The sequence below is a fragment of the Pseudophryne corroboree genome, unplaced genomic scaffold (genome assembly GCF_028390025.1).
Source record: "Pseudophryne corroboree isolate aPseCor3 unplaced genomic scaffold, aPseCor3.hap2 scaffold_121, whole genome shotgun sequence".
In the NCBI taxonomy this organism is placed as follows: Eukaryota; Metazoa; Chordata; class Amphibia; order Anura; family Myobatrachidae; genus Pseudophryne; species Pseudophryne corroboree.
Genome location: NW_026967835.1, coordinates 653,780 through 775,675, shown reverse-complemented (window position 1 = coordinate 775,675; position 121,896 = coordinate 653,780). Strand labels below are relative to the sequence as shown.

The 121,896-nt window shown below is 41.6% G+C and overlaps 22 non-coding genes and 2 pseudogenes across 22 annotated transcripts; 10 read left to right on the top strand and 14 right to left on the bottom strand.

The window, feature by feature from the left end:
• The first annotated feature begins 14,795 nt into the window (after positions 1-14,795).
• LOC134992235 (U1 spliceosomal RNA) lies at positions 14,796-14,959 on the top strand. Its single transcript, XR_010196420.1, has one exon. It is a non-coding gene; the product is annotated as a U1 spliceosomal RNA (small nuclear RNA).
• A 152-nt stretch (positions 14,960-15,111) lies between these two features.
• Positions 15,112-15,274, top strand: LOC134992418 (U1 spliceosomal RNA). Its single transcript, XR_010196590.1, has one exon. It is a non-coding gene; the product is annotated as a U1 spliceosomal RNA (small nuclear RNA).
• Positions 15,275-15,945: 671 nt separating this feature from the next.
• LOC134992231 (U1 spliceosomal RNA) lies at positions 15,946-16,109 on the top strand. Its single transcript, XR_010196416.1, has one exon. It is a non-coding gene; the product is annotated as a U1 spliceosomal RNA (small nuclear RNA).
• Positions 16,110-16,261: 152 nt separating this feature from the next.
• Positions 16,262-16,424, top strand: LOC134992487 (U1 spliceosomal RNA). The gene has a single exon (XR_010196647.1). It is a non-coding gene; the product is annotated as a U1 spliceosomal RNA (small nuclear RNA).
• Positions 16,425-17,079: 655 nt separating this feature from the next.
• On the top strand, positions 17,080-17,243 carry LOC134992170 (U1 spliceosomal RNA). The gene has a single exon (XR_010196358.1). It is a non-coding gene; the product is annotated as a U1 spliceosomal RNA (small nuclear RNA).
• Positions 17,244-26,640: 9,397 nt separating this feature from the next.
• Positions 26,641-26,803, bottom strand: LOC134992491 (U1 spliceosomal RNA). Its single transcript, XR_010196650.1, has one exon. It is a non-coding gene; the product is annotated as a U1 spliceosomal RNA (small nuclear RNA).
• Positions 26,804-26,955: 152 nt separating this feature from the next.
• LOC134992286 (U1 spliceosomal RNA) lies at positions 26,956-27,119 on the bottom strand. The gene has a single exon (XR_010196468.1). It is a non-coding gene; the product is annotated as a U1 spliceosomal RNA (small nuclear RNA).
• Positions 27,120-27,794: 675 nt separating this feature from the next.
• LOC134992536 (U1 spliceosomal RNA) lies at positions 27,795-27,957 on the bottom strand. Its single transcript, XR_010196689.1, has one exon. It is a non-coding gene; the product is annotated as a U1 spliceosomal RNA (small nuclear RNA).
• A 152-nt stretch (positions 27,958-28,109) lies between these two features.
• Positions 28,110-28,273, bottom strand: LOC134992152 (U1 spliceosomal RNA). Its single transcript, XR_010196340.1, has one exon. It is a non-coding gene; the product is annotated as a U1 spliceosomal RNA (small nuclear RNA).
• Positions 28,274-28,947: 674 nt separating this feature from the next.
• Positions 28,948-29,110, bottom strand: LOC134992417 (U1 spliceosomal RNA). The gene has a single exon (XR_010196589.1). It is a non-coding gene; the product is annotated as a U1 spliceosomal RNA (small nuclear RNA).
• A 152-nt stretch (positions 29,111-29,262) lies between these two features.
• Positions 29,263-29,426, bottom strand: LOC134992191 (U1 spliceosomal RNA). Its single transcript, XR_010196378.1, has one exon. It is a non-coding gene; the product is annotated as a U1 spliceosomal RNA (small nuclear RNA).
• Positions 29,427-30,019: 593 nt separating this feature from the next.
• LOC134991956 (U1 spliceosomal RNA) lies at positions 30,020-30,147 on the bottom strand (annotated as a pseudogene).
• Positions 30,148-30,291: 144 nt separating this feature from the next.
• Positions 30,292-30,407, top strand: LOC134991986 (U5 spliceosomal RNA). Its single transcript, XR_010196185.1, has one exon. It is a non-coding gene; the product is annotated as a U5 spliceosomal RNA (small nuclear RNA).
• Positions 30,408-30,677: 270 nt separating this feature from the next.
• Positions 30,678-30,793, top strand: LOC134992039 (U5 spliceosomal RNA). Its single transcript, XR_010196233.1, has one exon. It is a non-coding gene; the product is annotated as a U5 spliceosomal RNA (small nuclear RNA).
• A 286-nt stretch (positions 30,794-31,079) lies between these two features.
• On the top strand, positions 31,080-31,195 carry LOC134992054 (U5 spliceosomal RNA). The gene has a single exon (XR_010196248.1). It is a non-coding gene; the product is annotated as a U5 spliceosomal RNA (small nuclear RNA).
• Positions 31,196-37,926: 6,731 nt separating this feature from the next.
• LOC134992555 (U1 spliceosomal RNA) lies at positions 37,927-38,090 on the top strand. Its single transcript, XR_010196706.1, has one exon. It is a non-coding gene; the product is annotated as a U1 spliceosomal RNA (small nuclear RNA).
• A 152-nt stretch (positions 38,091-38,242) lies between these two features.
• LOC134992447 (U1 spliceosomal RNA) lies at positions 38,243-38,384 on the top strand (annotated as a pseudogene).
• An 8,315-nt stretch (positions 38,385-46,699) lies between these two features.
• LOC134992169 (U1 spliceosomal RNA) lies at positions 46,700-46,863 on the bottom strand. Its single transcript, XR_010196357.1, has one exon. It is a non-coding gene; the product is annotated as a U1 spliceosomal RNA (small nuclear RNA).
• A 655-nt stretch (positions 46,864-47,518) lies between these two features.
• LOC134992530 (U1 spliceosomal RNA) lies at positions 47,519-47,681 on the bottom strand. The gene has a single exon (XR_010196687.1). It is a non-coding gene; the product is annotated as a U1 spliceosomal RNA (small nuclear RNA).
• A 152-nt stretch (positions 47,682-47,833) lies between these two features.
• LOC134992210 (U1 spliceosomal RNA) lies at positions 47,834-47,997 on the bottom strand. The gene has a single exon (XR_010196396.1). It is a non-coding gene; the product is annotated as a U1 spliceosomal RNA (small nuclear RNA).
• A 671-nt stretch (positions 47,998-48,668) lies between these two features.
• On the bottom strand, positions 48,669-48,831 carry LOC134992592 (U1 spliceosomal RNA). Its single transcript, XR_010196734.1, has one exon. It is a non-coding gene; the product is annotated as a U1 spliceosomal RNA (small nuclear RNA).
• Positions 48,832-48,983: 152 nt separating this feature from the next.
• LOC134992155 (U1 spliceosomal RNA) lies at positions 48,984-49,147 on the bottom strand. Its single transcript, XR_010196343.1, has one exon. It is a non-coding gene; the product is annotated as a U1 spliceosomal RNA (small nuclear RNA).
• Positions 49,148-55,212: 6,065 nt separating this feature from the next.
• Positions 55,213-55,286, bottom strand: TRNAN-AUU (transfer RNA asparagine (anticodon AUU)). Its single transcript has one exon. It is a non-coding gene; the product is annotated as a tRNA-Asn (tRNA).
• A 4,969-nt stretch (positions 55,287-60,255) lies between these two features.
• LOC134991964 (U1 spliceosomal RNA) lies at positions 60,256-60,411 on the bottom strand. The gene has a single exon (XR_010196163.1). It is a non-coding gene; the product is annotated as a U1 spliceosomal RNA (small nuclear RNA).
• Between the last annotated feature and the right edge of the window lie 61,485 nt (positions 60,412-121,896).

Here is a 121,896-nt window from a genome sequence, read left to right as displayed (position 1 = left end):
AATGAAAATTTTAAAGCCTCCTGTTAGTGCTTCATCTACGTGTTATAGCCCAGAATTTTCCAATGCCTATCTCTTTGCAAAAGAGAGATATCGGCACGGAAAAGCTGTATTGTACCTTTGCATTTTTCTCCCAAACGAAAGACACTAGAATGAAAATTTTAAAGCCTCCTGTTAGTGCTTCATCTACACGTTATAGCCCTGAATTTTCCAATGCCTATCTCTTTGCAAAAGAGAGATATCGGCAAGGAAAAGCTGTATTGTACCTTTGCATTTTTCTCCCAAACGAAGGACACTAGAATGAAAATTTAAAAGCCTCCTGTTAGTGCGTCATCTACACGGTATAGCCCTGAATTTTCCAATGCCTAGCTCTTTGCAAAAGAGAGATATTGGCAAGGAAAAGCTGTATTGTACCTTTGCATTTTTCTCCCAAACGAAGGACACTAGAATGAAAATTTTAAAGCCTCCTGTTAGTGCTTCATATACACGTTATAGCCCTGAATTTTCCAATGCCTATCTCTTTGCAAAAGAGAGATATCGGCAAGGAAAAACTGTATTGTACCTTTGCATTTTTCTCCCAAACGAAAGACACTAGAATGAAAATTGTAAAGCCTCCTGTTAGTGCTTCATCTACACGTTATAGCCCTGCATTTTCCAATGCCTAGCTCTTTGCAAAAGAGAGATATTGGCAAGGAAAAGCTGTATTGTACCTTTGCATTTTTCTCCCAAACGAAAGACACTAGAATGAAAATTTTAAAGCCTCCTGTTAGTGCTTCATCTACACGTAATAGCCCTGAATTTTCCAATGCTTATCTCTTTGCAAAAGAGAGATATCGGCAAGGAAAAGCAGCATTGTACTTTTGCATTTTTCTCCCAAACGAAAGACACTAGAATGAAAATTTTAAAGCCTCCTGTTAGTGCTTCATCTACACGTTATAGCCCTGAATTTTCCATTGCCTAGCTCTTTGCAAAAGAGAGATATTGGCAAGGAAAAGCTGTATTGTACCTTTGCATTTTTCTCCCAAACGAAGGACACTAGATTGAAAATTTTAAAGCCTCCTATTAGTGCTTCATCTACACGTTATAGCCCTGAATTTTCCAATGCCTAGCTCTTTGCAAAAGAGAGATATCGGCAAGGAAAAGCGGTATTGTACCTTTGCATTTTTTCCCAAACGAAATACACTAGAATGAAAATTTTAAAGCCTCCTGTTAGTGGTTCATCTACACGTTATAGCCCTGAATTTTCCAATGCCTATCTCTTTGCAAAAGAGAGATATCGGCAAGGAAAACCTGTATTGTACCTTTGCATTTTTCTCCCAAACGAAGGACACTAGAATGAAAATTTTAAAGCCTCCTATTAGTGCTTCATCTACACGTTATAGCCCTGAATTTTCCAATGCCTATCTCTTTGCAAAAGAGAGATATCGGCAAGGAAAAGCTGTATTGTACCTTTGCAGTTTTCTCCCAAACGAAGGACACTAGAATGAAAATTTTAAAGCCTCCTGTTAGTGCTTCATCTACACGTTATAGCCCTGAATTTTCCAATGCCTATCTCTTTGCAAAAAAGAGATATCGGCAAGGAAAAGCTGTATTGTACCTTTGCATTTTTCTCCCAAACGAAGGACACTAGAATGAAAATTGTAAAGCCTCCTGTTAGTGCTTCATCTACACGTTATAGCCCTGAATTTTCCAATGCCTATCTCTTTGCAAAAGAGAGATATCGGCAAGGAAAAGCTGTATTGTACCTTTGCAGTTTTCTCCCAAACGAAGGACACTAGAATGAAAATTTTAAAGCCTCCTGTTAGTGCTTCATCTACACGTTATAGCCCTGAATTTTCCAATGCCTATCTCTTTGCAAAAGAGAGATATCGGCAAGGAAAAGCTGTATTGTACCTTTGCAGTTTTCTCCCAAACGAAGGACACTAGAATGAAAATTTTAAAGCCTCCTGTTAGTGCTTCATCTACACGTTATAGCCCTGAATTTTCCAATGCCTATCTCTTTGCAAAAGAGAGATATCGGCAAGGAAAAGCTGTATTGTACCTTTGCATTTTTCTCCCAAACGAAGGACACTAGAATGAAAATTGTAAAGCCTCCTGTTAGTGCTTCATCTACACGTTATAGCCCTGCATTTTCCAATGCCTATCTCTTTGCAAAAGAGAGATATCGGCAAGGAAAAGCTGCATTGTACTTTTGCATTTTTCTCCCAAACGAAAGACACTAGAATGAAAATTTTAAAGCCTCCTTTTAGTGCTTCATCTACACGTAATAGCCCTGAATTTTCCAATGCCTATCTCTTTGCAAAAGAGAGATATCGGCAAGGAAATGCTGTATTGTACCTTTGCATTTTTCTCCCTAACGAAAGACACTAGAATGAAAATTTTAAAGCCTCCTGTTAGTGCTTCATCTACACGTTATAGCCCTGCATTTTCCAATGCCTATCTCTTTGCAAAAGAGAGATATCGGCAAGGAAAAGCTGCATTGTACTTTTGCATTTTTCTCCCAAACGAAAGACACTAGAATGAAAATTTTAAAGCCTCCTTTTAGTGCTTCATCTACACGTAATAGCCCTGAATTTTCCAATGCCTATCTCTTTGCAAAAGAGAGATATCGGCAAGGAAATGCTGTATTGTACCTTTACATTTTTCTCCCAAACGAAAGACACTAGAATGAAAATTTTAAAGCCTCCTGTTAGTGCTTCATCTACACGTTATAGCCCTGCATTTTCCAATGCCTATCTCTTTGCAAAAGAGAGATATCGGCAAGGAAAAGCTGCATTGTACTTTTGCATTTTTCTCCCAAACGAAAGACACTAGAATGAAAATTTTAAAGCCTCCTGTTAGTGCTTCATCTACACGTTATAGCCCTGCATTTTCCAATGCCTAGCTCTTTGCAAAAGAGAGATATTGTCAAGGAAAAGCTGTATTGTACCTTTGCATTTTTCTCCCAAACGAAAGACACTAAAATGAAAATTTTAAAGCCTCCTGTTAGTGCTTCATCTACACGGTATAGCCCTGAATTTTCCAATGCCTATCTCTTTGCAAAAGAGAGATATCGGCAAGGAAAAACTGTATTGTACCTTTGCATTTTTCTCCCAAACGAAAGACACTAGAATGAAAATTTTAAAGCCTCCTGTTAGTGCTTCATCTACACGTTATAGCCCTGAATTTTCCAATGCCTATCTCTTTGCAAAAGAGAGATATCGGCAAGGAAAAGCTGTATTGTACCTTTGCATTTTTCTCCCAAACGAAGGACACTAGAATGAAAATTTAAAAGCCTCCTGTTAGTGCTTCATCTACACGGTATAGCCCTGAATTTTCCAATGCCTAGCTCTTTGCAAAAGAGAGATATCGGCAAGGAAAAGCTGTATTGTACCTTTGCATTTTTCTCCCAAACGAAGGACACTAGAATGAAAATTTTAAAGCCTCCTGTTAGTGCTTCATCTACACGGTATAGCCCTGAATTTTCCAATGCCTAGCTCTTTGCAAAAGAGAGATATCGGCAAGGAAAAACTGTATTGTACCTTTGCATTTTTCTCCCAAACGAAAGACACTAGAATGAAAATTTTAAAGCCTCCTGTTAGTGCTTCATCTACACGTTATAGCCCTAAATTTTCCAATGCCTAGCTCTTTGCAAAAGAGAGATATTGGCAAGGAAAAGCTGTATTGTACCTTTGCATTTTTCTCCCAAACGAAAGACACTAGAATGAAAATTTTAAAGCCTCCTGTTAGTGCTTCATCTACACGTTATAGCCCTGAATTTTCCAATGCCTATCTCTTTGCAAAAGAGAGATATCGGCAAGGAAAAGCTGTATTGTACCTTTGCATTTTTCTCCCAAACGAAGGACACTAGAATGAAAATTTTAAAGCCTCCTATTAGTGCTTCATCTACACGTTATAGCCCTGAATTTTCCAATGCCTATCTCTTTGCAAAAGAGAGATATCGGCAAGGAAAAGCTGTATTGTACCTTTGCATTTTTCTCCCAAACGAAGGACACTAGAATGAAAATTTTAAAGCCTCCTGTTAGTGCTTCATCTACACTTTATAGCCCTGCATTTTCCAATGCCTATCTCTTTGCAAAAGAGAGATATCGGCAAGGAAAAGCTGTATTGTACCTTTGAATTTTTCTCCCAAACGAAAGACACTAGAATGAAAATTTTAAAGCCTCCTGTTAGTGCTTCATCTACACGTTATAGCCCTGAATTTTCCAATGCCTATCTCTTTGCAAAAGAGAGATATCGGCAAGGAAATGCTGTATTGTACCTTTGCATTTTTCTCCCAAACGAAGGACACTAGAATGAAAATTTTAAAGCCTCCTGTTAGTGCTTCATCTACACGTTATAGCCCTGAATTTTCCAATGCCTATCTCTTTGCAAAAGAGAGATATCGGCAAGGAAATGCTGTATTGTACCTTTGCATTTTTCTCCCAAACGAAAGACACTAGAATGAAAATTTTAAAGCCTCCTGTTAGTGCTTCATCTACACGTTATAGCCCTGCATTTTCCAATGCCTATCTCTTTGCAAAAGAGAGATATCGGCAAGGAAAAGCTGCATTGTACTTTTGCATTTTTCTCCCAAACGAAAGACACTAGAATGAAAATTTTAAAGCCTCCTTTTAGTGCTTCATCTACACGTAATAGCCCTGAATTTTCCAATGCCTATCTCTTTGCAAAAGAGAGATATCGGCAAGGAAATGCTGTATTGTACCTTTGCATTTTTCTCCCAAACGAAAGACACTAGAATGAAAATTTTAAAGCCTCCTGTTAGTGCTTCATCTACACGTTATAGCCCTGCATTTTCCAATGCCTATCTCTTTGCAAAAGAGAGATATCGGCAAGGAAAAGCTGCATTGTACTTTTGCATTTTTCTCCCAAACGAAAGACACTAGAATGAAAATTTTAAAGCCTCCTTTTAGTGCTTCATCTACACGTAATAACCCTGAATTTTCCAATGCCTATCTCTTTGCAAAAGAGAGATATCGGCAAGGAAATGCTGTATTGTACCTTTACATTTTTCTCCCAAACGAAAGACACTAGAATGAAAATTTTAAAGCCTCCTGTTAGTGCTTCATCTACACGTTATAGCCCTGCATTTTCCAATGCCTATCTCTTTGCAAAAGAGAGATATCGGCAAGGAAAAGCTGCATTGTACTTTTGCATTTTTCTCCCAAACGAAAGACACTAGAATGAAAATTTTAAAGCCTCCTGTTAGTGCTTCATCTACACGTTATAGCCCTGAATTTTCCAATGCCTAGCTCTTTGCAAAAGAGAGATATTGTCAAGGAAAAGCTGTATTGTACCTTTGCATTTTTCTCCCAAACGAAAGACACTAAAATGAAAATTTTAAAGCCTCCTGTTAGTGCTTCATCTACACGGTATAGCCCTGAATTTTCCAATGCCTATCTCTTTGCAAAAGAGAGATATCGGCAAGGAAAAACTGTATTGTACCTTTGCATTTTTCTCCCAAACGAAAGACACTAGAATGAAAATTTTAAAGCCTCCTGTTAGTGCTTCATCTACACGTTATAGCCCTGAATTTTCCAATGCCTATCTCTTTGCAAAAGAGAGATATCGGCAAGGAAAAGCTGTATTGTACCTTTGCATTTTTCTCCCAAACGAAGGACACTAGAATGAAAATTTAAAAGCCTCCTGTTAGTGCTTCATCTACACGGTATAGCCCTGAATTTTCCAATGCCTAGCTCTTTGCAAAAGAGAGATATCGGCAAGGAAAAGCTGTATTGTACCTTTGCATTTTTCTCCCAAACGAAGGACACTAGAATGAAAATTTTAAAGCCTCCTGTTAGTGCTTCATCTACACGGTATAGCCCTGCATTTTCCAATGCCTATCTCTTTGCAAAAGAGAGATATCGGCAAGGAAAAGCTGCATTGTACTTTTGCATTTTTCTCCCAAACGAAAGACACTAGAATGAAAATTTTAAAGCCTCCTTTTAGTGCTTCATCTACACGTAATAACCCTGAATTTTCCAATGCCTATCTCTTTGCAAAAGAGAGATATCGGCAAGGAAATGCTGTATTGTACCTTTACATTTTTCTCCCAAACGAAAGACACTAGAATGAAAATTTTAAAGCCTCCTGTTAGTGCTTCATCTACACGTTATAGCCCTGCATTTTCCAATGCCTATCTCTTTGCAAAAGAGAGATATCGGCAAGGAAAAGCTGCATTGTACTTTTGCATTTTTCTCCCAAACGAAAGACACTAGAATGAAAATTTTAAAGCCTCCTGTTAGTGCTTCATCTACACGTTATAGCCCTGAATTTTCCAATGCCTAGCTCTTTGCAAAAGAGAGATATTGTCAAGGAAAAGCTGTATTGTACCTTTGCATTTTTCTCCCAAACGAAAGACACTAAAATGAAAATTTTAAAGCCTCCTGTTAGTGCTTCATCTACACGGTATAGCCCTGAATTTTCCAATGCCTATCTCTTTGCAAAAGAGAGATATCGGCAAGGAAAAACTGTATTGTACCTTTGCATTTTTCTCCCAAACGAAAGACACTAGAATGAAAATTTTAAAGCCTCCTGTTAGTGCTTCATCTACACGTTATAGCCCTGAATTTTCCAATGCCTATCTCTTTGCAAAAGAGAGATATCGGCAAGGAAAAGCTGTATTGTACCTTTGCATTTTTCTCCCAAACGAAGGACACTAGAATGAAAATTTAAAAGCCTCCTGTTAGTGCTTCATCTACACGGTATAGCCCTGAATTTTCCAATGCCTAGCTCTTTGCAAAAGAGAGATATCGGCAAGGAAAAGCTGTATTGTACCTTTGCATTTTTCTCCCAAACGAAGGACACTAGAATGAAAATTTTAAAGCCTCCTGTTAGTGCTTCATCTACACGGTATAGCCCTGCATTTTCCAATGCCTATCTCTTTGCAAAAGAGAGATATCGGCAAGGAAAAGCTGCATTGTACTTTTGCATTTTTCTCCCAAACGAAAGACACTAGAATGAAAATTTTAAAGCCTCCTTTTAGTGCTTCATCTACACGTAATAACCCTGAATTTTCCAATGCCTATCTCTTTGCAAAAGAGAGATATCGGCAAGGAAATGCTGTATTGTACCTTTACATTTTTCTCCCAAACGAAAGACACTAGAATGAAAATTTTAAAGCCTCCTGTTAGTGCTTCATCTACACGTTATAGCCCTGCATTTTCCAATGCCTATCTCTTTGCAAAAGAGAGATATCGGCAAGGAAAAGCTGCATTGTACTTTTGCATTTTTCTCCCAAACGAAAGACACTAGAATGAAAATTTTAAAGCCTCCTGTTAGTGCTTCATCTACACGTTATAGCCCTGAATTTTCCAATGCCTAGCTCTTTGCAAAAGAGAGATATTGTCAAGGAAAAGCTGTATTGTACCTTTGCATTTTTCTCCCAAACGAAAGACACTAAAATGAAAATTTTAAAGCCTCCTGTTAGTGCTTCATCTACACGGTATAGCCCTGAATTTTCCAATGCCTATCTCTTTGCAAAAGAGAGATATCGGCAAGGAAAAACTGTATTGTACCTTTGCATTTTTCTCCCAAACGAAAGACACTAGAATGAAAATTTTAAAGCCTCCTGTTAGTGCTTCATCTACACGTTATAGCCCTGAATTTTCCAATGCCTATCTCTTTGCAAAAGAGAGATATCGGCAAGGAAAAGCTGTATTGTACCTTTGCATTTTTCTCCCAAACGAAGGACACTAGAATGAAAATTTAAAAGCCTCCTGTTAGTGCTTCATCTACACGGTATAGCCCTGAATTTTCCAATGCCTAGCTCTTTGCAAAAGAGAGATATCGGCAAGGAAAAGCTGTATTGTACCTTTGCATTTTTCTCCCAAACGAAGGACACTAGAATGAAAATTTTAAAGCCTCCTGTTAGTGCTTCATCTACACGGTATAGCCCTGAATTTTCCAATGCCTAGCTCTTTGCAAAAGAGAGATATCGGCAAGGAAAAACTGTATTGTACCTTTGCATTTTTCTCCCAAACGAAAGACACTAGAATGAAAATTTTAATGCCTCCTGTTAGTGCTTCATCTACACGTTATAGCCCTGAATTTTCCAATGCCTAGCTCTTTGCAAAAGAGAGATATTGGCAAGGAAAAGCTGTATTGTACCTTTGCATTTTTCTCCCAAACGAAAGACACTAGAATGAAAATTTTAAAGCCTCCTGTTAGTGCTTCATCTACACGTTATAGCCCTGAATTTTCCAATGCCTATCTCTTTGCAAAAGAGAGATATCGGCAAGGAAAAGCTGTATTGTACCTTTGCATTTTTCTCCCAAACGAAGGACACTAGAATGAAAATTTTAAAGCCTCCTATTAGTGCTTCATCTACACGTTATAGCCCTGAATTTTCCAATGCCTATCTCTTTGCAAAAGAGAGATATCGGCAAGGAAAAGCTGTATTGTACCTTTGCATTTTTCTCCCAAACGAAGGACACTAGAATGAAAATTTTAAAGCCTCCTGTTAGTGCTTCATCTACACGTTATAGCCCTGCATTTTCCAATGCCTATCTCTTTGCAAAAGAGAGATATCGGCAAGGAAAAGCTGTATTGTACCTTTGAATTTTTCTCCCAAACGAAAGACACTAGAATGAAAATTTTAAAGCCTCCTGTTAGTGCTTCATCTACACGTTATAGCCCTGAATTTTCCAATGCCTATCTCTTTGCAAAAGAGAGATATCGGCAAGGAAATGCTGTATTGTACCTTTGCATTTTTCTCCCAAACGAAAGACACTAGAATGAAAATTTTAAAGCCTCCTGTTAGTGCTTCATCTACACGTTATAGCCCTGCATTTTCCAATGCCTATCTCTTTGCAAAAGAGAGATATCGGCAAGGAAAAGCTGCATTGTACTTTTGCATTTTTCTCCCAAACGAAAGACACTAGAATGAAAATTTTAAAGCCTCCTTTTAGTGCTTCATCTACACGTAATAGCCCTGAATTTTCCAATGCCTATATCTTTGCAAAAGAGAGATATCGGCAAGGAAATGCTGTATTGTACCTTTGCATTTTTCTCCCAAACGAAAGACACTAGAATGAAAATTTTAAAGCCTCCTGTTAGTGCTTCATCTACACGTTATAGCCCTGCATTTTTCAATGCCTATCTCTTTGCAAAAGAGAGATATCGGCAAGGAAAAGCTGCATTGTACTTTTGCATTTTTCTCCCAAACGAAAGACACTAGAATGAAAATTTTAAAGCCTCCTTTTAGTGCTTCATCTACACGTAATAGCCCTGAATTTTCCAATGCCTATCTCTTTGCAAAAGAGAGATATCGGCAAGGAAATGCTGTATTGTACCTTTGCATTTTTCTCCCAAACGAAGGACACTAGAATGAAAATGTTAAAGCCTCCTGTTAGTGCTTCATCTACACGTTATAGCCCTGCATTTTCCAATGCCTATCTCTTTGCAAAAGAGAGATATCGGCAAGGAAAAGCTGTATTGTACCTTTGCATTTTTCTCCCAAACGAAGGACACTAGAATGAAAATTTAAAAGCCTCCTGTTAGTGCTTCATCTACACGGTATAGCCCTGAATTTTCCAATGCCTAGCTCTTTGCAAAAGAGAGATATCGGCAAGGAAAAGCTGTATTGTACCTTTGCATTTTTCTCCCAAACGAAGGACACTAGAATGAAAATTTTAAAGCCTCCTGTTAGTGCTTCATCTACACGGTATAGCCCTGAATTTTCCAATGCCTAGCTCTTTGCAAAAGAGAGATATCGGCAAGGAAAAACTGTATTGTACCTTTGCATTTTTCTCCCAAACGAAAGACACTAGAATGAAAATTTTAAAGCCTCCTGTTAGTGCTTCATCTACACGTTATAGCCCTAAATTTTCCAATGCCTAGCTATTTGCAAAAGAGAGATATTGGCAAGGAAAAGCTGTATTGTACCTTTGCATTTTTCTCCCAAACGAAAGACACTAGAATGAAAATTTTAAAGCCTCCTGTTAGTGCTTCATCTACACGTTATAGCCCTGAATTTTCCAATGCCTATCTCTTTGCAAAAGAGAGATATCGGCAAGGAAAAGCTGTATTGTACCTTTGCATTTTTCTCCCAAACGAAGGACACTAGAATGAAAATTTTAAAGCCTCCTATTAGTGCTTCATCTACACGTTATAGCCCTGAATTTTCCAATGCCTATCTCTTTGCAAAAGAGAGATATCGGCAAGGAAAAGCTGTATTGTACCTTTGCATTTTTCTCCCAAACGAAGGACACTAGAATGAAAATTTTAAAGCCTCCTGTTAGTGCTTCATCTACACGTTATAGCCCTGCATTTTCCAATGCCTATCTCTTTGCAAAAGAGAGATATCGGCAAGGAAAAGCTGTATTGTACCTTTGAATTTTTCTCCCAAACGAAAGACACTAGAATGAAAATTTTAAAGCCTCCTGTTAGTGCTTCATCTACACGTTATAGCCCTGAATTTTCCAATGCCTATCTCTTTGCAAAAGAGAGATATCGGCAAGGAAATGCTGTATTGTACCTTTGCATTTTTCTACCAAACGAAAGACACTAGAATGAAAATTTTAAAGCCTCCTGTTAGTGCTTCATCTACACGTTATAGCCCTGCATTTTCCAATGCCTATCTCTTTGCAAAAGAGAGATATCGGCAAGGAAAAGCTGCATTGTACTTTTGCATTTTTCTCCCAAACGAAAGACACTAGAATGAAAATTTTAAAGCCTCCTTTTAGTGCTTCATCTACACGTAATAGCCCTGAATTTTCCAATGCCTATCTCTTTGCAAAAGAGAGATATCGGCAAGGAAATGCTGTATTGTACCTTTGCATTTTTCTCCCAAACGAAAGACACTAGAATGAAAATTTTAAAGCCTCCTGTTAGTGCTTCATCTACACGTTATAGCCCTGCATTTTCCAATGCCTATCTCTTTGCAAAAGAGAGATATCGGCAAGGAAAAGCTGCATTGTACTTTTGCATTTTTCTCCCAAACGAAAGACACTAGAATGAAAATTTTAAAGCCTCCTTTTAGTGCTTCATCTACACGTAATAACCCTGAATTTTCCAATGCCTATCTCTTTGCAAAAGAGAGATATCGGCAAGGAAATGCTGTATTGTACCTTTACATTTTTCTCCCAAACGAAAGACACTAGAATGAAAATTTTAAAGCCTCCTGTTAGTGCTTCATCTACACGGTATAGCCCTGAATTTTCCAATGCCTATCTCTTTGCAAAAGAGAGATATCGGCAAGGAAAAACTGTATTGTACCTTTGCATTTTTCTCCCAAACGAAAGACACTAGAATGAAAATTTTAAAGCCTCCTGTTAGTGCTTTATCTACACGTTATAGCCCTGAATTTTCCAATGCCTATCTCTTTGCAAAAGAGAGATATCGGCAAGGAAAAGCTGTATTGTACCTTTGCATTTTTCTCCCAAACGAAGGACACTAGAATGAAAATTTAAAAGCCTCCTGTTAGTGCTTCATCTACACGGTATAGCCCTGAATTTTCCAAAGCCTAGCTCTTTGCAAAAGAGAGATATCGGCAAGGAAAAGCTGTATTGTACCTTTGCATTTTTCTCCCAAACGAAGGACACTAGAATGAAAATTTTAAAGCCTCCTGTTAGTGCTTCATCTACACGGTATAGCCTTGAATTTTCCAATGCCTAGCTCTTTGCAAAAGAGAGATATCGGCAAGGAAAAACTGTATTGTACCTTTGCATTTTTCTCCCAAACGAAAGACACTAGAATGAAAATTTTAATGCCTCCTGTTAGTGCTTCATCTACACGTTATAGCCCTGAATTTTCCAATGCCTAGCTCTTTGCAAAAGAGAGATATTGGCAAGGAAAAGCTGTATTGTACCTTTGCATTTTTCTCCCAAACGAAAGACACTAGAATGAAAATTTTAAAGCCTCCTGTTAGTGCTTCATCTACACGTTATAGCCCTGAATTTTCCAATGCCTATCTCTTTGCAAAAGAGAGATATCGGCAAGGAAAAGCTGTATTGTACCTTTGCATTTTTCTCCCAAACGAAGGACACTAGAATGAAAATTTTAAAGCCTCCTATTAGTGCTTCATCTACACGTTATAGCCCTGAATTTTCCAATGCCTATCTCTTTGCAAAAGAGAGATATCGGCAAGGAAAAGCTGTATTGTACCTTTGCATTTTTCTCCCAAACGAAGGACACTAGAATGAAAATTTTAAAGCCTCCTGTTAGTGCTTCATCTACACGTTATAGCCCTGCATTTTCCAATGCCTATCTCTTTGCAAAAGAGAGATATCGGCAAGGAAAAGCTGTATTGTACCTTTGAATTTTTCTCCCAAACGAAAGACACTAGAATGAAAATTTTAAAGCCTCCTGTTAGTGCTTCATCTACACGTTATAGCCCTGAATTTTCCAATGCCTATCTCTTTGCAAAAGAGAGATATCGGCAAGGAAATGCTGTATTGTACCTTTGCATTTTTCTCCCAAACGAAAGACACTAGAATGAAAATTTTAAAGCCTCCTGTTAGTGCTTCATCTACACGTTATAGCCCTGCATTTTCCAATGCCTATCTCTTTGCAAAAGAGAGATATCGGCAAGGAAAAGCTGCATTGTACTTTTGCATTTTTCTCCCAAACGAAAGACACTAGAATGAAAATTTTAAAGCCTCCTTTTAGTGCTTCATCTACACGTAATAGCCCTGAATTTTCCAATGCCTATATCTTTGCAAAAGAGAGATATCGGCAAGGAAATGCTGTATTGTACCTTTGCATTTTTCTCCCAAACGAAAGACACTAGAATGAAAATTTTAAAGCCTCCTGTTAGTGCTTCATCTACACGTTATAGCCCTGCATTTTTCAATGCCTATCTCTTTGCAAAAGAGAGATATCGGCAAGGAAAAGCTGCATTGTACTTTTGCATTTTTCTCCCAAACGAAAGACACTAGAATGAAAATTTTAAAGCCTCCTTTTAGTGCTTCATCTACACGTAATAGCCCTGAATTTTCCAATGCCTATCTCTTTGCAAAAGAGAGATATCGGCAAGGAAATGCTGTATTGTACCTTTACATTTTTCTCCCAAACGAAAGACACTAGAATGAAAATTTTAAAGCCTCCTGTTAGTGCTTCATCTACACGTTATAGCCCTGCATTTTCCAATGCCTATCTCTTTGCAAAAGAGAGATATCGGCAAGGAAAAGCTGCATTGTACTTTTGCATTTTTCTCCCAAACGAAAGACACTAGAATGAAAATTTTAAAGCCTCCTGTTAGTGCTTCATCTACACGTTATAGCCCTGAATATTCCAATGCCTAGCTCTTTGCAAAAGAGAGATATTGGCCCTCATTCCGAGTTGATCGGTCGCAAGGCGATTTTAGCAGAGTTACACACGCTAAGCCGCCGCCTACTGGGAGTGAATCTTAGCTTCATAAAATTGCGACCGATGTATTCGCAATAATGCGATTACTAACTACTTAGCAGTTTCAGAGTAGCTCCAGACTTACTCTGCCTGTGCGATCATTTCAGTGCTTGTCGTTCCTGGTTGACGTCACAAACACACCCAGCGTTCGCCCAGGCACTCCCACCGTTTCCCCGGCCACTCCTGCGTTTTTTCCGGAAACGGTAGCGTTTTCAGCCACACGCCCCTGAAACGCCGTGTTTCCGCCCAGTAACACCCATTTCCTGTCAATCACATTACGTTCGCCGGAGCGAAGAAAAAGCCGTGAGTAAAAATACTTTCTTCATAGTAAAGTGACTTGGCGCAGTCGCAGTGCGAACATTGCGCATGCGTACTAAGCGGATTTTCACTGCGATGCGATGAAAAATACAGAGCGAACAACTCGGAATGAGGGCCATTGTCAAGGAAAAGCTGTATTGTACCTTTGCATTTTTCTCCCAAACGAAAGACACTAAAATGAAAATTTTAAAGCCTCCTGTTAGTGCTTCATCTACACGGTATAGCCCTGAATTTTCCAATGCCTATCTCTTTGCAAAAGAGAGATATCGGCAAGGAAAAACTGTATTGTACCTTTGCATTTTTCTCCCAAACGAAAGACACTAGAATGAAAATTGTAAAGCCTCCTGTTAGTGCTTCATCTACACGTTATAGCCCTGCATTTTCCAATGCCTAGCTCTTTGCAAAAGAGAGATATTGGCAAGGAAAAGCTGTATTGTACCTTTGCATTTTTCTCCCAAACGAAAGACACTAGAATGAAAATTTTAAAGCCTCCTGTTAGTGCTTCATCTACACGTTATAACCCTGAATTTTCCAATGCTTATCTCTTTGCAAAAGAGAGATATCGGCAAGGAAAAGCAGCATTGTACTTTTGCATTTTTCTCCCAAACGAAAGACACTAGAATGAAAATTTTAAAGCCTCCTGTTAGTGCTTCATCTACACGTTATAGCCCTGAATTTTCCATTGCCTAGCTCTTTGCAAAAGAGAGATATTGGCAAGGAAAAGCTGTATTGTACCTTTGCATTTTTCTCCCAAACGAAGGACACTAGATTGAAAATTTTAAAGCCTCCTATTAGTGCTTCATCTACACGTTATAGCCCTGAATTTTCCAATGCCTAGCTCTTTGCAAAAGAGAGATATCGGCAAGGAAAAGCGGTATTGTTCCTTTGCATTTTTTCCCAAACGAAATACACTAGAATGAAAATTTTAAAGCCTCCTGTTAGTGCTTCATCTACACGTTATAGCCCTGAATTTTCCAATGCCTATCTCTTTGCAAAAGAGAGATATCGGCAAGGAAAACCTGTATTGTACCTTTGCATTTTTCTCCCAAACGAAAAATGCTGCCTCAGTTGAATCTCCTTTACTTGACAGAGATGTGCCTGAGCAGCGGCCCTCCCCAGCCCTATCCCAAATCATACTTATTTTGCATAGGCGATACCATGGTCATGAAGATTGTTTTCCCAGGGTGAGGTTCATTCAATGCATTCTGGGTATGCTGACCCCTGTGATTTCCCCAAATGTGGGAAACTCGACTGCATTATTTGTGGTAGTGGGGGACTGTGTTTGTGCTTTCCTCTGGTCAGCTCTGGTAAAAGTCAGATTTCTTTGTCTCAGATCTTCCTCTAGCCTTGTTCTTCTTTCGAGAGTTCCCTTGTGCTGCCTCAGTTGGATCTCCTTCACTTGACAGGGGGGTACCCGAGCAGCGACCCTCCCCAGCTCTAGCCCAAATCCTACTTACCTGCCAGGTGAGATACTATGATCATGAAGGTGCTTCTCCCAGGGCAAGGCTCACCCATTGCACTCTGGGTGTGCTGCTCCTGCGATTTCCCCAAATGTGGGAAACTTGACTGCATAATTTGTGTTTCCCCTGGTCGGCTCTCGTATAATTCAGATCTCTTTGTCTCAGGTCTCTCTCCAGCCTAGTTTGCTGTCTGTTTCCACTTCTCTTTTCTTGAGCTGCTCCCTTCTATGCCCTTGCGCACTATCCTGACTTCTCCCGTCTGCTTACTTTGTGCCTTCCAATGCACAATGCAAACTACAGGTAGTGCTGCAGGGCCCACACCCTTTTACTTGCCGTACAGAGCAGCTCTAGAGCTGTTACAGTGCCCAGCTGCTGCAAGAAATCAGCTTGTATGCTTCAGGGGCTGGGGCATAGCCAACATGAGCCCCACACCGAAGGAGGGTGGAGGTGTTTAATGCGAACTAGGGGTCATCCAAGCGCCGCAAAAGGCCGCCATGCCCTGCACGCCCCTTTTCTCTTTTCATATGCAGACGAGGGTTGAAGCCAACTTTGACCCACTGCTTGGATGACATCACCATATGCAAATCCATCTGCTGCAGGCCTTCCCCCAGGAATGCTTGCACTAGTTGTTGCATTTGGTTTGTTGTTTGGGGGTGCTTCAGTATTAGGCAGCCTTCTTCCCTCCCATGTTCATCTGAAAATATGTGTTCTCCCTGCAGTTGTTGTCCCCAGATGAGAGTTCCCTTGTGCTGCCTCAGTTGAATCTCCTTTACTTGACAGAGATGTGCCTGAGCAGCGGCCCTCCCCAGCCCTATCCCAAATCATACTTATTTTGCATAGGAGATACCATGGTCATGAAGATTGTTCTCCCAGGGTGAGGTTCATTCATTGCATTCTGGGTATGCTGACCCCTGTGATTTCCCCAAATGTGGGTAACTCGACTGCATTATTTGTTGTAGTGGGGGACTGTGTTTGTGTTTTCCTCTGGTCAGCTCTGGTAAAAGTCAGATTTCTTTGTCTCAGATCTTCCTCTAGCCTTGTTCTTCTTTCGAGAGTTCCCTTGTGCTGCCTCAGTTGGATCTCCTTCACTTGACAGGGGGGTGCCCGAGCAGCGACCCTCCCCAGCTCTAGCCCAACTCCTACTTACCTGCCAGGTGAGATACTATGATCATGAAGGTGCTTCTCCCAGGGCAAGGCTCACCCATTGCACTCTGGGTGTGCTGCCCCTGCGATTTCCCCAAATGTGGGAAACTTGACTGCAGAATTTGTGTTTCCCCTGGTCGGCTCTCGTATAATTCAGATCTCTTTGTCTCAGGTCTCTCTACAGCCTAGTTTGCTGTCTGTTTCCACTTCTTTTTTCTTGAGCCCCTCCCTTTTATACCCTTGTGCACTATCCTGACTTCTCCTCCTGTCTGCTTACTTTGTGCCTTCCAATGCACAATGCAAACTACATACCCTTTTACTTGCCTTACAGAGCAGCTCTGGAGCTGTTACAGTGCCAAGCTGCTGTAAGAAATCAGCTTGAATGCTTCAGGGGCTGGGGCATTGTCAACATGAGCCCCACACCGAAGGAGGGTGGGGGTGTTTAATGCGAACTAAGGGTCATCCAAGCGCCGCAAAAGGCCGCCATGCCCTGCATACCCCTTTTCTCTTTTCATATGCAGATGAGGGTTCCAGCCAACTTTGGCCCACTGCTTGGATGACATCACCGTATGCAAATCCGTCTTCTGCAGAACTTCCCCCAGGAATGCTTGTACTAGTTGTTGCATTTGGTTTGTTGTTTGTGGGTGCTTCAGTATTAGGCAGCCTTCTGCCCTCCCATGTTCATCTGAAAATATGTGTTCTCCCTGCAGTTGTTGTCCCCAGATGAGAGTTCCCTTGTGCTGCCTCAGTTGAATCTCCTTTACTTGACAGAGATGTGCCTGAGCAGCGGCCCTCCCCAGCCCTATCCCAAATCATACTTATTTTGCATAGGCGATACCATGGTCATGAAGATTGTTCTCCCAGGGTGAGGTTCATTCATTGCATTCTGGGTATGCTGACCCCTGTGATTTCCCCAAATGTGGGAAACTCGACTGCATTATTTGTGGTAGTGGGGGACTGTGTTTGTGCTTTCCTCTGGTCAGCTCTGGTAAAAGTCAGATTTCTTTGTCTCAGATCTTCCTTTAGCCTTGTTCTTCTTTCGAGAGTTCCCTTGTGCTGCCTCAGTTGGATCTCCTTCACTTGACAGGGGGTGCCCGAGCAGCAATCCTCCACAGCTCTGGCCCAACTCCTACTTACCTGCCAGGTGAGATACTATGATCTTCACTGTTAGGGCAATCAGGATGTGGAATTCCCTGCCAGGGAAGGTGGTAATGGCGGACTCTGTAATTGGATTTAAAAAAGGAATGGATACATTTCTGAATGAAAAAGCTATCCAAGGTTATAATACTTAAAATATCAACATGGTTAATCCGGGGGTAACATGAGTTGTAGTAGCTAACTAGTCATAAAACATTATTCAGCAAGTATGTAGAATCATCACAACATAAAACAGGTTGAACACGATGGGCAATTTGCCTCTATTCAACCTCAAAAACTATGTTACTATATGTTACTATATTACTATGTTACTGTAGTATACAGAACACCACAATGCAATGAGCAGTGATAGTGAGCACTGATGAGGATACTAGAACTGACACTGAGCAGCAAGATGCAGCACTGGACTATTAGTAATGTACTGTAGTATGCTGAGCACAACAATGCAGCACAAGACAATGAGCAGTGATACTGAGCACTGATGAGGATACTACTGAGAACTGACACTGAGCAGGAGAGACACACTACTAGTATTACTGAGCAGCAATAAGTATCCACTGATACTGAGCACTGATATTGAGATTTCCACTGAGAGAACATAGCCACGTCCTCTCCGCTCTCTCTTCAATGCACGAGTAAAAATGGCGGCAACGCGCAGCTCTTTATATGGAATCCGAATCTCGCGAGAATCCGACAGCGGGATGATGACATTTTCCCTTGTTCAGGTTTTCCGAGTCAGGCGGGAACAACCGAGCCTGCCTCGTACCAGTGTAAACCACGTGGAGTTCGTGGGGAATTCGGTTCTCGGAGAACCGAACCCGCTCCTCTCTACCTTATACCCATCAATTTTTTTTATTTTCAATCTAAGCCCCTGCAGTTTTCTGTAAGCATCTGCTTTGCTATGATGATCAACAAGTCACAAGGGCAAACACTCAGGGCTTGAGGCGTAGATCTTAGGACCAGCTGCTACAAGTATGGCAGAGGTGTCACTATCACTGGTGACACCCAGAGAGGTGGCGAGGGAGATTGTAATGCAGTGCGCGCAGATAAGCAGCGCAATGGTAAAAAGGAGGCATGGTTTCATAGGTAGGGGCGTGGCCTGGTGGCCTGAATCTACATTTTGTTGCTCCGGGTGTCCCGGGGGTTGGGGGCTGCACCGGGGACTAGTGTGTGAGCGGTGCTGGCTCCTGCACAGTGACATGGCATGGCCACTAGAGATGTGCACCGGAAATTTTTCGGGTTTTGTGTTTTGGTTTTGGGTTCGGTTCCGCGGCCGTGTTTTGGGTTCGAACGCGTTTTGGCTAAACCTCACCGAATTTTTTTTGTCGGATTCGGGTGTGTTTTGGATTCGGGTGTTTTTTTAAAAAAACCCTAAAAAACAGCTTAAATCATAGAATTTGGGAGTCATTTTGATCCCAAAGTATTATTAACCTCAATAACCATAATTTCCACTCATTTTCAGTCTATTCTTAACACCTCACACCTCACAATATTATTTTTAGTCCTAAAATTTGCACCGAGGTCGCTGGATGACTAAGCTCAGTGACCCAAGTGGCCGACACAAACACCTGGCCCATATAGGAGTGGCACTGCAGTGTCACGCATGATGGCCCTTCCAAAAAACACTCCCCAAACAGCACATGACGCAAAGAAAAAAAGAGGCGCAATGAGGTAGCTGTGTGACTAAGCTCAGCGACCCAAGTGGCCGACACAAACACCTGGCCCATCTAGGAGTGGCACTGCAGTGTCACGCAGGATGGCCCTTCCAAAAAACACTCCCCAAACAGCACATGACGCAAAGAAAAAAAGAGGCGCAATGAGGTAGCTGTGTGACTAAGCTCAGCGACCCAAGTGGCCGACACAAACACCTGGCCCATCTAGGAGTGGCACTGCAGTGTCACGCAGGATGGCCCTTCCAAAAACACTCCCCAAACAGCACATGACGCAAAGAAAAAAAGAGGCGCAATGAGGTAGCTGTGTGACTAAGCTCAGCGACCCAAGTGGCCGACACAAACACCTGGCCCATCTAGGAGTGGCACTGCAGTGTCACGCATGATGGCCCTTCCAAAAAACACTCCCCAAACAGCACATGACGCAAAGAAAAAAAGAGGCGCAATGAGGTAGCTGTGTGACTAAGCTCAGCGACCCAAGTGGCCGACACAAACACCTGGCCCATCTAGGAGTGGCACTGCAGTGTCACGCAGGATGGCCCTTCCAAAAAACACTCCCCAAACAGCACATGACGCAAAGAAAAAAAGAGGCGCAATGAGGTAGCTGTGTGACTAAGCTCAGCGACCCAAGTGGCCGACACAAACACCTGGCCCATCTAGGAGTGGCACTGCAGTGTCACGCAGGATGGCCCTTCCAAAAACACTCCCCAAACAGCACATGACGCAAAGAAAAAAAGAGGCGCAATGAGGTAGCTGTGTGACTAAGCTCAGCGACCCAAGTGGCCGACACAAACACCTGGCCCATCTAGGAGTGGCACTGCAGTGTCACGCAGGATGGCCCTTCAAAAAAACACTCCCCAAACAGCACATGACGCAAAGAAAAAAAGAGGCGCAATGAGGTAGCTGTGTGACTAAGCTCAGCGACCCAAGTGGACGACACAAACACCTGGCCCATCTAGGAGTGTCACTGCAGTGTCACGCAGGATGGCCCTTCCAAAAAACACTCCCCAAACAGCACATGACGCAAAGAAAAATAAAAGAAAAAAGAGGTGCAAGGTGGAATTGCCTTGGGCCCTCCCACCCACCCTTATGTTGTATAAACAGGACATGCGCACTTTAACCAACCCATCATTTCAGTGACAGGGTCTGCCACACGACTGTGACTGAAATGACGGGTTGGTTTGGACCCCCACCAAAAAAGAAGCAATTAATCTCTCCTTGCACAAACTGGCTCTATAGAGGCAAGATGTCCACCTCATCATCATCCTCCGATTCATCACCGTGTACATCCCCCTCCTCACAGATTATCAATTCGTCCCCACTGGAATCCACCATCTCAGCTCCCTGTGTACTTTGTGGAGGCAATTGCTGCTGGTCAATGTCTCCACGGAGAAATTGATTATAATTAATTTTAATGAACATCATCTTCTCCACATTTTCTGGAAGTAACCTCGTACGCCGATTGCTGACAAGGTGAGCGGCGGCACTAAACACTCTTTCGGAGTACACACTTGTGGGAGGGCAACTTAGGTAGAATAAAGCCAGTTTGTGCAAGGGCCTCCAAATTGCCTCTTTTTCCTGCCAGTATACGTACGGACTGTCTGACGTGCCTACTTGGATGCGGTCACTCATATAATCCTCCACCATTCTTTCAATGGTGATAGAATCATATGCAGTGACAGTAGACGACATGTCCGTAATCGTTGGCAGGTCCTTCAGTCCGGACCAGATGTCAGCATCAGCAGTCGCTCCAGACTGCCCTGCATCACCGCCAGCGGGTGGGCTCGGAATTCTGAGCCTTTTCCTCGCACCCCCAATTGCGGGAGAATGTGAAGGAGGAGCTGTTGACCGATCAAGTTCCGCTTGACTTGATAATTTTCTCACCAGCAGGTCTTTGAACCCCTGCAGACTTGTGTCTGCCGGAAAGAGAGATACAACGTAGGTTTTAAATCTAGGATCGAGCACGGTGGCCAAAATGTAGTGCTCTGATTTCAACAGATTGACCACCCGTGAATCCTGGTTAAGCGAATGAAGGGCTCCATCCACAAGTCCCACATGCCTAGCGGAATCGCTCTGTCTTAGCTCCTCCTTCAATGTCTCCAGCTTCTTCTGCAAAAGCCTGATGACGGGAATGACCTGACTCAGGCTGGCAGTGTCTGAACTGACTTCACGTGTGGCAAGTTCAAAAGGTTGCAGAACCTTGCACAACGTTGAAATCATTCTCCACTGCGCTTGAGACAGGTGCATTCCACCTCCTATATCGTGGTCAGATGTATAGGCTTGAATGGCCTTTTGCTGCTCCTCCATCCTCTGAAGCATATAGAGGGTTGAATTCCACCTCGTTACCACTTCTTGCTTCAGATGATGGCAGGGCAGGTTCAGGCGTTTTTGGTGTTGCTCCAGTCTTCTGTACGTGGTGCCTGTACGCCGAAAGTGTCCCGCAATTCTTGTGGCCACCGACAGCATCTCTTGCACGCCCCTGTCGTTTTTTAAATAATTCTGCACCACCAAATTCAAGGTATGTGCAAAACATGGGACGTGCTGGAATTTGCCCAGATATAATGCACGCACAATATTGCTGGCGTTGTCCGATGCCACAAATCCACAGGAGAGTCCAATTGGGGTAAGCCATTCTGTGATGATTTTCCTTAGTTGCCGTAAGAGGTTTTCAGCTGTGTGCGTATTCTGGAAAGCGGTGATACAAAGCATAGCCTGCCTAGGAAAGAGTTGGCGTTTGCGAGATGCTGCTACTGGTGCCGCCGCTGCTGTTCTTGCGGCGGGAGTCAATACATCTACCCAGTGGGCTGTCACAGTCATATAGTCCTGAGTCTGCCCTGCTCCACTTGTCCACATGTCCGTGGTTAAGTGGACATTGGGTACAACTGCATTTTTTAGGACACTGGTGAGTCTTTTTCTGAGGTCTGTGTACATTTTTGGTATCGCCTGCCTAGAGAAATGGAACCTAGGTGGTATTTGGTACCGGGGACACAGTACCTCAATCAAGTCTATAGTTGGCTCTGAAGTAATGATGGATACCGGAACCACGTTTCTCACTGCCCAGGATGCCAAGGCCTCAGTTATCCGCTTTGCAGCAGGATGACTGCTGTGATATTTCATCTTCCTTGCAAAGGACTGTTGGACAGTCAATTGCTTGGTGGAAGTAGTAAAAGTGGTCTTACGACTTCCCCTCTGGGATGACCATCGACTCCCAGCAGCAACAACAGCAGCGCCAGCAGCAGTAGGCGTTACACTCAAGGATGCATCGGAGGAATCCCAGGCAGGAGAGAACTCGTCAGAATTGCCAGTGACATGGCCTGCAGGACTATTGGCATTCCTGGGGAAGGAGGAAATTGACACTGAGGGAGTTGGTGGGGTGGTTTGCGTGAGCTTGGTTACAAGAGGAAGGGATTTACTGGTCAGTGGACTGCTTCCGCTGTCGCCCAAAGTTTTTGAACTTGTCACTGACTTATGATGAATGCGCTGCAGGTGACGTATAAGGGAGGATGTTCCGAGGTGGTTAACGTCCTTACCCCTACTTATTACAGCTTGACAAAGGCAACACACGGCTTGACACCTGTTGTCCGCATTTCTGTTGAAATACTTCCACACCGAAGAGCTGATTTTTTTGGTATTTTCACCAGGCATGTCAATGGCCATATTCCTCCCACGGACAACAGGTGTCTCGCCGGGTGCCTGACTTAAACAAACCACCTCACCATCAGAATCCTCCTTGTCAATTTCCTCCCCAGCGCCAGCAACACCCATATCCTCCTCATCCTGGTGTACTTCAACACTGACATCTTCAATCTGACTATCAGGAACTGGACTGCGGGTGCTCCTTCCAGCACTTGCAGGGGGCGTGCAAATGGTGGAAGGTGCATGCTCTTCACGTCCAGTGTTGGGAAGGTCAGGCATCGCAACCGACACAATTGGACTCTCCTTGTGGATTTGTGATTTTGAAGAACGCACAGTTCTTTGCTGTGCTTTTGCCAGCTTAAGTCTTTTCATTTTTCTAGCGAGAGGCTGAGTGCTTCCATCCTCATGTGAAGCTGAACCACTAGCCATGAACATAGGCCAGGGCCTCAGCCGTTCCTTGCCACTCCGTGTGGTAAATGGCATATTGGCAAGTTTACGCTTCTCCTCCGATGATTTTTATTTAGATTTTTGAGTCCTTTTTTTACTGATCTTTTGTGTTTTGGATTTTACATGCTCTGTACTATGACATTGGGCATCGGCCTTGGCAGACGACGTTGATGGAATTTCATCGTCTCGGCCATGACTAGTGGCAGCAGCTTCAGCACGAGGTGGAAGTGGATCTTGATCTTTCCCTATTTTTGGAACCTCAACATTTTTGTTCTCCATATTTTAATAGGCACAACTAAAAGGCACCTCAGGTAAACAATGGAGATGGATGGATACTAGTATACTTATGGATGACGAGTGACTGACGACACAGAGGTAGCTACAGCCGTGGACTACCGTACTGCGTCTGCTAGTATAGAGATGATAATTAATGATATAAAAAAAATATATATATAACTACTGTAGGTATATATAATATAATGACGGACCTGGTGGACACTGTCAGCAGACTGCTAAACTACTAGTATGAAGAAGATAGAAAAAACTTCCACCACAGGTAGGTAGGTATACAATTATGGACGAGCACTGACGACACAGAGATAGCCACAGCCGTGGCCTACCGTACTGCGTCTGCTAGTATAGAGATGATAATTAATGATATAAAAAAAAATATATATAACTACTGTAGGTATATATAATATAATGACGGACCTGGTGGACACTGTCAGCAGACTGCTAAACTACTAGTATGAAGAAGATAGAAAAAAAAACCCACCACAGTTAGGTATACAATTATGGACGAGTGACGACACAGAGGTAGGTACAGCCGTGAACTACCGTACTGCGTCTGCTAGTATAGATAATATACTAAATATATTACTACTGTAGGTATATAATATAATGACGGACCTGGTGGACACTGTCAGCAGACTCCTAAACTACTAGTATGAAGAAGATAGAAAAAAAAACCCCACCACAGGTAGGTATACAATTATGGACGAGCACTGACGACACAGAGGTAGGTACAGCCGTGGACTACCGTACTGCGTCTGCTAGTATAGATAATATAATAAATATATTACTACTGTAGGTATATAATATAATGACGGACCTGGTGGACACTGTCAGCAGACTGCTAAACTACTAGTATGAAGAAGATAAAAAAAAAATCCCACCACAGGTAGGTAGGTATACAATTATGGACGAGCACTGACGACACAGAGATAGCCACAGCCGTGGACTACCATACTGCGTCTGCTAGTATAGATAATATAATAAATATATTACTACTGTAGGTATATAATATAATGATGGACCTGGTGGACACTGTCAGTAGACTCCTAAACTACTAGTATGAAGAAGATAGAAAAAAAAAAACCCACCACAGGTAGGTAGGTATACAATTATGGACGAGCACTGACGACACAGAGATAGCCACAGCCGTGGACTACCGTACTGCGTCTGCTAATATAGAGATGATAAAGATGAAAAAAAAAATATAACACTACTGCAGATAAATATTTATATAATATATGTATGACGGACCTGCTGGACACTGTCAGCAGAATGCGTTTATAGAATAAAAAAAAAACACCACAGGAGTGTTTAACTTTTTCAGGCAGACAATATACTGGTGGTCACACTGGCAGCAAAAGTGTGCACTGTACTCCTGCTATAACTGCTCCCCAGTCTCCCCCACAATTAAGCTGTGTGAGCAGTGAGCACTCAGCACAGTCAGATATACATAGATGATATATCATGCAGCACACTGAGGCTGAGCACAGATATGGTATGTGTATCGTTTTTTTTCAGGCAGAGAACGGATTATAAATAATAAAACTGGTGGTCACTATCAGCAAAACTCTGCACTACTGAGTACTCCTGACAAGTTCAACTGCTCCCCAAATTAGTAGTAAATCAAATGTCACTCGTCTCTATCTTCTAATCTAAACGGAGAGGACGCCAGCCACGTCCTCTCCCTATCAATCTCAATGCACATGTGAAAATGGCGGCGACGCGCGGCTCCTTATATAGAATCCAAGTCTCGTGAGAATCCGACAGCGGGATGATGACGTTCGGGCGCGCTCGGGTTAACCGAGCAAGGCGGGAGGATCCGAGTCTGCTCGGACCCGTGCAAAAAAGGGTGAAGTTCGGGCGGGTTCGGATTCCGAGGAACCGAACCCGCTCATCTCTTATGGCCACCCAGCATGACGCCTCCCTTCTTGACCATGCTGTAATTGCAGTCGCACTGCAGTTCAGCGTGATCATAAAAAATGGTGTAGCCTCCTGCTGGTGCAGACTATGTGCGCGCAGGAAGCCGCCACCATTTTTGTGATCACAGCGGCTGAATGTGATGTCATACAGCCGCTGTGACCACACCCCCTGTGTCTCCTCCATTGCAGACCCCATTTTGAAGCCTTGCCCCCGCACCGCTCCATCCCTGACTTGGAAATGGAGTGTTGCTGACCCCCCTCTCCCCCCCTGCCCCGATTGACAGGCAGAGCCGGTTGGTGCCTCAGATCAAGATCCTACTCTACACCCCAATGTGAATCCTTGTGGAGTCCTGTGTACCCCACAGAAGAAATTAATGTGTCACACCCATTGGCAGCAACCTTAGAATAGCTGCTGATGGGCACAATTGAGAAAGGAAGGGGGGGGGGGACATTTGAATCCAGCACATAGATGCAATTCAAATATGTAATTTGTACCTTCCTATTTTAAAATATAATGGATGAACTTCACCCTGTGAGAACAATCTTCATGATCAAGAGATCTCATATGCAAAATAAGTATGAGTTGGGATAGGGCTGGGGAGGGTGGCTGCTCGGCCCCTCCCCCGTCAAGTTAAGGAGATTCAACTGAGGAAGCACAAGGGAACTCTCGTCTGGGGACAACAACTGCAGGGAGACCACATCTTTTCAGATGAACATGGGAGGGTGGAAGGCTGCCTAATACTGAAGCACCATCAAATATCAAACCATATGCAACAACTAGTACAAGCATTCCTGGGGGAAGGTCTGCAGCAGACGGATTTGCATACGGTGATGTCATCCAAGCAGTGGGCCAAAGTTGGCTGGAACCCTCATTTGCATATGAAAAGAGAAAAGGGGCATGCAGGGCATGGCGGCCTTTTGCGGTGCTTGGATGACCCCTAGTTCGCATTAAACACCCCCACCCTCCTTTGGTGTGGGGCTCATGTTGGCTATGCCCCAGCCCCTGAAGCATTCAAGCTGATTTCTTGCAGCAGCTGGGCACTGTAACAGCTCCAGAGCTGCTCTGTAAGGCAACTAAAAGGGTGTGGGCCCTGCAGCACTACCTGTAGTTCGCATTGTGTGTTGGAAGGCACAAAGTAAGCAGACGGGAGAAGTCAGGATAGTGCGCAAGGGCATAGAATGCAGTGGCTCCAGAAAAGAGAAGTGGAAACAGACAGCAAACTAGGCTGGAGAGAGACCTGAGACAAAGAGATCTGAATTATACGAGAGCCGACCAGGGGAAACACAAATTATGCAATCAAGTTTCCCACATTTGGGGAAATCGCAGGAGCAGCACACCCAGAGTGCAATGGGTGAGCCTTGCCCTGGGAGAAGCACCTTCATGATCATAGTATCTCACCTGGCAGGTAAGTAGGAGTTGGGCTAGAGCTGGGGAGGGTCACTGCTCGGGCACCCCCCTGTCAAGTGAAGGAGATCCAACTGAGGCAGCACAAGGGAACTCTCGAAAGAAGAACAAGGCTAGAGGAATATATGAGACAAAGAAATCTGACTTTTACCAGAGCTGACCAGAGGAAAACACAAACACAGTCCCCCACTACCACAAAAAATGCAGGCGAGTTTCCCACATTTGGGGAAATCACAGGGGTCAGCATACCCAGAATGCAATGAATGAACCTCACCCTGGGTGAACAATCTTCATGACCATGGTGTCTCCTATGCAAAATAAGTATGATTTGGGATAGGGCTTGGAGGGCCGCTGCTCAGGCACATCTCTGTCAAGTAAAGGAGATTCAACTGAGGCAGCACAAGGGAACTCTCATCTGGGGACAACAACTGCAGGGAGAACACATATTTTCAGATGAACATGGGAGGGCAGAAGGCTGCCTAAAACTGAAGCACCCCCAAACAACAAACCAAATGCAACAACTAGTGCAAGCATTCCTGGGGGAAGGCCTGCCGCAGATGGATTTGCATATGGTGATGTCATCCAAGCAGTGGGTCAAAGTTGGCTTCAACCCTCATCTGCATATGAAAAGAGAAAAGGGGCGTGCAGGGCATGGCTGCCTTTTGCGGTGCTTGGATGACCCCTAGTTCGCATTAAACACCCCCACCCACCTTTGGTGTGGGGCTCATGTTGGCCATGCCCCATCCCCTGAAGCATTCAAGCTGATTTCTTGCAGCAGCTGGGCACTGTAACAGCTCCAGAGCTGCTCTGTAAGGCAAGTAAAAGATTGTGTGGGCCCTGCAGCACTACCTGTAGTTTGCATTGTGCATTGGAAGGCACAAAGTAAGCAGACGGGAGGAGAAGTCAGGATAGTGCTCAAGGGTATAGAAGGGAGGGGCTCAAGATAAAAGAAGTGGAAACAGACAGCAAACTAGGCTGGAGAAAGACCTGAGACAAAGAGATCTGAATTATACGAGAGCCGACCAGAGGAAACACAAATTATGCAGTCAAGTGTCCCACATTTGGGGAAATCGTAGGAGCAGCACACCCAGAGTGCAATGGGTGAGCCTTGCCCTGGGAGAAGCAACTTCCTGATCATAGTATCTCACCTGGCAGGTAAGTAGGAGTTGGGCTAGAGCTGGGGAGGGTCGCTGCTCGGGCACCCCCCTGTCAAGTGAAGGAGATCCAACTGAGGCAGCACAAAGAAACTCTCGAAAGAAGAACAAGGCTAGAGGAAGATCTGAGACAAAGAAATCTGACTTTTACCAGAGCTGACCAGAGGAAAGCACAAACACAGCCCCCCACTACCACAAATAATGCAGTCGAGTTTCCCACATTTGGGGAAATCACAGGGGTCAGCATACCCAGAATGCAATGAATGAACCTCACCCTGGGAGAACAATCTTCATGACCATGGTAACTCCTATGCAAAATAAGTATGATTTGGGATAGGGCTGGGGAGGGCCGCTGCTCAGGCACATCTCTGTCAAGTAAAGGAGATTCAACTGAGGCAGCACAAGGGAACTCTCATCTGGGTACAACAACTGCAGGGAGAACACATATTTTCAGATGAACATGGGAGGGCAGAAGGCTGCCTAATACTGAAGCATCCCCAAACAACAAACCAAATGCAACAACTAGTAAAAGCATTCCAGGGTGAAGGTCTGCAGAAGACGGATTTGCATACGGTGATGTCATCCAAGCAGTGGGCCAAAGTTGGCTGGAACCCTCATCTGCATATAAAAAGAGAAAAGGGTTATGCAGGGCATGGCGGCCTTTTGCGGCGCTTGGATGACCCCTAGTTTGCATTAAACACCCCCACCCTCCTTCGGTGTGGGGCTCATGTTGGCTATGCCCCAGCCCCTGAAGCATTCAAGCTGATTTCTTGCAGCAGCTGGGCACTGTAACAGCTCCAGAGCTGCTCTGTAAGGCAAGTAAAAGGGTGTGGGCCCTGCAGCACTACCTATAGTTCGCATTGTGCGTTGGAAGGCACAAAGTAAGCAGAAAGGAGGAGAAGTCAGGATAGTGCGCAAGGGCATAGAAGGGAGCGGCTCAAGAAAAGAGAAGTGGAAACAGACAGCAAACTAGGCTGGAGAGAGACCTGAGACAAAGAGATCTGAATTATACGAGAGCCGACCAGGGGAAACACAAATTATGCAGTCAAGTTTCCCACATTTGGGGAAATCGCAGGAGCAGCACACCCAGAGTGCAATGGGTGAGCCTTGCCCTGGGAGAAGCACCTTCATGATCATAGTATCTCACCTGGCAGGTAAGTAGGAGTTGGGCGAGAGCTGGGGAGGGTCGCTGCTCGGGTACTTCCCTGTAAAGTGAAGGAGATCCAACTGAGGCAGCACAAGGGAACTCTCGAAAGAAGAACAAGGCTAGAGGAAAATCTGAGACAAAGAAATCTGAGTTTTACCAGAGCTGACCAGAGGAAAGCACAAACACAGTCCCCCACTACCACAAATAATGCAGTCGAGTTTCCCACATTTGGGTAAATCACAGGGGTCAGCATACCCAAAATGCAATGAATGAACCTCACCCTGGGAGAACAATCTTCATGACCATGGTATCTCCTATGCAAAATAAGTATGATTTGGGATAGGGCTGGGGAGGGCCGCTGCTCATGCACATCTCTGTCAAGTAAAGGAGATTCAACTGAGGCAGCACAAGGGAACTCTCATCTGGGGACAACAACTGCAGGGAGAACACATTTTTTCAGATGAACATGGGAGGGCAGAAGGCTGCCTAATACTGAAGCACCCCCAAACAACAAACCAAATGCAACAACTAGTACAAGCATTCCTGGGGGAAGTTCTGCAGAAGACGGATTTGCATACGGTGATGTCATCCAAGCAGTGGGCCAAAGTTGGCTGGAACCCTCATCTGCATATGAAAAGAGAAAAGGGGTATGCAGGGCATGGCGGCCTTTTGCGGCGCTTGGATGACCCTTAGTTCGCATTAAACACCCCCACCCTCCTTCGGTGTGGGGCTCATGTTGGCCATGCCCCATCCCCTGAAGCATTCAAGCTGATTTCTTGCAGCAGCTTGGCACTGTAACAGCTCCAGAGCTGCTCTGTAAGGCAAGTAAAAGGGTGTGGGCCCTGCAGCACTACCTGTAGTTTGTATTGTGCATTGGAAGGCACAAAGTAAGCAGACAGGAGGAGAAGTCAGGATAGTGCACAAGGGTATAAAAGCGAGTTTCCCACATTTGGGAAAATCACAGGGGTCAGCATACCCAGAATGCAATGAATGAACCTCACCCTGGGAGAACAATCTTCATGACCATGGTATCTCCTATGCAAAATAAGTATGATTTGGGATAGGGCTGGGGAGGGCCGCTGCTCAGGCACATCTCTGTCAAGTAAAGGAGATTCAACTGAGGCAGCACAAGGGAACTCTCATCTGGGGACAACAACTGCAGGGAGAACACATATTTTCAGATGAAAATCTTGGTCATGCTCTGGTTTCTCTTCAGAACGAACAAATCTTTCGCCTTTTACTAAAGATTTCCGTGGAGAGGAGCAAAACCGAGTTTTATCTCAATTTTTGCATGCCCCATCTTTTTGGGGTTTCTTTTATCGGTTTAAAGATAGAATGAGTGTGCTTTAATGTAAGCTCATTTGCATAGAAATGACAGTAAATGTTTGTTTCTTTTCAAACAGAACTTTCTTGACCATGCTACTTGCTTGAAAGATCTGGGAGCACATGGAATACAGTACAAACCATGCTTATAGCAAGGAGAAGCCAGGTGAGAAATCTGCTTTCTTTCAAGTTGGGCGCTCACTTTGATCTGGATGAGGACTGCTGGCACAGCATTTAGGCGACAGGTGGAATCTTGGTCATGCTCTGGTTTCTCTTCAGAACGAACAAATCTTTCGCCTTTTATTAAAGATTTCTGTGGAGAGGAGCAAAACTGAGTTTTATCTCAATTTTTGCATGCCCCATATTATTGGGGTTTCTTTTATCAGTTTAAAGACAGAACGAGTGTGCTTTCTTGTTAGCTTTAATGTAAGTTTATTTGCATAACAATGACTATAAATGTCTGTTTCTTTTCAAGCAGAACTTTCTTGACCATACTAATTGCTTGAAAGATCTGGGAGCACATGGAAAAGAGTACAAACCATGTTTATAGCAAGGGGAAGCCTGGTGAGAAATCTGCTTTCTTTCATTCAAATTGGGTGCTCACTTTGATCTGAATGAGAACTGCTGGCATGGCACTCAGGCGACAGGTGGAATCTTGGTCATGCTCTGGTTTCTCTTCAGAACTAACAAATATTTCGCCTTTTATTAAAGATTTCCGTGGAGAGGAGCAAAACTGAGTTTTATCTCAATTTTTGCATGCCCCATATTATTGGGGTTTCTTTTATCAGTTTAAAGACAGAACGAGTGTGCTTTCTTGTTAGCTTTAATGTAAGTTTATTTGCATAACAATGACAGTAAATGTTTGTTTCTTTTCAAACAGAACTTTCTTGACCATGCTACTTGCTTGAAAGATCTGGGAGCACATGGAAAACAGTACAAACCATGCAGTATCACAAGAGCCTTTATTTGATCTTTCATGAAGATAGAGCAGAATTGAGGACACGTCAACAATTTCTGCCGAAGGTGGTTCATCTTTCCACATGGTGCCTTTGGCCACTGACACCTTCGTTGAGTCAAAGTCTCTGGCTGTGGTCAGAACTTTGAAAATGTATGTCACCAGAACGGTTCAGATTAGGAAAACAGAGGCTCTGTTTGTCCTGTATGCTCCCAACAGGATTTGGTGTCCTGCTTCCATGCAGACCATTATGCGCTGGATCTGTGGTAAGATTCAGCATGCTCGTTCCACGGCAGGATTGCCGTTACTGAAGTAGGTGAAGACCCATTCTACTAGAAAGGTGGGTTCATCCTTGGCAGCTGGTCGGGGAGTCTCGGCATTGCAACTTTGCCGAGCAGCTATTTAGTAAACACTTTTGCTAAGTTTTACAAGTTTGATACCTTGGCTGATGATAACCTTAAGTTGGGTCATTCGGTGCTGCAGAGTCGTACGCACTCTCCCACCCGTTCAAGAGCTTTGGTATAACCCCATGGTTCTTAATGTGACCCCAGCATCCTCTAGGTCGTATGAGAAAATAGGATTTTAATACCTACCGGTAAATCCTTTTCTCTTAGTCTGTAGAGGATGCTGGGCACCCGTCCCAGTCCATACTGTGTCTGCAGTTATTACTTGTGGTTATACACATGTTGTGTTATGGTTCTGGTCAGCTTTTTGCTGCAATTGCTCATGCCGTTGGCTTGTGTTCTGTTGAATGCCACTTTCTACGGCATGCTTAAGGTGTGAGCTGGTAAGATGCTCACCTTAGTTTAACAATAAATCCTTTCCTCGAAATGTCCGTCTCCCTGGGCACAGTTCCTATAACTGGAGTCTGGAGGAGGGGCATAGAGGGAGGAGCCAGTTCACACCCTTTGAAAGTCTTAAAGTGCCCATGTCTCTTGCGGATCCCGTCTATACCCCATGGTTCTTAATGTGACCCCAGCATCCTCTACGGACTAAGAGAAAAGAATGCCCTTGCGCACTATCCTGACTTCTCCTCCCGTCTGCTTACTTTGTGCCTTCCAACGCACAATGCGAACTACAGGTGGTGCTGCAGGGCCCACACCCTTTTACTTGCCTTACAGAACAGCTCTGGAGCTGTTACAGTGCCCAGCTGCTGCAAGAAATCAGCTTGAATGCTTCAGGGGATGGGGCATGGCCAACATGAGCCCCACACCAAAGGAGGGTGGGGGTGTTTAATGTGAACTAGGGGTCATCCAAGCACTGCAAAAGGCCGCCATGCCCTGCATGCCCCTTTTCTCTTTTCATATGCAGATGAGGGTTCCAGTCAACTTTGGCCCACTGCTTGGATAACATCACCGTATGCAAATCCGTCTGCTGCAGACCTTCCCCCAGGAATGCTTGTACTAGTTGTTGCATATGGTGCTTCAGTATTAGGCAGCCTTCCGCCCTCCCATGTTCATCTGAAAAGATGTGGTCTCCCTGCAGTTGTTGTCCCCAGACGAGAGTTCCCTTGTGCTTCCTCAGTTAAATCTCCTTAACTTGACGGGGGAGGGGCTGCCCGAGCAGCCACCCTCCCCAGCCCTATCCCAACTCATCCTTATTTTGCATATGAGATCTCTTGATCATGAAGATTGTTCTCACAGGGTGAGGTTCATCCATTATATTTTAAAATAGGAAGGTACAAATTACATATTTGAATTGCATCTATGTGCTGGATTCAAATGTCCCCCCCCCCTTCCTTTCTCAATTGTGCCCGTCAGCAGCTATTCTAAGGTTGCTGCCAATGGGTGTGACACATTAATTTCTTCTGTGGGGTACACTGGACTCCACAAGGATTCACATTGGGGTGTAGAGTAGGATCTTGATCTGAGGCACCAACCGGCTCAAAGCTTTTGACTGTTCCCAAGAAGCTCAGTGCATTCTCCTCTATAACCCCGCTTCCATGAACAGGGAGCTCAGTTTGTAGTTGGTGCCTTCAGTAGCAGGCCAATTAACAGGGGCCTGCCTCAGGCAGCCTATTCTTAGCTATTAATTTTAACAAGAAAAGAAGAACTTGTTTTATGAGAATCTACAAGGGCTGCAGCAGGCTAGGTCTAATAGACATCTTTACTGCAGCTTCATCACTCCCAGCGGCGCTGTATACTCCCGTGCCCTGGTTGCTGGGTCACTGCAGCGGAGGCTCCGGTTTCATCCTAAGGTCAGTCACACACACACCACCCTTCCGGATCACGAGGCCGCTGATGAAGGGGAGCGAGGCCGTAGGGGGTGGGCCGTGTGCGCACTGCGGTGGACACTGATTACTGGGCAGCCGCTCCACTAGCCACCAGGTACAGTTAAGGAGCACAGGTCTGGGGTTTTTTCTCCTATATTAACCCAATTTTGTACTGCCCGCAGCGCATTGTGATAGGGCCTGATTCAGGTTGGATTGCAATCACAATAAGCGATCCAACTGCAAAAATTGCTAAGAGCATACGCATGTGCCTGCATTTTCTGCGGCACCCCGCAGAGAATGTGATCGCCTCTGCCTGTCAATCGGGGCGGGGAAGGGGGGGAGAGGTGGGTCAGCAACACTCCATTTCCAAGTCAGGGATGGAGCGGTGCGGGGGCAAGGCTTCAAAATGGGGTCTGCAATGGAGGAGACACAGGGGGCGTGGTCACAGCGGCTGTATGACATCACATTCAGCCGCTGTGATCACAAAAATGGTGGCGGCTTCCTGCGCGCACATACAGTCTGCACCAGCAGGAGCCTACACCATTTTTTATGATCACGCTGAACTGCAGTGCGACTGCAATTATAGCATGGTCAAGAAGGGAGGCGTCATGCTGGGTGGCCATGCCCTGTCACTGTGCAGGAGCCAGCACCGCTCACACACTAGTCCCCGGGTGCAGCCCCCAACCCCCGGGACACCCGGAGCAACAAAATGTAGATTCAGGCCACCAGGCCACGCCCCTACCTATGAAACCATGCCTCCTTTTTACCATTGCGCTGCTTATCTGCGCGCACTGCATTACAATCTCCCTCGCCACCTCTCTGGGTGTCACCAGTGATAGTGACACCTCTGCCATGCTTGTAGCAGCTGGTCCTAAGATCTACGCCTCAAACCCTGAGTGTTTGCCCTTGTGACTTGTTGATCATCATAGCGAAGCAGATGCTTACAGAAAACTGCAGGGGCTTAGATTGAAAATAAAAAAATTGATGGGTATAAGGTAGAGAGGAGCGGGTTCGGTTCTCCGAGAACCGAATTCCCCACGAACTCCACGTGGTTTACACTGGTCCAAGGCAGGCTCGGTTGTTCCCGCCTGACTCGGAAAACCTGAACAAGGGAAAATGTCATCATCCCGCTGTCGGATTCTCGCGAGATTCGGATTCCATATAAAGAGCTGCGCGTTGCTGCCATTATTACTCGTGCATTGAAGAGAGAGCGGAGAGGACGTGGCTATGTTCTCTCAGTGGAAATCTCAATATCAGTGCTCAGTATCAGTGGTTACTTATTGCTGCTCAGTAATACTAGTAGTGTGTCTCTCCTGCTCAGTGTCAGTTCTCAGTAGTATCCTCATCAGTGCTCAGTATCACTGCTCATTGTCTTGTGCTGCATTGTGGTGCTCAGCATACTACAGTACATTACTAATAGTCCGGTGCTGCATCTTGCTGCTCAGTGTCAGTTCTAGTATCCTCATCAGTGCTCACTATCACTGCTCATTGCATTGTGGTGTTCTGTATACTACAATGACATAGTAACATAGTTTTTGAGGTTGAATAGAGGCAAATTGCCCATCGTGTTCAACCTGTTTTAAGTTGTGATGATTCTACATACTTGCTGAATAATGTTTTATGACTAGTTAGCTACTATAACTCATGTTACCCCCGGATTAACCATGTTGATATTTTAAGTATTATAACCTTGGATAGCTTTTTCATTCAGAAATGTATCCATTCCTTTTTTAAATCCAATTACAGAGTCCGCCATTACCACCTTCCCTGGCAGGGAATTCCACATCCTGATTGCCCTAACAGTGAAGAAACCTTTCCTCCATTGCGTTCTGAACTTTCCTCCAGTCGCAGCGAGTGATCACGTGTTCTTTTAATAAATAATTCCTCTGATAACTCTTTGTTATGTATCTTTACATATTTGAAGATATTAATAATATCTCCTCTTAGGCACCTCTTTTCTAGTGTATAAATATTCAGCCTAGTAAGTCTTTCCTTATAGTCCAGTACTTTTAGGCCTTTAATCAATTTAGTCTTCAGGATCTCTTACACTTCCATGAGCAGCAGAGTAGTGCAATGGAAGCATGCTGGGCCCATAACCCAGAGGTCGATTGATCGAAACTATCCTCTGCTATGTGCATTTTTTTTTTTATAATTAAAGTAATCAAAAACTGGGATTGATATTTTGGCTCTTTTATTTTTACTTAAAGTACAATAACTTTTATCATTTTAATTTGTTTTAATAGTATATTGACAGCATTGTTTTCTTTAAAAAATCCACTTAATTTTCTTCACCCTATTACTGAAATGGTAATTGACAAAAACAAACTACATTGTCACCAGAAGAGCAATGCAAAATGTACAAGTGATATATGAAAATCATCTTCCATCTTGAATTTCAATGATGCATTGGGACAACAATTTGTGAGAAACATCTTCACCCATAAAGAAAGATTTTCTTAATTCCTTACCTGTGTGCTGATTAGATATCACCTTGTTTTCACATTAAACAGACTTCTCCATGAGGAAGCAGCAATGATGCAGTGACGTTTCCTGGTGTCAACCTGTATTATTTCAGTAGACATTGAAATGAGGATGCATCTTTGATGCCTTTCCAATGAAGCAAGTTTAATTCAGTAATAGGTGAAAAACCATTCCTACAAAGGTGTTAATCAGAGACTTGGCTTTGTGGACACTTTTCAGAGAGCAAATTTGTTAGCATAAACATAAAATCAGAAAATGAAGAGCTGTTTAATCACTCAATTGGACTTTTCTGCCAGCATAATTTTTTTTCTCTGCAACCCACTGCTAAATTGTGCTTCCTAGCTGTTTTTTTATAAAATCACGTAATCAAATCTAACTCTGATTACATCAGAGAAGGCCAGGTACCCTACACCATAAGGGGGGTTTTTGAAATTTTGACTTGTCTACTTAAAGATCACCAAGATCTGATTACAAGGTCAATTACATCCCTGGGTGGGATTGAACCACCAACCTTTTGGTTAATAGCCAAACATGCTAACCGATTGCGCCACAGATACACCTTGCAAAAGTCAATACTGACAAAGGCTAATAAGCATTCATCTAGAACGTTTCCTAGAAAAACTTTAAAAAGTCAATAATCTGGAGAATTTTTGTAAGAAACACATTGGTACTTTCCCATGATGAGTGAGTGCTTCAGGATTTCTTGCACTTACATGGGCTATTAACCAAAAGGTTGGTGGTTCAATCCCACCCAGGGATGTAATTGACCTTGTCAACAGATTTTGGTGATCTTTAAGTAGACAAGTCAAAATTTCATACCCCCTCTTATGGTGTAGGGTACCTGGCCTTCTCTGACGTAATCAGAGTTAGATTTAATTAAGTGATTTTATAAAAAACAGCTAGGAAGCACAATTTAGCAGTGGGTTGCAGAGAAAAAAATAACATTTTAAACCTACCGGTAATTTTTTTTTCTCGTAGTCCGTAGAGGATGATGGGGACTCCGTAAGGACCATGGGGGATAGACGGGCTCCGCAGCAGACATGGGCACTTTAAGAAAGACTTTTGATCGGGTGTGCACTGGCTCCTCCCTCTATGCCCCTCCTCCATACCTCAGTTAGAGAAACTGTGCCCAGAGGAGACGGACAGTACGAGGAAAGGATTTTTGTTAATCCAAGGTCAAGATTCATACCAGCCACACCAATCACACCGTATAACTTGTGATATACTACCCAGTTAACAGTATGAAAACAACATAGCATCAGTCCAAGACCGATGAAAACTAACATATAACCCTTATGTAAGCAATAACTATATACAAGTCTTGCAGAAGTAGACCGCACTTGGGACGGGCACCCAGCATCCTCTACGGACTACGAGAAAAAGATTTACCAGTAGGTTTAAAATCTTATTTTCTCTTACGTCCTAGAGGATGCTGGGGACTCCGTAAGGACCATGGGGATTATACCAAAGCTCCCAAACGGGCAGGAGAGTGCGGATGACTCTGCAGCACCGATTGAGCAAACAGGAGGTCCTCCTCAGCCAGGGTATCAAACTTATAGAACTTTGCAAAGGTGTTTGAACCAACTTTGACCCACTGCTTGGATGACATCACCATATGCAAATCCATCTGCGGCAGGCCTTCCCCCAGGAATGCTTGAACTAGTTGTTGCATTTGGTTTGTTGTTTGGGGGTGCTTCAGTATTAGGCAGCCTTCTGCCCTCCCATGTTCATCTGAAAATATGTGTTCTCCCTGCAGTTGTTGTCCCCAGATGAGAGTTCCCTTGTGCTGCCTCAGTTGAATCTCCTTTACTTGACAGAGATGTGCCTGAGCAGCAGCCCTCCCCAGCCCTATCCCAAATCATACTTATTTTGCATAGGAGATACCATGGTCATGAAGATTGTTCTCCCAGGGTTAGGTTCATTCATTGCATTCTGGGTATGCTGACCCCTGTGATTTCCCCAAATGTGGGAAACTCAACTGCATTATTTGTGGTAGTGGGGGACTGTGTTTGTGCTTTCCTCTGGTCAGCTCTGGTAAAAGTCAGATTTCTTTGTCTCAGATCTTCCTCTAGCCTTGTTCTTCTTTCGAGAGTTCCCTTGTGCTGCCTCAGTTGGATCTCCTTCACTTGACAGGGGGGTGCCCGAGCAGCGACCCTCCCCAGCTCTAGCCCAACTCCTACTTACCTGCCAGGTGAGATACTATGATCATGAAGATGCTTCTCCCAGGGCAAGGCTCACCCATTGCACTCTGGGTGTGCTGCCCCTGCGATTTCCCCAAATGTGGGAAACTTGACTGCATAATTTGTGTTTCCCCTGGTCGGCTCTCATATAATTCAGATCTCTTTGTCTCAGGTCTCTCTCCAGCCTAGTTTGCTGTCTGTTTCCACTTCTTTTTTCTTGAGCCCCTCCCTTCTATACCCTTGTGCACTATCCTGACTTCTCCCGTCTGCTTACTTTGTGCCTTCCAACGCACAATGCAAACTACAGGTAGTGCTGCAGGGCCCACACCCTTTTACTTGCTTTACAGAGCAGCTCTGGAGCTGTTACAGTGCCCAGCTGCTGCAAGAAATCAGCTTGAATGCTTCAGGGGCTGGGGCATAGCCAACATGAGCCCCACACCGAAGGAGGGTGGAGGTGTTTAATGCGAACTAGGGGTCATCCAAGCGCCGCAAAAGGCCGCCATGCCCTGCACACCCCTTTTTTCTTTTCATATGCAGACGAGGGTTGAAGCCAACTTTGACCCACTGCTTGGATGACATCACCATATGCAAATCCATCTGCTGCAGGCCTTCCCCCAGGCCGCAGAAAATGCAGGCACATGCGTATGCTCTTAGCAATTTTTGCAGTTGGATCACTTATTGTGATTGCAATCCAACCTGAATCAGGCCCTATTACCTATCACAATGCGCTGCGGGCAGTACAAAATTGGTTTAATATAGGAGAAAAACCCCCAGACCTGTGCTCCTTAACTGTACCTGGTGGCTAGTGGAGCGGCTGCCCAGTAATCAGTGTCCACGCCAGTGCGCACACGGTCCACCCCCTACGGCCACGCTCCCCTTCATCAGCGGCCTCGTGATCCGGAAGGGCGGTGTGTGTGTGACTGACCTTAGGAAGAAACCGGAGCCTCCGCTGCAGTGACCCAGCAACCAGGGCACGGGAGTATACACACGTGCATTGAGATTGATAGGGAGAGGACGTGGCTGGCGTCCTCTCCGTTTAGATTAGAAGATAGAGACGAGTGACAATTGATTTACTACTAATTTGGGGAGCAGTTGAACTTGTCAGGAGTACTCAGTAGTGCAGAGTTTTGCTGATAGTGACCACCAGTTTTATTATTTATAATCCGTTCTCTGCCTGAAAAAAAACGATACACATACCATATCTGTGCTCAGCCTCAGTGTGCTGCATGATATATCATCTATGTATATCTGACTGTGCTGAGTGCTCACTGCTCACACAGCTTAATTGTGGGGGAGACTGGGGAGCAGTTATAGCAGGAGTACAGTGCACACTTTTGCTGCCAGTGTGACCACCAGTATATTGTCTGCCTGAAAAAGTTAAACACTCCTGTGGTGTTTTTTTTTTATTCTATAAACGCATTCTGCTGACAGTGTCCAGCAGGTCCGTCATACATATATTATATAAATATTTATCTGCAGTAGTGTTATATTTTTTTTTTCATCTTTATCATCTCTATATTAGCAGACGCAGTACGGTAGTCCACGGCTGTGGCTATCTCTGTGTCGTCAGTGCTCGTCCATAATTGTATACCTACCTACCTGTGGTGGTTTTTTTTTTTCTATCTTCTTCATACTAGTAGTTTAGGAGTCTACTGACAGTGTCCACCAGGTCCATCATTATATTATATACCTACAGTAGTAATATATTTATTATATTATCTATACTAGCAGACGCAGTACGGTAGTCCACGGCTGTGGCTATCTCTGTGTCGTCAGTGCTCGTCCATAATTGTATACCTACCTACCTGTGGTGGGGTTTTTTTTTATCTTCTTCATACTAGTAGTTTAGCAGTCTGCTGACAGTGTCCACCAGGTCCGTCATTATATTATATACCTACAGTAGTAATATATTTATTATATTATCTATACAAGCAGATGCAGTATGGTAGTCCACGGCTGTACCTACCTCTGTGTCGTCAGTGCTCGTCCATAATTGTATACCTACCTGTGGTGGGGTTTTTTTTTCTATCTTCTTCATACTAGTAGTTTAGGAGTCTGCTGACAGTGTCCACCAGGTCCGTCATTATATTATATACCTACAGTAGTAATATATTTAGTATATTATCTATACTAGCAGACGCAGTACGGTAGTTCACGGCTGTACCTACCTCTGTGTCGTCACTCGTCCATAATTGTATACCTAACTGTGGTGGGTTTTTTTTTCTATCTTCTTCATACTAGTAGTTTAGCAGTCTGCTGACAGTGTCCACCAGGTCCGTCATTATATTATATATACCTACAGTAGTTATATATATTTTTTTTTATATCATTAATTATCATCTCTATACTAGCAGACGCAGTACGGTAGGCCACGGCTGTGGCTATCTCTGTGTCGTCAGTGCTCGTCCATAATTGTATACCTACCTACCTGTGGTGGAAGTTTTTTTCTATCTTCTTCATACTAGTAGTTTAGCAGTCTGCTGACAGTGTCCACCAGGTCCGTCATTATATTATATATACCTACAGTAGTTATATATATATTTTTTTTATATCATTAATTATCATCTCTATACTAGCAGACGCAGTACGGTAGTCCACGGCTGTAGCTACCTCTGTGTCGTCAGTCACTCGTCATCCATAAGTATACTAGTATCCATCCATCTCCATTGTTTACCTGAGGTGCCTTTTAGTTGTGCCTATTAAAATATGGAGAACAAAAATGTTGAGGTTCCAAAAATAGGGAAAGATCAAGATCCACTTCCACCTCGTGCTGAAGCTGCTGCCACTAGTCATGGCCGAGACGATGAAATTCCATCAACGTCGTCTGCCAAGGCCGATGCCCAATGTCATAGTACAGAGCATGTAAAATCCAAAACACAAAATATCAGTAAAAAAAGGACTCAAAAATCTAAATAAAAATCATCGGAGGAGAAGCGTAAACTTGCCAATATGCCATTTACCACACGGAGTGGCAAGGAACGGCTGAGGCCCTGGCCTATGTTCATGGCTAGTGGTTCAGCTTCACATGAGGATGGAAGCACTCAGCCTCTCGCTAGAAAAATGAAAAGACTTAAGCTGGCAAAAGCACAGCAAAGAACTGTGCGTTCTTCAAAATCACAAATCCACAAGGAGAGTCCAATTGTGTCGGTTGCGATGCCTGACCTTCCCAACACTGGACGTGAAGAGCATGCACCTTCCACCATTTGCACGCCCCCTGCAAGTGCTGGAAGGAGCACCCGCAGTCCAGTTCCTGATAGTCAGATTGAAGATGTCAGTGTTGAAGTACACCAGGATGAGGAGGATATGGGTGTTGCTGGCGCTGGGGAGGAAATTGACAAGGAGGATTCTGATGGTGAGGTGGTTTGTTTAAGTCAGGCACCCGGCGAGACACCTGTTGTCCGTGGGAGGAATATGGCCATTGACATGCCTGGTGAAAATACCAAAAAAATCAGCTCTTCGGTGTGGAAGTATTTCAACAGAAATGCGGACAACAGGTGTCAAGCCGTGTGTTGCCTTTGTCAAGCTGTAATAAGTAGGGGTAAGGACGTTAACCACCTCGGAACATCCTCCCTTATACGTCACCTGCAGCGCATTCATCATAAGTCAGTGACAAGTTCAAAAACTTTGGGCGACAGCGGAAGCAGTCCACTGACCAGTAAATCCCTTCCTCTTGTAACCAAGCTCACGCAAACCACCCCACCAACTCCCTCAGTGTCAATTTCCTCCTTCCCCAGGAATGCCAATAGTCCTGCAGGCCATGTCACTGGCAATTCTGACGAGTTCTCTCCTGCCTGGGATTCCTCCGATGCATCCTTGAGTGTAACGCCTACTGCTGCTGGCGCTGCTGTTGTTGCTGCTGGGAGTCGATGGTCATCCCAGAGGGGAAGTCGTAAGACCACTTTTACTACTTCCACCAAGCAATTGACTGTCCAACAGTCCTTTGCAAGGAAGATGAAATATCACAGCAGTCATCCTGCTGCAAAGCGGATAACTGAGGCCTTGGCATCCTGGGCAGTGAGAAACGTGGTTCCGGTATCCATCATTACTTCAGAGCCAACTATAGACTTGATTGAGGTACTGTGTCCCCGGTACCAAATACCATCTAGGTTCCATTTCTCTAGGCAGGCGATACCGAAAATGTACACAGACCTCAGAAAAAGACTCACCAGTGTCCTAAAAAATGCAGTTGTACCCAATGTCCACTTAACCACGGACATGTGGACAAGTGGAGCAGGGCAGACTCAGGACTATATGACTGTGACAGCCCACTGGGTAGATGTATTGACTCCCGCCGCAAGAACAGCAGCGGCGGCACCAGTAGCAGCATCTCGCAAACGCCAACTCTTTCCTAGGCAGGCTACGCTTTGTATCACCGCTTTCCAGAATACGCACACAGCTGAAAACCTCTTACGGCAACTAAGGAAGATCATCACAGAATGGCTTACCCCAATTGGACTCTCCTGTGGATTTGTGGCATCGGACAACGCCAGCAATATTGTGCGTGCATTATATCTGGGCAAATTCCAGCACGTCCCATGTTTTGCACATACCTTGAATTTGGTGGTGCAGAATTATTTAAAAAACGACAGGGGCGTGCAAGAGATGCTGTCGGTGGCCACAAGAATTGCGGGACACTTTCGGCGTACAGGCACCACGTACAGAAGACTGGAGCAACACCAAAAACGCCTGAACCTGCCCTGCCATCATCTGAAGCAAGAAGTGGTAACGAGGTGGAATTCAACCCTCTATATGCTTCAGAGGATGGAGGAGCAGCAAAAGGCCATTCAAGCCTATACATCTGACCACGATATAGGAGGTGGAATGCACCTGTCTCAAGCGCAGTGGAGAATGATTTCAACGTTGTGCAAGGTTCTGCAACCTTTTGAACTTGCCACACGTGAAGTCAGTTCAGACACTGCCAGCCTGAGTCAGGTCATTCCCGTCATCAGGCTTTTGCAGAAGAAGCTGGAGACATTGAAGGAGGAGCTAAGACAGAGCGATTCCGCTAGGCATGTGGGACTTGTGGATGGAGCCCTTCATTCGCTTAACCAGGATTCACGGGTGGTCAATCTGTTGAAATCAGAGCACTACATTTTGGCCACCGTGCTCGATCCTAGATTTAAAACCTACGTTGTATCTCTCTTTCCGGCAGACACAAGTCTGCAGGGGTTCAAAGACCTGCTGGTGAGAAAATTATCAAGTCAAGCGGAACTTGATCGGTCAACAGCTCCTCCTTCACATGCTCCCGCAATTGGGGGTGCGAGGAAAAGGCTCAGAATTCCGAGCCCACCCGCTGGCGGTGATGCAGGGCAGTCTGGAGCGACTGCTGATGCTGACATCTGGTCCGGACTGAAGGACCTGCCAACGATTACGGACATGTCGTCTACTGTCACTGCATATGATTCTCTCACCATTGAAAGAATGGTGGAGGATTATATGAGTGACCGCATCCAAGTAGGCACGTCAGACAGTCCGTACGTATACTGGCAGGAAAAAGAGGCAATTTGGAGGCCCTTGCACAAACTGGCTTTATTCTACCTAAGTTGCCCTCCCACAAGTGTGTACTCCGAAAGAGTGTTTAGTGCCGCCGCTCACCTTGTCAGCAATCGGCGTACGAGGTTACTTCCAGAAAATGTGGAGAAGATGATGTTCATTAAAATGAATTATAATCAATTGACCAGCAGCAATTGCCTCCACAAAGTACACAGGGAGCTGAGATGGTGGATTCCAGTGGGGACGAATTGATAATCTGTGAGGAGGGGGATGTACACGGTGATGAATCGGAGGATGATGATGAGGTGGACATCTTGCCTCTATAGAGCCAGTTTGTGCAAGGAGAGATTAATTGCTTCTTTTTTGGTGGGGGTCCAAACCAACCCGTCATTTCAGTCACAGTCGTGTGGCAGACCCTGTCACTGAAATGATGGGTTGGTTAAAGTGTGCATGTCCTGTTTATACAACATAAGGGTGGGTGGGAGGGCCCAAGGCAATTCCACCTTGCACCTCTTTTTTCTTTTATTTTTCTTTGCGTCATGTGCTGTTTGGGGAGTGTTTTTTGGAAGGGCCATCCTGCGTGACACTGCAGTGACACTCCTAGATGGGCCAGGTGTTTGTGTCGTCCACTTGGGTCGCTGAGCTTAGTCACACAGCTACCTCATTGCGCCTCTTTTTTTCTTTGCGTCATGTGCTGTTTGGGGAGTGTTTTTTGGAAGGGCCATCCTGCGTGACACTGCAGTGCCACTCCTAGATGGGCCAGGTGTTTGTGTCGGCCACTTGGGTCGCTGAGCTTAGTCACACAGCTACCTCATTGCGCCTCTTTTTTTCTTTGCGTCATGTGCTGTTTGGGGAGTGTTTTTGGAAGGGCCATCCTGCGTGACACTGCAGTGCCACTCCTAGATGGGCCAGGTGTTTGTGTCGGCCACTTGGGTCGCTGAGCTTAGTCACACAGCTACCTCATTGCGCCTCTTTTTTTCTTTGCGTCATGTGCTGTTTGGGGAGTGTTTTTTGGAAGGGCCATCCTGCGTGACACTGCAGTGCCACTCCTAGATGGGCCAGGTGTTTGTGTCGGCCACTTGGGTCGCTGAGCTTAGTCACACAGCTACCTCATTGCGCCTCTTTTTTTCTTTGCGTCATGTGCTGTTTGGGGAGTGTTTTTTGGAAGGGCCATCATGCGTGACACTGCAGTGCCACTCCTAGATGGGCCAGGTGTTTGTGTCGGCCACTTGGGTCACTGAGCTTAGTCATCCAGCGACCTCGGTGCAAATTTTAGGACTAAAAATAATATTGTGAGGTGTGAGGTGTTAAGAATAGACTGAAAATGAGTGGAAATTATGGTTATTGAGGTTAATAATACTTTGGGATCAAAATGACTCCCAAATTCTATGATTTAAGCTGTTTTTTAGGGTTTTTTGAAAAAAACACCCGAATCCAAAACACACCCGAATCCGACAAAAAAAATTCGGTGAGGTTTAGCCAAAACGCGTTCGAACCCAAAACACGGCCGCGGAACCGAACCCAAAACCAAAACACAAAACCCGAAAAATTTCCGGTGCACATCTCTAGTGGCCATGCCATGTCACTGTGCAGGAGCCAGCACCGCTCACACACTAGTCCCCGGTGCAGCCCCCAACCCCCGGGACACCCGGAGCAACAAAATGTAGATTCAGGCCACCAGGCCACGCCCCTACCTATGAAACCATGCCTCCTTTTTACCATTGCGCTGCTTATCTGCGCGCACTGCATTACAATCTCCCTCGCCACCTCTCTGGGTGTCACCAGTGATAGTGACACCTCTGCCATGCTTGTAGCAGCTGGTCTTAAGATCTACGCCTCAAGCCCTGAGTGTTTGCCCTTGTGACTTGTTGATCATCATAGCGAAGCAGATGCTTACAGAAAACTGCAGGGGCTTAGATTGAAAATAAAAAAAATTGATGGGTATAAGGTAGAGAGGAGCGGGTTCGGTTCTCCGAGAACCGAATTCCCCACGAACTCCACGTGGTTTACACTGGTACGAGGCAGGCTCGGTTGTTCCCGCCTGACTCGGAAAACCTGAACAAGGGAAAATGTCATCATCCCGCTGTCGGATTCTCGCGAGATTCGGATATTATATATAGAGCTGCGCGTTGCCGCCATTTTTACTCGTGCATTGAAGAGAGAGCGGAGAGGACGTGGCTATGTTCTCTCAGTGGAAATCTCAATATCAGTGCTCAGTATCAGTGGATACTTATTGCTGCTCAGTAATACTAGTAGTGTGTCTCTCCTGCTCAGTGTCAGTTCTCAGTAGTATCCTCATCAGTGCTCAGTATCACTGCTCATTGTCTTGTGCTGCATTGTTGTGCTCAGCATACTACAGTACATTACTAATAGTCCAGTGCTGCATCTTGCTGCTCAGTGTCAGTTCTAGTATCCTCATCAGTGCTCACTATCACTGCTCATTGCATTGTGGTGTTCTGTATACTACAGTAACATAGTAATATAGTAACATATAGTAACATAGTTTTTGAGGTTGAATAGAGGCAAATTGCCCATCGTGTTCAACCTGTTTTAAGTTGTGATGATTCTACATACATGCTGAATAATGTTTTATGACTAGTTAGCTACTACAACTCATGTTACCCCCGGATTAACCATGTTGATATTTTAAGTATTATAACCTTGGATAGCTTTTTCATTCAGAAATGTATCCATTCCTTTTTTAAATCCAATTACAGAGTCCGCCATTACCACCTTCCCTGGCAGGGAATTCCACATCCTGATTGCCCCAACAGTGAAGATCATAGTATCTCACCTGGCAGGTAAGTAGGAGTTGGGCCAGAGCTGTGGAGGATTGCTGCTCGGGCACCCCCTGTCAAGTGAAGGAGATCCAACTGAGGCAGCACAAGGGAACTCTCGAAAGAAGAACAAGGCTAGAGGAAGATCTGAAACAAAGAAATCTGACTTTTACCAGAGCTGACCAGAGGAAAGCACAAACACAGTCCCCCACTACCACAAATAATGCAGTCGAGTTTCCCACATTTGGGGAAATCACAGGGGTCAGCATACCCAGAATGCAATGAATGAACCTCACCCTGGGAGAACAATCTTCATGACCATGGTATCGCCTATGCAAAATAAGTATGATTTGGGATAGGGCTGGGGAGGGCCGCTGCTCAGGCACATCTCTGTCAAGTAAAGGAGATTCAACTGAGGCAGCACAAGGGAACTCTCATCTGGGGACAACAACTGCAGGGAGAACACATATTTTCAGATGAACATGGGAGGGCAGAAGGCTGCCTAATACTGAAGCACCCCCAAACAACAAACCAAATGCAACAACTAGTACAAGCATTCCTGGGGGAAGTTCTGCAGAAGACGGATTTGCATACGGTGATGTCATCCAAGCAGTGGGCCAAAGTTGGCTGGAACCCTCATCTGCATATGAAAAGAGAAAAGGGGTATGCAGGGCATGGCGGCCTTTTGCGGCGCTTGGATGACCCTTAGTTCGCATTAAACACCCCCACCCTCCTTCGGTGTGGGGCTCATGTTGACAATGCCCCAGCCCCTGAAGCATTCAAGCTGATTTCTTACAGCAGCTTGGCACTGTAACAGCTCCAGAGCTGCTCTGTAAGGCAAGTAAAAGGGTGTGTAGTTTGCATTGTGCATTGGAAGGCACAAAGTAAGCAGACAGGAGGAGAAGTCAGGATAGTGCACAAGGGTATAAAAGGGAGGGGCTCAAGAAAAAAGAAGTGGAAACAGACAGCAAACTAGGCTGGAGAGAGACCTGAGACAAAAAGATCTGAATTATACAAGAGCCGACCAGGGGAAACACAAATTATGCAGTCAAGTTTCCCACATTTGGGGAAATCGCAGGGGCAGCACACCCAGAGTGCAATGGGTGAGCCTTGCCCTGGGAGAAGCACCTTCATGATCATAGTATCTCACCTGGTAGGTAAGTAGGAGTTGGGCTTGAGCTGGGGAGGGTCGCTGCTCGGGCACCCCCCTGTCAAGTGGAGGAGATCCAACTGAGGCAGCACAAGGGAACTCTCGAAAGAAGAACAAGGCTAGAGGAAGATCTGAAACAAAGAAATCTGACTTTTACCAGAGCTGACCAGAGGAAAACACAAACACAGTCCCCCACTACCACAAATAATGCAGTCGAGTTACCCACATTTGGGGAAATCACAGGGGTCAGCATACCCAGAATGCAATGAATGAACCTCACCCTGGGAGAACAATCTTCATGACCATGGTATCTCCTATGCAAAATAAGTATGATTTGGGATAGGGCTGGGGAGGGCCGCTGCTCAGGCACATCTCTGTCAAGTAAAGGAGATTCAACTGAGGCAGCACAAGGGAACTCTCATCTGGGGACAACAACTGCAGGGAGAACACATATTTTCAGATGAACATGGGAGGGAAGAAGGCTGCCTAATACTGAAGCACCCCCAAACAACAAACCAAATGCAACAACTAGTGCAAGCATTCCTGGGGGAAGGCCTGCAGCAGATGGATTTCCATATGGTGATGTCATCCAAGCAGTGGGTCAAAGTTGGCTTCAACCCTCGTCTGCATATGAAAAGAGAAAAGGGGCGTGCAGGGCATGGCGGCCTTTTGCGGCGCTTGGATGACCCCTAGTTCGCATTAAACACCTCCACCCTCCTTCGGTGTGGGGCTCATGTTGGCTATGCCCCAGCCCCTGAAGCATACAAGCTGATTTCTTGCAGCAGCTGGGCACTGTAACAGCTCTAGAGCTGCTCTGTACGGCAAGTAAAAGGGTGTGGGCCCTGCAGCACTACCTGTAGTTTGCATTGTGCATGGGAAGGCACAAAGTAAGCAGACGGGAGAAGTCAGGATAGTGCGCAAGGGCATAGAAGGGAGCAGCTCAAGAAAAGAGAAGTGGAAACAGACAGCAAACTAGGCTGGAGAGAGACCTGAGACAAAGAGATCTGAATTATACGAGAGCCGACCAGGGGAAACACAAATTATGCAGTCAAGTTTCCCACATTTGGGGAAATCGCAGGAGCAGCACACCCAGAGTGCAATGGGTGAGCCTTGCCCTGGGAGAAGCACCTTCATGATCATAGTATCTCACCTTGCAGGTAAGTAGGATTTGGGCTAGAGCTGGGGAGGGTCGCTGCTCGGGTACCCCCCTGTCAAGTGAAGGAGATCCAACTGAGGCAGCACAAGGGAACTCTCGAAAGAAGAACAAGGCTAGAGGAAGATCTGAGACAAAGAAATCTGACTTTTACCAGAGCTGACCAGAGGAAAGCACAAACACAGTCCCCCACTACCACAAATAATGCAGTTGAGTTTCCCACATTTGGGGAAATCACAGGGGTCAGCATACCCAGAATGCAATGAATGAACCTCACCCTGGGAAAACAATCTTCATGACCATGGTATCGCCTATGCAAAATAAGTATGATTTGGGATAGGGCTGGGGAGGGCCGCTGCTCAGGCACATCTCTGTCAAGTAAAGGAGATTCAACTGAGGCAGCACAAGGGAACTCTCATCTGGGGACAACAACTGCAGGGAGAACACATATTTTCAGATGAACATGGGAGGGCAGAAGGCTGCCTAATACTGAAGCAACCCCAAACAACAAACCAAATGCAACAACTAGTCCAAGCATTCCTGGGGGAAGGCCTGCAGCAGATGGATTTGCATATGGTGATGTCATCCAAGCAGTGGGTCAAAGTTGGCTTCAACCCTCGTCTGCATGTGAAAAGAGAAAAGGGGCGTGCAGGGCATGGCGGCCTTTTGCGGCGCTTGGATGACCCCTAGTTCGCATTAAACACCTCCACCCTCCTTCGGTGTGGGGCTCATGTTGGCTATGCCTCAGCCCCTGAAGCATTCAAGCTGATTTCTTGCAGTAGCTGGGCTCTGTCACAGCTCCAGAGCTGCTCTGTACGGCAAGTAAAAGGGTGTGGGCCCTGCAGCACTACCTGTAGTTTGCATTGTGCATTGGAAGGCACAAAGTAAGCAGACGGGAGTAGTCAGGATAGTGCGCAAGGGCATAGAAGGGAGCAGCTCAAGAAAAGAGAAGTGGAAACAGACAGCAAACTAGGCTGGAGAGAGACCTGAGACAAAGAGATCTGAATTATACGAGAGCCGACCAGGGGAAACACAAATTATGCAGTCAAGTTTCCCACATTTGGGGAAATCGCAGGAGCAGCACACCCAGAGTGCAATGGGTGAGCCTTGCTGTCACGTTTGAATAGAGAAAGGAGGATCACAAATTATATGTGATCTAAGGTGTGGTGATTACCTGCAGGAATAATCACCAATAATGTTTTCAAGTGACTGTATATATATAATTTTGTATTCTTTCAGCCGAGATGTGACAACATGGCTGACATGCAATGTCCTGCATTTGACCCCCATAGGTCCAGGCCAAGAGAGATCTGCAGTCCATTTAAAGTAATCCAAAACTGGGATTGATATTTTAGCTTTTATTTTTACTTAAAGTACAATAACTTTTACCATTTTAATTTGTTTTAATAGTATATTGACAGTATTATTTTCATTCAAAAATCCACTTAATTTTCTTTACCCTATTATTAAAATGGTAATTGACAAAAACAAACTACATTGTCACCAGAAGAGCAATACAAAATGTACAAGTGATATATTAAAATCATCTTTCCAGCTTGAATTTCAATGATGCATTGGGGCAACAATTTTGTGAGAAACATCTTCACCCTTAAATAAAGATTTTCTTAATTCCTTACCTGTGTGCTAATTAGATATCACCTTGTTTTCACATTAAACAGACTTCCACATGAGAAAGCAGCATGAGAATGCTTATTAGCCTTTGTCAGTATGTACTTTTGCAAAGTGTCGCTGTGGCGCAATCAGTTCGTGTGTACGGCTATTAACCAAAAGGTTTGTGGTTCAATCCCACCCAGGGATGTAATTGACCTTGTTATCAGATTTTGGTGATCTTTAAGTAGACAAGTCAAAATTTCGAAAACCCCTGTTATGGTGTAGGGTACCTGGCCTTCTTGCTGCAATTGTTCATGCCGTTGGCTTGTGTTCTGTTGAATGCCACGTTCTGCCACGTTCTGCGGCATGCTTAAGGTGTGAGCTGGTAAGATGCTCACCTTAGTTTAACAATAAATCCTTTCCTCGAAATGTCCGTCTCCCTGGGCACAGTTCCTATAACTGGAGTCTGGAGGAGGGGCATAGAGGGAGGAGCCAGTTCACACCCTTTGAAAGTCTTAAAGTGCCCATGTCTCTTGCGGATCCCGTCTATACCCCATGGTTCTTAATGTGACCCCAGCATCCTTTACGGACTAAGAGAAAAGGATGCCCTTGTGTACTATCCTGACTTCTCCTCCCGTCTGCTTACTTTGTGCCTTCCAACGCACAATGCGAACTACAGGTGGTGCTGCAGGGCCCACACCCTTTTACTTGCCTTACAGAGCAGCTCTGGAGCTGTTACAGTGCCCAGCTGCTGCAAGAAATCAGCATGAATGCTTCAGGGGATGGGGCATGGCCAACATGAGCCCCACACCAAAGGAGGGTGGGGGTGTTTAATGCGAACTAGGGGTCATCCAAGCACTGCAAAAGGCCGCCATGCACTGCATGCCCCTTTTCTCTTTTTATATGCAGATGAGGGTTCCAGCCAACTTTGGCCCACTGCTTGGATGACATCACCGTATGCAAATCAGTCTGCTGCAGACCTTCCCCCAGGAATGCTTTTACTAGTTGTTGGATATGGTTTGATATTTGATGGTGCTTCAGTATTAGGCAGCCTTCCGCCCTCCCATGTTCATCTGAAAAGATGTGGTCTCCCTGCAGTTGTTGTCCCCAGACGAGAGTTCCCTTGTGCTTCCTCAGTTGAATCTCCTTAACTTGACGGGGGAGGGGCTGCCCGAGCTGCCACCCTCCCCAGCCCTATCCCAACTCATACTTATTTTACATATTAGATCTCTTGATCATGAAGATTGTTCTCACAGGGTGAGGTTCATCCATTATATTTTAAAATAGGAAGGTACAAATTACATATTTGAATTGCATCTATGTGCTGGATTCAAATGCCCCCCCCCCCTTCCTTTCTCAATTGTGCCCGTCAGCAGCTATTCTAAGGTTGCTGCCAATGGGTGTGACACATTAATTTCTTCTGTGGGGTACACTGGACTCCACAAGGATTCACATTGGGGTGTAGAGTAGGATCTTGATCTGAGGCACCAACCGGCTCAAAGCTTTTGACTGTTCCCAAGATGCTCAGCGCATCCTCCTCTATAACCCCGCTTCCATGAACAGGGAGCTCAGTTTGTAGTTGGTGCCTTCAGTAGCAGGCCACTTAACAGGGGCCTGCCTCAGGCAGCCTATTCTTAGCTATTAATTTTGACAAGAAAAGAAGAACTTGTTTTATGAGAATATACAAGGGCTGCAGCAGGCTAGGTCTAATAGACATCTTTACTGCAGCTTCATCACTCCCAGCCGCGCTGTATACTCCCGTGCCCTGGTTGCTGGGTCACTGCAGCGGAGGCTCCGGTTTCTTCCTAAGGTCAGTCACACACACACCGCCCTTCCGGATCACGAGGCCGCTGATTAAGGGGAGCGTGGCCGTAGGGGGTGGGCCGTGTGCGCACTGGGGTGGACACTGATTACTGGGCAGCCGCTCCACTAGCCACCAGGTACAGTTAAGGAGCACAGGTCTGGGGGTTTTTCTCCTATATTAACCCAATTTTGTACTGCCCGCAGCGCATTGTGATAGGTAATAGGGCCTGATTCAGGTTGGATTGCAATCACAATAAGCGATCCAACTGCAAAAATTGCTAAGAGCATACGCATGTGCCTGCATGCGATCGCCTCTGCCTGTCAATCGGGGCAGGGGGGGAGAGTGGGGTCAGCAACACTCCATTTCCAAGTCAGGGATGGAGCAGTGCGGGGGCAAGGCTTCAAAATGGGGTCTGCAATGGAGGAGACACAGGGGGCGTGGTCACAGCGGCTGTATGACATCACATTCAGCCGCTGTGATCACAAAAATGGTGGCGGCTTCCTGCGCGCACATACAGTCTGCACCAGCAGGAGGCTACACCATTGTTTATGATCACGCTGAACTGCAGTGCGACTGCAATTACAGCATGGTCAAGAAGGGAGGTGTCATACTGGGTGGCCATGCCCTGTCACTGTGCAGGAGCCAGCACCGCTTACACACTAGTCCCCGGGTGCAGCCCCCAACCCCCGGGACACCCGGAGCAACAAAATGTAGATTCAGGCCACCAGGACACGCCCCTACCTATGAAATCATGCCTCCTTTTTACCATTGCGCTGCTTATTTGCACGCACTGCATTACAATCTCCCTCGCCACCTCTCTGGGTGTCACCAGTGATAGTGACACCTCTGCCATGCTTGTAGCAGCTGGTCCAAAGATCTATGCCTCAAGCCCTGAGTGTTTGCCCTTGTGACTTGTTGATCATCATAGCGAAGCAGATGCTTACAGAAAACTGCAGGGGCTTAGATTGAAAATAAAAAAAATTGATGGGTATAAGGTAGAGAGGAGCGGGTTCGGTTCTCCGAGAACCGAATTCCCCACGAACTCCACGTGGTTTACACTGGTCTGAGGCAGGCTCGGTTGTTCCCGCCTGACTCGGAAAACCTGAACAAGGGAAAATGTCATCATCCCGCTGTCGGATTCTCGCGAGATTCGGATATTATATATAGAGCTGCGCGTTGCCGCCATTTTTACTCGTGCATTGAAGAGAGAGCGGAGAGGACGTGGCTATGTTCTCTCAGTGGAAATCTCAATATCAGTGCTCAGTATTAGTGGTTACTTATTGCTGCTCAGTAATACTAGTAGTGTGTCTCTCCTGCTCAGTGTCAGTTCTCAGTAGTATCCTCATCAGTGCTCAGTATCACTGCTCATTGTCTTGTGCTGCATTGTGGTGCTCAGCATACTACAGTACATTACTAATAGTCCAGTGCTGCATCTTGCTGCTCAGTGTCAGTTCTAGTATCCTCATCAGTGCTCACTATCACTGCTCATTGCATTGTGGTGTTCTGTATACTACAGTAATATAGTAACATATAGTAACATAGTTTTTGAGGTTGAATAGAGGCAAATTGCCCATCGTGTTCAACCTGTTTTAAGTTGTGATGATTCTACATACTTGCTGAATAATGTTTTATGACTAGTTAGCTACTATAACTCATGTTACCCCCGGATTAACCATGTTGATATTTTAAGTATTATAACCTTGGATAGCTTTTTCATTCAGAAATGTATCCATTCCTTTTTTAAATCCAATTACAGAGTCCGCCATTACCACCTTCCCTGGCAGGGAATTCCACATCCTGATTGCCCTAACAGTGAAGAACCCTTTCCTCCATTGCATTCTGAACTTTCCTCCAGTCGCAGCGAGTGACCACGTGTTCTTTTAATAAATAATTCCTCTGATAACTCTTTGTTATGTATCTTTACATATTTGAAGATATTAATAATATCTCCTCTTAGGCACCTCTTTTCTAGTGTATACATATTCAGCCTAGTAAGTCTTTCCTTATAGTCCAGTACTTTTAGGCCTTTAATCAATTTAGTCTTCAGGATCTCTCGGACTTCCATGAGCAGCAGAGTAGTGCAATGGAAGGATGCTGGGCCCATAACCCAGAGGTCGATTAATCGAAACTATCCTCTGCTATGTGCATTTTTTTTTTATAATTAAAGTAATCAAAAACTGGGATTGATATTTTGGCTCTTTTATTTTTACTTAAAGTACAATAACTTTTATCATTTTAATTTGTTTTAATAGTATATTGACAGCATTGTTTTCTTTAAAAAATCCACTTAATTTTCTTTACCCTATTACTGAAATGGTAATTGACAAAAACAAACTACATTGTCACCAGAAGAGCAATGCAAAATGTACAAGTGATATATTAAAATCATCTTCCATCTTGAATTTCAATGATGCATTGGGACAACAATTTTGTGAGAAACATCTTCACCCATAAAGAAAGATTTTCTTAATTCCTTATCTGTGTGCTGATTAGATATTACCTTGTTTTCACATTAAACAGACTTCCACATGAGAAAGCAGCAAGGATGCAGTAACGTTTATGTTTCCTGGTGTCAACCTGTATTATTTCAGTAGACATTGAAATGAGGATGCATCTTGCTGCCTTTCCAATGTAGCAAGTTTAATTCAGTAATAGGTGAAAAAACATTCCTACAAAGGTGTTAATCAGAGACTTGGCTTTGTGGACACTTTTCAGAGAGCAAATTTGTTAGCATAAAAATAAAGTCAGAAAATGAAGAGCTGTTTAATCACTCAATTGGACTTTTCTGCCAGCATAATTTTTTTTTCTCTGCAACCCACTGCTAAATTGTGCTTCCTAGCTGTTTTTTATAAAATCACTTAATCAAATCTAACTCTGATTACATCAGAGAAGGCCAGGTACCCTACACCATAAGAGGGGGTTTGAAAATTTGACTTGTCTACTTAAAGATCACCAAAATCTGATCACAAGGTCAATTACATCCCTGGGTGGGATTGAACCACCAACCTTTTGGTTAATAGCCAAACATGCTAACCGATTGCACCACAGAGACACCTCGTAAAAGTCCATTCAGACAAAGGCTAATAAGCATTCATCTAGAACGTTTCCTAGAAAAACTTTAAAAAGTCAATAATCTGGAGAGTTTTTGTAAGAAACACATTGCTACTTTCCCATGATGAGTGAGTGCTTCAGGATCTCTTGCACTTACATGAGCAGCAGAGTACTGCAACGGAAGCATGCTGGGCCCATAACCCAGAGGTAGGCAGATTGAAACTATCTTCTGCTATATGCATTGTTTTTTGTTAATTAAAGTAATCCAAAACTGGGATTGATATTTTGGCTCTTTTATTTTTACTTAAAGTACAATAACTTTTACCATTTTAATTTGTTTTAATAGTATATTGACAGTATTGTTTTCTTTCAAAAATCCACTTAATTTTCTTTACCCTATTATTAAAATGGTAATTGACAAAAACAAACTACATTGTCACCAGAAGAGCAGCACAAAATGTACAAGTGATATATTAAAATCATCATTCCAGCTTGAATTTCAATGATGCTTTGGTGCAACAATTTTGTGAGAAACATCTTCACCCATAAAGAAAGATTTTCTTAATTCCTTACCTGTGTGCTGATTAGATATCACCTTGTTTTCACATTAAACAGACTTCCCCATGAGGAAGCAGCAAGGATGCAGTGACGTTTATGTTTCCTGGTGTCAACCTGTATTATTTCAGTAGACATTGAAATGAGGATGCATCTTGCTGCCTTTCCAATGAAGCAAGTTTAATTCAGTAATAGGTGAAAAACCATTCCTACAAAGGTGTTAATCAGAGACTTTACTTTGTGGACACTTTTCAGAGAGCAAATTTGTTAGCATAAACATAAAATCAGAAAATGAAGAGCTGTTTAATCACTCAATTGGACTTTTCTGCCAGCATAGTTTTTTTTCTCTGCAACCCACTGCTAAATTGTGCTTCCTAGCTGTTTTTTATAAAATCACTTAATCAAATCTAACTCTGATTACATCAGAGAAGGCCAGGTACCCTACACCATAAGAGGGAGTTTGACATTTTGACTTGTCTACTTAAAGATTACCAAAATCTAATCACAAGGTCAATTACATCCATGGGTGGGATTGAACCACCAACCTTTTGGTTAATAGCCAAACATGCTAACCGATTGCACCACAGAGACACCTCGTAAAAGTATATACTGACAAAGGCTAATAAGCATTCATCTAGAACGTTTCCTAGAAAAACTTTAAAAAGTCAATAATCTGGAGAGTTTTTGTAAGAAACACATTGGTACTTTCCCATGATGAGTGAGTGCTTCAGGTTCTCTTGCACTTACATGAGCAGCAGAGTACTGCAACGGAAGCATGCTGGGCCCATAACCCAGAGGTAGGCAGATTGAAACTATCCTCTGCTATATGCATTGTTTTTTGTTAATTAAAGTAATCCAAAACTGGGATTGATATTTTGGCTCTTTTATTTTTACTTAAAGTACAATAACTTTTACCATTTTAATTTGTTTTAATAGTATATTGACAGTATTGTTTTCTTTCAAAAATCCACTTAATTTTCTTTACCCTATTATTAAAATGGTAATTGACAAAAACAAACTACATTGTCACCAGAAGAGCAGTACAAAATGTACAAGTGATATGTTAAAATCATCTTTCCAGCTTGAATTTCAATGATGCTTTGGTGCAACAATTTTGTGAGAAACATCTTCACCCATACCCAAGACTTACTAGGCTGAATATGTATACACTAGAAAAGAGGTGCCTAAGAGGAGATATTATTAATATCTTCAAATATGTAAAGATACATAACAAAGAGTTATCAGAGGAATTATTTATTAAAAGAACACGTGGTCACTCGCTGCAACTGGAGGAAATTCAGAATGCAAAGGAGGAAAGGGTTCTTCACTGTTAGGGCAATCAGGATGTGGAATTCCCTGCCAGGGAAGGTGGTAATGGCAGACTCTGTAATTGGATTTAAAAAAGGAATGGATACATTTCTGAATGAAAAAGCTATCCAAGGTTATAATACTTAAAATATCAACATGGTTAATCCGGGGGTAACATGAGTTATAGTAGCTAACTAGTCATAAAACATTATTCAGCAAGTATGTAGAATCATCACAACTTAAAACAGGTTGAACACGATGGGCAATTTGCCTCTATTCAACCTCAAAAACTATGTTACTATATGTTACTATATTACTGTAGTATACAGAACACCACAATGCAATGAGCAGTGATAGTGAGCACTGATGAGGATACTAGAACTGACACTGAGCAGCAAGATGCAGCACTGGACTATTAGTAATGTACTGTAGTATGCTGAGCACCACAATGCAGCACAAGACAATGAGCAGTGATACTGAGCACTGATGAGGATACTACTGAGAACTGACACTGAGCAGGAGAGACACACTACTAGTATTACTGAGCAGCAATAAGTAACCACTGATACTGAGCACTGATATTGAGATTTCCACTGAGAGAACATAGCCACGTCCTCTCCGCTCTCTCTTCAATGCACGAGTAAAAATGGCGGCAACGCGCAGCTCTATATATAATATCCGAATCTCGCGAGAATCCGACAGCGGGATGATGACATTTTCCCTTGTTCAGGTTTTCCGAGTCAGGCGGGAACAACCGAGCCTGCCTCAGACCAGTGTAAACAACGTGGAGTTCGTGGGGAATTCGGTTCTCGGAGAACCGAACCCGCTCCTCTCTACCTTATACCCATCAATTTTTTTTATTTTCAATCTAAGCCCCTGCAGTTTTCTGTAAGCATCTGCTTCGCTATGATGATCAACAAGTCACAAGGGCAAACACTCAGGGCTTGAGGCATAGATCTTTGGACCAGCTGCTACAAGCATGGCAGAGGTGTCACTATCACTGGTGACACCCAGAGAGGTGGCGAGGGAGATTGTAATGCAGTGCGTGCAAATAAGCAGCGCAATGGTAAAAAGGAGGCATGATTTCATAGGTAGGGGCGTGGCCTGGTGGCCTGAATCTACATTTTGTTGCTCCGGGTGTCCCGGGGGTTGGGGGCTGCACCCGGGGACTAGTGTGTTAGCGGTGCTGGCTCCTGCACAGTGACAGGGCATGGCCACCCAGTATGACACCTCCCTTCTTGACCATGCTGTAATTGCAGTCGCACTGCAGTTCAGCGTGATCATAAACAATGGTGTAGCCTCCTGCTGGTGCAGACTGTATGTGCCCGCAGGAAGCCGCCACCATTTTTGTGATCACAGCGGCTGAATGTGATGTCATACAGCCGCTGTGACCACGCCCCCTGTGTCTCCTCCATTGCAGACCCCATTTTGAAGCCTTGCCCCCGCACTGCTCCATCCCTGACTTGGAAATGGAGTGTTGCTGACCCCACTCTCCCCCCCTGCCCCGATTGACAGTTAGAGGCGATCGCATGCAGGCACATGCGTATGCTCTTAGCAATTTTTGCAGTTGGATCGCTTATTGTGATTGCAATCCAACCTGAATCAGGCCCTATTACCTATCACAATGCGCTGCGGGCAGTACAAAATTGGGTTAATATAGGAGAAAAACCCCCAGACCTGTGCTCCTTAACTGTACCTGGTGGCTTGTGGAGCGGCTGCCCAGTAATCAGTGTCCACCCCAGTGCGCACACGGCCCACCCCCTACGGCCACGCTCCCCTTAATCAGCGGCCTCGTGATCCGGAAGGGCGGTGTGTGTGTGACTGACCTTAGGAAGAAACCGAAGCCTCCGCTGCAGTGACCCAGCAACCAGGGCACGGGAGTATACAGCGCCGCTGGGAGTGATGAAGCTGCAGTAAAGATGTCTATTAGACCTAGCCTGCTGCAGCCCTTGTAGATTCTCATAAAACAAGTTCTTCTTTTCTTGTCAAAATTAATAGCTCAGAATAGGCTGCCTGAGGCAGGCCCCTGTTAAGTGGCCTGCTACTGAAGGCACCAACTACAAACTGAGCTCCCTGTTCATGGAAGCGGGGTTATAGAGGAGGATGCGCTGAGCATCTTGGGAACAGTCAAAAGCTTTGAGCCGGTTGGTGCCTCAGATCAAGATCCTACTCTACACCCCAATGTGAATCCTTGTGGAGTCCAGTGTACCCCACAGAAGAAATTAATGTGTCACACCCATTGGCAGCAACCTTAGAATAGCTGCTGACGGGCACAATTGAGAAAGGAAGGGGGGGGGGGCATTTGAATCCAGCACATAGATGCAATTCAAATATGTAATTTGAACCTTCCTATTTTAAAATATAATGGATGAACCTCACCCTGTGAGAACAATCTTCATGATATAGAGATCTCATATGCAAAATAAGTATGAGTTGGGATAGGGCTGGGGAGGGTGGCTGCTCGGGCAAGCCCCTCCCCCGTCAAGTTAAGGAGATTCAACTGAGGAAGCACAAGGGAACTCTCGTCTGGGGACAACAACTGCAGGGAGACCACATCTTTTCAGATGAACATGGGAGGGCGGAAGGCTGCCTAATACTGAAGCACCATCAAATATCAAACCATATGCAATAACTAGTACAAGCATTCCTGGGGGAAGGTCTGCAGGAGACGAATTTGCATACGGTGATGTCATCCAAGCAGTGGGCCAAAGTTGGCTGGAACCCTCATCTGCATATGAAAAGAGAAAAGGGTTATGCAGGGCATGGCAGCCTTTTGCGGTGCTTGGATGACCCCTAGATCGCATTAAACACCCCCACCCTCCTTTGGTGTGGGGCTCATGTTGGCCATGCCCCATCCCATGAAGCATTCAAGCTGATTTCTTGCAGCAGCTGGGCACTGTAACAGCTCCAGAGCTGCTCTGTAAGGCAAGTAAAAGGGTGTGGGCCCTGCAGCACTACCTGTAGTTTGCATTGTGCGTTGGAAGGCACAAAGTAAGCAGACGGGAGAAGTCAGGATAGTGCGCAAGGGCATAGAAGGGAGCGGCTCAAGAAAAAAAGAAGTGGAAACAGACAGCAAACTAGGCTGGAGAGAGACCTGAGACAAAGAGATCTGAATTATACGAGAGCCGACCAGAGGAAACACAAATTATGCAGTCAAGTGTCCCACATTTGGGGAAATCGTAGGAGCAGCACACCCAGAGTGCAATGGGTGAGCCTTGCCCTGGGAGAAGCACCGTCCTGATTATAGTATCTCACCTGGGTGTGCTGCCCCTGCGATTTCCCCAAATGTGGGAAACTTGACTGCATAATTTGTGTTTCCCCTGGTCGGCTCTCATATAATTCAGATCTCTTTGTCTCAGGTCTCTCTCCAGCCTAGTTTGCTGTCTGTTTCCACTTCTTTTTTCTTGAGCCCCTCCCTTCTATACCCTTGTGGACTATCCTGACTTCTCCTCCTGTCTGCTTACTTTGTGCCTTCCAATGCACAATGCAAACTACAGGTAGTGCTGCAGGGCCCACACCCTTTTACTTGCCTTACAGAGCAGCTCTGGAGCTGTTACAGTGCCAAGCTGCTGCAAGAAATCAGCTTGAATGCTTCAGGGGCTGGGGCATGGCCAACATGAGCCCCACACCAAAGGAGGGTGGGGGTGTTTAATGCGAACTAAGGGTCATCCAAGCGCCGCAAAAGGCCGCCATGCCCTGCATACCCCTTTTCTCTTTTCATATGCAGATGAGGATTCCAGCCAACTTTGGCCCACTGCTTGGATGACATCACTGTATGCAAATCCGTCTTCTGCAGACCTTCCCCCAGGAATGCTTGTACTAGTTGTTGCATTTGGTTTGTTGTTTGGGGGTGCTTCAGTATTAGGCAGCCTTCTGCCCTCCCATGTTCATCTGAAAATATGTGTTCTCACTGCAGTTGTTGTCCCCAGATGGGAGTTCCCTTGTGCTGCCTCAGTTGAATCTCCTTTACTCTAAAACTTTTAAAACTTAGCAAAAGTGTTTACTAAATAGCTGCTCGGCAAAGTTGCAATGCCGAGACTCCCCGACCAGCTGCCCAGGATGAACCCACCTTTCTAGTAGAATGGGTCTTCACCTAATTCAGTAACGGCAATCCTGCCGTGGAATGAGCATGCTGAATCTTACCACAGATCCAGCGCATAATGGTCTACATGGAAGCAGGACACCCAATCCTGTTGGGAGCATACAGGACAAACAGAGCCTCTGTTTTCCTAATCTGAACCGTTCTGGTGACATAAATTTTCAAAGTTCTGACCACAGCCAGAGACTTTGACTCAACGAAGGTGTCAGTGGCCAAAGGCACCATGTGGAAAGATGAACCACCTTCGGCAGAAATTGTTGACGTGTCCTCAATTCTGCTCTATCTTCATGAAAGATCAAATAAAGGCTCTTGTGATACTGCATGGTTTGTACTGTTTTCCATGTGCTCCCAGATCTTTCAAAAAAGAAGCATGGTCAAGAAAGTTCTGTTTGAAAAGAAACAACATTTACTGTCATTGTTATAGAATTTGGGAGAAAAAACAAGAAGAAATCTGCACTGTTGACGCACTGGACAGAATGAATGAATCATAAAATATAACCTTTATTAAGTATGTATTAAAATTGGATAAATATTAATATTATTATCCCAAACTGCAGTGAAACATAAAGGTTAAAATCACAGAACTAACATACATGTGCATAAGAAGAATAAAGAGATGTGAAAAAAAGGTTTAAAAAGCGTGTCCGTGTGTGATTATTTTTGAAGGCACAACCCTGGCGGGGTTGTTTATATAGATATATATGTTGCTAATAATCACTTTCTAGCGTAATGTTATTAAATAGCTGTTAGTATCTATGTCGTCAGGTACCACTGGGTTGTATCCTATATACTCCTGTGGGAAACTTGACTGCATAATTTGTGTTTCCCCTGGTCGGCTCTCGTATAATTCAGATCTCTTTGTCTCAGGTCTCTCTCCAGCCTAGTTTGCTGTCTGTTTCCACTTCTCTTTTCTTGAGCCGCTGCCTTCTATGCCCTTGTGCACTCTCCTGACTTCTCCTGTCTGCTTACTTTGTGCCTTCCAACGCACAATGCAAACTACAGGTAGTGCTGCAGGGCCCACACCCTTTTACTTGCCTTACAGAGCAGCTCTGGAGCTGTTACAGTGCCCAGCTGCAGCAAGAAATCAGCTTGAATGCTTCAGGTGCTGGGGCATAGCCAACAAGAGCCCCACACCGACGGAGGGTGGAGGTGTTTAATGCAAACTAGGGGTCAGCCAAGCGCCGCAAAAGGCCGCCATGCCCTGCATGCCCCTTTTCTCTTTTCATAATCAAATCCATCAAATCCATCTGTGGCAGGCCTTCCCCCAGGAATGCTTGCACTAGTTGTTGCATTTGGTTTGTTGTTTGGGGGGTGCTTCAGTATTAGGCAGCCTTCTGCCCTCCCATGTTCATCTGAAATTATATGTTCTCCCTGCAGTTGTTGTCCCAAGATGAGAGTTCCCTTGTGCTGCCTCAGTTGAATCTCCTTAACTTGACAGAGATGTGCCTGAGCAGTGGCCCTCCCCAGCTCTATCCCAAATCATACTTATTTTGCATAGGAGATACCATGGTCATGAAGATTATTCTCCCAGGGTGAGGTTCATTCATTGCATTCTGGGTATGCTGACCCCTGTGATTTCCCCAAATGTAACCCCTAGAGTAACCCTGGGAGAAAAATCTTCATGACCATGGTATCTCCTATGCAAAATAAGTATGATTTGGAATAGGGCTGGGGAGGGCCGCTGCTCATGCACATCTCTGTCAAGTAAAGGAGATTCAACTGAGGCAGCACAAGGGAACTCTCATCTTGGGACAACAACTGCAGGGAGAACACATATTTTCAGATGAACATGGGAGGGCAGAAGGCTGCCTAATACTGAAGCACCCCCAAACAACAAACCAAATGCAACAACTAGTGCAAGCATTCCTGGGGGAAGGCCTGCCACAGATGGATTTTCATATGGTGATGTCATCCAAGCAGTGGGTCAAAGTTGGCTTCAACCCTCGTCTGCATATGAAAATAAAAAAGGGGTGTGCAGGGCATGGCGGCCTTTTGCGGCGCTTGGATGACCCCTAGTTCGCATTAAACACCTCCACCCTCCTTCGGTGTGGGGCTCATGTTGGCTATGCCCCAGCCCCTGAAGCATTCAAGCTGATTTCTTGCAGCAGCTGGGCACTGTAACAGCTCCAGAGCTGCTCTGTAAAGCAAGTAAAAGGGTGTGGGCCCTGCAGCACTACCTGTAGTTTGCATTGTGCGTTGGAAGGCACAAAGTAAGCAGACGGGGAAGTCAGGATAGTGCACAAGGGCATAGAAGGGAGCGGCTCAAGAAAAGAGAAGTGGAAACAGACAGCAAACTAGGCTGGAGAGAGACCTGAGACAAAGAGATCTGAATTATACGAGAGCCGACCAGAGGAAACACAAATTATGTAATCAAGTGTCCCACATTTGGGGAAATCGTAGGAGCAGCACAACCAGAGTGCTTTTAAAGCCTCCTGTTAGTGCTTCATCTACACGTTATAGCCCTGAATTTTCCAATGCCTATCTCTTTGCAAAAGAGAGATATCGGCAAGGAAAAACTGTATTGTACCTTTGCATTTTTCTCCCAAACGAAAGACACTAGAATGAAAATTGTAAAGCCTCCTGTTAGTGCTTCATCTACACGTTATAGCCCTGAATTTTCCAATGCCTATCTCTTTGCAAAAGAGAGATATTGGCAAGGAAAAGCTGTATTGTACCTTTGCATTTTTCTCCCAAACGAAGGACACTAGAATGAAATTTTTTAAGCCTCCTGTTAGTGCTTCATCTACACGTTATAGCCCTGAATTTTCCAATGCCTATCTCTTTGCAAAAGAGAGATATCGGCAAGGAAAAGCTGTATTGTACCTTTGCATTTTTCTCCCAAACGAAAGACACTAGAATGAAAATTTTAAAGCCTCCTGTTAGTGCTTCATCTACACGTTATAGCCCTGCATTTTCCAATGCCTATCTCTTTGCAAAAGAGAGATATCGGCAAGGAAAAGCAGCATTGTACCTTTGCATTTTTCTCCCAAACGAAAGACACTAGAATGAAAATTTTAAAGCCTCCTGTTAGTGCTTCATCTACACGTTATAGCCCTGAATTTTCCAATGCTTATCTCTTTGTAAAAGAGAGATATCGGCAAGTAAAAAGCAACATTGTACTTTTGCATTTTTCTCCCAAACGAAAGACACTAGAATGAAAATTTTAAAGCCTCCTGTTAGTGCTTCATCTACACGTTATAGCCCTAAATTTTCCAATGCCTAGCTCTTTGCAAAAGAGAGATATTGGCAAGGAAAAGCTGTATTGTACCTTTGCATTTTTCTCCCAAACGAAGGACACTAGATTGAAAATTTTAAAGCCTCCTATTAGTGCTTCATCTACACGTTATAGCCCTGAATTTTCCAATGCCTAGCTCTTTGCAAAAGAGAGATATCGGCAAGGAAAAGCGGTATTGTACCTTTGCATTTTTCTCCCAAACGAAATACACTAGAATGAAAATTTTAAAGCCTCCTGTTAGTGCTTCATCTACACGTTATAGCCCTGAATTTTCCAATGCCTATCTCTTTGCAAACGAGAGATATCGGCAAGGAAAAGCTGTATTGTACCTTTGCATTTTTCTCCCAAACGAAGGACACTAGAATGAAAATTTTAAAGCCTCCTATTAGTGCTTCATCTACACGTTATAGCCCTGGATTTTCCAATGCCTATCTCTTTGCAAAAGAGAGATATCGGCAAGGAAAAGCTGTATTGTACCTTTGCAGTTTTCTCCCAAACGAAGGACACTAGAATGAAAATTTTAAAGCCTCCTGTTAGTGCTTCATCTACACGTTATAGCCCTGAATTTTCCAATGCCTATCTCTTTGCAAAAGAGAGATATCGGCAAGGAAAAGCTGTATTGTACCTTTGCATTTTTCTCCCAAACGAAAGACACTAGAATGAAAATTTTAAAGCCTCCTGTTAGTGCTTCATCTACACGTTATAGCCCTGAATTTTCCAATGCCTATCTCTTTGCAAAAGAGAGATATCGGCAAGGAAAAGCTGTATTGTACCTTTGCATTTTTCTCCCAAACGAAGGACACTAGATTGAAAATTTAAAAGCCTGCTGTTAGTGCTTCATCTACACGGTATAGCCCTGAATTTTCCAATGCCTAGCTCTTTGCAAAAGAGAGATATTGGCAAGGAAAAGCTGTATTGTACCTTTGCATTTTTCTCCCAAACGAAGGACACTAGAATGAAAATTTTAAAGCCTCCTGTTAGTGCTTCATCTACACGTTATAGCCCTGAATTTTCCAATGCCTAGCTCTTTGCAAAAGAGAGATATTGGCAAGGAAAAGCTGTATTGTACCTTTGCATTTTTCTCCCAAACGAAAGACACTAGAATGAAAATTTTAAAGCCTACTGTTAGTGCTTCATCTACACGTTAATGCCCTGAATTTTCCAATGCCTAGCTCTTTGCAAAAGAGAGATATCGGCAAGGAAAAGCTGTATTGTACCTTTGCATTTTTCTCCCAAACGAAAGACACTAGAATGAAAATTTTAAAGCCTCCTGTTAGTGATTCATCTACACGTTATAGCCCTGAATTTTCCAATGCCTATCTCTTTGCAAAAGAGAGATATCGGCAAGGAAAAGCTGTATTGTACCTTTGCATTTTTCTCCCAAACGAAGGACACTAGAATGAAAATTTTAAAGCCTCCTATTAGTGCTTCATCTACACGTTATAGCCCTGAATTTTCCAATGCCTATCTCTTTGCAAAAGAGAGATATCGGCAAGGAAAAGCTGTATTGTACCTTTGCATTTTTCTCCCAAACGAAGGACACTAGAATGAAAATTTTAAAGCCTCCTGTTAGTGCTTCATCTACACGTTATAGCCCTGAATTTTCCAATGCCTATCTCTTTGCAAAAGAGAGATATCGGCAAGGAAAAGCTGTATTGTACCTTTGCATTTTTCTCCCAAACGAAGGACACTAGAATGAAAATTTTAAAGCCTCCTGTTAGTGCTTCATCTACACGTTATAGCCCTGAATTTTCCAATGCCTAGCTCTTTGCAAAAGAGAGATATTGGCAAGGAAAAGCTGTATTGTACCTTTGCATTTTTCTCCCAAACGAAAGACACTAGAATGAAAATTTTAAAGCCTACTGTTAGTGCTTCATCTACACGTTAATGCCCTGAATTTTCCAATGCCTAGCTCTTTGCAAAAGAGAGATATCGGCAAGGAAAAGCTGTGTTGTACCTTTGCATTTTTCTCCCAAACGAAAGACACTAGAATGAAAATTTTAAAGCCTCCTGTTAGTGCTTCATCTACACGTTATAGCCCTGAATTTTCCAATGCCTATCTCTTTGCAAAAGAGAGATATCGGCAAGGAAAAGCTGTATTGTACCTTTGCATTTTTCTCCCAAACGAAGGACACTAGAATGAAAATTTTAAAGCCTCCTATTAGTGCTTCATCTACACGTTATAGCCCTGAATTTTCCAATGCCTATCTCTTTGCAAAAGAGAGATATCGGCAAGGAAAAGCTGTATTGTACCTTTGCATTTTTCTCCCAAATGAAGGACACTAGAATGAAAATTTTAAAGCCTCCTGTTAGTGCTTCATCTACACGTTATAGCCCTGAATTTTCCAATGCCTATCTCTTTGCAAAAGAGAGATATCGGCAAGGAAAAGCTGTATTGTACCTTTGCAGTTTTCTCCCAAACGAAGGACACTAGAATGAAAATTTTAAAGCCTCCTGTTAGTGCTTCATCTACACGTTATAGCCCTGAATTTTCCAATGCCTATCTCTTTGCAAAAGAGAGATATCGGCAAGGAAAAGCTGTATTGTACCTTTGCATTTTTCTCCCAAACGAAAGACACTAGAATGAAAATTTTAAAGCCTCCTGTTAGTGCTTCATCTACACGTTATAGCCCTGAATTTTCCAATGCCTATCTCTTTGCAAAAGAGAGATATCGGCAAGGAAAAGCTGTATTGTACCTTTGCATTTTTCTCCCAAACGAAGGACACTAGAATGAAAATTTAAAAGCCTCCTGTTAGTGCTTCATCTACACGGTATAGCCCTGAATTTTCCAATGCCTAGCTCTTTGCAAAAGAGAGATATTGGCAAGGAAAAGCTGTATTGTACCTTTGCATTTTTCTCCCAAACGAAGGACACTAGAATGAAAATTTTAAAGCCTCCTGTTAGTGCTTCATCTACACGTTATAGCCCTGAATTTTCCAATGCCTAGCTCTTTGCAAAAGAGAGATATTGGCAAGGAAAAGCTGTATTGTACCATTGCATTTTTCTCCCAAACGAAAGACACTAGAATGAAAATTTTAAAGCCTACTGTTAGTGCTTCATCTACACGTTAATGCCCTGAATTTTCCAATGCCTAGCTCTTTGCAAAAGAGAGATATCGGCAAGGAAAAGCTGTATTGTACCTTTGCATTTTTCTCCCAAACGAAAGACACTAGAATGAAAATTTTAAAGCCTCCTGTTAGTGCTTCATCTACACGTTATAGCCCTGAATTTTCCAATGCCTATCTCTTTGCAAAAGAGAGATATCGGCAAGGAAAAGCTGTATTGTACCTTTGCATTTTTCTCCCAAACGAAGGACACTAGAATGAAAATTTTAAAGCCTCCTATTAGTGCTTCATCTACACGTTATAGCCCTGAATTTTCCAATGCCTATCTCTTTGCAAAAGAGAGATATCGGCAAGGAAAAGCTGTATTGTACCTTTGCATTTTTCTCCCAAACGAAGGACACTAGAATGAAAATTTTAAAGCCTCCTGTTAGTGCTTCATCTACACGTTATAGCCCTGAATTTTCCAATGCCTAGCTCTTTGCAAAAGAGAGATATCGGCAAGGAAAAGCTGTATTGTACCTTTGCATTTTTCTCCCAAACGAAAGACACTAGAATGAAAATTTTAAAGCCTCCTGTTAGTGCTTCATCTACACGTTATAGCCCTGAATTTTCCAATGCCTATCTCTTTGCAAAAGAGAGATATCGGCAAGGAAAAGCTGTATTGTACCTTTGCATTTTTCTCCCAAACGAAGGACACTAGAATGAAAATTTTAAAGCCTCCTATTAGTGCTTCATCTACACGTTATAGCCCTGAATTTTCCAATGCCTATCTCTTTGCAAAAGAGAGATATCGGCAAGGAAAAGCTGTATTGTACCTTTGCATTTTTCTCCCAAACGAAGGACACTAGAATGAAAATTTTAAAGCCTCCTGTTAGTGCTTCATCTACACGTTATAGCCCTGAATTTTCCAATGCCTATCTCTTTGCAAAAGAGAGATATCGGCAAGGAAAAGCTGTATTGTACCTTTGCATTTTTCTCCCAAACGAAAGACACTAGAATGAAAATTTTAAAGCCTCCTGTTAGTGCTTCATCTACACGTTATAGCCCTGCATTTTCCAATGCCTATCTCTTTGCAAAAGAGAGATATCGGCAAGGAAAAGCTGCATTGTACCTTTGCATTTTTCTCCCAAACGAAAGACACTAGAATGAAAATTTTAAAGCCTCCTGTTAGTGCTTCATCTACACGTTATAGCCCTGAATTTTCCAATGCCTATCTCTTTGCAAAAGAGAGATATCGGCAAGGAAAAGCAGCATTGTACTTTTGCATTTTTCTCCCAAACGAAAGACACTAGAATGAAAATTTTAAAGCCTCCTGTTAGTGCTTCATCTACACGTTATAGCCCTGAATTTTCCAATGCCTAGCTCTTTGCAAAAGAGAGATATTGGCAAGGAAAAGCTGTATTGTACCTTTGCATTTTTCTCCCAAACGAAGGACACTAGATTGAAAATGTTAAAGCCTCCTATTAGTGCTTCATCTACACGTTATAGCCCTGAATTTTCCAATGCCTATCTCTTTGCAAAAGAGAGATATCGGCAAGGAAAAGCTGCATTGTACTTTTGCATTTTTCTCCCAAACGAAAGACACTAGAATGAAAATTTTAAAGCCTCCTTTTAGTGCTTCATCTACACGTTATAGCCCTGCATTTTCCAATGCCTATCTCTTTGCAAAAGAGAGATATCGGCAAGGAAAAGCTGTATTGTACCTTTGCATTTTTCTCCCAAACGAAAGACACTAGAATGAAAATTTTAAAGCCTCCTGTTAGTGCTTCATCTACACGTTATAGCCCTGAATTTTCCAATGCCTATCTCTGTGCAAAAGAGAGATATCGGCAAGGAAATGCTGTATTGTACCTTTGCATTTTTCTCCCAAACAAAAGACACTAGAATGAAAATTTTAAAGCCTCCTGTTAGTGCTTCATCTACACGTTATAGCCCTGCATTTTCCAATGCCTATCTCTTTGCAAAAGAGAGATATCGGCAAGGAAATGCTGCATTGTACCTTTGCATTTTTCTCCCAAACGAAAGACACTAGAATGAAAATTGTAAAGCCTCCTGTTAGTGCTTCATCTACACGTTATAGCCCTGCATTTTCCAATGCCTAGCTCTTTGCAAAAGAGAGATATTGGCAAGGAAAAGCTGTATTGTACCTTTGCATTTTTCTCCCAAACGAAGGACACTAGATTGAAAATTTTAAAGCCTCCTATTAGTGCTTCATCTACACGTTATAGCCCTGAATTTTCCAATGCCTATCTCTTTGCAAAAGAGAGATATCGGCAAGGAAAAGCTGCATTGTACTTTTGCATTTTTCTCCCAAACGAAAGACACTAGAATGAAAATTTTAAAGCCTCCTTTTAGTGCTTCATCTACACGTAATAGTCCTGAATTTTCCAATGCCTATCTCTTTGCAAAAGAGAGATATCGGCAAGGAAATGCTGTATTGTACCTTTGCATTTTTCTCCCAAACGAAAGACACTAGAATGAAAATTTTAAAGCCTCCTGTTAGTGCTTCATCTACACGTTATAGCCCTGCATTTTCCAATGCCTATCTCTTTGCAAAAGAGAGATATCGGCAAGGAAAAGCTGTATTGTACCTTTGCATTTTTCTCCCAAACGAAAGACACTAGAATGAAAATTTTAAAGCCTCCTGTTAGTGCTTCATCTACACGTTATAGCCCTGAATTTTCCAATGCCTATCTCTTTGCAAAAGAGAGATATCGGCAAGGAAAAGCTGTATTGTACCTTTGCATTTTTCTCCCAAACGAAAGACACTAGAATGAAAATTTTAAAGCCTCCTGTTAGTGCTTCATCTACACGTTATAGCCCTGCATTTTCCAATGCCTATCTCTTTGCAAAAGAGAGATATCGGCAAGGAAAAGCTGCATTGTACCTTTGCATTTTTCTCCCAAACGAAAGACACTAGAATGAAAATTGTAAAGCCTCCTGTTAGTGCTTCATCTACACGTTATAGCCCTGCATTTTCCAATGCCTAGCTCTTTGCAAAAGAGAGATATTGGCAAGGAAAAGCTGTATTGTACCTTTGCATTTTTCTCCCAAACGAAGGACACTAGATTGAAAATGTTAAAGCCTCCTATTAGTGCTTCATCTACACGTTATAGCCCTGAATTTTCCAATGCCTATCTCTTTGCAAAAGAGAGATATCGGCAAGGAAAAGCTGCATTGTACTTTTGCATTTTTCTCCCAAACGAAAGACACTAGAATGAAAATTTTAAAGCCTCCTTTTAGTGCTTCATCTACACGTTATAGCCCTGCATTTTCCAATGCCTATCTCTTTGCAAAAGAGAGATATCGGCAAGGAAAAGCTGTATTGTACCTTTGCATTTTTCTCCCAAACGAAAGACACTAGAATGAAAATTTTAAAGCCTCCTGTTAGTGCTTCATCTACACGTTATAGCCCTGAATTTTCCAATGCCTATCTCTGTGCAAAAGAGAGATATCGGCAAGGAAATGCTGTATTGTACCTTTGCATTTTTCTCCCAAACAAAAGACACTAGAATGAAAATTTTAAAGCCTCCTGTTAGTGCTTCATCTACACGTTATAGCCCTGCATTTTCCAATGCCTATCTCTTTGCAAAAGAGAGATATCGGCAAGGAAATGCTGCATTGTACCTTTGCATTTTTCTCCCAAACGAAAGACACTAGAATGAAAATTGTAAAGCCTCCTGTTAGTGCTTCATCTACACGTTATAGCCCTGCATTTTCCAATGCCTAGCTCTTTGCAAAAGAGAGATATTGGCAAGGAAAAGCTGTATTGTACCTTTGCATTTTTCTCCCAAACGAAGGACACTAGATTGAAAATTTTAAAGCCTCCTATTAGTGCTTCATCTACACGTTATAGCCCTGAATTTTCCAATGCCTATCTCTTTGCAAAAGAGAGATATCGGCAAGGAAAAGCTGCATTGTACTTTTGCATTTTTCTCCCAAACGAAAGACACTAGAATGAAAATTTTAAAGCCTCCTTTTAGTGCTTCATCTACACGTAATAGTCCTGAATTTTCCAATGCCTATCTCTTTGCAAAAGAGAGATATCGGCAAGGAAATGCTGTATTGTACCTTTGCATTTTTCTCCCAAACGAAAGACACTAGAATGAAAATTTTAAAGCCTCCTGTTAGTGCTTCATCTACACGTTATAGCGCTGCATTTTCCAATGCCTATCTCTTTGCAAAAGAGAGATATCGGCAAGGAAAAGCTGTATTGTACCTTTGCATTTTTCTCCCAAACGAAAGACACTAGAATGAAAATTTTAAAGCCTCCTGTTAGTGCTTCATCTACACGTTATAGCCCTGAATTTTCCAATGCCTATCTCTTTGCAAAAGAGAGATATCGGCAAGGAAAAGCTGTATTGTACCTTTGCATTTTTCTCCCAAACGAAAGACACTAGAATGAAAATTTTAAAGCCTCCTGTTAGTGCTTCATCTACACGTTATAGCCCTGCATTTTCCAATGCCTATCTCTTTGCAAAAGAGAGATATCGGCAAGGAAAAGCTGCATTGTACCTTTGCATTTTTCTCCCAAACGAAAGACACTAGAATGAAAATTGTAAAGCCTCCTGTTAGTGCTTCATCTACACGTTATAGCCCTGCATTTTCCAATGCCTAGCTCTTTGCAAAAGAGAGATATCGGCAAGGAAATGCTGTATTGTACCTTTGCATTTTTCTCCCAAACGAAAGACACTAGAATGAAAATTTTAAAGCCTCCTGTTAGTGCTTCATCTACACGTTATAGCTCTGAATTTTCCAATGCCTATCTCTTTGCAAAAGAGAGATATCGGCAAGGAAAAACTGTATTGTACCCTTGCATTTTTCTCCCAAACGAAAGACACTAGAATGAACATTTTAAAGCCTCCTGTTAGTGCTTCATCTACACGTTATAGCCCTGAATTTTCCAATGCCTAGCTCTTTGCAAAAGAGAGATATTGGCAAGGAAAAGCTGTATTGTACCTTTGCATTTTTCTCCCAAACGAAGGACACTAGATTGAAAATTTTAAAGCCTCCTATTAGTGCTTCATCTACACGTTATAGCCCTGAATTTTCCAATGCCTATCTCTTTGCAAAAGAGAGATATCGGCAAGGAAAAGCTGTATTGTACCTTTGCATTTTTCTCCCAAACGAAGGACACTAGAATGAAAATTTTAAAGCCTCCTGTTAGTGCTTCATCTACACGTTATAGCCCTGAATTTTCCAATGCCTATCTCTTTGCAAAAGAGAGATATCGGCAAGGAAAAGCTGTATTGTACCTTTGCATTTTTCTCCCAAACGAAAGACACTAGAATGAAAATTTTAAAGCCTCCTGTTAGTGCTTCATCTACACGTTATAGCCCTGCATTTTCCAATGCCTATCTCTTTGCAAAAGAGAGATATCGGCAAGGAAAAGCTGCATTGTACCTTTGCATTTTTCTCCCAAACGAAAGACACTAGAATGAAAATTGTAAAGCCTCCTGTTAGTGCTTCATCTACACGTTATAGCCCTGCATTTTCCAATGCCTAGCTCTTTGCAAAAGAGAGATATTGGCAAGGAAAAGCTGTATTGTACCTTTGCATTTTTCTCCCAAACGAAGGACACTAGATTGAAAATTTTAAAGCCTCCTATTAGTGCTTCATCTACACGTTATAGCCCTGAATTTTCCAATGCCTATCTCTTTGCAAAAGAGAGATATCGGCAAGGAAAAGCTGCATTGTACTTTTGCATTTTTCTCCCAAACGAAAGACACTAGAATGAAAATTTTAAAGCCTCCTTTTAGTGCTTCATCTACACGTTATAGCCCTGCATTTTCCAATGCCTATCTCTTTGTAAAAGAGAGATATCGGCAAGGAAAAGCTGTATTGTACCTTTGCATTTTTCTCCCAAACGAAAGACACTAGAATGAAAATTGTAAAGCCTCCTGTTAGTGCTTCATCTACACGTTATAGCCCTGAATTTTCCAATGCCTATCTCTTTGCAAAAGAGAGATATCGGCAAGGAAAAACTGTATTGTACCTTTGCATTTTTCTCCCAAACGAAAGACACTAGAATGAAAATTTTAAAGCCTCCTGTTAGTGCTTCATCTACACGTTATAGCCCTGAATTTTCCAATGCCTAGCTCTTTGCAAAAGAGAGATATCGGCAAGGAAAAGCTGTATTGTACCTTTGCATTTTTCTCCCAAACGAAGGACACTAGAATGAAAATTTTAAAGCCTCCTGTTAGTGCTTCATCTACACGTTATAGCCCTGAATTTTCTAATGCCTATCTCTTTGCAAAAGAGAGATATCGGCAAGGAAAAGCTGTATTGTACCTTTGCATTTTTCTCCCAAACGAAAGACACTAGAATGAAAATTTTAAAGCCTCCTGTTAGTGCTTCATCTACACGTTATAGCCCTGAATTTTCCAATGCCTATCTCTGTGCAAAAGAGAGATATCGGCAAGGGAATGCTGTATTGTACCTTTGCATTTTTCTCCCAAACGAAAGACACTAGAATGAAAATTTTAAAGCCTCCTGTTAGTGCTTCATCTACACGTTATAGCCCTCCATTTTCCAATGCCTATCTCTTTGCAAAAGAGAGATATCGGCAAGGAAATGCTGCATTGTACCTTTGCATTTTTCTCCCAAACGAAAGACACTAGAATGAAAATTGTAAAGCCTCCTGTTAGTGCTTCATCTACACGTTATAGCCCTGCATTTTCCAATGCCTAGCTCTTTGCAAAAGAGAGATATTGGCAAGGAAAAGCTGTATTGTACCTTTGCATTTTTCTCCCAAACGAAGGACACTAGATTGAAAATTTTAAAGCCTCCTATTAGTGCTTCATCTACACGTTATAGCCCTGAATTTTCCAATGCCTATCTCTTTGCAAAAGAGAGATATCGGCAAGGAAAAGCTGCATTGTACTTTTGCATTTTTCTCCCAAACGAAAGACACTAGAATGAAAATTTTAAAGCCTCCTTTTAGTGCTTCATCTACACGTAATAGTCCTGAATTTTCCAATGCCTATCTCTTTGCAAAAGAGAGATATCGGCAAGGAAATGCTGTATTGTACCTTTGCATTTTTCTCCCAAACGAAAGACACTAGAATGAAAATTTTAAAGCCTCCTGTTAGTGCTTCATCTACACGTTATAGCCCTGCATTTTCCAATGCCTATCTCTTTGCAAAAGAGAGATATCGGCAAGGAAAAGCTGTATTGTACCTTTGCATTTTTCTCCCAAACGAAAGACACTAGAATGAAAATTGTAAAGCCTCCTGTTAGTGCTTCATCTACACGTTATAGCCCTGAATTTTCCAATGCCTATCTCTTTGCAAAAGAGAGATATCGGCAAGGAAAAACTGTATTGTACCTTTGCATTTTTCTCCCAAACGAAAGACACTAGAATGAAAATTGTAAAGCCTCCTGTTAGTGCTTCATCTACACGTTATAGCCCTGCATTTTCCAATGCCTATCTCTTTGCAAAAGAGAGATATCGGCAAGGAAAAGCTGCAATGTACTTTTGCATTTTTCTCCCAAACGAAAGACACTAGAATGAAAATTTTAAAGCCTCCTTTTAGTGCTTCATCTACACGTAATAGTCCTGAATTTTCCAATGCCTATCTCTTTGCAAAAGAGAGATATCGGCAAGGAAATGCTGTATTGTACCTTTGCATTTTTCTCCCAAACGAAAGACACTAGAATGAAAATTTTAAAGCCTCCTGTTAGTGCTTCATCTACACGTTATAGCCCTGCATTTTCCAATGCCTATCTCTTTGCAAAAGAGAGATATCGGCAAGGAAAAGCTGTATTGTACCTTTGCATTTTTCTCCCAAACGAAAGACACTAGAATGAAAATTGTAAAGCCTCCTGTTAGTGCTTCATCTACACGTTATAGCCCTGAATTTTCCAATGCCTATCTCTTTGCAAAAGAGAGATATCGGCAAGGAAAAACTGTATTGTACCTTTGCATTTTTCTCCCAAACGAAGGACACTAGATTGAAAATTTTAAAGCTTCCTATTAGTGCTTCATCTACACGTTATAGCCCTGAATTTTCCAATGCCTATCTCTTTGCAAAAGAGAGATATCGGCAAGGAAAAGCTGTATTGTACCTTTGCATTTTTCTCCCAAACGAAGGACACTAGAATGAAAATTTTAAAGCCTCCTGTTAGTGATTCATCTACACGTTATAGCCCTGAATTTTCCAATGCCTATCTCTTTGCAAAAGAGAGATATCCGCAAGGAAAAGCTGTATTGTACCTTTGCATTTTTCTCCCAAACGAAAGACACTAGAATGAAAATTTTAAAGCCTCCTGTTAGTGCTTCATCTACACGTTATAGCCCTGCATTTTCCAATGCCTATCTCTTTACAAAAGAGAGATATCGGCAAGGAAAAGCTGCATTGTACCTTTGCATTTTTCTCCCAAACGAAAGACACTAGAATGAAAATTGTAAAGCCTCCTGTTAGTGCTTCATCTACACGTTATAGCCCTGCATTTTCCAATGCCTAGCTCTTTGCAAAAGAGAGATATTGGCAAGGAAAAGCTGTATTGTACCTTTGCATTTTTCTCCCAAACGAAGGACACTAGATTGAAAATTGTAAAGCCTCCTATTAGTGCTTCATCTACACGTTATAGCCCTGAATTTTCCAATGCCTAGCTCTTTGCAAAAGAGAGATATTGGCAAGGAAAAGCTGTATTGTACCTTTGCATTTTTCTCCCAAACGAAGGACACTAGATTGAAAATTTTAAAGCCTCCTATTAGTGCTTCATCTACACGTTATAGCCCTGAATTTTCCAATGCCTAGCTCTTTGCAAAAGAGAGATATTGGCAAGGAAAAGCTGTATTGTACCTTTGCATTTTTCTCCCAAACGAAGGACACTAGATTGAAAATTTTAAAGCCTCCTATTAGTGCTTCATCTACACGTTATAGCCCTGAATTTTCCAATGCCTATCTCTTTGCAAAAGAGAGATATCGGCAAGGAAAAGCTGCATTGTACTTTTGCATTTTTCTCCCAAACGAAAGACACTAGAATGAAAATTTTAAAGCCTCCTTTTAGTGCTTCATCTACACGTAATAGTCCTGAATTTTCCAATGCCTATCTCTTTGCAAAAGAGAGATATCGGCAAGGAAATGCTGTATTGTACCTTTGCATTTTTCTCCCAAACGAAAGACACTAGAATGAAAATTTTAAAGCCTCCTGTTAGTGCTTCATCTACACGTTATAGCCCTGCATTTTCCAATGCCTAGCTCTTTGCAAAAGAGAGATATTGGCAAGGAAAAGCTGTATTGTACCTTTGCATTTTTCTCCCAAACGAAGGACACTAGATTGAAAATTTTAAAGCCTCCTATTAGTGCTTCATCTACACGTTATAGCCCTGAATTTTCCAATGCCTATCTCTTTGCAAAAGAGAGATATCGGCAAGGAAAAGCTGCAATGTACTTTTGCATTTTTCTCCCAAACGAAAGACACTAGAATGAAAATTTTAAAGCCTCCTTTTAGTGCTTCATCTACACGTAATAGTCCTGAATTTTCCAATGCCTATCTCTTTGCAAAAGAGAGATATCGGCAAGGAAATGCTGTATTGTACCTTTGCATTTTTCTCCCAAACGAAAGACACTAGAATGAAAATTTTAAAGCCTCCTGTTAGTGCTTCATCTACACGTTATAGCCCTGCATTTTCCAATGCCTATCTCTTTGCAAAAGAGAGATATCGGCAAGGAAAAGCTGTATAGTACCTTTGCATTTTTCTCCCAAACGAAAGACACTAGAATGAAAATTGTAAAGCCTCCTGTTAGTGCTTCATCTACACGTTAAAGCCCTGAATTTTCCAATGCCTATCTCTTTGCAAAAGAGAGATATCGGCAAGGAAAAACTGTATTGTACCTTTGCATTTTTCTCCCAAACGAAAGACACTAGAATGAAAATTTTAAAGCCTCCTGTTAGTGCTTCATCTACACGTTATAGCCCTGAATATTCCAAAGCCTAGCTCTTTGCAAAAGAGAGATATTGGCAAGGAAAAGCTGTATTGTACCTTTGCATTTTTCTCCCAAACGAAGGACACTAGATTGAAAATTTTAAAGCCTCCTATTAGTGCTTCATCTACACGTTATAGCCCTGAATTTTCCAATGCCTATCTCTTTGCAAAAGAGAGATATCGGCAAGGAAAAGCTGTATTGTACCTTTGCATTTTTCTCCCAAACGAAGGACACTAGAATGAAAATTTTAAAGCCTCCTGTTAGTGCTTCATCTACACGTTATAGCCCTGAATTTTCCAATGCCTATCTCTTTGCAAAAGAGAGATATCGGCAAGGAAAAGCTGTATTGTACCTTTGCATTTTTCTCCCAAACGAAAGACACTAGAATGAAAATTTTAAAGCCTCCTGTTAGTGCTTCATCTACACGTTATAGCCCTGCATTTTCCAATGCCTATCTCTTTACAAAAGAGAGATATCGGCAAGGAAAAGCTGCATTGTACCTTTGCATTTTTCTCCCAAACGAAAGACACTAGAATGAAAATTGTAAAGCCTCCTGTTAGTGCTTCATCTACACGTTATAGCCCTGAATTTTCCAATGCCTAGCTCTTTGCAAAAGAGAGATATTGGCAAGGAAAAGCTGTATTGTACCTTTGCATTTTTCTCCCAAACGAAGGACACTAGATTGAAAATTTTAAAGCCTCCTATTAGTGCTTCATCTACACGTTATAGCCCTGAATTTTCCAATGCCTATCTCTTTGCAAAAGAGAGATATCGGCAAGGAAAAGCTGCATTGTACTTTTGCATTTTTCTCCCAAACGAAAGACACTAGAATGAAAATTTTAAAGCCTCCTTTTAGTGCTTCATCTACACGTAATAGTCCTGAATTTTCCAATGCCTATCTCTTTGCAAAAGAGAGATATCGGCAAGGAAATGCTGTATTGTACCTTTGCATTTTTCTCCCAAACGAAAGACACTAGAATGAAAATTTTAAAGCCTCCTGTTAGTGCTTCATCTACACGTTATAGCCCTGCATTTTCCAATGCCTATCTCTTTGCAAAAGAGAGATATCGGCAAGGAAAAGCTGTATTGTACCTTTGCATTTTTCTCCCAAACGAAAGACACTAGAATGAAAATTGTAAAGCCTCCTGTTAGTGCTTCATCTACACGTTATAGCCCTGAATTTTCCAATGCCTATCTCTTTGCAAAAGAGAGATATCGGCAAGGAAAAACTGTATTGTACCTTTGCATTTTTCTCCCAAACGAAAGACACTAGAATGAAAATTTTAAAGCCTCCTATTAGTGCTTCATCTACACGTTATAGCCCTGAATTTTCCAATGCCTAGCTCTTTGCAAAAGAGAGATATTGGCAAGGAAAAGCTGTATTGTACCTTTGCATTTTTCTCCCAAACGAAGGACACTAGATTGAAAATTTTAAAGCCTCCTATTAGTGCTTCATCTACACGTTATAGCCCTGAATTTTCCAATGCCTAGCTCTTTGCAAAAGAGAGATATTGGCAAGGAAAAGCTGTATTGTACCTTTGCATTTTTCTCCCAAACGAAGGACACTAGATTGAAAATTTTAAAGCCTCCTATTAGTGCTTCATCTACACGTTATAGCCCTGAATTTTCCAATGCCTATCTCTTTGCAAAAGAGAGATATCGGCAAGGAAAAGCTGTATTGTACCTTTGCATTTTTCTCCCAAACGAAGGACACTAGAATGAAAATTTTAAAGCCTCCTGTTAGTGCTTCATCTACACGTTATAGCCCTGAATTTTCCAATGCCTATCTCTTTGCAAAAGAGAGATATCGGCAAGGAAAAGCTGTATTGTACCTTTGCATTTTTCTCCCAAACGAAAGACACTAGAATGAAAATTTTAAAGCCTCCTGTTAGTGCTTCATCTACACGTTATAGCCCTGCATTTTCCAATGCCTATCTCTTTACAAAAGAGAGATATCGGCAAGGAAAAGCTGCATTGTACCTTTGCATTTTTCTCCCAAACGAAAGACACTAGAATGAAAATTGTAAAGCCTCCTGTTAGTGCTTCATCTACACGTTATAGCCCTGAATTTTCCAATGCCTAGCTCTTTGCAAAAGAGAGATATTGGCAAGGAAAAGCTGTATTGTACCTTTGCATTTTTCTCCCAAACGAAGGACACTAGATTGAAAATTTTAAAGCCTCCTATTAGTGCTTCATCTACACGTTATAGCCCTGAATTTTCCAATGCCTATCTCTTTGCAAAAGAGAGATATCGGCAAGGAAAAGCTGCATTGTACTTTTGCATTTTTCTCCCAAACGAAAGACACTAGAATGAAAATTTTAAAGCCTCCTTTTAGTGCTTCATCTACACGTAATAGTCCTGAATTTTCCAATGCCTATCTCTTTGCAAAAGAGAGATATCGGCAAGGAAATGCTGTATTGTACCTTTGCATTTTTCTCCCAAACGAAAGACACTAGAATGAAAATTTTAAAGCCTCCTGTTAGTGCTTCATCTACACGTTATAGCCCTGCATTTTCCAATGCCTATCTCTTTGCAAAAGAGAGATATCGGCAAGGAAAAGCTGTATTGTACCTTTGCATTTTTCTCCCAAACGAAAGACACTAGAATGAAAATTGTAAAGCCTCCTGTTAGTGCTTCATCTACACGTTATAGCCCTGAATTTTCCAATGCCTATCTCTTTGCAAAAGAGAGATATCGGCAAGGAAAAACTGTATTGTACCTTTGCATTTTTCTCCCAAACGAAAGACACTAGAATGAAAATTTTAAAGCCTCCTGTTAGTGCTTCATCTACACGTTATAGCCCTGAATTTTCCAATGCCTAGCTCTTTGCAAAAGAGAGATATTGGCAAGGAAAAGCTGTATTGTACCTTTGCATTTTTCTCCCAAACGAAGGACACTAGATTGAAAATTTTAAAGCCTCCTATTAGTGCTTCATCTACACGTTATAGCCCTGCATTTTCCAATGCCTATCTCTTTGCAAAAGAGAGATATCGGCAAGGAAAAACTGTATTGTACCTTTGCATTTTTCTCCAAACGAAAGACACTAGAATGAAAATTGTAAAGCCTCCTGTTAGTGCTTCATCTACACGTTATAGCCCTGCATTTTCCAATGCCTAGCTCTTTGCAAAAGAGAGATATTGGCAAGGAAAAGCTGTATTGTACCTTTGCATTTTTCTCCCAAACGAAGGACACTAGATTGAAAATTTTAAAGCCTTCTATTAGTGCTTCATCTACACGTTATAGCCCTGAATTTTCCAATGCCTATCTCTTTGCAAAAGAGAGATATCGGCAAGGAAAAGCTGCAATGTACTTTTGCATTTTTCTCCCAAACGAAAGACACTAGAATGAAAATTTTAAAGCCTCCTTTTAGTGCTTCATCTACACGTAATAGTCCTGAATTTTCCAATGCCTATCTCTTTGCAAAAGAGAGATATCGGCAAGGAAATGCTGTATTGTACCTTTGCATTTTTCTCCCAAACGAAAGACACTAGAATGAAAATTTTAAAGCCTCCTGTTAGTGCTTCATCTACACGTTATATCCCTGCATTTTCCAATGCCTATCTCTTTGCAAAAGATAGATACCGGCAAGGAAAAGCTGTATTGTACCTTTGCATTTTTCTCCCAAACGAAAGACACTAGAATGAAAATTGTAAAGCCTCCTGTTAGTGCTTCATCTACACGTTATAGCCCTGAATTTTCCAATGCCTATCTCTTTGCAAAAGAGAGATATCGGCAAGGAAAAACTGTATTGTACCTTTGCATTTTTCTCCCAAACGAAAGACACTAGAATGAAAATTTTAAAGCCTCCTGTTAGTGCTTCATCTACACGTTATAGCCCTGAATTTTCCAATGCCTAGCTCTTTGCAAAAGAGAGATATTGGCAAGGAAAAGCTGTATTGTACCTTTGCATTTTTCTCCCAAACGAAGGACACTAGATTGAAAATTTTAAAGCCTCCTATTAGTGCTTCATCTACACGTTATAGCCCTGAATTTTCCAATGCCTATCTCTTTGCAAAAGAGAGATATCGGCAAGGAAAAGCTGTATTGTACCTTTGCATTTTTCTCCCAAACGAAGGACACTAGAATGAAAATTTTAAAGCCTCCTGTTAGTGCTTCATCTACACGTTATAGCCCTGAATTTTCCAATGCCTATCTCTTTGCAAAAGAGAGATATCGGCAAGGAAAAGCTGTATTGTACCTTTGCATTTTTCTCCCAAACGAAAGACACTAGAATGAAAATTTTAAAGCCTCCTGTTAGTGCTTCATCTACACGTTATAGCCCTGCATTTTCCAATGCCTATCTCTTTGCAAAAGAGAGATATCGGCAAGGAAAAGCTGCATTGTACCTTTGCATTTTTCTCCCAAACGAAAGACACTAGAATGAAAATTGTAAAGCCTCCTGTTAGTGCTTCATCTACACGTTATAGCCCTGCATTTTCCAATGCCTAGCTCTTTGCAAAAGAGAGATATTGGCAAGGAAAAGCTGTATTGTACCTTTGCATTTTTCTCCCAAACGAAGGACACTAGATTGAAAATTTTAAAGCCTCCTATTAGTGCTTCATCTACACGTTATAGCCCTGAATTTTCCAATGCCTAGCTCTTTGCAAAAGAGAGATATTGGCAAGGAAAAGCTGTATTGTACCTTTGCATTTTTCTCCCAAACGAAGGACACTAGATTGAAAATTTTAAAGCCTCCTATTAGTGCTTCATCTACACGTTATAGCCCTGAATTTTCCAATGCCTATCTCTTTGCAAAAGAGAGATATCGGCAAGGAAAAGCTGTATTGTACCTTTGCATTTTTCTCCCAAACGAAGGACACTAGAATGAAAATTTTAAAGCCTCCTGTTAGTGCTTCATCTACACGTTATAGCCCTGAATTTTCCAATGCCTATCTCTTTGCAAAAGAGAGATATCGGCAAGGAAAAGCTGTATTGTACCTTTGCATTTTTCTCCCAAACGAAAGACACTAGAATGAAAATTTTAAAGCCTCCTGTTAGTGCTTCATCTACACGTTATAGCCCTGCATTTTCCAATGCCTATCTCTTTACAAAAGAGAGATATCGGCAAGGAAAAGCTGCATTGTACCTTTGCATTTTTCTCCCAAACGAAAGACACTAGAATGAAAATTGTAAAGCCTCCTGTTAGTGCTTCATCTACACGTTATAGCCCTGCATTTTCCAATGCCTAGCTCTTTGCAAAAGAGAGATATTGGCAAGGAAAAGCTGTATTGTACCTTTGCATTTTTCTCCCAAACGAAGGACACTAGATTGAAAATTTTAAAGCCTCCTATTAGTGCTTCATCTACACGTTATAGCCCTGAATTTTCCAATGCCTAGCTCTTTGCAAAAGAGAGATATTGGCAAGGAAAAGCTGTATTGTACCTTTGCATTTTTCTCCCAAACGAAGGACACTAGATTGAAAATTTTAAAGCCTCCTATTAGTGCTTCATCTACACGTTATAGCCCTGAATTTTCCAATGCCTATCTCTTTGCAAAAGAGAGATATCGGCAAGGAAAAGCTGCATTGTACTTTTGCATTTTTCTCCCAAACGAAAGACACTAGAATGAAAATTTTAAAGCCTCCTTTTAGTGCTTCATCTACACGTAATAGTCCTGAATTTTCCAATGCCTATCTCTTTGCAAAAGAGAGATATCGGCAAGGAAATGCTGTATTGTACCTTTGCATTTTTCTCCCAAACGAAAGACACTAGAATGAAAATTTTAAAGCCTCCTGTTAGTGCTTCATCTACACGTTATAGCCCTGCATTTTCCAATGCCTATCTCTTTGCAAAAGAGAGATATCGGCAAGGAAAAGCTGTATTGTACCTTTGCATTTTTCTCCCAAACGAAAGACACTAGAATGAAAATTGTAAAGCCTCCTGTTAGTGCTTCATCTACACGTTATAGCCCTGAATTTTCCAATGCCTATCTCTTTGCAAAAGAGAGATATCGGCAAGGATAAACTGTATTGTACCTTTGCATTTTTCTCCCAAACGAAAGACACTAGAATGAAAATTTTAAAGCCTCCTGTTAGTGCTTCATCTACACGTTATAGCCCTGAATTTTCCAATGCCTAGCTCTTTGCAAAAGAGAGATATTGGCAAGGAAAAGCTGTATTGTACCTTTGCATTTTTCTCCCAAACGAAGGACACTAGATTGAAAATTTTAAAGCCTCCTATTAGTGCTTCATCTACACGTTATAGCCCTGAATTTTCCAATGCCTATCTCTTTGCAAAAGAGAGATATCGGCAAGGAAAAACTGTATTGTACCTTTGCATTTTTCTCCAAACGAAAGACACTAGAATGAAAATTGTAAAGCCTCCTGTTAGTGCTTCATCTACACGTTATAGCCCTGCATTTTCCAATGCCTAGCTCTTTGCAAAAGAGAGATATTGGCAAGGAAAAGCTGTATTGTACCTTTGCATTTTTCTCCCAAACGAAGGACACTAGATTGAAAATTTTAAAGCCTTCTATTAGTGCTTCATCTACACGTTATAGCCCTGAATTTTCCAATGCCTATATCTTTGCAAAAGAGAGATATCGGCAAGGAAAAGCTGCAATGTACTTTTGCATTTTTCTCCCAAACGAAAGACACTAGAATGAAAATTTTAAAGCCTCCTTTTAGTGCTTCATCTACACGTAATAGTCCTGAATTTTCCAATGCCTATCTCTTTGCAAAAGAGAGATATCGGCAAGGAAATGCTGTATTGTACCTTTGCATTTTTCTCCCAAACGAAAGACACTAGAATGAAAATTTTAAAGCCTCCTGTTAGTGCTTCATCTACACGTTATATCCCTGCATTTTCCAATGCCTATCTCTTTGCAAAAGAGAGATACCGGCAAGGAAAAGCTGTATTGTACCTTTGCATTTTTCTCCCAAACGAAAGACACTAGAATGAAAATTGTAAAGCCTCCTGTTAGTGCTTCATCTACACGTTATAGCCCTGAATTTTCCAATGCCTATCTCTTTGCAAAAGAGAGATATCGGCAAGGAAAAACTGTATTGTACCTTTGCATTTTTCTCCCAAACGAAAGACACTAGAATGAAAATTTTAAAGCCTCCTGTTAGTGCTTCATCTACACGTTATAGCCCTGAATTTTCCAATGCCTATCTCTTTGCAAAAGAGAGATATCGGCAAGGAAAAGCTGTATTGTACCTTTGCATTTTTCTCCCAAACGAAGGACACTAGAATGAAAAGTTTAAAGCCTCCTGTTAGTGCTTCATCTACACGTTATAGCCCTGAATTTTCCAATGCCTATCTCTTTGCAAAAGAGAGATATCGGCAAGGAAAAGCTGTATTGTACCTTTGCATTTTTCTCCCAAACGAAAGACACTAGAATGAAAATTTTAAAGCCTCCTGTTAGTGCTTCATCTACACGTTATAGCCCTGCATTTTCCAATGCCTATCTCTTTGCAAAAGAGAGATATCGGCAAGGAAAAGCTGCATTGTACCTTTGCATTTTTCTCCCAAACGAAAGACACTAGAATGAAAATTGTAAAGCCTCCTGTTAGTGCTTCATCTACACGTTATAGCCCTGCATTTTCCAATGCCTAGCTCTTTGCAAAAGAGAGATATTGGCAAGGAAAAGCTGTATTGTACCTTTGCATTTTTCTCCCAAACGAAGGACACTAGATTGAAAATTTTAAAGCCTCCTATTAGTGCTTCATCTACACGTTATAGCCCTGAATTTTCCAATGCCTAGCTCTTTGCAAAAGAGAGATATTGGCAAGGAAAAGCTGTATTGTACCTTTGCATTTTTCTCCCAAACGAAGGACACTAGATTGAAAATTGTAAAGCCTCCTATTAGTGCTTCATCTACACGTTATAGCCCTGAATTTTCCAATGCCTATCTCTTTGCAAAAGAGAGATATCGGCAAGGAAAAGCTGCATTGTACTTTTGCATTTTTCTCCCAAACGAAAGACACTAGAATGAAAATTTTAAAGCCTCCTTTTAGTGCTTCATCTACACGTAATAGTCCTGAATTTTCCAATGCCTATCTCTTTGCAAAAGAGAGATATCGGCAAGGAAATGCTGTATTGCACCTTTGCATTTTTCTCCCAAACGAAAGACACTAGAATGAAAATTTTAAAGCCTCCTGTTAGTACTTCATCTACACGTTATAGCCCTGCATTTTCCAATGCCTATCTCTTTGCAAAAGAGAGATATCGGCAAGGAAAAGCTGTATTGTACCTTTGCATTTTTCTCCCAAACGAAAGACACTAGAATGAAAATTTTAAAGCCTCCTGTTAGTGCTTCATCTACACGTTATAGGCCTGAATTTTCCAATGCCTAGCTCTTTGCAAAAGAGAGATATTGGCAAGGAAAAGCTGTATTGTACCTTTGCATTTTTCTCCCAAACGAAGGACACTAGATTGAAAATTTTAAAGCCTCCTATTAGTGCTTCATCTACACGTTATAGCCCTGAATTTTCCAATGCCTATCTCTTTGCAAAAGAGAGATATCGGCAAGGAAAAACTGTATTGTACCTTTGCATTTTTCTCCCAAACGAAAGACACTAGAATGAAAATTGTAAAGCCTCCTGTTAGTGCTTCATCTACACGTTATAGCCCTGCATTTTCCAATGCCTAGCTCTTTGCAAAAGAGAGATATTGGCAAGGAAAAGCTGTATTGTACCTTTGCATTTTTCTCCCAAACGAAGGACACTAGATTGAAAATTTTAAAGCCTTCTATTAGTGCTTCATCTACACGTTATAGCCCTGAATTTTCCAATGCCTATATCTTTGCAAAAGAGAGATATCGGCAAGGAAAAGCTGCAATGTACTTTTGCATTTTTCTCCCAAACGAAAGACACTAGAATGAAAATTTTAAAGCCTCCTTTTAGTGCTTCATCTACACGTAATAGTCCTGAATTTTCCAATGCCTATCTCTTTGCAAAAGAGAGATATCGGCAAGGAAATGCTGTATTGTACCTTTGCATTTTTCTCCCAAACGAAAGACACTAGAATGAAAATTTTAAAGCCTCCTGTTAGTGCTTCATCTACACGTTATATCCCTGCATTTTCCAATGCCTATCTCTTTGCAAAAGAGAGATACCGGCAAGGAAAAGCTGTATTGTACCTTTGCATTTTTCTCCCAAACGAAAGACACTAGAATGAAAATTGTAAAGCCTCCTGTTAGTGCTTCATCTACACGTTATAGCCCTGAATTTTCCAATGCCTATCTCTTTGCAAAAGAGAGATATCGGCAAGGAAAAACTGTATTGTACCTTTGCATTTTTCTCCCAAACGAAAGACACTAGAATGAAAATTTTAAAGCCTCCTGTTAGTGCTTCATCTACACGTTATAGCCCTGAATTTTCCAATGCCTAGCTCTTTGCAAAAGAGAGATATTGGCAAGGAAAAGCTGTATTGTACCTTTGCATTTTTCTCCCAAACGAAGGACACTAGATTGAAAATTTTAAAGCCTCCTATTAGTGCTTCATCTACACGTTATAGCCCTGAATTTTCCAATGCCTATCTCTTTGCAAAAGAGAGATATCGGCAAGGAAAAGCTGTATTGTACCTTTGCATTTTTCTCCCAAACGAAGGACACTAGAATGAAAAGTTTAAAGCCTCCTGTTAGTGCTTCATCTACACGTTATAGCCCTGAATTTTCCAATGCCTATCTCTTTGCAAAAGAGAGATATCGGCAAGGAAAAGCTGTATTGTACCTTTGCATTTTTCTCCCAAACGAAAGACACTAGAATGAAAATTTTAAAGCCTCCTGTTAGTGCTTCATCTACACGTTATAGCCCTGCATTTTCCAATGCCTATCTCTTTGCAAAAGAGAGATATCGGCAAGGAAAAGCTGCATTGTACCTTTGCATTTTTCTCCCAAACGAAAGACACTAGAATGAAAATTGTAAAGCCTCCTGTTAGTGCTTCATCTACACGTTATAGCCCTGCATTTTCCAATGCCTAGCTCTTTGCAAAAGAGAGATATTGGCAAGGAAAAGCTGTATTGTACCTTTGCATTTTTCTCCCAAACGAAGGACACTAGATTGAAAATTTTAAAGCCTCCTATTAGTGCTTCATCTACACGTTATAGCCCTGAATTTTCCAATGCCTAGCTCTTTGCAAAAGAGAGATATTGGCAAGGAAAAGCTGTATTGTACCTTTGCATTTTTCTCCCAAACGAAGGACACTAGATTGAAAATTGTAAAGCCTCCTATTAGTGCTTCATCTACACGTTATAGCCCTGAATTTTCCAATGCCTATCTCTTTGCAAAAGAGAGATATCGGCAAGGAAAAGCTGCATTGTACTTTTGCATTTTTCTCCCAAACGAAAGACACTAGAATGAAAATTTTAAAGCCTCCTTTTAGTGCTTCATCTACACGTAATAGTCCTGAATTTTCCAATGCCTATCTCTTTGCAAAAGAGAGATATCGGCAAGGAAATGCTGTATTGCACCTTTGCATTTTTCTCCCAAACGAAAGACACTAGAATGAAAATTTTAAAGCCTCCTGTTAGTACTTCATCTACACGTTATAGCCCTGCATTTTCCAATGCCTATCTCTTTGCAAAAGAGAGATATCGGCAAGGAAAAGCTGTATTGTACCTTTGCATTTTTCTCCCAAACGAAAGACACTAGAATGAAAATTGTAAAGCCTCCTGTTAGTGCTTCATCTACACGTTATAGCCCTGAATTTTCCAATGCCTATCTCTTTGCAAAAGAGAGATATCGGCAAGGAAAAACTGTATTGTACCTTTGCATTTTTCTCCCAAACGAAAGACACTAGAATGAAAATTTTAAAGCCTCCTGTTAGTGCTTCATCTACACGTTATAGGCCTGAATTTTCCAATGCCTAGCTCTTTGCAAAAGAGAGATATTGGCAAGGAAAAGCTGTATTGTACCTTTGCATTTTTCTCCCAAACGAAGGACACTAGATTGAAAATTTTAAAGCCTCCTATTAGTGCTTCATCTACACGTTATAGCCCTGAATTTTCCAATGCCTATCTCTTTGCAAAAGAGAGATATCGGCAAGGAAAAGCTGTATTGTACCTTTGCATTTTTCTCCCAAACGAAGGACACTAGAATGAAAATTTTAAAGCCTCCTGTTAGTGATTCATCTACACGTTATAGCCCTGAATTTTCCAATGCCTATCTCTTTGCAAAAGAGAGATATCGGCAAGGAAAAGCTGTATTGTACCTTTGCATTTTTCTCCCAAACGAAAGACACTAGAATGAAAATTTTAAAGCCTCCTGTTAGTGCTTCATCTACACGTTATAGCCCTGAATTTTCCAATGCCTATCTCTTTGCAAAAGAGAGATATCGGCAAGGAAAAGCTGTATTGTACCTTTGCATTTTTCTCCCAAACGAAAGACACTAGAATGAAAATTTTAAAGCCTCCTGTTAGTGCTTCATCTACACGTTATAGCCCTGAATTTTCCAATGCCTATCTGTGCAAAAGAGAGATATCGGCAAGGAAATGCTGTATTGTACCTTTGCATTTTTCTCCCAAACGAAAGACACTAGAATGAAAATTTTAAAGCCTCCTGTTAGTGCTTCATCTACACGTTATAGCCCTGCATTTTCCAATGCCTATCTCTTTGCAAAAGAGAGATATCGGCAAGGAAAAGCTGCATTGTACCTTTGCATTTTTCTCCCAAACGAAAGACACTAGAATGAAAATTGTAAAGCCTCCTGTTAGTGCTTCATCTACACGTTATAGCCCTGCATTTTCCAATGCCTAGCTCTTTGCAAAAGAGAGATATTGGCAAGGAAAAGCTGTATTGTACCTTTGCATTTTTCTCCCAAACGAAGGACACTAGATTGAAAATTTTAAAGCCTCCTATTAGTGCTTCATCTACACGTTATAGCCCTGAATTTTCCAATGCCTATCTCTTTGCAAAAGAGAGATATCGGCAAGGAATAGCTGCATTGTACTTTTGCATTTTTCTCCCAAACGAAAGACACTAGAATGAAAATTTTAAAGCCTCCTTTTAGTGCTTCATCTACACGTAATAGTCCTGAATTTTCCAATGCCTATCTCTTTGCAAAAGAGAGATATCGGCAAGGAAATGCTGTATTGTACCTTTGCATTTTTCTCCCAAACGAAAGACACTAGAATGAAAATTTTAAAGCCTCCTGTTAGTGCTTCATCTACACGTTATAGCCCTGCATTTTCCAATGCCTATCTCTTTGCAAAAGAGAGATATCGGCAAGGAAAAGCTGTATTGTACCTTTGCATTTTTCTCCCAAACGAAAGACACTAGAATAAAAATTGTAAAGCCTCCTGTTAGTGCTTCATCTACACGTTATAGCCCTGAATTTTCCAATGCCTATCTCTTTGCAAAAGAGAGATATCGGCAAGGAAAAACTGTATTGTACCTTTGCATTTTTCTCCCAAACGAAAGACACTAGAATGAAAATTTTAAAGCCTCCTGTTAGTGCTTCATCTACACGTTATAGGCCTGAATTTTCCAATGCCTAGCTCTTTGCAAAAGAGAGATATTGGCAAGGAAAAGCTGTATTGTACCTTTGCATTTTTCTCCCAAACGAAGGACACTAGATTGAAAATTTTAAAGCCTCCTATTAGTGCTTCATCTACACGTTATAGCCCTGAATTTTCCAATGCCTATCTCTTTGCAAAAGAGAGATATCGGCAAGGAAAAACTGTATTGTACCTTTGCATTTTTCTCCCAAACGAAAGACACTAGAATGAAAATTGTAAAGCCTCCTGTTAGTGCTTCATCTACACGTTATAGCCCTGCATTTTCCAATGCCTAGCTCTTTGCAAAAGAGAGATATTGGCAAGGAAAAGCTGTATTGTACCTTTGCATTTTTCTCCCAAACGAAGGACACTAGATTGCAAATTTTAAAGCCTCCTATTAGTGCTTCATCTACACGTTATAGCCCTGAATTTTCCAATGCCTATCTCTTTGCAAAAGAGAGATATCGGCAAGGAAAAGCTGTATTGTACCTTTGCATTTTTCTCCCAAACGAAGGACACTAGAATGAAAATTTTAAAGCCTCCTGTTAGTGCTTCATCTACACGTTATAGCCCTGAATTTTCCAATGCCTATCTCTTTGCAAAAGAGAGATATCGGCAAGGAAAAGCTGTATTGTACCTTTGCATTTTTCTCCCAAACGAAAGACACTAGAATGAAAATTTTAAAGCCTCCTGTTAGTGCTTCATCTACACGTTATAGCCCTGCATTTTCCAATGCCTATCTCTTTGCAAAAGAGAGATATCGGCAAGGAAAAGCTGCATTGTACCTTTGCATTTTTCTCCCAAACGAAAGACACTAGAATGAAAATTGTAAAGCCTCCTGTTAGTGCTTCATCTACACGTTATAGCCCTGCATTTTCCAATGCCTATCTCTTTGCAAAAGAGAGATATCGGCAAGGAAAAGCTGTATTGTACCTTTGCATTTTTCTCCCAAACGAAAGACACTAGAATGAAAATTGTAAAGCCTCCTGTTAGTGCTTCATCTACACGTTATAGCCCTGAATTTTCCAATGCCTATCTCTTTGCAAAAGAGAGATATCGGCAAGGATAAACTGTATTGTACCTTTGCATTTTTCTCCCAAACGAAAGACACTAGAATGAAAATTTTAAAGCCTCCTGTTAGTGCTTCATCTACACGTTATAGCCCTGAATTTTCCAATGCCTAGCTCTTTGCAAAAGAGAGATATTGGCAAGGAAAAGCTGTATTGTACCTTTGCATTTTTCTCCCAAACGAAGGACACTAGATTGAAAATTTTAAAGCCTCCTATTAGTGCTTCATCTACACGTTATAGCCCTGAATTTTCCAATGCCTATCTCTTTGCAAAAGAGAGATATCGGCAAGGAAAAACTGTATTGTACCTTTGCATTTTTCTCCAAACGAAAGACACTAGAATGAAAATTGTAAAGCCTCCTGTTAGTGCTTCATCTACACGTTATAGCCCTGCATTTTCCAATGCCTAGCTCTTTGCAAAAGAGAGATATTGGCAAGGAAAAGCTGTATTGTACCTTTGCATTTTTCTCCCAAACGAAGGACACTAGATTGAAAATTTTAAAGCCTTCTATTAGTGCTTCATCTACACGTTATAGCCCTGAATTTTCCAATGCCTATATCTTTGCAAAAGAGAGATATCGGCAAGGAAAAGCTGCAATGTACTTTTGCATTTTTCTCCCAAACGAAAGACACTAGAATGAAAATTTTAAAGCCTCCTTTTAGTGCTTCATCTACACGTAATAGTCCTGAATTTTCCAATGCCTATCTCTTTGCAAAAGAGAGATATCGGCAAGGAAATGCTGTATTGTACCTTTGCATTTTTCTCCCAAACGAAAGACACTAGAATGAAAATTTTAAAGCCTCCTGTTAGTGCTTCATCTACACGTTATATCCCTGCATTTTCCAATGCCTATCTCTTTGCAAAAGAGAGATACCGGCAAGGAAAAGCTGTATTGTACCTTTGCATTTTTCTCCCAAACGAAAGACACTAGAATGAAAATTGTAAAGCCTCCTGTTAGTGCTTCATCTACACGTTATAGCCCTGAATTTTCCAATGCCTATCTCTTTGCAAAAGAGAGATATCGGCAAGGAAAAACTGTATTGTACCTTTGCATTTTTCTCCCAAACGAAAGACACTAGAATGAAAATTTTAAAGCCTCCTGTTAGTGCTTCATCTACACGTTATAGCCCTGAATTTTCCAATGCCTAGCTCTTTGCAAAAGAGAGATATTGGCAAGGAAAAGCTGTATTGTACCTTTGCATTTTTCTCCCAAACGAAGGACACTAGATTGAAAATTGTAAAGCCTCCTATTAGTGCTTCATCTACACGTTATAGCCCTGAATTTTCCAATGCCTATCTCTTTGCAAAAGAGAGATATCGGCAAGGAAAAGCTGCATTGTACTTTTGCATTTTTCTCCCAAACGAAAGACACTAGAATGAAAATTTTAAAGCCTCCTTTTAGTGCTTCATCTACACGTAATAGTCCTGAATTTTCCAATGCCTATCTCTTTGCAAAAGAGAGATATCGGCAAGGAAATGCTGTATTGCACCTTTGCATTTTTCTCCCAAACGAAAGACACTAGAATGAAAATTTTAAAGCCTCCTGTTAGTACTTCATCTACACGTTATAGCCCTGCATTTTCCAATGCCTATCTCTTTGCAAAAGAGAGATATCGGCAAGGAAAAGCTGTATTGTACCTTTGCATTTTTCTCCCAAACGAAAGACACTAGAATGAAAATTGTAAAGCCTCCTGTTAGTGCTTCATCTACACGTTATAGCCCTGAATTTTCCAATGCCTATCTCTTTGCAAAAGAGAGATATCGGCAAGGAAAAACTGTATTGTACCTTTGCATTTTTCTCCCAAACGAAAGACACTAGAATGAAAATTTTAAAGCCTCCTGTTAGTGCTTCATCTACACGTTATAGGCCTGAATTTTCCAATGCCTAGCTCTTTGCAAAAGAGAGATATTGGCAAGGAAAAGCTGTATTGTACCTTTGCATTTTTCTCCCAAACGAAGGACACTAGATTGAAAATTTTAAAGCCTCCTATTAGTGCTTCATCTACACGTTATAGCCCTGAATTTTCCAATGCCTATCTCTTTGCAAAAGAGAGATATCGGCAAGGAAAAGCTGTATTGTACCTTTGCATTTTTCTCCCAAACGAAGGACACTAGAATGAAAATTTTAAAGCCTCCTGTTAGTGATTCATCTACACGTTATAGCCCTGAATTTTCCAATGCCTATCTCTTTGCAAAAGAGAGATATCGGCAAGGAAAAGCTGTATTGTACCTTTGCATTTTTCTCCCAAACGAAAGACACTAGAATGAAAATTTTAAAGCCTCCTGTTAGTGCTTCATCTACACGTTATAGCCCTGAATTTTCCAATGCCTATCTCTTTGCAAAAGAGAGATATCGGCAAGGAAAAGCTGTATTGTACCTTTGCATTTTTCTCCCAAACGAAAGACACTAGAATGAAAATTTTAAAGCCTCCTGTTAGTGCTTCATCTACACGTTATAGCCCTGAATTTTCCAATGCCTATCTCTGTGCAAAAGAGAGATATCGGCAAGGAAATGCTGTATTGTACCTTTGCATTTTTCTCCCAAACGAAAGACACTAGAATGAAAATTTTAAAGCCTCCTGTTAGTGCTTCATCTACACGTTATAGCCCTGCATTTTCCAATGCCTATCTCTTTGCAAAAGAGAGATATCGGCAAGGAAAAGCTGCATTGTACCTTTGCATTTTTCTCCCAAACGAAAGACACTAGAATGAAAATTGTAAAGCCTCCTGTTAGTGCTTCATCTACACGTTATAGCCCTGCATTTTCCAATGCCTATCTCTTTGCAAAAGAGAGATATCGGCAAGGAAAAGCTGTATTGTACCTTTGCATTTTTCTCCCAAACGAAGGACACTAGAATGAAAATTTTAAAGCCTCCTGTTAGTGATTCATCTACACGTTATAGCCCTGAATTTTCCAATGCCTATCTCTTTGCAAAAGAGAGATATCGGCAAGGAAAAGCTGTATTGTACCTTTGCATTTTTCTCCCAAACGAAAGACACTAGAATGAAAATTTTAAAGCCTCCTGTTAGTGCTTCATCTACACGTTATAGCCCTGCATTTTCCAATGCCTATCTCTTTGCAAAAGAGAGATATCGGCAAGGAAAAGCTGCATTGTACCTTTGCATTTTTCTCCCAAACGAAAGACACTAGAATGAAAATTGTAAAGCCTCCTGTTAGTGCTTCATCTACACGTTATAGCCCTGCATTTTCCAATGCCTAGCTCTTTGCAAAAGAGAGATATTGGCAAGGAAAAGCTGTATTGTACCTTTGCATTTTTCTCCCAAACGAAGGACACTAGATTGAAAATTTTAAAGCCTCCTATTAGTGCTTCATCTACACGTTATAGCCCTGAATTTTCCAATGCCTATCTCTTTGCAAAAGAGAGATATCGGCAAGGAATAGCTGCATTGTACTTTTGCATTTTTCTCCCAAACGAAAGACACTAGAATGAAAATTTTAAAGCCTCCTTTTAGTGCTTCATCTACACGTAATAGTCCTGAATTTTCCAATGCCTATCTCTTTGCAAAAGAGAGATATCGGCAAGGAAATGCTGTATTGTACCTTTGCATTTTTCTCCCAAACGAAAGACACTAGAATGAAAATTTTAAAGCCTCCTGTTAGTGCTTCATCTACACGTTATAGCCCTGCATTTTCCAATGCCTATCTCTTTGCAAAAGAGAGATATCGGCAAGGAAAAGCTGTATTGTACCTTTGCATTTTTCTCCCAAACGAAAGACACTAGAATAAAAATTGTAAAGCCTCCTGTTAGTGCTTCATCTACACGTTATAGCCCTGAATTTTCCAATGCCTATCTCTTTGCAAAAGAGAGATATCGGCAAGGAAAAACTGTATTGTACCTTTGCATTTTTCTCCCAAACGAAAGACACTAGAATGAAAATTTTAAAGCCTCCTGTTAGTGCTTCATCTACACGTTATAGGCCTGAATTTTCCAATGCCTAGCTCTTTGCAAAAGAGAGATATTGGCAAGGAAAAGCTGTATTGTACCTTTGCATTTTTCTCCCAAACGAAGGACACTAGATTGAAAATTTTAAAGCCTCCTATTAGTGCTTCATCTACACGTTATAGCCCTGAATTTTCCAATGCCTATCTCTTTGCAAAAGAGAGATATCGGCAAGGAAAAACTGTATTGTACCTTTGCATTTTTCTCCCAAACGAAAGACACTAGAATGAAAATTGTAAAGCCTCCTGTTAGTGCTTCATCTACACGTTATAGCCCTGCATTTTCCAATGCCTAGCTCTTTGCAAAAGAGAGATATTGGCAAGGAAAAGCTGTATTGTACCTTTGCATTTTTCTCCCAAACGAAGGACACTAGATTGAAAATTTTAAAGCCTCCTATTAGTGCTTCATCTACACGTTATAGCCCTGAATTTTCCAATGCCTATCTCTTTGCAAAAGAGAGATATCGGCAAGGAAAAGCTGTATTGTACCTTTGCATTTTTCTCCCAAACGAAGGACACTAGAATGAAAATTTTAAAGCCTCCTGTTAGTGCTTCATCTACACGTTATAGCCCTGAATTTTCCAATGCCTATCTCTTTGCAAAAGAGAGATATCGGCAAGGAAAAGCTGTATTGTACCTTTGCATTTTTCTCCCAAACGAAAGACACTAGAATGAAAATTTTAAAGCCTCCTGTTAGTGCTTCATCTACACGTTATAGCCCTGCATTTTCCAATGCCTATCTCTTTGCAAAAGAGAGATATCGGCAAGGAAAAGCTGCATTGTACCTTTGCATTTTTCTCCCAAACGAAAGACACTAGAATGAAAATTGTAAAGCCTCCTGTTAGTGCTTCATCTACACGTTATAGCCCTGCATTTTCCAATGCCTATCTCTTTGCAAAAGAGAGATATCGGCAAGGAAAAGCTGTATTGTACCTTTGCATTTTTCTCCCAAACGAAAGACACTAGAATGAAAATTGTAAAGCCTCCTGTTAGTGCTTCATCTACACGTTATAGCCCTGAATTTTCCAATGCCTATCTCTTTGCAAAAGAGAGATATCGGCAAGGATAAACTGTATTGTACCTTTGCATTTTTCTCCCAAACGAAAGACACTAGAATGAAAATTTTAAAGCCTCCTGTTAGTGCTTCATCTACACGTTATAGCCCTGAATTTTCCAATGCCTAGCTCTTTGCAAAAGAGAGATATTGGCAAGGAAAAGCTGTATTGTACCTTTGCATTTTTCTCCCAAACGAAGGACACTAGATTGAAAATTTTAAAGCCTCCTATTAGTGCTTCATCTACACGTTATAGCCCTGAATTTTCCAATGCCTATCTCTTTGCAAAAGAGAGATATCGGCAAGGAAAAACTGTATTGTACCTTTGCATTTTTCTCCAAACGAAAGACACTAGAATGAAAATTGTAAAGCCTCCTGTTAGTGCTTCATCTACACGTTATAGCCCTGCATTTTCCAATGCCTAGCTCTTTGCAAAAGAGAGATATTGGCAAGGAAAAGCTGTATTGTACCTTTGCATTTTTCTCCCAAACGAAGGACACTAGATTGAAAATTTTAAAGCCTTCTATTAGTGCTTCATCTACACGTTATAGCCCTGAATTTTCCAATGCCTATATCTTTGCAAAAGAGAGATATCGGCAAGGAAAAGCTGCAATGTACTTTTGCATTTTTCTCCCAAACGAAAGACACTAGAATGAAAATTTTAAAGCCTCCTTTTAGTGCTTCATCTACACGTAATAGTCCTGAATTTTCCAATGCCTATCTCTTTGCAAAAGAGAGATATCGGCAAGGAAATGCTGTATTGTACCTTTGCATTTTTCTCCCAAACGAAAGACACTAGAATGAAAATTTTAAAGCCTCCTGTTAGTGCTTCATCTACACGTTATATCCCTGCATTTTCCAATGCCTATCTCTTTGCAAAAGAGAGATACCGGCAAGGAAAAGCTGTATTGTACCTTTGCATTTTTCTCCCAAACGAAAGACACTAGAATGAAAATTGTAAAGCCTCCTGTTAGTGCTTCATCTACACGTTATAGCCCTGAATTTTCCAATGCCTATCTCTTTGCAAAAGAGAGATATCGGCAAGGAAAAACTGTATTGTACCTTTGCATTTTTCTCCCAAACGAAAGACACTAGAATGAAAATTTTAAAGCCTCCTGTTAGTGCTTCATCTACACGTTATAGCCCTGAATTTTCCAATGCCTAGCTCTTTGCAAAAGAGAGATATTGGCAAGGAAAAGCTGTATTGTACCTTTGCATTTTTCTCCCAAACGAAGGACACTAGATTGAAAATTTTAAAGCCTCCTATTAGTGCTTCATCTACACGTTATAGCCCTGAATTTTCCAATGCCTATCTCTTTGCAAAAGAGAGATATCGGCAAGGAAAAGCTGTATTGTACCTTTGCATTTTTCTCCCAAACGAAGGACACTAGAATGAAAATTTTAAAGCCTCCTGTTAGTGCTTCATCTACACGTTATAGCCCTGAATTTTCCAATGCCTATCTCTTTGCAAAAGAGAGATATCGGCAAGGAAAAGCTGTATTGTACCTTTGCATTTTTCTCCCAAACGAAAGACACTAGAATGAAAATTTTAAAGACTCCTGTTAGTGCTTCATCTACACGTTATAGCCCTGCATTTTCCAATGCCTATCTCTTTGCAAAAGAGAGATATCGGCAAGGAAAAGCTGCATTGTACCTTTGCATTTTTCTCCCAAACGAAAGACACTAGAATGAAAATTGTAAAGCCTCCTGTTAGTGCTTCATCTACACGTTATAGCCCTGCATTTTCCAATGCCTAGCTCTTTGCAAAAGAGAGATATTGGCAAGGAAAAGCTGTATTGTACCTTTGCATTTTTCTCCCAAACGAAGGACACTAGATTGAAAATTTTAAAGCCTCCTATTAGTGCTTCATCTACACGTTATAGCCCTGAATTTTCCAATGCCTAGCTCTTTGCAAAAGAGAGATATTGGCAAGGAAAAGCTGTATTGTACCTTTGCATTTTTCTCCCAAACGAAGGACACTAGATTGAAAATTGTAAAGCCTCCTATTAGTGCTTCATCTACACGTTATAGCCCTGAATTTTCCAATGCCTATCTCTTTGCAAAAGAGAGATATCGGCAAGGAAAAGCTGCATTGTACTTTTGCATTTTTCTCCCAAACGAAAGACACTAGAATGAAAATTTTAAAGCCTCCTTTTAGTGCTTCATCTACACGTAATAGTCCTGAATTTTCCAATGCCTATCTCTTTGCAAAAGAGAGATATCGGCAAGGAAATGCTGTATTGCACCTTTGCATTTTTCTCCCAAACGAAAGACACTAGAATGAAAATTTTAAAGCCTCCTGTTAGTACTTCATCTACACGTTATAGCCCTGCATTTTCCAATGCCTATCTCTTTGCAAAAGAGAGATATCGGCAAGGAAAAGCTGTATTGTACCTTTGCATTTTTCTCCCAAACGAAAGACACTAGAATGAAAATTGTAAAGCCTCCTGTTAGTGCTTCATCTACACGTTATAGCCCTGAATTTTCCAATGCCTATCTCTTTGCAAAAGAGAGATATCGGCAAGGAAAAACTGTATTGTACCTTTGCATTTTTCTCCCAAACGAAAGACACTAGAATGAAAATTTTAAAGCCTCCTGTTAGTGCTTCATCTACACGTTATAGGCCTGAATTTTCCAATGCCTAGCTCTTTGCAAAAGAGAGATATTGGCAAGGAAAAGCTGTATTGTACCTTTGCATTTTTCTCCCAAACGAAGGACACTAGATTGAAAATTTTAAAGCCTCCTATTAGTGCTTCATCTACACGTTATAGCCCTGAATTTTCCAATGCCTATCTCTTTGCAAAAGAGAGATATCGGCAAGGAAAAGCTGTATTGTACCTTTGCATTTTTCTCCCAAACGAAGGACACTAGAATGAAAATTTTAAAGCCTCCTGTTAGTGCTTCATCTAAACGTTATAGCCCTGAATTTTCCAATGCCTATCTCTTTGCAAAAGAGAGATATCGGCAAGGAAAAGCTGTATTGTACCTTTGCATTTTTCTCCCAAACGAAAGACACTAGAATGAAAATTTTAAAGCCTCCTGTTAGTGCTTCATCTACACGTTATAGCCCTGAATTTTCCAATGCCTATCTCTTTGCAAAAGAGAGATATCGGCAAGGAAAAGCTGTATTGTACCTTTGCATTTTTCTCCCAAACGAAAGACACTAGAATGAAAATTTTAAAGCCTCCTGTTAGTGCTTCATCTACACGTTATAGCCCTGAATTTTCCAATGCCTATCTCTGTGCAAAAGAGAGATATCGGCAAGGAAATGCTGTATTGTACCTTTGCATTTTTCTCCCAAACGAAAGACACTAGAATGAAAATTTTAAAGCCTCCTGTTAGTGCTTCATCTACACGTTATAGCCCTGCATTTTCCAATGCCTATCTCTTTGCAAAAGAGAGATATCGGCAAGGAAAAGCTGCATTGTACCTTTGCATTTTTCTCCCAAACGAAAGACACTAGAATGAAAATTGTAAAGCCTCCTGTTAGTGCTTCATCTACACGTTATAGCCCTGCATTTTCCAATGCCTAGCTCTTTGCAAAAGAGAGATATTGGCAAGGAAAAGCTGTATTGTACCTTTGCATTTTTCTCCCAAACGAAGGACACTAGATTGAAAATTTTAAAGCCTCCTATTAGTGCTTCATCTACACGTTATAGCCCTGAATTTTCCAATGCCTATCTCTTTGCAAAAGAGAGATATCGGCAAGGAATAGCTGCATTGTACTTTTGCATTTTTCTCCCAAACGAAAGACACTAGAATGAAAATTTTAAAGCCTCCTTTTAGTGCTTCATCTACACGTAATAGTCCTGAATTTTCCAATGCCTATCTCTTTGCAAAAGAGAGATATCGGCAAGGAAATGCTGTATTGTACCTTTGCATTTTTCTCCCAAACGAAAGACACTAGAATGAAAATTTTAAAGCCTCCTGTTAGTGCTTCATCTACACGTTATAGGCCTGAATTTTCCAATGCCTAGCTCTTTGCAAAAGAGAGATATTGGCAAGGAAAAGCTGTATTGTACCTTTGCATTTTTCTCCCAAACGAAGGACACTAGATTGAAAATTTTAAAGCCTCCTATTAGTGCTTCATCTACACGTTATAGCCCTGAATTTTCCAATGCCTATCTCTTTGCAAAAGAGAGATATCGGCAAGGAAAAACTGTATTGTACCTTTGCATTTTTCTCCCAAACGAAAGACACTAGAATGAAAATTGTAAAGCCTCCTGTTAGTGCTTCATCTACACGTTATAGCCCTGCATTTTCCAATGCCTAGCTCTTTGCAAAAGAGAGATATTGGCAAGGAAAAGCTGTATTGTACCTTTGCATTTTTCTCCCAAACGAAGGACACTAGATTGAAAATTTTAAAGCCTCCTATTAGTGCTTCATCTACACGTTATAGCCCTGAATTTTCCAATGCCTATCTCTTTGCAAAAGAGAGATATCGGCAAGGAAAAGCTGTATTGTACCTTTGCATTTTTCTCCCAAACGAAGGACACTAGAATGAAAATTTTAAAGCCTCCTGTTAGTGCTTCATCTACACGTTATAGCCCTGAATTTTCCAATGCCTATCTCTTTGCAAAAGAGAGATATCGGCAAGGAAAAGCTGTATTGTACCTTTGCATTTTTCTCCCAAACGAAAGACACTAGAATGAAAATTTTAAAGCCTCCTGTTAGTGCTTCATCTACACGTTATAGCCCTGCATTTTCCAATGCCTATCTCTTTGCAAAAGAGAGATATCGGCAAGGAAAAGCTGCATTGTACCTTTGCATTTTTCTCCCAAACGAAAGACACTAGAATGAAAATTGTAAAGCCTCCTGTTAGTGCTTCATCTACACGTTATAGCCCTGCATTTTCCAATGCCTAGCTCTTTGCAAAAGAGAGATATTGGCAAGGAAAAGCTGTATTGTACCTTTGCATTTTTCTCCCAAACGAAGGACACTAGATTGAAAATTTTAAAGCCTCCTATTAGTGCTTCATCTACACGTTATAGCCCTGAATTTTCCAATGCCTATCTCTTTGCAAAAGAGAGATATCGGCAAGGAAAAGCTGCATTGTACTTTTGCATTTTTCTCCCAAACGAAAGACACTAGAATGAAAATTTTAAAGCCTCCTTTTAGTGCTTCATCTACACGTAATAGTCCTGAATTTTCCAATGCCTATCTCTTTGCAAAAGAGAGATATCGGCAAGGAAATGCTGTATTGTACCTTTGCATTTTTCTCCCAAACGAAAGACACTAGAATGAAAATTTTAAAGCCTCCTGTTAGTGCTTCATCTACACGTTATAGCCCTGCATTTTCCAATGCCTATCTCTTTGCAAAAGAGAGATATCGGCAAGGAAAAGCTGTATTGTACCTTTGCATTTTTCTCCCAAACGAAAGACACTAGAATAAAAATTGTAAAGCCTCCTGTTAGTGCTTCATCTACACGTTATAGCCCTGAATTTTCCAATGCCTATCTCTTTGCAAAAGAGAGATATCGGCAAGGAAAAACTGTATTGTACCTTTGCATTTTTCTCCCAAACGAAAGACACTAGAATGAAAATTTTAAAGCCTCCTGTTAGTACTTCATCTACACGTTATAGCCCTGAATTTTCCAATGCCTAGCTCTTTGCAAAAGAGAGATATTGGCAAGGAAAAGCTGTATTGTACCTTTGCATTTTTCTCCCAAACGAAGGACACTAGATTGAAAATTTTAAAGCCTCCTATTAGTGCTTCATCTACACGTTATAGCCCTGAATTTTCCAATGCCTATCTCTTTGCAAAAGAGAGATATCGGCAAGGAAAAGCTGTATTGTACCTTTGCATTTTTCTCCCAAACGAAGGAAACTAGATTGAAAATTTTAAAGCCTCCTGTTAGTGCTTCATCTACACGTTATAGCCCTGAATTTTCCAATGCCTATCTCTTTGCAAAAGAGAGATATCGGCAAGGAAAAGCTGTATTGTACCTTTGCATTTTTCTCCCAAACGAAGGACACTAGAATGAAAATTTTAAAGCCTCCTGTTAGTGCTTCATCTACACGTTATAGCCCTGAATTTTCCAATGCCTATCTCTTTGCAAAAGAGAGATATCGGCAAGGAAAAGCTGCATTGTACCTTTGCATTTTTCTCCCAAACGAAAGACACTAGAATGAAAATTGTAAAGCCTCCTGTTAGTGCTTCATCTACACGTTATAGCCCTGCATTTTCCAATGCCTAGCTCTTTGCAAAAGAGAGATATTGGCAAGGAAAAACTGTATTGTACCTTTGCATTTTTCTCCCAAACGAAGGACACTAGATTGAAAATTTTAAAGCCTCCTATTAGTGCTTCATCTACACGTTATAGCCCTGAATTTTCCAATGCCTATCTCTTTGCAAAAGAGAGATATCGGCAAGGAAAAACTGTATTGTACCTTTGCATTTTTCTCCCAAACGAAAGACACTAGAATGAAAATTGTAAAGCCTCCTGTTAGTGCTTCATCTACACGTTATAGCCCTGCATTTTCCAATGCCTAGCTCTTTGCAAAAGAGAGATATTGGCAAGGAAAAGCTGTATTGTACCTTTGCATTTTTCTCCCAAACGAAGGACACTAGATTGAAAATTTTAAAGCCTCCTATTAGTGCTTCATCTACACGTTATAGCCCTGAATTTTCCAATGCCTATCTCTTTGCAAAAGAGAGATATCGGCAAGGAAAAGCTGTATTGTACCTTTGCATTTTTCTCCCAAACGAAGGACACTAGAATGAAAATTTTAAAGCCTCCTGTTAGTGCTTCATCTACACGTTATAGCCCTGAATTTTCCAATGCCTATCTCTTTGCAAAAGAGAGATATCGGCAAGGAAAAGCTGTATTGTACCTTTGCATTTTTCTCCCAAACGAAAGACACTAGAATGAAAATTTTAAAGCCTCCTGTTAGTGCTTCATCTACACGTTATAGCCCTGAATTTTCCAATGCCTATCTCTGTGCAAAAGAGAGATATCGGCAAGGAAATGCTGTATTGTACCTTTGCATTTTTCTCCCAAACGAAAGACACTAGAATGAAAATTTTAAAGCCTCCTGTTAGTGCTTCATCTACACGTTATAGCCCTGCATTTTCCAATGCCTATCTCTTTGCAAAAGAGAGATATCGGCAAGGAAAAGCTGCATTGTACCTTTGCATTTTTCTCCCAAACGAAAGACACTAGAATGAAAATTGTAAAGCCTCCTGTTAGTGCTTCATCTACACGTTATAGCCCTGCATTTTCCAATGCCTAGCTCTTTGCAAAAGAGAGATATTGGCAAGGAAAAGCTGTATTGTACCTTTGCATTTTTCTCCCAAACGAAGGACACTAGATTGAAAATTTTAAAGCCTCCTATTAGTGCTTCATCTACACGTTATAGCCCTGAATTTTCCAATGCCTATCTCTTTGCAAAAGAGAGATATCGGCAAGGAAAAGCTGCATTGTACTTTTGCATTTTTCTCCCAAACGAAAGACACTAGAATGAAAATTTTAAAGCCTCCTTTTAGTGCTTCATCTACACGTAATAGCCCTGCATTTTCCAATGCCTATCTCTTTGCAAAAGAGAGATATCGGCAAGGAAAAGCTGTATTGTACCTTTGCATTTTTCTCCCAAACGAAAGACACTAGAATAAAAATTGTAAAGCCTCCTGTTAGTGCTTCATCTACACGTTATAGCCCTGAATTTTCCAATGCCTATCTCTTTGCAAAAGAGAGATATCGGCAAGGAAAAACTGTATTGTACCTTTGCATTTTTCTCCCAAACGAAAGACACTAGAATGAAAATTTTAAAGCCTCCTATTAGTGCTTCATCTACACGTTATAGCCCTGAATTTTCCAATGCCTATCTCTTTGCAAAAGAGAGATATCGGCAAGGAAAAGCTGTATTGTACCTTTGCATTTTTCTCCCAAACGAAGGACACTAGATTGAAAATTTTAAAGCCTCCTGTTAGTGCTTCATCTACACGTTATAGCCCTGAATTTTCCAATGCCTATCTCTTTGCAAAAGAGAGATATCGGCAAGGAAAAGCTGTATTGTACCTTTGCATTTTTCTCCCAAACGAAGGACACTAGAATGAAAATTTTAAAGCCTCCTGTTAGTGCTTCATCTACACGTTATAGCCCTGAATTTTCCAATGCCTATCTCTTTGCAAAAGAGAGATATCGGCAAGGAAAAGCTGTATTGTACCTTTGCATTTTTCTCCCAAACGAAAGACACTAGAATGAAAATTTTAAAGCCTCCTGTTAGTGCTTCATCTACACGTTATAGCCCTGAATTTTCCAATGCCTATCTCTGTGCAAAAGAGAGATATCGGCAAGGAAATGCTGTATTGTACCTTTGCATTTTTCTCCCAAACGAAAGACACTAGAATGAAAATTTTAAAGCCTCCTGTTAGTGCTTCATCTACACGTTATAGCCCTGCATTTTCCAATGCCTATCTCTTTGCAAAAGAGAGATATCGGCAAGGAAAAGCTGCATTGTACCTTTGCATTTTTCTCCCAAACGAAAGACACTAGAATGAAAATTGTAAAGCCTCCTGTTAGTGCATCATCTACACGTTATAGCCCTGCATTTTCCAATGCCTAGCTCTTTGCAAAAGAGAGATATTGGCAAGGAAAAACTGTATTGTACCTTTGCATTTTTCTCCCAAACGAAGGACACTAGATTGAAAATTTTAAAGCCTCCTATTAGTGCTTCATCTACACGTTATAGCCCTGAATTTTCCAATGCCTATCTCTTTGCAAAAGAGAGATATCGGCAAGGAAAAGCTGCATTGTACTTTTGCATTTTTCTCCCAAACGAAAGACACTAGAATGAAAATTTTAAAGCCTCCTTTTAGTGCTTCATCTACACGTAATAGTCCTGAATTTTCCAATGCCTATCTCTTTGCAAAAGAGAGATATCGGCAAGGAAATGCTGTATTGTACCTTTGCATTTTTCTCCCAAACGAAAGACACTAGAATGAAAATTGTAAAGCCTCCTGTTAGTGCTTCATCTACACGTTATAGCCCTGCATTTTCCAATGCCTATCTCTTTGCAAAAGAGAGATATCGGCAAGGAAAAGCTGTATTGTACCTTTGCATTTTTCTCCCAAACGAAAGACACTAGAATGAAAATTTTAAAGCCTCCTGTTAGTGCTTCATCTACACGTTATAGCCCTGAATTTTCCAATGCCTAGCTCTTTGCAAAAGAGAGATATTGGCAAGGAAAAGCTGTATTGTACCTTTGCATTTTTCTCCCAAACGAAGGACACTAGATTGAAAATTTTAAAGCCTCCTGTTAGTGCTTCATCTACAAGTTATAGCCCTGAATTTTCCAATGCCTATCTCTTTGCAAAAGAGAGATATCGGCAAGGAAAAGCTGTATTGTACCTTTGCATTTTTCTCCCAAACGAAAGACACTAGAATGAAAATTGTAAAGCCTCCTGTTAGTGCTTCATCTACACGTTATAGCCCTGAATTTTCCAATGCCTATCTCTGTGCAAAAGAGAGATATCGGCAAGGAAATGCTGTATTGTACCTTTGCATTTTTCTCCCAAACGAAAGACACTAGAATGAAAACTTTAAAGCCTCCTGTTAGTGCTTCATCTACACGTTATAGCCCTGCATTTTCCAATGCCTAGCTCTTTGCAACAGAGAGATATTGGCAAGGAAAAACTGTATTGTACCTTTGCATTTTTCTCCCAAACGAAGGACACTAGATTGAAAATTTTAAAGCCTCCTATTAGTGCTTCATCTACACGTTATAGCCCTGAATTTTCCAATGCCTATCTCTTTGCAAAAGAGAGATATCGGCAAGGAAAAGCTGCATTGTACTTTTGCATTTTTCTCCCAAACGAAAGACACTAGAATGAAAATTGTAAAGCCTCCTGTTAGTGCTTCATCTACACGTTATAGCCCTGCATTTTCCAATGCCTAGCTCTTTGCAACAGAGAGATATTGGCAAGGAAAAACTGTATTGTACCTTTGCATTTTTCTCCCAAACGAAGGACACTAGATTGAAAATTTTAAAGCCTCCTATTAGTGCTTCATCTACACGTTATAGCCCTGAATTTTCCAATGCCTATCTCTTTGCAAAAGAGAGATATCGGCAAGGAAAAGCTGCATTGTACTTTTGCATTTTTCTCCCAAACGAAAGACACTAGAATGAAAATTTTAAAGCCTCCTTTTAGTGCTTCATCTACACGTAATAGTCCTGAATTTTCCAATGCCTATCTCTTTGCAAAAGAGAGATATCGGCAAGGAAATGCTGTATTGTACCTTTGCATTTTTCTCCCAAACGAAAGACACTAGAATGAAAATTGTAAAGCCTCCTGTTAGTGCTTCATCTACACGTTATAGCCCTGCATTTTCCAATGCCTATCTCTTTGCAAAAGAGAGATATCGGCAAGGAAAAGCTGTATTGTACCTTTGCATTTTTCTCCCAAACGAAAGACACTAGAATGAAAATTTTAAAGCCTCCTGTTAGTGCTTCATCTACACGTTATAGCCCTGAATTTTCCAATGCCTAGCTCTTTGCAAAAGAGAGATATTGGCAAGGAAAAGCTGTATTGTACCTTTGCATTTTTCTCCCAAACGAAGGACACTAGATTGAAAATTTTAAAGCCTCCTATTAGTGCTTCATCTACACGTTATAGCCCTGAATTTTCCAATGCCTATCTCTTTGCAAAAGAGAGATATCGGCAAGGAAAAGCTGTATTGTACCTTTGCATTTTTCTCCCAAACGAAGGACACTAGAATGAAAATTTTAAAGCCTCCTGTTAGTGCTTCATCTACAAGTTATAGCCCTGAATTTTCCAATGCCTATCTCTTTGCAAAAGAGAGATATCGGCAAGGAAAAGCTGTATTGTACCTTTGCATTTTTCTCCCAAACGAAAGACACTAGAATGAAAATTGTAAAGCCTCCTGTTAGTGCTTCATCTACACGTTATAGCCCTGAATTTTCCAATGCCTATCTCTGTGCAAAAGAGAGATATCGGCAAGGAAATGCTGTATTGTACCTTTGCATTTTTATCCCAAACGAAAGACACTAGAATGAAAATTTTAAAGCCTCCTGTTAGTGCTTCATCTACACGTTATAGCCCTGCATTTTCCAATGCCTATCTCTTTGCAAAAGAGAGATATCGGCAAGGAAAAGCTGTATTGTACCTTTGCATTTTTCTCCCAAACGAAAGACACTAGAATGAAAATTGTAAAGCTTCCTGTTAGTGCTTCATCTACACGTTATAGCCCTGAATTTTCCAATGCCCATCTCTTTGCAAAAGAGAGATATCGGCAAGGAAAAACTGTATTGTACCTTTGCATTTTTCTCCCAAACGAAAGACACTAGAATGAAAATTTTAAAGCCTCCTGTTAGTGCTTCATCTACACGTTATAGGCTTGAATTTTCCAATGCCTAGCTCTTTGCAAAAGAGAGATATTGGCAAGGAAAAGCTGTATTGTACCTTTGCATTTTTCTCCCAAACGAAGGACACTAGATTGAAAATTTTAAAGCCTCCTATTAGTGCTTCATCTACACGTTATAGCCCTGAATTTTCCAATGCCTATCTCTTTGCAAAAGAGAGATATCGGCAAGGAAAAGCTGTATTGTACCTTTGCATTTTTCTCCCAAACGAAGGACACTAGAATGAAAATTTTAAAGCCTCTTGTTAGTGCTTCATCTACACGATATAGCCCTGAATTTTCCAATGCCTATCTCTTTGCAAAAGAGAGATATCGGCAAGGAAAAGCTGTATTGTACCTTTGCATTTTTCTCCCAAACGAAAGACACTAGAATGAAAATTTTAAAGCCTCCTGTTAGTGCTTCATCTACACGTTATAGCCCTGAATTTTCCAATGCCTATCTCTGTGCAAAAGAGAGATATCGGCAAGGAAATGCTGTATTGTACCTTTGCATTTTTCTCCCAAACGAAAGACACTAGAATGAAAATTTTAAAGCCTCCTGTTAGTGCTTCATCTACACGTTATAGCCCTGCATTTTCCAATGCCTATCTCTTTGCAAAAGAGAGATATCGGCAAGGAAAAGCTGCATTGTACCTTTGCATTTTTCTCCCAAACGAAAGACACTAGAATGAAAATTGTAAAGCCTCCTGTTAGTGCTTCATCTACACGTTATAGCCCTGCATTTTCCAATGCCTAGCTCTTTGCAAAAGAGAGATATTGGCAAGGAAAAGCTGCATTGTACCTTTGCATTTTTCTCCCAAACGAAAGACACTAGAATGAAAATTGTAAAGCCTCCTGTTAGTGCTTCATCTACACGTTATAGCCCTGAATTTTCCAATGCCTATCTCTTTGCAAAAGAGAGATATCGGCAAGGAAAAGCTGCATTGTACTTTTGCATTTTTCTCCCAAACGAAAGACACTAGAATGAAAATTTTAAAGCCTCCTTTTAGTGCTTCATCTACACGTAATAGTCCTGAATATTCCAATGCCTATCTCTTTGCAAAAGAGAGATATTGGCAAGGAAAAGCTGTATTGTACCTTTGCATTTTTCTCCCAAACGAAGGACACTAGATTGAAAATTTTAAAGCCTCCTATTAGTGCTTCATCTACACGTTATAGTACTGAATTTTCCAATGCCTATCTCTTTGCAAAAGAGAGATATCGGCAAGGAAAAGCTGTATTGTACCTTTGCATTTTTCTCCCAAACGAAGGACACTAGAATGAAAATTTTAAAGCCTCCTGTTAGTGCTTCATCTACACGTTATAGCCCTGAATTTTCCAATGCCTATCTCTTTGCAAAAGAGAGATATCGGCAAGGAAAAGCTGTATTGTACCTTTGCATTTTTCTCCCAAACGAAAGACACTAGAATGAAAATTGTAAAGCCTCCTGTTAGTGCTTCATCTACACGTTATAGCCCTGAATTTTCCAATGCCTATCTCTTTGCAAAAGAGAGATATCGGCAAGGAAAAACTGTATTGTACCTTTGCATTTTTCTCCCAAACGAAAGACACTAGAATGAAAATTTTAAAGCCTCCTGTTAGTGCTTCATCTACACGTTATAGCCCTGAATTTTCCAATGCCTAGCTCTTTGCAAAAGAGAGATATTGGCAAGGAAAAGCTGTATTGTACCTTTGCATTTTTCTCCCAAACGAAGGACACTAGATTGAAAATTTTAAAGCCTCCTATTAGTGCTTCATCTACACGTTATAGCCCTGAATTTTCCAATGCCTATCTCTTTGCAAAAGAGAGATATCGGCACGGAAAAGCTGTATTGTACCTTTGCATTTTTCTCCCAAACGAAGGACACTAGAATGAAAATTTTAAAGCCTCCTGTTAGTGCTTCATCTACACGTTATAGCCCTGCATTTTCCAATGCCTATCTCTTTGCAAAAGAGAGATATCGGCAAGGAAAAGCTGCATTGTACCTTTGCATTTTTCTCCCAAACGAAAGACACTAGAATGAAAATTGTAAAGCCTCCTGTTAGTGCTTCATCTACACGTTATAGCCCTGAATTTTCCAATGCCTATCTCTTTGCAAAAGAGAGATATCGGCAAGAAAAAGCTGCATTGTACTTTTGCATTTTTCTCCCAAACGAAAGACACTAGAATGAAAATTTTAAAGCCTCCTGTTAGTGCTTCATCTACACGTTATAGCCCTGCATTTTCCAATGCCTATCTCTTTGCAAAAGAGAGATATCGGCAAGGAAAAGCTGCATTGTACCTTTGCATTTTTCTCCCAAACGAAAGACACTAGAATGAAAATTGTAAAGCCTCCTGTTAGTGCTTCATCTACACGTTATAGCCCTGAATTTTCCAATGCCTATCTCTTTGCAAAAGAGAGATATCGGCAAGGAAAAGCTGCATTGTACTTTTGCATTTTTCTCCCAAACGAAAGACACTAGAATGAAAATTTTAAAGCCTCCTTTTAGTGCTTCATCTACACGTAATAGTCCTGAATTTTCCAATGCCTATCTCTTTGCAAAAGAGAGATATCGGCAAGGAAATGCTGTATTGTACCTTTGCATTTTTCTCCCAAACGAAAGACACTAGAATGAAAATTTTAAAGCCTCCTGTTAGTGCTTCATCTACACGTTATAGCCCTGCATTTTCCAATGCCTATCTCTTTGCAAAAGAGAGATATCGGCAAGGAAAAGCTGTATTGTACCTTTGCATTTTTCTCCCAAACGAAAGACACTAGAATGAAAATTGTAAAGCCTCCTGTTAGTGCTTCATCTACACGTTATAGCCCTGAATTTTCCAATGCCTATCTCTTTGCAAAAGAGAGATATCGGCAAGGAAAAACTGTATTGTACCTTTGCATTTTTCTCCCAAACGAAAGACACTAGAATGAAAATTTTAAAGCCTCCTGTTAGTGCTTCATCTACACGTTATAGCCCTGAATTTTCCAATGCCTATCTCTTTGCAAAAGAGAGATATCGGCAAGGAAATGCTGTATTGTACCTTTGCATTTTTCTCCCAAACGAAAGACACTAGAATGAAAATTTTAAAGCCTCCTGTTAGTGCTTCATCTACACGTTATAGCCCTGCATTTTCCAATGCCTATCTCTTTGCAAAAGAGAGATATCGGCAAGGAAAAGCTGTATTGTACCTTTGCATTTTTCTCCCAAACGAAGGACACTAGAATGAAAATTTTAAAGCCTCCTGTTAGTGCTTCATCTACACGTTATAGCCCTGAATTTTCCAATGCCTATCTCTTTGCAAAAGAGAGATATCGGCAAGGAAAAGCTGTATTGTACCTTTGCATTTTTCTCCCAAACGAAAGACACTAGAATGAAAATTTTAAAGCCTCCTGTTAGTGCTTCATCTACACGTTATAGCCCTGAATTTTCCAATGCCTATCTCTGCGCAAAAGAGAGATATCGGCAAGGAAATGCTGTATTGTACCTTTGCATTTTTCTCCCAAACGAAAGACACTAGAATGAAAATTTTAAAGCCTCCCGTTAGTGCTTCATCTACACGTTATAGCCCTGCATTTTCCAATGCCTATCTCTTTGCAAAAGAGAGATATCGGCAAGGAAAAGCTGCATTGTACCTTTGCATTTTTCTCCCAAACGAAGGACACTAGATTGAAAATTTTAAAGCCTCCTATTAGTGCTTCATCTACACGTTATAGCCCTGAATTTTCCAATGCCTATCTCTTTGCAAAAGAGAGATATCGGCAAGGAAAAGCTGCATTGTACTTTTGCATTTTTCTCCCAAACGAAAGACACTAGAATGAAAATTTTAAAGCCTCCTGTTAGTGCTTCATCTACACGTTATAGCCCTGCATTTTCCAATGCCTATCTCTTTGCAAAAGAGAGATATCGGCAAGGAAAAGCTGCATTGTACCTTTGCATTTTTCTCCCAAACGAAAGACACTAGAATGAAAATTGTAAAGCCTCCTGTTAGTGCTTCATCTACACGTTATAGCCCTGAATTTTCCAATGCCTATCTCTTTGCAAAAGAGAGATATCGGCAAGGAAAAGCTGCATTGTACTTTGGCATTTTTCTCCCAAACGAAAGACACTAGAATGAAAATTTTAAAGCCTCCTTTTAGTGCTTCATCTACACGTAATAGTCCTGAATTTTCCAATGCCTATCTCTTTGCAAAAGAGAGATATCGGCAAGGAAATGCTGTATTGTACCTTTGCATTTTTCTCCCAAACGAAAGACACTAGAATGAAAATTTTAAAGCCTCCTGTTAGTGCTTCATCTACACGTTATAGCCCTGCATTTTCCAATGCCTATCTCTTTGCAAAAGAGAGATATCGGCAAGGAAAAGCTGTATTGTACCTTTGCATTTTTCTCCCAAACGAAAGACACTAGAATGAAAATTGTAAAGCCTCCTGTTAGTGCTTCATCTACACGTTATAGCCCTGAATTTTCCAATGCCTATCTCTTTGCAAAAGAGAGATATCGGCAAGGAAAAACTGTATTGTACCTTTGCATTCTTCTCCCAAACGAAAGACACTAGAATGAAAATTTTAAAGCCTCCTGTTAGTGCTTCATCTACACGTTATAGCCCTGAATTTTCCAATGCCTATCTCTTTGCAAAAGAGAGATATCGGCAAGGAAAAGCTGTATTGTACCTTTGCATTTTTCTCCCAAACGAAAGATACTAGAATGAAAATTTTAAAGCCTCCTGTTAGTGCTTCATCTACACGTTATAGCCCTGCATTTTCCAATGCCTATCTCTTTGCAAAAGAGAGATATCGGCAAGGAAAAGCTGCATTGTACCTTTGCATTTTTCTCCCAAACGAAAGACACTAGAATGAAAATTGTAAAGCCTCCTGTTAGTGCTTCATCTACACGTTATAGCCCTGAATTTTCCAATGCCTATCTCTTTGCAAAAGAGAGATATCGGCAAGGAAAAGCTGCATTGTACTTTTGCATTTTTCTCCCAAACGAAAGACACTAGAATTAAAATTTTAAAGCCTCCTGTTAGTGCTTCATCTACACGTTATAGCCCTGAATTTTCCAATGCCTATCTCTTTGCAAAAGAGAGATATCGGCAAGGAAAAGCTGTATTGTACCTTTGCATTTTTCTCCCAAACGAAAGACACTAGAATGAAAATTGTAAAGCCTCCTGTTAGTGCTTCATCTACACGTTATAGCCCTGAATTTTCCAATGCCTATCTCTTTGCAAAAGAGAGATATCGGCAAAGGAATAACTGTATTGTACCTTTGCATTTTTCTCCCAAACGAAAGACACTAGAATGAAAATTTTAAAGCCTCCTGTTAGTGCTTCATCTACACGTTATAGCCCTGAATTTTCCAATGCCTAGCTCTTTGCAAAAGAGAGATATTGGCAAGGAAAAGCTGTATTGTACCTTTGCATTTTTCTCCCAAACGAAGGACACTAGATTGAAAATTTTAAAGCCTCCTATTAGTGCTTCATCTACACGTTATAGCCCTGAATTTTCCAATGCCTATCTCTTTGCAAAAGAGAGATATCGGCAAGGAAAAGCTGTATTGTACCTTTGCATTTTTCTCCCAAACGAAGGACACGAATGAAAATTTTAAAGCCTCCTGTTAGTGCTTCATCTACACGGTATAGCCCTCAATTTTCCAATGCCTATCTCTTTGCAAAAGAGAGATATCGGCAAGGAAAAGCTGCATTGTACCTTTGCATTTTTCTCCCAAACGAAAGACACTAGAATGAAAATTTTAAAGCCTCCTGTTAGTGCTTCATCTACACGTTATAGCCCTGAATTTTCCAATGCCTATCTCTGTGCAAAAGAGAGATATCGGCAAGGAAATGCTGTATTGTACCTTTGCATTTTTCTCCCAAACGAAAGACACTAGAATGAAAATTTTAAAGCCTCCTGTTAGTGCTTCATCTACACGTTATAGCCCTGCATTTTCCAATGCCTATCTCTTTGCAAAAGAGAGATATCGGCAAGGAAAAGCTGCATTGTACCTTTGCATTTTTCTCCCAAACGAAAGACACTAGAATGAAAATTGTAAAGCCTCCTGTTAGTGCTTCATCTACACGTTATAGCCCTGCATTTTCCAATGCCTAGCTCTTTGCAAAAGAGAGATATTGGCAAGGAAAAGCTGTATTGTACCTTTGCATTTTTCTCCCAAACGAAGGACACTAGATTGAAAATTTTAAAGCCTCCTATTAGTGCTTTATCTACACGTTATAGCCCTGAATTTTCCAATGCCTATCTCTTTGCAAAAGAGAGATATCGGCAAGGAAAAGCTGTATTGTACCTTTGCATTTTTCTCCCAAACGAAGGACACTAGAATGAAAATTTTAAAGCCTCCTGTTAGTGCTTCATCTACACGTTATAGCCCTGAATTTTCCAATGCCTATCTCTTTGCAAAAGAGAGATATCGGCAAGGAAAAGCTGTATTGTACCTTTGCATTTTTCTCCCAAACGAAAGACACTAGAATGAAAATTTTAAAGCCTCCTGTTAGTGCTTCATCTACACGTTATAGCCCTGAATTTTCCAATGCCTATCTCTGTGCAAAAGAGAGAAATCTGCAAGGAAATGCTGTATTGTACCTTTGCATTTTTCACCCAAACGAAAGACACTAGAATGAAAATTTGAAAGCCTCCTGTTAGTGCTTCATCTACACTTTATAGCCCTGCATTTTCCAATGCCTATCTCTTTGCAAAAGAGAGATATCGGCAAGGAAAAGCTGCATTGTACCTTTGCATTTTTCTCCCAAACGAAAGACACTAGAATGAAAATTGTAAAGCCTCCTGTTAGTGCTTCATCTACACGTTATAGCCCTGCATTTTCCAATGCCTAGCTCTTTGCAAAAGAGAGATATTGGCAAGGAAAAGCTGTATTGTACCTTTGCATTTTTCTCCCAAACGAAGGACACTAGATTGAAAATTTTAAAGCCTCCTGTTAGTGCTTCATCTACACGTTATAGCCCTGAATTTTCCAATGCCTATCTCTGTGCAAAAGAGAGAAATCTGCAAGGAAATGCTGTATTGTACCTTTGCATTTTTCTCCCAAACGAAAGACACTAGAATGAAAATTGTAAAGCCTCCTGTTAGTGCTTCATCTACACGTTATAGCCCTGCATTTTCCAATGCCTATCTCTTTGCAAAAGAGAGATATCGGCAAGGAAAAGCTGCATTGTACCTTTGCATTTTTCTCCCAAACGAAAGACACTAGAATGAAAATTGTAAAGCCTCCTGTTAGTGCTTCATCTACACGTTATAGCCCTGCATTTTCCAATGCCTAGCTCTTTGCAAAAGAGAGATATTGGCAAGGAAAAGCTGTATTGTACCTTTGCATTTTTCTCCCAAACGAAAGACACTAGAATGAAAATTTTAAAGCCTCCTGTTAGTGCTTCATCTACACGTTATAGCCCTGAATTTTCCAATGCCTATCTCTTTGCAAAAGAGAGATATCGGCAAGGAAAAACTGTATTGTATCTTTGCATTTTTCTCCCAAACGAAAGACACTAGAATGAAAATTGTAAAGCCTCCTGTTAGTGCTTCATCTACACGTTATAGCCCTGCATTTTCCAATGCCTAGCTCTTTGCAAAAGAGAGATATTGGCAAGGAAAAGCTGTATTGTACCTTTGCATTTTTCTCCCAAACGAAAGACACTAGAATGAAAATTTTAAAGCCTCCTGTTAGTGCTTCATCTACACGTTATAGCCCTGAATTTTCCAATGCCTATCTCTGTGCAAAAGAGAGATATCGGCAAGGAAATGCTGTATTGTACCTTTGCATTTTTCTCCCAAACGAAAGACACTAGAATGAAAATTTTAAAGCCTCCTGTTAGTGCTTCATCTACACGTTATAGCCCTGCATTTTCCAATGCCTATCTCTTTGCAAAAGAGAGATATCGGCAAGGAAAAGCTGCATTGTACCTTTGCATTTTTCTTTCAAACGAAAGACACTAGAATGAAAATTGTAAAGCCTCCTGTTAGTGCTTCATCTACACGTTATAGCCCTGCATTTTCCAATGCCTAGCTCTTTGCAAAAGAGAGAATTTGGCAAGGAAAAGCTGCATTGTACTTTTGCATTTTTCTCCCAAACGAAAGACACTAGAATGAAAATTTTAAAGCCTCCTGTTAGTGCTTCATCTACACGTTATAGCCCTGAATTTTCCAATGCCTATCTCTTTGCAAAAGAGAGATATCGGCAAGGAAAAGCTGTATTGTACCTTTGCATTTTTCTCCCAAACGAAAGACACTAGAATGAAAATTGTAAAGCCTCCTGTTAGTGCTTCATCTACACGTTATAGCCCTGAATTTTCCAATGCCTATCTCTTTGCAAAAGAGAGATATCGGCAAAGGAATAACTGTATTGTACCTTTGCATTTTTCTCCCAAACGAAAGACACTAGAATGAAAATTTTAAAGCCTCCTGTTAGTGCTTCATCTACACGTTATAGCCCTGAATTTTCCAATGCCTAGCTCTTTGCAAAAGAGAGATATTGGCAAGGAAAAGCTGTATTGTACCTTTGCATTTTTCTCCCAAACGAAGGACACTAGATTGAAAATTTTAAAGCCTCCTATTAGTGCTTCATCTACACGTTATAGCCCTGAATTTTCCAATGCCTATCTCTTTGCAAAAGAGAGATATCGGCAAGGAAAAGCTGTATTGTACCTTTGCATTTTTCTCCCAAACGAAGGACACGAATGAAAATTTTAAAGCCTCCTGTTAGTGCTTCATCTACACGGTATAGCCCTCAATTTTCCAATGCCTATCTCTTTGCAAAAGAGAGATATCGGCAAGGAAAAGCTGTATTGTACCTTTGCATTTTTCTCCCAAACGAAAGACACTAGAATGAAAATTTTAAAGCCTCCTGTTAGTGCTTCATCTACACGTTATAGCCCTGAATTTTCCAATGCCTATCTCTGTGCAAAAGAGAGATATCGGCAAGGAAATGCTGTATTGTACCTTTGCATTTTTCTCCCAAACGAAAGACACTAGAATGAAAATTTTAAAGCCTCCTGTTAGTGCTTCATCTACACGTTATAGCCCTGCATTTTCCAATGCCTATCTCTTTGCAAAAGAGAGATATCGGCAAGGAAAAGCTGCATTGTACCTTTGCATTTTTCTCCCAAACGAAAGACACTAGAATGAAAATTGTAAAGCCTCCTGTTAGTGCTTCATCTACACGTTATAGCCCTGCATTTTCCAATGCCTATCTCTTTGCAAAAGAGAGATATCGGCAAGGAAAAGCTGTATTGTACCTTTGCAGTTTTCTCCCAAACGAAGGACACTAGAATGAAAATTTTAAAGCCTCCTGTTAGTGCTTCATCTACACGTTATAGCCCTGAATTTTCCAATGCCTATCTCTTTGCAAAAGAGAGATATCGGCAAGGAAAAGCTGTATTGTACCTTTGCAGTTTTCTCCCAAACGAAGGACACTAGAATGAAAATTTTAAAGCCTCCTGTTAGTGCTTCATCTACACGTTATAGCCCTGAATTTTCCAATGCCTATCTCTTTGCAAAAGAGAGATATCGGCATGGAAAAGCTGTATTGTACCTTTGCATTTTTCTCCCAAACGAAGGACACTAGAATGAAAATTTAAAAGCCTCCTGTTAGTGCTTCATCTACACGGTATAGCCCTGAATTTTCCAATGCCTAGCTCTTTGCAAAAGAGAGATATTGGCAAGGAAAAGCTGTATTGTACCTTTGCATTTTTCTCCCAAACGAAAGACACTAGAATGAAAATTTTAAAGCCTCCTGTTAGTGCTTCATCTACACGTTATAGCCCTGCATTTTCCAATGCCTATCTCTTTGCAAAAGAGAGATATCGGCAAGGAAAAGCTGTATTGTACCTTTGCATTTTTCTCCCAAACGAAGGACACTAGATTGAAAATTTTAAAGCCTCCTATTAGTGCTTCATCTACACGTTATAGCCCTGAATTTTACAATGCCTATCTCTTTGCAAAAGAGAGATATCGGCAAGGAAAAGCTGTATTGTACCTTTGCATTTTTCTCCCAAACGAAGGACACTAGAATGAAAATTTTAAAGCCTCCTGTTAGTGCTTCATCTACACGTTATAGCCCTGAATTTTCCAATGCCTATCTCTGTGCAAAAGAGAGATATCGGCAAGGAAATGCTGTATTGTACCTTTGCATTTTTCTCCCAAACGAAAGACACTAGAATGAAAATTTTAAAGCCTCCTGTTAGTGCTTCATCTACACGTTATAGCCCTGCATTTTCCAATGCCTATCTCTTTGCAAAAGAGAGATATCGGCAAGGAAAAGCTGTATTGTACCTTTGCATTTTTCTCCCAAACGAAAGACACTAGAATGAAAATTGTAAAGCCTCCTGTTAGTGCTTCATCTACACGTTATAGCCCTGCATTTTCCAATGCCTAGCTCTTTGCAAAAGAGAGAATTTGGCAAGGAAAAGCTGCATTGTACTTTTGCATTTTTCTCCCAAACGAAAGACACTAGAATGAAAATTTTAAAGCCTCCTGTTAGTGCTTCATCTACACGTTATAGCCCTGAATTTTCCAATGCCTATCTCTTTGCAAAAGAGAGATATCGGCAAGGAAAAGCTGTATTGTACCTTTGCATTTTTCTCCCAAACGAAAGACACTAGAATGAAAATTGTAAAGCCTCCTGTTAGTGCTTCATCTACACGTTATAGCCCTGAATTTTCCAATGCCTATCTCTTTGCAAAAGAGAGATATCGGCAAAGGAATAACTGTATTGTACCTTTGCATTTTTCTCCCAAACGAAAGACACTAGAATGAAAATTTTAAAGCCTCCTGTTAGTGCTTCATCTACACGTTATAGCCCTGAATTTTCCAATGCCTAGCTCTTTGCAAAAGAGAGATATTGGCAAGGAAAAGCTGTATTGTACCTTTGCATTTTTCTCCCAAACGAAGGACACTAGATTGAAAATTTTAAAGCCTCCTATTAGTGCTTCATCTACACGTTATAGCCCTGAATTTTCCAATGCCTATCTCTTTGCAAAAGAGAGATATCGGCAAGGAAAAGCTGTATTGTACCTTTGCATTTTTCTCCCAAACGAAGGACACGAATGAAAATTTTAAAGCCTCCTGTTAGTGCTTCATCTACACGGTATAGCCCTCAATTTTCCAATGCCTATCTCTTTGCAAAAGAGAGATATCGGCAAGGAAAAGCTGTATTGTACCTTTGCATTTTTCTCCCAAACGAAAGACACTAGAATGAAAATTTTAAAGCCTCCTGTTAGTGCTTCATCTACACGTTATAGCCCTGAATTTTCCAATGCCTATCTCTGTGCAAAAGAGAGATATCGGCAAGGAAATGCTGTATTGTACCTTTGCATTTTTCTCCCAAACGAAAGACACTAGAATGAAAATTTTAAAGCCTCCTGTTAGTGCTTCATCTACACGTTATAGCCCTGCATTTTCCAATGCCTATCTCTTTGCAAAAGAGAGATATCGGCAAGGAAAAGCTGCATTGTACCTTTGCATTTTTCTCCCAAACGAAAGACACTAGAATGAAAATTGTAAAGCCTCCTGTTAGTGCTTCATCTACACGTTATAGCCCTGCATTTTCCAATGCCTATCTCTTTGCAAAAGAGAGATATCGGCAAGGAAAAGCTGTATTGTACCTTTGCAGTTTTCTCCCAAACGAAGGACACTAGAATGAAAATTTTAAAGCCTCCTGTTAGTGCTTCATCTACACGTTATAGCCCTGAATTTTCCAATGCCTATCTCTTTGCAAAAGAGAGATATCGGCAAGGAAAAGCTGTATTGTACCTTTGCAGTTTTCTCCCAAACGAAGGACACTAGAATGAAAATTTTAAAGCCTCCTGTTAGTGCTTCATCTACACGTTATAGCCCTGAATTTTCCAATGCCTATCTCTTTGCAAAAGAGAGATATCGGCATGGAAAAGCTGTATTGTACCTTTGCATTTTTCTCCCAAACGAAGGACACTAGAATGAAAATTTAAAAGCCTCCTGTTAGTGCTTCATCTACACGGTATAGCCCTGAATTTTCCAATGCCTAGCTCTTTGCAAAAGAGAGATATTGGCAAGGAAAAGCTGTATTGTACCTTTGCATTTTTCTCCCAAACGAAAGACACTAGAATGAAAATTTTAAAGCCTCCTGTTAGTGCTTCATCTACACGTTATAGCCCTGCATTTTCCAATGCCTATCTCTTTGCAAAAGAGAGATATCGGCAAGGAAAAGCTGTATTGTACCTTTGCATTTTTCTCCCAAACGAAGGACACTAGATTGAAAATTTTAAAGCCTCCTATTAGTGCTTCATCTACACGTTATAGCCCTGAATTTTACAATGCCTATCTCTTTGCAAAAGAGAGATATCGGCAAGGAAAAGCTGTATTGTACCTTTGCATTTTTCTCCCAAACGAAGGACACTAGAATGAAAATTTTAAAGCCTCCTGTTAGTGCTTCATCTACACGTTATAGCCCTGAATTTTCCAATGCCTATCTCTGTGCAAAAGAGAGATATCGGCAAGGAAATGCTGTATTGTACCTTTGCATTTTTCTCCCAAACGAAAGACACTAGAATGAAAATTTTAAAGCCTCCTGTTAGTGCTTCATCTACACGTTATAGCCCTGCATTTTCCAATGCCTATCTCTTTGCAAAAGAGAGATATCGGCAAGGAAAAGCTGTATTGTACCTTTGCATTTTTCTCCCAAACGAAAGACACTAGAATGAAAATTTTAAAGCCTCCTGTTAGTGCTTCATCTACACGTTATAGCCCTGCATTTTCCAATGCCTAGCTCTTTGCAAAAGAGAGATATCGGCAAGGAAAAGCAGCATTGTACCTTTGCATTTTTCTCCCAAACGAAAGACACTAGAATGAAAATTGTAAAGCTTCCTGTTAGTGCTTCATCTACACGTTATAGCCCTGAATTTTCCAATGCCTAGCTCTTTGCAAAAGAGAGATATCGGCAAGGAAAAGCTGTATTGTACCTTTGCATTTTTCTCCCAAACGAAGGACACTAGATTGAAAATTTTAAAGCCTCCTATTAGTGCTTCATCTACACGTTATAGCCCTGAATTTTCCAATGCCTAGCTCTTTGCAAAAGAGAGATATCGGCAAGGAAAAGCGGTATTGTACCTTTGCATTTTTCTCCCAAACGAAAGACACTAGAATGAAAATTTTAAAGCCTCCTGTTAGTGCTTCATCTACACGTTATAGCCCTGAATTTTCCAATGCCTATCTCTTTGCAAAAGAGAGATATCGGCAAGGAAAAGCTGTATTGTACCTTTGCATTTTTCTCCCAAACGAAGGACACTAGAATGAAAATTTTAAAGCCTCCTATTAGTGCTTCATCTACACGTTATAGCCCTTAATTTTCCAATGCCTATCTCTTTGCAAAAGAGAGATATCGGCAAGGAAAAGCTGTATTGTACCTTTGCAGTTTTCTCCCAAACGAAGGTCACTAGAATGAAAATTTTAAAGCCTCCTGTTAGTGCTTCATCTACACGTTATAGCCCTGAATTTTCCAATGCCTATCTCTTTGCAAAAGAGAGATATCGGCAAGGAAAAGCTGTATTGTACCTTTGCGTTTTTCTCCCAAACGAAAGACACTAGAATGAAAATTTTAAAGCCTCCTGTTAGTGCTTCATCTACACGTTATAGCCCTGAATTTTCCAATGCCTATCTCTTTGCAAAAGAGAGATATCGGCATGGAAAAGCTGTATTGTACCTTTGCATTTTTCTCCCAAACGAAGGACACTAGAATGAAAATTTAAAAGCCTCCTGTTAGTGCTTCATCTACACGTTATAGCCCTGCATTTTCCAATGCCTAGCTCTTTGCAAAAGAGAGATATCGGCAAGGAAAAGCAGCATTGTACTTTTGCATTTTTCTCCCAAACGAAAGACACTAGAATGAAAATTTTAAAGCCTCCTGTTAGTGCTTCATCTACACGTTATAGCCCTGAATTTTCCAATGCCTAGCTCTTTGCAAAAGAGAGATATTGGCAAGGAAAAGCTGTATTGTACCTTTGCATTTTTCTCCCAAACGAAGGACACTAGATTGAAAATTTTAAAGCCTCCTATTAGTGCTTCATCTACACGTTATAGCCCTGAATTTTCCAATGCCTATCTCTTTGCAAAAGAGAGATATCGGCAAGGAAAAGCTGTATTGTACCTTTGCATTTTTCTCCCAAACGAAGGACACTAGAATGAAAATTTTAAAGCCTCCTGTTATTGCTTCATCTACACATTATAGCCCTGAATTTTCCAATGCCTATCTCTTTGCAAAAGAGAGATATCGGCAAGGAAAAGCTGTATTGTACCTTTGCATTTTTCTCCCAAACAAAAGACACTAGAATGAAAATTTTAAAGCCTCCTGTTAGTGCTTCATCTACACGTTATAGCCCTGAATTTTACAATGCCTATCTCTTTGCAAAAGAGAGATATCGGCAAGGAAAAGCTGTATTGTACCTTTGCATTTTTCTCCCAAACGAAGGACACTAGAATGAAAATTTTAAAGCCTCCTGTTAGTGCTTCATCTACACGTTATAGCCCTGAATTTTCCAATGCCTATCTCTTTGCAAA